At 43.8% G+C, this 144,179-nt stretch overlaps 2 protein-coding genes across 3 annotated transcripts in view; both read right to left on the reverse strand.

The window, feature by feature from the left end:
• Positions 1-4,988: 4,988 nt before the first annotated feature.
• On the reverse strand, positions 4,989-72,701 carry LOC127581010 (sushi, von Willebrand factor type A, EGF and pentraxin domain-containing protein 1-like). Its single transcript, XM_052035068.1, has 20 exons — positions 72,626-72,701; positions 68,402-68,602; positions 67,807-67,903; positions 64,515-64,588; positions 59,361-59,546; positions 56,915-57,097; positions 55,064-55,249; positions 49,734-49,916; positions 46,988-47,170; positions 45,115-45,211; positions 39,196-39,269; positions 37,845-38,030; positions 36,716-36,898; positions 31,872-31,968; positions 27,412-27,485; positions 22,585-22,653; positions 14,581-14,601; positions 13,292-13,379; positions 10,150-10,289; positions 4,989-5,129 (listed from the first exon to the last, which is right to left on the reverse strand). Exons 1-19 carry the CDS (start codon positions 72,699-72,701, stop codon positions 10,178-10,180), a joined length of 2,370 nt encoding a protein of 789 aa, XP_051891028.1. The 3' UTR covers positions 4,989-5,129; positions 10,150-10,177.
• A 16,139-nt stretch (positions 72,702-88,840) lies between these two features.
• LOC127580696 (sushi, von Willebrand factor type A, EGF and pentraxin domain-containing protein 1-like) overlaps positions 88,841-144,179 on the reverse strand; it is a 61,424-nt gene continuing 6,085 nt past the window's right edge. Inside the window, exons 5-15 of one of the 2 annotated variants that reach the window (XM_052034454.1) lie at positions 142,681-142,866; positions 139,812-139,997; positions 126,409-126,597; positions 125,851-125,944; positions 123,533-123,606; positions 121,310-121,495; positions 111,340-111,525; positions 101,675-101,704; positions 98,237-98,312; positions 96,512-96,623; positions 88,841-93,739 (exon numbers count right to left, since the gene is read on the reverse strand). In XM_052034454.1, the coding sequence (XP_051890414.1) occupies positions 96,533-96,623; positions 98,237-98,312; positions 101,675-101,704; positions 111,340-111,525; positions 121,310-121,495; positions 123,533-123,606; positions 125,851-125,944; positions 126,409-126,597; positions 139,812-139,997; positions 142,681-142,866 (1,298 nt within the window). In that variant the 3' untranslated portion in view covers positions 88,841-93,739; positions 96,512-96,532. The remainder of the gene's footprint in view (positions 93,740-96,511; positions 96,624-98,236; positions 98,313-101,674; positions 101,705-111,339; positions 111,526-121,309; positions 121,496-123,532; positions 123,607-125,850; positions 125,945-126,408; positions 126,598-139,811; positions 139,998-142,680; positions 142,867-144,179) is intronic. The other variant, XM_052034455.1, reaches the window with a different exon arrangement.

Consider the following 144,179-nt stretch of genomic DNA (forward strand, 5'->3'; position numbering starts at 1 on the left):
AGCTAGACGGGTAGAATCTTTTCCCCAGGGTAGAAATGTCAAACACATGCTTTTAAGGTGGGACGGAGGGGAAGTTTAAAGGTGACGTGAGGGGCAAGTTTTTTACGCGGAGAGTGGTGTGTGCCTGGAATGGGTCACCAGGGGTAGTAGTGGAAGCAGGCAGTTTGGTGGAGTTTAAGAGGCTTTTAGACACCTGAATATGGAGGGAATGGAGGGATGTGGATGATACACAGGATGAGGACATTTCGTATAAGTCAAGATCGGCACAACACCATGAGCCGAATGGCCTGTTCAGTGCTGTACTATTCTGTTTATCCCACAGGAGCTTTACTTTGACTAAATCCATCACTCCCGGGATGTTGGCTGCAGTTACAGGAAAGGTTGGGTTTATTCTCACTGGAACGTAGGAGGCTGAGGGATGGCTTTATGGAGGTTTATAAAATGTTGAGGGGCATAGACAGGGTAGATTTTTTTTCCAGGCCAGGGAAGTCCAGAAGTAGAGGGCACAGGATTAAGGTGAGAGGGGAGAAAGTTATAAAGGGGACCCGAGGGATAAGTTTTCCCACACAGAGGGAGGTGGGTGTGTGGAACGAGCTGTCGGAGGAGGTGGTGCAGGCAGGTACAGTTACAGTGTTTATAAAACATTCGGACAAGTACTTAGAAAGGAAAGGCGTAGGGAGGTAGGGGCCTAATGTGGGCAGATGGGATTTGCGTGGATAGGCGTCACGGTGGGCAGGAACAAGGTGGGCCAAAGGGTCCGTGTCTGTGATGTACTGTTCCATCATATGCCCAGAAATGCCCAGCATTCAGACACTTCAGCACCTGTGGGACAGTTTCACTTAGAACGTGTCACTTTTCCAAGTTAATCACAATTTTTAATATCTTTACCAAGAGATCTCAAACTGAACTGAAACAGTGTTTTGCAGTAGGGATGCTGCGTACAATATCAACATATTAAGAACAGAGCCACGCGTACTGAGTGCACAAATCACACAGGCTGCAGCTCACCACAACCTTCAGGGCAAGTAAGGATTAGCAATAGTGTCTCATCCGATAAATATGTAAAATAAATCAAATCCAGTACATTTTACCAGCATTTCTTTGTCGTTAGGTATCTAAAGGTCACTGACAAGACCAGCATTCATTGCCCGTCCTCACTGCCTTTGAGAAGGTGGTGCTGGGCCATTTTGTTGGACTGCTGCAGTCGTGTGGTCAAGATGCTCCCACAGGGGTGGAGAAGAACTCCAGTAACAATGGAAAGCAGATGATGTATTCCTGAAGTTAGAATGATGTGTGACTTGGATCGGATCTGTAAGTGGTGGCGTTCCCTTGTGCCTGAAGCCCTTGTCGTTCTAAGTTGTAGAGGTTGGGGAATCTGGGTGTGCTGCTGGAGTAACCTGGACAACTGTGGTGTATCTTGTAGATGGTAGACGCTGCAGCCGCTGTGCACGGCTGGTGTAGAGAATGAACGTTTGGACTGGTGGATGCTGCTTTGTTCTGGAATAGTGTCAAGTTTCTGGAGCTCTGTGGGAGCTCTGTCTTTTTCCTTACATTATATGCTCAGTCTGTTACTTCAAGTTGAATTACAATCAACTGGTGAAAATATTTAGTTTGAAACCTGTTGCCAAACCCCACTCCCAGCTGCTTCCAGTGTTACAGGATTGCGTGGAGATCATAAAGTGGGAAAATGTAGAAATGCTGACAGCAGTGAGCAAGATTTCTGATGACAGGTTATGGAACTGAGGCATTCATTCCGCTCCTCTCTCTGCGGATGCTGCCCGACCTTCAGAGTAGTCGGAGCAGTTTGTTTGATATCAGATTTGCAGTATTTATAGCAGGTTACTCTTGGCTAGGGAGGTACCCCGGGTACAAATCAAATCAAAAAGCAATGTGACTCTGAAAAGAACAGTGGTTTGAAAACCTGAAGGTAAAACTTGAGTCCTGTCATGCACCATTCATTTGGAAATGTTCTGCCGCTGTGACCCAGCCTGGCCTGCGCGGGGTGTCTGGCAATATACGGTGGAGTTCGATGACTGCCTGCCCAGATTCCTCAACGGGAGCATTACGTTTATGATCCTGATTTGGTCAGAATGCTGGTCAAAGCCTTTTAGTTGTGTGTGTGTGTGTGTGTGTGTGTGTGTGTGTGTGTGTGTGTGTGTGTGTGTGTGTGTGTGTGTGTGTGTGTGTGTAAATGTGTCTGTGTGTCTGTTTGTGAGTGTGTGTGTGTGAGTGTGTATATGTCTGTGTGTGTGTAGTGTGTGCATGTCTGTATGTGTGTGCGTGTCTCTGTGCCTGTGTGTGTGTGTGCCTGTGTGTGTGTGCCTGTGTGTATGTCTATGTCGTCTATGTCTGTGTGTGTGTGTGTGTGTGTGTGTGTGTGCGCGCGTGCGCGTGTGCGTGCGTGTGCGTGCGTGTGTGTAGTGTGAGCAGCAGTCTTTGGAAGGCAATGATAAGTTATCCCCTTTCACTTACAATGGAGCAGAGTCTGCCCCCCCCCCCCCCCCCCCCCCCCCCCCCCCCCCCGCCCCGGTCAGCGTGTCCTGTTGTTCACACTGGGCTCACTGTCAACTCAGCAGCTGGCCATGACTCAAGTTAATGCAGCACAAGCAGCCCCTGCCACCCGACACCCGCACAATCCTGTACACAGGACCTCCAGTTTCTCAGGGGGACACTGAACACATCAGCAATCTCACGCAGCAAAATAATCCAGTCCTCTTTCCACCCTCTGTCTCTAATAATCCAGTAGACCTGCTTCTAACACAGACCAGCAACTGAACCTCCAGGCACAGGCTCCACTGCCAGGAGATTTTCTTTTGGAAACATTTAAAAATGAAGTGTGCTGTTTTACATCTTGTGAACTGATTACATGGAGCTCTGCATATCTGCTCCTTAGGGCTGCTCTTTTAAAGAAACTCTCGAAACAGTGGAACAGTCAAAGCCGATGATTGTGCTGCCAGATGTAGCAGGGAACTGAGACTGCCACCTGTGAGACCAGTTGTTAAATTGCATCATGCTGCAAAGAGCTGACTCCGGGATATCATAACGTAGTGGTTAAATTACCTGGACTGCAGCCAGACCTTGAGCTCTTTGATCCAGAGACACGAGTTCAAATCCCACCATGGCAGCTGGCGAATTCAAGTGAATAAACTTGAAACTATAAAAAAGTCTCAGTAATGGTAACGGAAATGGTCACTGATGTCCTTTGGTGGGGGAATCTGCTCTCACTGACAACTGCAAGCCCATAATAATGTAGTTTAACCACTCTTTGGAACAGCCTAACCATCCACAGTTCAGGGACTGGTTGGGTAGGCACAAAGACTGCTGGTGTTGACACTTATCTGAAAATAAATTTAAACAATCTGCATCCATTCCCTGTCTAGGATGGTGCACAAAGTTAAAAGTGTGGCTCTCAATTTTCTTCTTTAGAAGAATTAAATAAAGATTTAATGGTTTGCAAACTCCTCAGGCTAGCCACTCTGTGGTCTCCAGTTTAATGGTACTGTGGACAACAGCTTGTGTTCTATAACCACAGCTTCCAGCTGCATTGTGCTAGGACTGAGACACAAAGACCAAGGTTATATGTGGCGACACAAACACACTCCAATATAAATACTTCAGAACTAATGGAGTACTGCAGACGCTTCTGGGCACATTAGCAAAGTTGTAGAGGCTTTAGAACGTGTGCAGAGGAGGTCTGCCAGGATGAGGGACTTCCAATTCAACAAGTGGAAAGCATTCAGTCTGGAAGAGTGAAGGATATGAGGTGATTTAATAGAGGGTGTCAAGATGACGAGAAGCTTTGATAGAAGGGAGTCGGAATAAAACAATACCCTCAGCAGGGTGCAGCAGTACCAGATACCACTGATAATAAAGCAGATAAGCAGCAAGATGGGAGATGAGGAGAAATGTTCAAACTCAAAAGAATTGCTGGGTTCAAGAAGGACAAAGAAGCCAATTTTATCCATAACTTTTTAAAAAGGGTTGCAGAGATTCTTGAGGATGAGGATATTACTGAGAAACAGCATTGGATCTGGGACCAAAACAACTGCACTTCCGAAGGACCAGCAGAGGAAAACTGGACCATTTGGATCTTTCTGCAGTCTATGGTTCTAATAATTTACAAACCCGTAAATAAATGGTTTTCAAAAGACAATGTTCTATTATTGAATGTGACCGTGTTGTTTTTGATGGCTGTGCATTGAACATTTGTGAATGGAATATAACTTTAATTTTTTGATATTTATCTGACCCAGAATGCAGGAGATGCCAATTCTTTTATGATGTTTATTACCAGAAATATTTCAAATACAAGACAAGGCATTCAAATAAACAGATGTTTGTCAGATTTTGAAAGCATCAATATTTCATACAAAATTCAATCAGATCTAGTTGGTACCTGAACCCTGAACAGTGAAGCAAGATCAGAAATCAACACCAAAGAGTTGAGATTCCACTTAAAATCAGGTGTTCTGAAGTACAATATTTATGCCCAACTAACTTCTCAGTGAAACAACTGTTTATGCCATAGGTGATCTCATTGTCAACTGAACATCAGCAAATAGGCCCAAGGATCTCATTCCAAACATAACTCAAAGCAGTAGGACAATGTGAGAAACAAGACCAGGCACTGAGAGGTCATGTTTGAACACTCAGCCCCAAACAGAGCTTAGAATGCAATCGCACTTTTGGTGAGCCATGCCATAGGAAAATAATGGAACATAAACAGAATTGGTCTTTTTTATGGTTTCAACATTGGGTCATGAATTTCACAAAGTCTCTGTAGGTAACATATCCACTGGAAATGGAAAGGAAACGCAGAATAAAGCTTAAACAAACTGTGGAAGTTCCCTGAAAATAAACGTCATCAGAACACCAATCAGTACTAAAGTCCTCAATTGGGACCTGAATAACATCTTGCAAACACAACTATGACCAAATACATTTAAATAAACATGTTTTCATCTGCCTTTTAAAACATATTAAATGTCTTAATGAGAAACAACTCCAACTCCCAACTCAATGAGTGCTTTGCAACACACAATGAAGGAAAATGCTTTGGTTAATTTCTGTTGAGATGAGATTAATTGAATTAGAATGTTGCCAGAAGTTTGCAATGATAGAATTTTGACCTGTGGGGCAAAAATAATGACAATTAGAAAAAATCTTAAAATCATAGATGTTTAAAACACATTGAAAATGGCAGACTAGAAAATTTGCATTCTCATAAGAAATATGGTAAACAAATCATTTGTTGTGGGATTAGTATTTAGTTACAAGATAAAAGAGCTGCAGTAAGCAAAAGTAAACGGTGTGGACGCTGGAAATCTGAAAAAAAAACTGGAGCTGTTGGAGACCAGCTGGTCAGTCAGCATCTGTGGAGAGAGAAACAGGACAGAACACCTTGAAAGAATGGGATTGAGCTTTCGATAAGGTCCCAAACATGGAGCTAGCCGTAATGTACTGACATGGATTGAGCATTGATTATTGGACATAAAGCCAAGAAGAGGAATCAACAGGTCCTTCTCGGGTTTACAGTCTGTGACCACTGGCCCATCACAGGGATCGATGCTTGGGGCAGCAGTTTACCATCTATGTCAACAACCTGGCTGAGACCAAATGTTTCCAAGTTACTGATGAAACTAGGTAAAATAATGAATATGTAGGAGACCATAGAGGCTTCAAAGGCTGCACAAACTGAGAGAGTGAGCAATAACACGACCAATGGAATGGAATGTGGAAAAATGTGCACAAAGCACAAATTTGTTAAATGGGGGGAGATCGGGTCGTGTTAATGCTAAAAGGGATCTCGATGTGCTTGGACACAGGTCACCGAAGGCCTTTATTATGGATGGGTTTGTTACTGGAGAAAGGAACTCTTCCCCCAGCTGTAAAAGGCCTCGCTGAGACTGTTGCCTGGACTGGGGGACTGTAGTCATTGGGAGAGATTGGACAGGCTGGACCTGCTTTATGTATACAAGATTAGCAGTGGCAGAGATAAGGGAAATAGTTGAAACCTTTTTCTCCCCATGGTAGGGGTATCAAAAACTAAAGGGCATAAGCTTAAGGTGAGAGATAGAAGGGGGGGGGGGGAAGAGGGGAGGGGGGAGCTGAGGCTTTGGTGTGATGAGGCAGACTAAGTGGCCCAAGTTTGGAGAGTGAGAGCAGCTCTCTAGGGGAAAAAGTCTTCAGAGAGAAGACATGGGTAAGAACAGGTAAGGGTTTTAGTTTATTTTATTGTTATCATTGACTTGGCTTTGGTTCAGGAGGCTACAGTGGCTGGAGGCTAGGGCGAGGTCTTTGCTTTTCTCTTATTCCACAGTAGAGGAGTGAAATGGCAGTCAGGGCAGTGGTGTGCTCCTCTTGTAGGATGTGGGAAATCAGCGAGCCTCCAGTGTCCCTGATGATTACACCCACGAGAAGTGCGTCTGCCTGCAGTTCCTTATTGACTGTGTTAGGAAACGGGAGCTGGATGAACTCTAGTTCATTTGGGAAACTGAGAGATTGACAGGAATTACAGGGAGGCAGTCACACCTAGGATGCAGGCAGCTGGGTGACTGTCGGGAGAGGGTAAAGGGACAGGCAGTCACCACAGGGTACCCCTGTGGCTGTTCCCTCAATAACAAGTATATTGGAGGGGAGGGGATGACCTACCAGAGGAAAGCCACGGTGGCCAGGTCTCTGGCATGGAGTCTGGCTCGGAAGTGGGGGTTGAAAGAGGGTGGTAGTGATAGAGGATCCATTGGTTAGGGGAACAGACAGGAGATTCTGTGGAAGAGAATGAGACTCCTGGATGGTATGTTGCCTCCCAGGTGCCAGGGTTGGATGTCTCTGAGCCCACGACGTTTTTAAGGGGGAGGGTGAGCAGCCAGAAGTCGTGGTCCACATCGGCACCAATGACATGGGCAGGAAGGCTGAGGTCTTGCAAAGTGAGTTCAGGGAGTTGGGTGCTAAGTTAAAAGGCAGGACCTCCAGGGTGGTGACCTCAGGATTACTACCCGTGCCACATGCCAGTGAGGCAAGAAATGGGGAGATGCGGATAATGTTTATCTTGAAGTGGGTTCTCCTTCAGTGTTTGCATCCCTCACTGTGTCAGGGATACCAAATGTATGACCAGCCATATCCGCCCACTCTCCCACATGACCACCCTTCCCAATTCACTCATGTCCACCAGCCCTTGCCCTCCAGCCAAAATCACTGATGTCCTGCTCCCCCCCCCCACCCCCCAATGCCTAACCACATGCTTCCAACTCCAGTCCCAACATTCCTCACCAGCATCCAACAAACCCCAGCAGCCAGCATAATCAAAGACCCCACCCACCCAGGACATTCTCCCTTCTCTCCTCTTCCATCTGGTAGAAGATACAGGAGCCTGAGGGCACGTCCCACCAGACTCAAGGGCAGCTTCTACCCCACTGTGATAAGACTATTGAACGGTTCCCTTATACGATGAGATGGACTCTGACCTCATGATCTACCTTGTTGTGACCTTGCACCTTATTGCACTGCACTTTCTCTGTAGCTGTGACACTTTACTCTGTACTGTTATTGTTTTTACCTGTACTACATCAATGCACTCTGTACTAACCCAATGTAACTGCACTGTGTAATGAATTGACCTGTACGATCAGTATGCAAGACAAGTTTTTCACTGTACCTCGGTACAATTGACGATAATAAACCAATACCCACCCCTCCAGTACAATCTGTACCCAACAATCCCACATGACCTATACAACTACCTCTGCAGCACTGGAGGGTGCCTCAGTAACAGGCTTGATTGGAAGGCCCTTCTATCACATGAAACCTTGAACCTGCAAATGCAATAAACTTTTGCTCTGGGGTGGGGGGCTTGTGTGAAATTAGCACCACAGGGTCACTGCAACACATTACCTGACTGGGATGTGAAAAGATGGGGACAGGGTGCATGTGTGACATTTGCCAATTACAGGCTAGGTTTGGTTATTATCTAGAGAGAAAAGCAAACTCTTAAAACAACATTAAGAAATCCCTACTAATGTGTAACCCAGTAAATAGCAGCCAATACTTTTGATAAAGGGCAGATTAACTGTCAATGTTTTCTTTTGTTAAATGAATTTTCCAATCCCAACAATAGCACTGGTGCACATCAGGACTGAATGGGTCAGTTAAACACCGCGTGCTATCTTGCCCTGGGCTATCCTTCCTTTCTGCAGCTAAAGGCAGACACAATTACATTGTTTAACTGCTTAACTTGACTTCAGAAAAGAAAATTATTACAACGATTCCAAAACTAATCTCCAAGAAGGACACTTGGACTGCATTGTTTAAGTGTTCATTCTGTACACCTCCTCTCTAAATCCCAGTCCTGTTTCTAAAATTCTAGGAAGATATTTTTCAGGATGTGACTGATTTAATTAATGTCATATTTGCTTTCCTTGCACACAGACGTCAGCACTCCTGCTTCATTTTAGCACATTCACAGTCAGGCTTTTCATTTGTACCAAAAAACAAACTGCCGGGGGTGCTCAGCCAACCGCCAACCATCTGCAGTCTCGGATCTCCTCTCTCTTCATTTGTATCTTTTATTTATATTTAGTATCTGTCTGGAAAAATCCAACTCCTAGGCTTCAAGTTTCTACCCCTCCCTCCCCACTATTCCACAGATGTAAGGTATGTCCTTGCTGTCAAAGGCTCACAAAGTGCAACCCAGCTGCTGCAGAACCACCTCCTCCAAAATGCTGCAAAATCCCATAAACATAAAAGCAAGACCATATTAACCAGATAATCCGTTTTAATGAAGTTAGCCAAGTGATCAAGAAAAAAACGCTTAAATATTCAATATTGTACCAAAATAGTACAGTAAAACTCTAATAATTCAGCACAGACTCTGTTAGTGCCAGATGAGATGTTCTGGACTATTGGATATTATTCCTATTAATAGTCCAACACTAATTTCACTTTTTCTTGCATGTTAAACTAATGTAATAAATGAAAAACACTCTGATGCTGGAGGAACTCAGCAGGCCAGGCAGCATCCGTGGAGAAAAGCAGGCGGTCAACGTTTCGGGTCAGGACCCTTCTTCAGGACTGAAGATAGGAAAAGGGGAAGCCCAATATATAGGAGGGAAACGCAGAGCAGTGATAGGTGGACAAAGAGGGGAGGCGGGGTGGGCACAGGGTGGTGATAGGTAGATGCAGGTAAGAGACAGTGATGGGCAGGTGTGGGGGAGGAGGGGAGAGCAGATCCACCAGGGGATGGGTCACAGGTAAGGAGAGGGAGGGAAGAAGAGATGCATGGTTGGGGGGTGGGGATTACGTAAGGAGAGTTCAATGTTCATGCTGTTAGGCTGCAAGGTTCTAAGATGGAAAATGAGGAGCTGTTCCTCCAGTTTGGAGGAGTAGCACCTCACTTTCCATCTTGGAGCGCTGAATTCTCCCACTAAGTAATCCCCACACTCACCCACCAACACCTCCCCCTCCAACCATCCTCCCTTCCCTCTCCCAGCCTCTCTTTTTTTCTCCCTTTTTCCCTTTCTCTCCTGTGACCCACCCCCCGGTGGATCTGCTCCCCCACACCTGCCCATCACTGTCTCTTACCCGCACCTACCTATCACCACCCTGTGCCCACCCCAACTCCCCTCTTTTGTCCACCTATCACTGCTCTGCCTTTCCCTCCTGTATATTGGGTTCCCCTTTTCCTATCTTCAGTCCTGAAGAAGGGTCCTGACCCGAAACGTTGACCGCCTGCTTTTCTCCACGGATGCTGCCTGGCCTGCTGAGTTCCTCCAGCATCAGCGTGTTTTTCATCCAGATTCCAGCAGCTGCAGTCCTTTGTTTCTCTACACTAATGAAATATATTTTCCAGTAAACCTGGTGAGTTTAAAGGGAACAGTAAGTACACAGGCATCTCAGACCTGACTCCAAATGCAAACCCACCCCTGTCCCTGACACCTGGTGTGACTAACCCCAACCCCAGCTCTGGCTGTTAGTCCAGACCCCAGCCCTGCCCATGGTCTGGACCCCTGGCTCTGGCCACACACCCTGCTTGCACTCCAGATCTGGATAACGAGTGAGCCAGGTGTCATTCCATCAGGATTTCTGAACAATCTGATGCTGGATCATTATATTTTACTTGTAGCCTAAAAACTAGAATTTATATTAAATATCTACCTTTATTGTAGGGTTTACTGCATTAAGATCAAGTTGGGTGATCAGCATATTCCTCAAAATGGGCCTCCCCTTGGCTTTGATTGGGCTGAGGGTTGATGTGAGTCTTCTTGCAGCTTTTACACTGTCTGGATAACCAGCATCTAATTATAAATGAAAATTCAATAACAATTCAGCATATCGGTAGTGAAATTTGTAAAACATTAATACAGTAGCCCAAATATAGAAAAGAACAAAGCCACTTCGAGAAAATTAATTGTTAATCAAGGTAATTTTAACTGACATTTACATGAGGAGAAAACGGATGCAGGGTGGGGGAGGAAGCTGACGAATACTGGAAACTTTTCTCTATCTTGTGTTGAGGGTTTGGAATGCACTAAAACTCAGCAAGGGAGGACAAGAATTGATAAATTGAATTGATTCTACCCCTCAGTTATTCTGTTATTGACTCTTTAGCATTTCTTTTTGCACTACTTCAGATTGCACGGCTGTACTTTGCGCCATTTTACTGCTTTGTGCTTGTCATTGTTTATATATTGTTAACATGTACACTGTTTACTCTGGGCTTCATGTGAGCAAGGAATTTCATTACACGGTAGTGTATATGACAATAAACTGATCTGAATCTGAAGGTAAAAGATGTGAAAGGGGAGAGAGTAGCAAGGATAAATGTGGGTCCCTACAGAGACAGGAAAACATAATGGGGAATATGAAAGTGGCAGAGATTTTAAATAATTTTGTATTTGTCTTCAGAGACATGTATATATTAAAAAAATCCTGCATGAAATGTCAGTAAGCCATTAATACATCTGACCTTCAGAATGTAACCAAAGATTAAAATATCTTGAAAACTTAGAAAAATTAAATGTCTAAGTCCTAAAGCACCACAGGCATGTAGGAAAGTTTTTTTTAAAAAAACTAGTGGACAAAGGTCCCTTACAGTCAGAAATAAGTCTGATGAAGGGTCTGCCAGTGTAACTTGTTCTCACTCTTCCAGGATAGTGTCCTGGACATGAAAGGTTAACTGTTTCTCTTTCCACTAATGCTACCTGACCTGCTGAGTGTTTCCAGCATCTGTAGTTTGAGTTTTGTTTAAAATAAATTAATATACACTTTAGTCCTTTGTAACTGTTTCCCTCGTTGAAATTAATGGCCACATCCCTGTATCATATCCATCCCAGTACAGATTTTCAAGGCAGTTTGTTCCAGAAGTACTGAGGACAGTGTCCATGTTGCTGCTCCAGAGAGAAATCCAGCATCAGACTGTGGCTAAAACACCAGTGAACTGACAGCAACCAGAACTTCCACCAAAGCTGTGGACAATTACACTGAGTAATACAGAGATTTACTGACATTCCCTGACAAAATCTGGAATAACATCAAAATTAAGATTTTTACTGGCCATTGAAAAGTGAGATCAAAATTCAAATGGCAGTGATAGACAATGGAAAATGTTTCAGGAACAAATGCAGGAAATGCAACAGCTATACTTCCCTTCCCCGCACATACACTCAAAGGAAAAGTGACCGAACCACAGCTAACAGAAGTTGGGGTCAGTAACAGATCCAAAGAGGAATCATTAAGTTCCCAGTAAAAGTAGCAAACCTGTGAAGTTGGAGCAGTTTGGAATTCAGCTAAAAATGCAAAAAGTGAGCAAAACTACAGTACATTTGCAAGGAATGTAAAAGTGCATAATAAAAATTCTGAGAAAAGAAACATTTATTGAAGACAAGTATAAATTCTTTACAGTCAGAAATGGGAGAGTTTATAAGGAGAAACAAAGAAGTGGCTCTGTCTTCTCGGACAAGAGGCTTCCCTGAAATTCTAGGGCACCAAGACTCTAATTAACAGAAATTAGTATAGAACAGCACAGGAACAGGCCCACGATATTTGCACTGAACACTATGCCAAATTAAACTAAATCACTTCCACCACTACCCCGGCAAACCATTCCAAACACCTACCACTGTATAAAAAAACAAACTTACATTGCACATCTCCTTTAAGCTTTTCTCCCTCTCACCTTAGAGCTATAACCTCTAGCATTTGACATATCTATGCTGAGAAAAAGATTGCCTATACCCTAACTATGCCTCTCATAATTTTATAAACCTCTTCTGCACCCTCTCCAAAGCCTCCACATCCTTCCCGTGATGGGGTGACCAGAAATGCACACAATACTCCAAGTGTGGCCTCACTAAAGTTCTATATAGCTGCAACGTGACTTCCTGACTCTCGTACTCAATGCCCTGACCAATGAAGGCAAGCATGCCTTCTTTACCACCATATCTACCTGCGTGGCCACTTTCAGGGAACTGTGGACTTGGACCCCAAGATCCCTCTGTACATCAGACTGTCCTACCCTTACATTTGACCTCCCAAAGTGCAACAACTTACACTTGTTTGGATTAAACTCCAACTGCCTTGGTAAAAGAAAATATCGCAGGAGAAATTAATTGACAGAAAGCCGATGGATCTGCAAGGCCTCATAATCTGCATTCCAGAGTATGAAAAGAAGTGGCCATGGAAGAAGTGGATGCATTGGTTGATCATCTTGGTATTGGTTTATTATTGTCACATACGTAGGTTATTGAACAATTGCTGCAGGTTAGAAGGTGATAAATGTAACCCGACTAGTTAAAGAGGAAGGACAGAAAATAGGGAACTACAGGCCAATTAGCTTAACATCAGAGTCTATTATAAACGGGTTATCTGGAAAACATCAATGAGATCAAAAAAGTTGACATGGATTTATGAAAGGGAATTTGAGAGGTGTTATAGTCTTGGGATATGGGCTAAATCATTTAGGACTGAGAGTCAGTGGGTGGAATACACAAGTTTCGTATTGAGATTAGCCAGCAAGAGTGATTTATGCAGATGTAAGATTAAACAGTAATCCTTGTTTTATATTTTCATGGATGCAGTGATCCATTAGATCTCATCATCTGTTGACAATGCAGTTAAATAAGATTTCTTTAATGGTTTACTGTGACAGTCTTAAGGTCTGATTTGCCTTAGTAAATGAAGTGAAGCTCGAAGGAAAGCAAAAGGTAAAAAATAATGTACAAACCAGGTAAAGCAAAGAATAAAGATACAGACAGTGGGAAGTAAGGCGCAAAGTGATGAGAATATGAGAGGATCTCACCTTTTCTTCTGATAGTGGGATAATCCAGCAGTAACACCAATAGCAAGACAAAGGACAATAATACAAACGACAATAATGCCAGCAGTTCCTGAAACAATACACATGATTAAAAGTGACCAGATCAAAAAAGGTACTGTACGGAGAAAAGAGAACATATTTGTAATGTTAACAGTGATTGGCCCAATAATAGTTATTTATCTAAACTCTAGCTGCTGCTGTCCTGAAACTGCATCGTAAAATGTGGTTTATTACCACATTCCTTCAACCATTCAGTTCTTGAACCAACCAGCACAACCCTAATCACTGCAGTTTAGCAACACTATGACCACTTAGAAATAAAATGGTCTTGTTTTTTGTTCTTATTGTAAAAATTGTGTATAATCTGTTTTTTATGGATGTTACTATGTGCCCATGATGCTCCTGCAAGTAAGGTTCTCATTGCACCTCTGCATACATGTACGTGCATATGATAATGAACTCAATTGTAACTTTGATCTTTATATTCTTATAGAGTCAAAGAAAACTGAAGCATGTTACCATGTGGTGTTACTTGGGCTGATTCTGCCCAGAGAACTATAGGATCCTCGAAGAACATATCATGAGATCACAAACTCTCCGCAAGCATAAGACTACTGAATTATATCTACAAAAGGCTCAGGACCAGCTGGTAGAACTAAGGTAAATGTTCTGCAGAATCTGCCGCTAGTCAGTTCCTTCCCAGTAAGGACAAGATGTGAACATCAAAGTTGAATTTTCTCACTTTCAATATAATAAGCAAAACTGCAATGATTTCTCACTATACAATAAATGTAAAACAAACCTGAAGCTTAGAAATTACACAGCAACTTAAACCAGTGGCAGAATAGAGGAGCTATCCAACTGTTAAAGTTACCAATGAAAGACTTCAATTTGCAATTGATGTCACAGTCAAGATATCAAAATCAAATTTGAAAACTAGTAATTTCCCTCATGAAATACTTTAATATTTACATCTTTTATCAATAAGTAAAATTTTTATTTGACAAGAATTTACTCATCTTAAGAACTTAATTCAAAATGACATCAGAAGGCAACAGGCAATGCCTTGAGATGAACAAGGATCTCATGACCTGGACTGTTGAATGGTGTAAGCTAATTTCATTAAAATTTATTTGTACAATTACCAACATTACAACTCACTAACATACACTATAATTGCACACACTTGCAAACTATACACTGTAAAACAAATTAAACAGTACAATGTTCATAAATATAATGAAAAACTTGTATTATCCAATTATCCTCACCAAGGCCTTGCTTCCCTTGTGCTGTAAGATTGAATAAAACAAAGATTACATTGGCTTTATACAAATTTGCAGCTGAACGATACATACAATGTTTGATTTATCAGAAGTCTCTAGTTACCATTAGGATAGGCCTTTGTCAGATAGAAAGGTGAAGAGAGGAAATATTTAATACTGCTGAACTAAACATTTAAATGAAGTAACCACATTATTACACATTAGTTAAACATTGCTTTCTGGCACAAAACACAAGAGGAAAAACAACCCAACTGTGGCTAAAAAAAGAAACTAAGGACAGCATTAGATCCACAGAGGAGTCATGCAAAGTTGTCAGAAAAAGTAGCAAGCCTGAAAACTGAGAGCAGTTTAGAATGCAGCAAAAATGGAGCATAAGATTGACTGAGAGAACAAAGACAGTACATAAAACACAGGAAGGAATATAGTAGACTGTAAAAGTTTCTAAAGGTGCGGAAAAAGAAAATAATCAATGAAATGTAGGTCCCTTTCAGTCATAAATAGAATTTTTATGGGGAATAAAGAAATGCCAGAGTGAGTGGGACAGAGAGAGTGGGGAGCTGAGGCTTTAGCTAAAGAGGCTTCAGGTGGATAGGTGAGCGGAGGCTTCTGGCAGGTTCTCTTTCTTTCTCTGTTATTTGTAATTTTCTTTGTACAGAATAGTGGGAACGGCAGTTGGGGCAGGAGTCTGCTCCTCCTGTAGGATGTGGGAAGTCAGGGAGACCTCCAGTGTCCCCGAGGACTTCACCTGCAGGAAGTGCGTCCAGCTGCAGCTCCTTACAGACCACGTTAGGGAGCTGGAGCTGCAGCTGGACGAACTCCGGATCATTCAGGAAGCTGAGGAGATGATGGATTGGAATTACCAGTTACATCTAGGGATATAGGTAGTTGGGTGACCATTAGGAGGGGGAAAGGAATAGGCAGTCAGTACAGGATACCCCGGTGACTGTTTCCCTTGATAACAAGCAAGTCACTTTGGATGCTGTTGGGGGGGATGAATCACTGGTGGAGAGCCACAGCAGCCGGGTCTCTGGCACAGAGTCTAGCTCGGTGGCTCAGAAGGGGAAGGGGGGGGGGGGGTGGGGAGGGGGGGAAGAGGAGTGTGGTAGTGATAGGGGATTCATTGGTTAGGGGTCAGACAGGAGATTCTGCGGGCAAGAACAAGACTCCCAGATGATCTGTTGCCTTCCAGGTGCCAGGGTCAGAGACATCTCGGTTCAAGTGCAGAGCATTTTTAAGGAGGAGGGTGAGCAGCCAGAAGTCGTGGTACACATTGGTACCAATGACATAAGTAAGATAAGGGATGAGGTCCTGAACAACAAGTATTGGGAGTTAGGAAGGAAGCTAAAAAGCAGGACCTTATGGGTGGTAATCTCTAGATTGCTGCCTGTGCCCCGCGCCAGGGAGGGAAAGAATAGGAAAGCACGGCAGACTGGAGTGGCTGAAGAGTTGGTGCAGGGGGCAGGGGTTCAGATTTGTGGATCAGTGGGATCTCTTCTGGGGAAGGTACGACCTGTACAGAAGGGACAGGTTACACCTGAACTGGAGGGGGACCAATGTCCCTGTGGGCAGGTTTGCTAGAGCTGTTGGGGAGGGTTTAAACTAGATTGGCAGGCGGATGGGAACCGGAGTGTTAAGTTAGAAGATGGATCAGTTGGTGTAGAAGTAGATTCGATGTGTACAGAGAAGGTGAGGAAGGATAGGCAGGGGACGGGGCATAAATGCAGTCAGTCAGATGGGTTGAAATGTGTTTACCTTAATGCGAGAAGTGTTCAGAATAAGGGTGATGAACTTAGAGCATGGATCAGTACATGCAATTACAATGTTGAGGCCATTACAGAAACTTGGCTGTCGCAAGGGCAGGAGTGGCTGCTTGAGGTTCCAGGGATAGGGAAGTGGGTAGAAGGGGTGGGGGGGGGGGGGTGGTGGCATTGCTAATCAGGGATAATATCACAGCTGTAGAAAGGAAGGACATCATAGAAGGATCGTCTATTGAGTCAGTGTGGGTGGAAGTCAGAAACAGGAAGGGAGCAATCACTCTATTGGGGGTATTCTATAGGCCCCCAAATAGCTAAAGGGACACTGAGGAGGAGCTAAGTCGGCAGATTTTGAAAAGATGCAAAAATAAGAGGGTTGTTGTCATGGGAGACTTCGACTTCCCTTACATTGATTGGCACCTCCTTAGTGCAAAAGGTTTAGATGGGGCAGAATTTGTTAGGTGTGTCCAGGAAGGATTCCTGACATAGTATGTAGACAGGCTGACTAGAGGAGAGGCCATGCTGGATCTGGTAATTAATTAATGAACCTGGTCAGGTGAAAGACCTCTCAGTGAGCGAGCATTTCAGAGACAGTGACCACAACTCCCTGACCTTTAGCATAGCCATGGACAAGGATAGGAGCAGACATTATGGGAAAGTGTTAATTGGGAGAGGGCAAGTTACGATGGTATTAGGCAAGAACTTGGGAGCATAAACTGGGAACGGATGTTCTCTGACAAATGTACCACAGAAATGTGGAGCTTGTTTAGGGACCACTTACATGGGGTTCAAGATAGGTTTGTCCTACTGAGACAAGGAGAGGATGGTAGGGTGAAGGAACCGTGGTTAACCAGAGAAGTGGAAGGTTTAGTCAAGAGGAAGAAGGAAGCATATTTAAGGTTTAGGAAGCAAAAACTCAGATAGGGCTCTTGAGAGTTATAAGGTAGCCAGAAAGTAGCTTAAGAAAGGACTTCAGAGAGCTAGAAGGGAACATGAGAGGGCCTTGCAAGTAGGGTTAAGGAAAACCCTAAGGCATTCTACACATATGTGAGGAACAAGAGGATGACTAGGGTGAGGGTAGGACTGTTCAATGTGTCTGGAGGTGAAGGAGGTAGGGGAGGTCCTAAATAAATATTTTGCTTCAGTGCTCACCAGGGAGAGGGACTTGGACGGACGCGGGATTAGCGTAGAACAGGCACATGTGTTGGAGCATGTCAAGAAAGAAGCAGTGTTGGAGCTACTAAAAAGCATTAGGATAGATAAGTCCCTGGGGTCAGACAGGATATACCCCAGGTTACTACGGGAAGTGAGGGAAGAGATTGCTGGAGCATTAATGATCTTTGAGTCCCCCCTGGCCACAGGAGTGGTACCAGAGGATTGGCAGATGGCAAACGTTGTTCCACTGTTCAAGAAAGGTAAAAAGGATAATCCCAGGAATTATAGACCAGTGAGTCTTACGCTGGTGCTGGACAAACTATTGGAGAGGATTCTTAGGGACAGGATTTATGATCATTTGGAGAAGCATAGTCTTATTAGAGATAGTCAACATGCCTTTGTGAAGGGCAGGTCATGCCTCATGAGCCTAATAGAGATTTTTGAGGAAGTGACAAGACAAATTGATGAAGGTAGTGCGATGGATGTGGTAATATATAGATTTTAGCAAGGCGTTTGACAAGGTTCTCCATGGTAGGCTCATTCAGGAGGTATGGAATCCATGGAAAATTGGCTGTGTGGATTCAAAATTGGCTTGCCCACAGAAGGCAGAGGGTGGTTGTAGAAGGAGAGCATTCGACATGGAGGTTGGTGACTAGTGGTGTTCCACAGGGATCTGTTCTGGGACCCCTGCTCTTTATGATTTTTATACATGATTAGGATGAGGAAGTGAAAGGATGTGTTGGTAAGTTTGCAGATGACACGAAGGTTGATGGTGTAGTAGACAGTGAAGAAGGTTGTTGTAGGTTGCAATGGGATTTAGACAGGATGCAGAGCAGGGCGGAGAAGTGGCAGATGGAGTTCAATCCAGAGAAGTGTGAAGTGATACACTTTGGAACAACAAACTTGAAGGCAGGGTACATGGTACAGGGTACAGGATTCTTAGCAGTGTGGAGGAACAGAGAGATCTTGGGGTCCAAGTACATAGCTCCCTCAAAGTTGCCACACAAGTGGATAGGGCAGTTAAGAAGGCATATGGTGTGCTGGCCTTCATTAGTCGGGGGATTGAGTTCAAGAGCTGCGAGGTAATATTTCAGCTCTACAAGACTCTGGTTAGACCACACTTAGAATATTGTGTTCAGTTCTGTTCGCCACATCATTAGGAAGGACGTGGAAGCTTTGGAGAGGGTGCAGAGGAGGTTTACAAGGATGCTGCCTGGGTTGGAGAGCATGACTTATGAGGAGAGGTTGAGCGAGTTAGGGCTTTTCTCTTTGAAGCAACTGAAGATGAGAGGAGACTTAATAGAGGTGTATAAGATTATGAGAGGCATAGACAGAGTGGACAGTCAGCATCTTTTCCCCAGGGTGGCAATGGCCAATACTAGAAGTCACCTGTTTAAGGTGTGTGGAGGAAAGTTCAGGGGAGATGCCAGAGGTAGGTTTTTCTACACAGGTGGTAGGTGCCTGGAATGCACTGCTGGGGGTGGGTGGGGGTGGTAGGGGCTGATACGATAGGGACATTTAAGAGACTATTGGATAGGTGCATGGACGAAAGAAAAAGAGAGGGTTATGGGAGGTGAAGGAGAGAGGAGGATACATTGAAAGGGGATAAGGTTTATATAAATCAGTACAACATCGTGGGCCGAAGGGCCCGTACTGTGCTGTACTGTTCTATGTTCTAAATACTTTGGTTCTGCTGTCACAGAAGAGGGTGGATAACTGGAATGGTAGGGAACCAAGAGCCCAATGGAACGGTGGAATTAAATAAAATGAGTATCAGTCAACAAAAAGTGCTAGAGAAATTAACCGGGCTGGAAGGTGGTTAATCCACAGGACCTGGTAATCTTCATCCCTGAGTGCTGAAAGAGGTGGCAATGGTTGTCATCTTCCAAACTGCTGTGGATTAAAGAACAGTTCCTGCATGTTGGAGAATAAGAGATGTAAGCCCACTATTTAACAAAGGAGGAAGTGGAAACACGGAACTACAGGCCAGGTACTTTAATGCCATTAGAAGGGAAAATGCTGCAGACTGTTATAAAGGAGGTGATAACACTGCATTTAAAAAATACCAATGGAATTAGACAAAGTCAACATGGATTTATGAAAGAAAAGTCATGTTTGACAAACCTGTTGGAGTTGCTGAGAATGTAACTGGTCCAATTGATCAGGCAGAACCAGAAATGTGTATTTGGATTTTCTGAAGGTCTTTGATAAAGGCCCAAATAAAAGGTTAGTGTGCAACATTAAAGCACGTGGAATTGGGCAAATGTACTAACAGGGGAGAGTAGGAATAAATGGGTCTTTTTAGAGGTGCTATTTACAATTTTCACACTTCACAATCCAGCTATTCACAATATTTATCAATGATTTTGATAATGGTACGGAATTCAATGTTCCTGAGTTTACCAACATCACAAACCTTTGTGCAAATTTTGAGTTGAGGAGGAAGCAAGAGCATTCCAGGCCAGTTAGATACGTTGAATGAGTGCAGAAATGCATGGCAGGTGCAGTAAATGTGGATAAATGTGAACTTATCCATTTCGGTAGGGCAAGTAGAAAGGCAGTATTACTTAAATGGTGATACATTGGGAATTACTGATGTACAAAGGAACCTCAGTGTCCTTGTACTACAGTCACTACAGGCTAACATACAGGTGCAGCAAATATTTAAGAAGGCACTTGGTGTGTTGGCCCTCACTGCAAGTGCAGCAGCAAGTACGTCTTCCCACAATTATATAGGGCATTGACGAGGCCTGCAGCATTGTGTGTAGTCTTGGTATCCACACCTAAGAAAGGATATACTATCCACAGAAGGAAAGCAAAGATGGTTAACCAGACTGATTCCTGGGATGGCAGGATTGTTGTAGGAGAGACTGGGTGTTGAGAATGGGAGTGGATCTAATTGAAACTTAAAACATTTTGACATGGCTTGGTAGCTGAATGAAGGGAGCATGTTTCTCCAGGCCTGGGCTCCAGAAACGGGGGCTAAAGTCTTGGGATATAGAGTAAGACATCAAGGACTGAGATGAGAAATTTCTTCATGCAGAGGGCAGTGAACAAGTGGAAATCATAACACAAATAGCTGTGGAGGCCAGGTCACTGAACATGTTTACAAAGGCAGTTAAACAGGTACATGGATTGGAAAGGTTTAGAAGGTTATGGGCCAAATGCTGGCAAATGGGACTAGCTTGGATGAGGCATCTTGGTCAGCATGGACCTGTTTCCGTGCTGTATGACTCTATGACACTAAGAATAGATAGATTTCTCTATACAAAAGACATCCGGGGCCTTGGAGAGAGGACAGGAATATAGTCATGTGCACAGGATCAGCCATATTTTAAATGTGAAGCAGGATTGGAGGGCCGAACGACCTACTCCTGCCCCTATTGTTCCATGTTTTATGTTTTCTTTTGTAAGTTGGAGCTCCGTCACCTCTTTATTTCTCTGGTCATGCTAAAAATGTGTGAATTACCTGTGCTGAGTAATGCTGAAAGTGACCCTTGTAAACAGAGTCTGATTGACCAGACAACACATTGACAATAATGTGCAAATACTAAAGATTAATACCGATCTTGGAAGTTCCTCCTCCTTTCGGAAACCACACAACCCTCCCCACCATCGAGGACAACTTCATGAGGTGGTGCCTCAAGAAGGTGGCATCCATCACTGAGGATCCCCACCATCCAGGACATGGCCTCTTCGTGTTACTACCATCGGGGAGGAGGTACAGGAGCCTGAAGAGCCACACTCGATGACTCTTCCCCTCCACCATCAAATTTCTGAATGGTCCATGAACACTACTTTGTTATTCTTTTTTGTTGCACTATTTATTTGTAATTTATAGTCACTTATAATGTCTTTGCACTGTACTACTGCCACTAAACAACACATTTCATGACATACTAGTCTGTGATAATAAACCTGATTCTGATTGGAAGACACGTGGACAACTCTTTACCAAAGAACACCAGTCACTCTCCTAACTTCCAAATGTACAAAGTGTGTTGTGAAAATGTACATCCCTCTTTAGATACACATGGCCAAAAAAGAGTTCCAGCAAGTTAATCACTGGTAACTAGTGGACTAAACTTTGGGCACAGTGGCTAGAAACTAAGTTACCGGGCAAGCAATCTTCAGCCCTGAACTGTTGACTTGGTGTTATAAATTCAAATCCCACCAGTTGGAGAAGTTATGTAAAATAAATTCTGAACGTTAAGAAAAATCTACTGATGATGACACTCCCACTACCGCTGGTCTGGCCTAAATGTAACAGTGTTGATTCAGTTCCAGGGTATTTAGAGAACAGTTTAACTATCGACCTTACCACCAGTGCTCATATCTTGTGAATGAATAAAGGAAATAAAAGGAAAAAATCTGTGCAATTAAAGTCTATAATAAAACTTGTAAAAAGATAAAGATTTTAACTTTCAAAGGTGGCAAAACAAGAGCAGTAATGGATTAGCTGCCTGTAATCCACCTCCCTCCACCCTGCCCCATTTCAGATGAGATAAGGTATTTATTTATTAGTCACATGTACATGGAAACACACAGTGAAATGCGTCTTTTTGCGTTACTGAGAATGTGCTGGGGGCAGCCTGCAAGGGTCCCCACTCTTCTGGTGCCAAAATAGCATGCCCACAGCCCCTCTCATAATGTTTGGTTAACAGATAATACAAAATCAAACATTAATACTACTTTAATAGGCCACAAATTAGTGTTTTTCCCAGGGCTGTCACTGTCAACTTAATTTAGCTGCACATGAAGGATGTTTGATGCTATAGACAAAGAGCCAGAAATTCCAGCCCAATTTTATACCCAGTCAACCCAAGAAGAAATTAGGCACCAGTGTTTCGAGTAGTAACAGAGAAGCATGGATATTGCTCGAGAGAAACTGCGTCATAAAGAGGTGAATGCAGCTCTCGCTCCACTGACCAAGAAAATTCTGCCTTCACCATACAAGCTGGGCAGAACTGTGGCAACATTTATAACTACAGTAATTCCAAGTCTATGTTGGGTGATCAGAAATGTCAAATGAGCCAACTGTAAATTTATCAAAAGGAAAGTAATAACTGCTGCACAGTACCATCAGCTTGTGGGGACTCCAACGCGTGTTCTCCAGTCTCAGAAATCCTCACGAGGGATGACTTTATTTCTAGGTACAGAAAGGCAAGGATGAAAATGACAAAATGACACAACAAAAATATTCGGATCCTCTAAATATTAATCTTAACCTGCCATTATATTGTAACTGATTACTCACATTTCTTGTTATAATTTATAAACTTGGACATTTGTCTTCACCATTTTAAATGTCAAGAATTTTATTGATTTTAAATCTACAGTTTGTATTGCAGATCTGAGTCGGTGGACTAGTCCAAAATTAAGGACTCAGCGGCCAATCTAAATGAATCTAACTTCGTCACAGACTTCAGCAGCAAGTATGTAGAGCACTGCGTCAATCCAAGGGTTTCCCAGCTGCTGTTGCATGACTCTTGAACGGACCTCTTATACGCCAAAGGTGAACTCTTGATCTCCCAATCTACCTCGTCGTGGCCCTTGCATTTTATTTGTCCGCCTGCACTGCACTTTCTCTGTAACTAACACTATGTTCTGCATTCTGCTTTTTTTTTCCTGTTTACTACCTCGATGTACTTGTGTATGGAATGAGTCGTCTGGATGGCACGCAAGCAAAAGCTTTTCACTCTGTCTCGGTACATGACAATAATGGACCAATAATAATAACCTTATTTATTCGATGATACCAGTTGTCCCCCTTAATTTGTTTTGATCGCAGAATGCTTCCTTGCAGTTGTACGGTCCATTCAAAATGAAGTCCTGGTTGAATAACCACCTTTTTGAATTAAGCATTGGCAAGATCAAATACATTGTCTTCTATACATCACTCCCTTGCAACTGTACAAGACATTGGTGAGACCACACTTGGAGTACAGTGCGCAGTTCTGGTTGCCCAACTACACGAAGGATGTCATTATGCTGGAAAGGCTGCATGAAAGATTCACAAGGATGTTATGGAACTGGAGGGTTTGAGTTATGAGAGGCTGGGACTAATTTTTTTCTGGAGCGTAGGAGGCTGAGGGGTGACCTAATAGATGCATATAAAATCATGAGGGTTGTAGATAAGGTGGATGGCCACAGTCTTTTTCTGAGTGTAGGGGAGCCTGAAACCAGAAGACATAGATTTAAGGTGAGAGGGGGAAGATTCAAAAGGGACCTGAAGGAAAACCTTTTTACACAAGGGTGGTGGGTATGTGGAACAAGCTGCCGGAGTGGAAACTGAAGAGGTAGGTACAATCTTGGGATGAACTGATCCTGCATCTTCTGAATCACTCCCAGAAACTCCTGCCATTGCTGCTTTACCGTCAGCCCTGCTAGGATCTCCTTACAATCAACTTTGGCCAGCTCCTCTCTCATGCCCCTGTAGTTACCTTTACTCAACTGTAATACCAATCTTAGCTTCTCCCTCTCAAACTGCAGGGTGAATTCTATCATATTATGGTCACGGCCTCCTAAGAGTTTCTTTATTTTAAGCTTGCTAATCAAATCTGGTTCATTGCACAACACTAAATCCAGAATTGCCTTTTCCCTAAAGGGCTCGACCACAAGCTGCTCCAAAAAGCCATCTCGTCGGTATTCTACAAATTCCTTCTCTTGGAATCCAGTACCAACCTGATTTTCCCAGTCTACCTGCATATTGAAATCCCCCCATGACCACTGTGACATTGCCCTTTTTACATGCCTTTTCTATCTCCTGTTGTAATTTGTACCCCACATCCTGGCTACTATTCGGAGACCCGTATAACTCCCAACTTGCAGTTTCTTAACTCGACCCACAAGGATTCTACATCTTCTGATCCTATGTCACTTCTTGCTAAGGATTTGATTTCATTTTTTGCCAACAGAGGCACCCCACCCCCTCTGCCCACCTGCCTGTCTTTTCGACAGGATAGGAAAGTACGCTTGGATATTTAGCTCCCAGCTGTGATTTTCTTCCAACCAGGACACTGTGATGCCAATTGTTATATCTGCCAATATCTAACTGCGCTATGAGCTCATTTACTTCGTGTACTGCGTGCATTCAAATATAACACCTTCAGTCCTGTACTCACCGCCCTTCTTCTCAAATTTGTCTCCATGTTGCCTGAAGTTAAATTCTTATCCCTTTCTAAACTTTCTGTCTATTCTGGAGACTTCAGTAACCTCTCCTGTACTCTCCTTCCCTTTTACTTTATCCATACTTTTCCAAGCTGTTGAACCCACCCCCCCTACTATTTAGTTTATAGCCCTATCCACAGCCCTAGTTATGTGATTCGCCAGGACCCTGGTCCCAGTGTGGTTCAGGTGGAGCCCGTCCCATCAGAACACCTCCCTCCTTCCCCAACACTGGTGCCAATGTCCCACGAATTCAAACCCACTTCTCCCACACCCATCTCTGATCTTATTTACCTTGTGCCAATTTGCATGTGGCTCAGGTAGCAACCCAGAGATTACTACCTTCTTGGTTCTAGAGAAACAAAGGACTACAGATGCTGGAATCTAAATGAAAAACAATATGATGCTGGAGGAACTCAGCAGGCCAGGCAGCATCCGTGGAGAAAAGCAGGTTGTCAACGTTTCAGGTCAGGACCCTTCCTCAGAACTGAAGGTCAATATTTTGGGTCAGTCCTGAAGAAGGATCCTTTTCTCCACGGATTTTTCTCCGTGCTTTTCTCCGTGGATGCTGCCTGGCCTGCTGAGTTCCTCCAGCATCAGAGTGTTTTTCACCTTTTTGGTTCTGCTTTTTAATTTATTCCCGAGCTGCTCAAATTCCCTCAGCAGAACCTCTTTCCTTGTTCTGTCTCCGTTGTTGATATCCACATGGACCATGACAACTGGATCTTCCCCTCCCGTTCCAAATTCTTCTGCAGGTCAGATGAGATGCTCCAAATCCGGGCACCAGGCAGGCAACACAGCCTTTGGGTCTCTCGATCCTTACAACACAGAATTGTGTCCATTCCCCTGACTATACTATCCCCAGTCACAACTACATTTTTCTTCTCTGCCCCCTCTTGAATGGCTCCCTGAACCGCAGTGCACAGTTCGGTTGCTCATCCTTCCTACAGCCCCCACTCTCATCCACACAAGGAGCAAGAATCTCAGACCTGCTGGACAAGCTCAAGGGCTGAGGCTCCTCCAGCACTGCCTCTTGGATCCTCCTACCTGCCTCACTCACAGTCACACCCTCTTGTCCCTGACCACAGACCGAATTTGAAGTAGTTAATCTACTGGGTGTGACTGCCTCCTGAATGTCTGAACCCTATGTTGACAGAATAGGTCTACCACAAAAAGGCAAAGCTGGAGCACTGGACACTGCAGCAACATGATGGAACTCTCCCTTCTGATCCAAACATTAAGCACTGATCCCCTTATATATGAAGACTAAAAAATTCCTTTCAAAAGAGAGAAAAGGTCTGATATAATCCATTTCCCCACAGCAATAATAGATCTATTTGCAGAATGTTCTTTGACATTTGCATTTTGACTGTGAGGAAGAATTCTTTAACAATTCTCCAGCACTGGATCCGTACTGGGACCTCTGCAGGTATGTGTGTGTGTGTGTGTATGTATATATATATATATATATATATATATATAAAATATATATATAGTGACTTGGATGAAAACATAGATGGGTAGGTTAGTAGGTTCACAGACAATAAAGATTAGTGGCGTTGTGGATAGTGTTGAAGATTGCTAAAGGATACAGCTATGGTGGAGAAACAACAGGTGGAGTTTAATCCGGCCAAGTGTGAGGTGTTGCCCTTTGGGAGATCAAATGCAAAGGGACAGGACGCAGTTAATGGCAGGACCCTTAATGTACAGAGGGATGTTAAGGTCCAAGTCCATTGTTCTCTGAAAGTGGCTGCAGAAGTTGATAGGGTGGTAAAGAAGGCATATGGCATGCTTGCCTTTATTAGTTGAGGCACTGAGTTCAAGAGTCAGGAGGTTTTGTTGCAGCTTTATAAAACTCTAGTTAGGCCACATCTAGAGTACTGTATTCAGTTCTGGTTACCCCATTATAGGAAGGATGTGGAGGCTTTGGAGAGGGTGCAGAAGAGGTTCAGAAGGATGCTGCCTAGATTAGAGGGCATGTGCTATAAGGAGAGGTTGGACAAACTTAGGTTGTTTTCTCTGGAGCGGTGGAGGCTGAGAGAAGACCTGATGGAATGTATAAGATTATGAGTAGCATAGACAGAGTTGACTAGAGGGCATGCACTTAAGGTAAGAGGGGAAAGGTTCAAAGGAGAGGTGCGGGGAAAGTGGCGGGTGCCTAGAATGCGCTGCCAGTGTTGGTGGTGGAGGCAGATGTGATGGAGGTGTTTAAGCGGCTGTTAGATAGGCACATGAATGTGCAGAGAATGGAGGGATACGGACATTATGTAGACAGGAGGAACTAGTTTAGTTAGGTGTTTAATTAGTTTGGCACAACATTGTGGGCTGAAGGGCCTGTTCCTGTGTTGTACTTTTCTATGTTTTAGGTTCTATTTAAAGATGACAAGAATTAATGAAATCTTTTATTTAAACTCTTTACAGGAATTACCTTTTCAAAGTCTTTATAGGAGTGTAAAGGAGTAAGCAAGCAGAGATCAATGCTAACTGTGGAAAATCTACCCTCAGACTTGAGGGAAGGTTAAAACCATCACAATGACACAATTGAGACAATACACCTAAACTGTCAAATTGAACAAGGTTTTGCTGCCACTCCAAAAATTCAGCTCTTCAACTTCCACCGAAAACAATAAATATTACGTGGTCCGTGATGCTAACGATCTAAATGTGCCCTTTGATTGCTGCAGCCATGGACCACTGCAATACAAGTCACAGTTCCACGGAATATGGAATCCTAACATACCTTCACATACCGGGACTTGACCATCCCAACCTTTGGCTGTGCAAAACCGGTAGTTCTTTCCCACCATCAGGAATCTAGGTAAAAGAAAAACAAGATATTAAGGCAAAAAAATGACCAACTATTAGACCATGAGCCAGCAGTTAAATGAATCCACTGTTCTGTATACACGCTGGAAAGACATCTATTGAATTTGATGGATCAATGCATGAAACCATTACAATCAGCCAAAAAAGGGAAAATAACATATTGGAAAATCAAAACCATGGATAGTTCCAAGGGAGAGCCCTGATGGACGAACTGGTTTTGCTCAGCTGGTCCCTGCAGCAGTATTGCAGTTCCTATTCCAATTCTGCAGCAGTTCCTATTCCAATTCTGCCTACAACAATGGGCTGCATTTTGTTGCCGAGAAAACAGATTTTACAGCACACACAACCATATTCAGCCAGAAATGCCAAGCAGATGATCCATCTTGGCTTCCTTCGGAAATCCACACACCACAGAGGACAGGATGTGGGCATTTTGATTCACTTCACGTGATATCAAGAAACAGCTGAGAGCACTGGAGGCAAAGGCTATGATCCCAGCCAACTTCCTGACTGCAGTACTGAAGACCTGTACTGCAGTTCTAGTGCACCTCTAGCTACGTTGTTAGAGTCGCAATACCAGCATCTACCTGACAAGGTGAAAAATTGCTCTGATATATAATGTTCACTAAAAGTAGGACAAATCCAGTCTAGCTAATTACTGCCCAGTCAGTCTACATCAGTCACTGGTATCAAATTCACTTAGCAATAACCTGCGCACCGATGGCCAGTTTCCATTTTGCCAGGTCCACTTGGCTCAGACCTCCCCACAACCTCGGTGCAGACGTGGACCAAAGAGCTGACCTCCACAGGTGAGATGGGAGTGACAGCCCTTGACATCAAGGCAGCAGTTGACCAAGTATGACATCAAGGAGCCCTGGTAAAACTGAAGATGATGATTTCAGGAGGAAAACACTGCAGGCGTGGAGTCATTCCTTGCTCAGAGAAAGATCGTTCGTGGTTACTGAGGGTCAATGATCCCAGTCCCAGGACATCACTGCGGGAGTTCCCAACGGCAGCGTCCTGGGCCCAACCACCTTCAGCTGCCTCATCCATCCCCTCTGCCCATCATAAAGTCAGGTGGGGACACTCCTAATGTTCATTTCCATTCACAGCTCCTCAGCAAATGAAACAGGCCATGCCGTGTGCAGCAAGACCTGGATAATATTCAGACATGAGCTAATAGGTGGCAAGTAACATTCATGGCACAAAAACGCTAATCAATGTCTGTCTCCAACAAGAGACAGTCTAAGCACATACCCATGGCATTTGATATTATTACCATCACCAACATTCTGGGAAGTGGAGTCACCATTGATCTGAAACTCAATTGGACCAACCACAGAGATACCATGGCCACAGGAGCAGGTCAGAGGCTTGGTATTCTGCGGTGAGTGACATCTCAAAACCTGTCCATAATCCACACGTCAGGAGCGTGATGAAATACTCTCCATCTGCCTGGATGAGTGCAGATCCAGCAAGTCTCAAGAAGCTTGGCACCAACCAGGTCAAAACAAACCCTTGAGTAGCACCTCATCCACCATCCCATACATTAAATCCCTCCACCACTGCTGCACGATGGCTGCAGCACGTACAGTCTACAAAGTGCACTGCAGTTATCACAGAGGCTCTCCCAAACGTACAACTCAAAGGTCAAAAGGTAGATGAACAACAGGTGCACGTTCCCTCCAGTCCCCCAAGATTCTGATTTGAAAGATATCGCCAGTTGTTCATCGTTGTTGGGTCTAAATCTTGGAAATCCCTAATCATCTACACCATTCATTCGAAGTTCAAGAAAGGGGCTCACCACCACTTTCACAGGTGGACTTAATGATGGACAATAAACACTGGCCTCGTCAGCGATGCTCGGCTCACCAAAAAGGAATAACTTTTTAAAAAGTTATCGACATGTAAATCAGTCAACAACTTGTGGCAAACAGGAGACAATGTGAAGCACATTGTGTCACTCTGCTATTCGTCAAATAAAACAGCATCTCACTGAAATTCCCCAACCATTCAAAATACAGTGCTTCATTTGTACATCAATTGTCAAATAACCCCACCAGTGAAAGTTAGAACTGTTACTTAACTGTGCAAGTAACTAATGATTGGGTTATATCCCTGCAGTGCACATCAAACCCGCTTCGTCTCAGTAAAGGGACCGGGGAAGCTCATACCTACAAGTTGGGGCATCTTTGTTAACAAAAATAACCTGTTTAATCTTTTTAAATTCTTTCCTTACCTTTTCTTTATTTTGCTTTTATCTTTCTCTTTTTACTGATCTCCCTTTTGCTCCCTTTTTTCTCTTCCTGACCCTGCCATAACCCTAATTACTCCTACTTTCTTCTTGACAATCCTCTGCTTTTCCCCCCAGTCTCAATGGTTAAGCCTAGCAGTCTCATCGTTCACGGCTCCCAGATACCCTTTGGACCTTGGCACACTGTTTACACATCACACTTCCAGAAAGTTGCAGTGCAAAACTGTGAGCTAGGAGACTGAAAAAATCTAAAGGGGTAAAGCAGTAAGTATCCACGCTCCCAACAAATATAATTTCACAGCACTTGGAGTTGTCAAAATCAGCTTGGTTATTGGTCATTGAATGCTCAAAAAATGCTGGAAATACTCAGCAGTATCTGTGGAAAAAGGAAATAGAGCTAACATTTCAGAGTTAGAGCTAAAGTGTAAAGTGATACACTTTGGAAGATTGAACGAAGGCAGGATTCTTAGCAGTGTGGAGGAACAGAAGGATCTCGGGATCCAAGTCCATAGATCCCTCAAAGTTGCCGCGCAAGTTAATAGGGTGGTTAAGAAGGCATATGGTGTGCTGGCCTTCATTACTCAGGGGATTCAGTTCAAGAGCCATGAGGTAATGTTGCAGCTCTATAAAACTCTGGTTAGACCACAGTAACCAGACGGCACGGTAGTGTAGAGGTTAGCGTAATGCTATTACGCTCCAGCGACCCGGGTTCAATTCCAGCCGCTGTCTGTAAGGAGTTTGTACATTCTCGCTGTGACTGCATGGGTTTCCTCCTGGTGCTCCGGTTTCCTCCCACATTCCAAAGACATACAGGTTAGGAAGTTGTGGGCATGCTATATTGGTGCCGGAAGCGTGGCAACACTTGCAGGCTGCCCCCCAGCACATTCTCAGTAACGCAAAAAGATGTATTTCACTGTGTGTTTCGATGTACATGTGACTAATAAATAAATATCTTACTTAGAATATTGTGTTCAGTTCTGGTTGCCTCATTATAGGAAGGATGTCAAAGCTTTGGAGCAGGTGCAGAGGAGATTTACCAGGATGCTGCATGGATTAGAGAACATGTCTTATAAGGAAGGGTTGAGCAAGCTAGGGCAGGAGGATGAGAGGCGACTTGACAGAGTGGACAGTCAGCACCTTTTCCCCAGGGCAGCAATGGCCAATACCAGAGGTCACCAGTTTAAGGTGAGTGGAGGAAAGTTTAGGGGAGATGTCGGAGGCAGGTTCTTTTTTTTTTACACAGAGAGTGGTGGGTGCCTGGAACACACTGCCAGGGGTGGTGGTAGAGGCTGATACAATAGGGACATTTAAGAGACTCTTAGATAGGCACATGGATGTAACGAAAACGGAGGGTTCTGGGCTGTGCAGGAGGGAAGGGTTAGATTGATCGTGGAGAAGGTTTATATAGGTCAGCACAACGTCGTGGGCCTAAGGGCCTGTACTGTGCTGTACTGTTCTATGTTTCAGGTTTGAGACCCTTCATCAGAACTGGGAGGGCGAGTTAAAGGAGGTAATTTTAAGTTGCAGAGACAGTGGCAGGAGGAATGGTGGGACTAAGGTTTTTTGTCCATAAGGGGACAGGTCAGAATGAGTGATGGGAGTGGAAAAAATCAAATCAGTCAACGCTCCATCAGCAGTTACAATAGATCTAGAGAGGATAAGAGGCCAGAGTGGATTGGGGTCCATGTGGATTGGCACTTTTGGAGATAAGAGGAAAGGTCTGAAGTCTGGGATATAAGCTCCTGGCACAGGAAATCGGCATGGTAGAAGAGTTCAATATCACATCAGGTTCGGAATTCATTAAGGGGAAGCGTAGTTGAGGCCTCTGTTGAGAGATCGTTCAGGATCAGAGAGGGGAAGAGAAAACATAGTGGGGGGTTAGAGGGAAGAGCAGTGAAAGGTCAGGAGGGGTGTTGGAAACCAAGCTTACAATCTTCACTCATTCCTTTTACCATCTTCTCTGCAATTTAAGATTACCCCTTTTTAATCTTTTGGACCTGAAACATAGCTGTTTCTCTCTCCACAGATGCTGTACGACCTGCTGTTTATTACATTTTCTATTTTTATTACAAATTTCTAGCATCCACAGCTTTTTCAATTTTCATTATCCAACTACTCACCCCGTTTTACAATGAAAAGTCGCTCTACTTCCAAAAGTAGTATCTGGTGCCTGAGAATATCCATTCGCTATCACTCCTGGACTACCACAGTTCTTCGCTACACAGGAGAAAAAGGGAAAAAGTAAAGGTGTTGCAAACACCAGCATCTCCAACTGACAAACGTATTGTGACGAGTTTTCCAGTTTTGATCTGCCACCTATTCACAGTCCAGATTTAGAGAATGAAATGTTGAGCTCACCTCAATTATGCAATACCACACTGCAGTCAGTGCCAGAATTCTACCTCCCCATTCACACTCAAAACCAACAATCCTGAGCAGCCCCATACACAGTGGTAAAAGAACCACCAAAGGTAGGTCTTCCAGGGTAAGTTCTGTTATTTTCCTAGTGACAGGAAAAGGCAGAGGTACAGCAATCTTCCCATCAGGTTTTATGTGTTACTAAATAATCTGGAGCTTCTGAGGTAATGGGGCAGATCTACCACTCAGATCCACTTGAATCTGTTGGCAGATACTGTCACTGGGCTATTCCTTAATCCCAAATCGAAGCTGAATCACTGAAGTGCTGGCTCTGGGACAGCTCGTGCAGCTCTCTGCTGCAGCACCAACTCACACACTGGGAAATTCACCCCCAGACCTGGCTCAAGTACAGTAGCCCCATTCAAATGAACAGCACAAAGCTAAGTAGAGTTAATTTGATTTAATTAATTAATTTAAGTGCCTGTGTGTGCACATTTTAGCTGTATATTTTTTTAAAAACATGCTTAAAATACTTTTTTAAAAAAATCCTGAGCAAGGCCCTACCTAAATTGTAATATTGCAGAAATTACGGATTTGCGGTATCAGACCCCAAATGCAACGGGCTTGCTCAGCCTGCTCCTTACTGCTGAAGTCTCAGCCTGCTCCTACTGCTGAGGTCTCAGCCAGCTCCCTACTGCTGAGGTCTCAGCCAGCTCCCTACTGCTGAGGTCTCAGCCAGCTCCCTACTGCTGAGGTCTCAGCCTGCTCCCTACTGCTGAGGTCTCAGCCTGCTCCCTACTGCTGAGGTCTCAGACTCCCTGCTGCTGAGGTCTCAGCCTACTCCCTACTGCTGAGGTCTCAAACTTCCTTGCAGCCACTCCCAGGGAATGTTATTTGTCTCCTCCAGTCCCAACCACTTCTGCCCACAGACCAAACCAGCCACAACCCTGGGCTGAAGCAATGGACTTTAGTGACCAAGCAATATGTATTGGAAAAAAGTACAGTTACCAAGTTCGTACACTTCACATCATGATTAAACTATTATTTCAATTTTTTAAAGTACGCAAAGTGTTTATACGGCTTCCCATGCAGGACGTTCCTATGTCTTACTCAGCTCGGGCCCAAGAATTACAAAGATAAGAATGCAATCTTTATTCACCAGTGAAGAAAATACGGGTTACGTATATGTTATAACAATTTCTGAGTCAAACACATGATTTACTTGCATAATTTTAAAATTTTCAAGTATAGAAATGTTTACAGTGCAAGTCCCTGCCCCACCAGAAATAAATAACCATTGATGTTTGCACAATTAATAAAGGTAAATAGTAATTTTTCACAATACTCTCCATCTTTTCACAAAGCAATGCAATTTTTCCCAAGTTCATTAGTGCAAGTTGGGCCTTAGATCTGACTGAAAAAACATTCAGAAACATTGTATAACAATGACAGCTTCAATGAACATTGAGTCAAGGAGGGGGCAAAGCATAACTAGATGTGAGTTGTATCACAGCTCTTACTTGGTTAGAGCTCTCGCTCTGCACCACAGTTCCCTGGGCCTCACTGAGGATTCCAAGTAAACACTGTCCAGACACAGGCCAACAGTGATCCTAGGGCAGTGAAAAATCTCCCTCAAATGTACATGAGTAGCATTTAGCAACAGGTTAATAAATGGTGAACACATTTGCAGCACAAAATTCTTGACAATGACCATCTTCAACAACAAACAGTTCACTTCCTGAGAGTCAACAGTACTGTTATCACCAAATCCCAATCCATCAACACCACTGAGCAGAAACTTAACAGTACCAGCTACTTAAACACTGCAGCTGCAAGATCAGATCAGAGATCGGGTAAACTGTGGTTCCGTCTCACTCTCCAAAGCCTTTCCAACATCAACAAGGTACAAGTCAGAAGTGCGATGAGATACTCTCCACTTGCCTCGATGATTGCAACTTGGTAAGTTGATTTATTATTGTCACATGCCGAGGTACAGTGGAAAAACTTTGTTTTGCATGCCATCCATACAGATCATTTCATCACATCAGTACTTTGAGGTAGTACAAGGGAAAACAATAACAGAATGCAGAATAAAGTGCTACAGTTACAGAGAAAGTGCAGTGCAGGCAGACAATAAGGTGCAGACCATAATGAGGTAGATTGTGAGATCAAGAGTCCATCTTATCATGCTAGAGACAGCAGGATGGAAGCTGTCCTTGAGCCTGGTGGTACGTGCTTTCAGGCTTTTGAACCTTCTGCCCGATGGGAGGGGGACGAAGAGAGAATGTCTGGAGTGGGTGGGGTCTTCAATTATGCTGGCTGTTTTACAGAGGCAGTGAGAAGTGTAGACAGAGTCCATGGAGGGGAGGCTGGTTTCTGTGATGTGCTGTGCTGTGTCCACAACTCTCTGCAGTTTCTTGCAGTCTCAGGCAGCGCAACTGCCATACTAAGCTGTGATGCATCCAGATAGGATGCTTTCTATGGTTCATCAAAAAAAATTGGTGAGTGTCAATGGGACCATGCCAAATTTCTTTAGCCTCCTGAAGAAGTAGAGGCACTGGTGTCTACGTGGTTGGACCAGTACAGGCTGTTGGTGATGTTCAACAGGAAGATGAAGCTCTCAACCTCAGTGCCGTTGATGTAAACTGGAACATGTGCACCGCTCTCCTTCCTGAAGTCAATGACCAGCTCTTCTGTTTTGCTGACATTGACGGAAAGGTTGTTGTCATGACACCATGTCACTAGGCTCTCTATCTCCTTCCTATACTCTGACTCGTTACCTGAGATACGGCCCACTACGGTGGTGTCATCTGCAAACTTGTAGATGGAGTCAGAGCAGAATCTGGCCACACAGTCATGATTATATAGGGAGTAGAGTAGGGGGCTGAGGATGCAGCCTTGTGGGGCACCAGTGTTGAGAATAACCGTGCCGGAGGTGTTGCTGCCTATCCTCACTGATTGTGGTCTGTTGATCAGGAAGTCAAGGATCCAGTTGCAAAGGGAGGTATTGAGTCCCACGTCTAGGGGTTTGGAGATGAGCTTGTTTGGAATTATAGTACTGAAGGCAGAGCTGTAGTCAATAAACAAGTGTAATGTAGGTGTCTTTAATGTCCAGAGGCTCTGGAGATGAGTGTAGGGCCAGGGAGATGGCATCTTGGTACCACTGAGAACAAAGAACCCAGTTAATCCAAACACCGAACATCCCTCAGCCACTAGCTCAATGTAACTGCACATCACCTATCTAAAAATGAACTGCAGCAATGCATTAAGGCTTTCTCAATAATGTCTCCAAAACTTGCAATCTCTTTCAATGTAGAAGGAAGAGCACCTCTCCCTGCAGGTTCCCCTCCTCGTCACACATCATGCTAACTTATTGTTCCTTCATTGTTGCTGTGTTAAAGTTTAAAATTTCGCTCTCCATCTGCATCGTTAGAGCACATCTGCCACAAAGACTGCAGCGAGCCGCTGGTCTAGTAAGCCAGCCAGTACGTTATTGTACCCAGCTGAGCCTGGCTATGATTGAGAAGAATGATTGTGCAGGGGAGTGAAGAACTTTTACTTAAACACCGAAGTGACTGAAAACTAACAAAAAAACTATAACCTGTTTGATCTTTGCAACTAGCCTTTGGATACTAAACGTGCTAACACATTGCTATTGAATGAACACAAAGCCACGGTCGCTCAGTTTCTGGTCCTACTTATGACAATAAGTCTATCGCTTAATGATTTGGTGCAATGTGCTGTGCAAAATAATTCTGGGCTGTATAAAGTTTTGGTTCATCTGTGACATAAGGAGCAGCACAGTGGCAAAGCCAGTACAGCTGTTGTCTCACAGCTCCAGCGATCCAGGTTCAATCCTGACCTCGTGCACTGTCTGTGTGGAGTTTGCACGTTCTCCCTGTGACCATGTGGGTTTCCTCTGTGTGTTCTGGTTTCTTCCCACACTCCAAAGCCATGTAGGGTTTGTTGGTTAATTGGCCACAGTAAATTTCCCTTAGTGTGCAGCTGAGTGGCACAGTCTGTTGGTGAGAATGTGGAAAAATCAAGATAGGATCGGTGTAGGAACAGAGTGCATGTGGTCAGCATCGACTGTGGGCCTGTTTCTGTTCTTTACACAGAGGGCAGTGAGTACCTGGAATGAGCTGCCAGAGGAAGTGGTCAAGACTGGTACAATTGCAACATTTAAGAGGCATTGGGATAGGTACATGGAGAGGAGGAGCTTGGAGGTGCCAAATGCGGGCAATTGGGACTAGAAGGGAGGATGCTGTGGTCAGCATGGACCAGTTGGGCCGAAGGGCCTGTTTCCGTGCTGTGTTACTCTATGACTCTATGGCTTGTCTAGGTGGGCAAGATATTTGGGTGGGGTTGGGGTCATCCATTCCTGGCTTAAAGCTAGAGCAGTGGTCACTGCAAACCTAACAATAGATCAAAGTTCACATTTTATAACAGTAAGTAAACTGAACATCATGAAATTTCACTTTTCCTGAGCAAAACATGTTAATTAAACCTAAAAGGCAAAATTCCACCAGAAATTTATAACGTTACGAATGAGGGAAAGTTCAACCCATTCCTTTTCCTCCAACAAAGTCATGAGAAGGTTACTCACGTTTGCATGTAGGTGGTTCAGGCACAAATGTATTGTTCTCTCTGCATTCAATGGTACTTTTGCCGACCATCTGGGAACCGTGGACACAGCTGTAGCTGATGGTTTCCCCAAAACTGTACGTAGGACCAAATCCTGCCTCGATTTGGCTAAATGCAGGCAGGTCAGGACGATGACACTGGACAGCTACCAAAAAAGATTGTTGGCTGTTCACAGGGTACAGGCAGAAAGTTTATCACCCAAGTATTAGTCCCACTCCATAAAATGACATTATGGAAACTGAAATAAATCGTACATTAGTCCATAATATACAGTCAGTGGGATTTATTGGCATTTTCTGATCTTTTGTTCTTCCTTCCAAAATGAACAACTTTGCACTTTCACACATTACAATTCATCTGCAAACATTTCCCACTCACTTAACCTCTCTGTACACTGTGTGCATCCTCCTTGTAAACCGCTTTCCTACTTATTTTTGTGCCATCTGCACATTTTGCTACTGTACATTTGCTTCCTTCAAGTCATTCGTACATATTGCAAACTGTTGTGGTCCTGGCACTGATCCCTGTGGTGCCTCACTGGTCACAGGATGGCAGCAAGGAAATGATCCTCTAATCCTTACTCGCTGCTTCCTGTTGTTCGCCAATCCTCTACCCATGCCAATTTCTGTATGTCTGTATTCTGTACAATTTCTATTCTTTTTGAAAGATCGTTATCTCTAGAGTCAAGGAGGTAAATTTCCTCGAGTCCCATCCCCAGAGGAGATGTGCCGGACAAGTTTTTACACAGAGAGCTGTGGGTGTCTGGAACGTGCTGCCAGGGGTGGGGGTGGAGGCAGATACGATAGAGGCGTTTAAGAGGCTCTTAGACAGGTATATAGATGTGCAGGGAATGGAGGGATATGGACCACGTGCAGGCAGAAGGGATTAGGCATCATTAGCTTAATTAGTTCGGCACAATATCATAGGCCGAATGGCCTGTAGCTGTGCTGTACTGTTCTATGGTCTACGTTCTAGAGTTACTCTTGTGCATTGTGCACTGGGGTAAGCGGCTAGACATACAGAATCGCTGTTTGCAAGCAGTTGCTGCAAACCAATTTATAGAAAACAAACGCCCAAAATAAACAGCATACCTTTGCACGTCGGAGGTGTGCTGTTCCACTGTCCAGTCTCTGTACAAACAAGTTTGACTGCACCATGTAATGAATAGCCTGCACTGCAAGAGTATGCTGCAACCATTCCATATTGCCAGTGCTCTCCACTGGGTGGTGATGGAGCCACCCCGTTACTAACTGGTGGAAGACCAGCACATGTGACAGCTATGGGTAAATGAAATAGAGTTAATGCTGCAAACAGAATGCCAGATGAAAACATTACCTTTAGGGAATAAAACCATCCAGTTCAGAGGACAGAGCAGATGATGAACTGCAGAATGCAACAGTGGCATCCCTCCTCTAACCTCACTCATGGGGAACATTTTAAAAAGGGAATATAATGCCTTTTCAGTTGGAATTGTCATATTCACTTTTTTTTACAATTCTTTATTTATAATATTTACAATGCAACGAACTCTTGACTCAATTTTTATTCTGCACACCTGTTCATCTCCTCCAGAACAAGGGAACTGCCTCCAGCCACGTGAGCATCGGAAGCTACATTATGGATACTGATTCATCTCGTCTGAACGCACAGTGACACACAGTGGTCAGTTTTGTTTGACATGCAGGTCATTGCTTTTCTAAGACGTGGCCACTGCTAATCAAGAGATCCTTCATTTCCTACCCAAATTTCCCTTCAGTCAAAAATTTGCTGGGCTACTTCTAATGCTGCTTAAGAATAAACAACACTATTGGTCTGGGAAAGTATAAGTGCCAAACTAGAATGAGAGGGCTGTCCTATCATGAGCAGATAAGGAAATCAGATCTATTAGAAGACCGAGGGGTGATCTTGTTAAAACATGATCTCAATCCATGGGCCATAGTTACACTATTAGGGAACGGCTGTTTAAACCCGATATGTGACCAAACTTCTTCTTGTTGAGAGTGGCAAATCTCTCGAATTTCCTACCCTGGAGGACTGTTGAAGCTATTTAAAGAAGAAGTAGATCAATGTTTGAAAGATTGGGGAATTGGAACAGACAGGTAGATGAGGCCCGAGGAAGATCAGCTGTGATCATATTGAACAGTGGGGCCTGGTGGCCTACTCCTGCTCCTCTTTTCTTATGTTCTTTATGTTCTCAGTCTGTACCAGGTCAGAAATACCTTTGCAAGGAACCCAAGAGGTTTTCTAACTGCCCATTTTCCATGCCACATTTGATTTTCACCTGTATAACGTAAAATGAAACAAGATTTCCTATCCATTCCAAAAAATCAGCACTCTAATGGGTATTGAAGTAAAATAAAGAGACTGTGGTCCATGAAGCCAATATTGCAGGTGTCCACATTCATATAACAATATTCCAAGGACTGCAGCATCCTGCCTTACCTTCACATATTGGGACTTGGCCATCCCATCCATCAGCTGCACACAACAAGTAGTTCCTTCCCACCATCTGATAGCTAGATAAAGAATGACAGTTTATTACAGAGAAACTGGTGTAAAAGTGACAGTCAACTGGGTCAGTGCTTCAAATATCTTGGCCCAGAAGAAACCTAATGATGTTATTAGTTCACAGTACGAACTAATCCAACTGTACAGTGAAGGAAAGTAACACACAGACAGAGCAACAAGGTACAAATTAAAACAGGTTAAATTGTTCATGATGAGATTCCCTCAGATTGTGGGTTGCTGTTCTACTGTGCTGGGGTCAAAAGGGGCACTGCTGCAGTCTGAGCCATTCCTCCAATTCACACATTAAAGCAGCATTCTGATGAAACAGGAGTTATGTGTTTCAACTACTGACTAAATGCTAACATTCTGTAATATTCTCAAGAAACTCATATGGAAGGAGTTGACAGCTGGAACCCCAACACACAGAGTGAAACCATCCATAATCAACAACAACCATACAGGTAAAGATGGGAAGAGAAGTCATTAAACTCCCCACTGTTGGCACTAAAATCATCGTCCTAAGTAACGAGAAGGTAACACTATGAATACATAGAACAGAACAGTACAGCACACAGGACTTTCGGCCCACAATATTGTGCCGACATACTATTCCCTCCTACCTTCACAATGCCCATATCCCTCTATTTTCCTCTCATTCATGTGCCCATCCAAGCCCTTCTTGAAAGCCCCCAATGAATTTGCCTCCACCACCCTATCAGGCAACACATTCCAGGCATCCACTACTCTCTCAGTAAAAAATTTACCCCTCATGTCTGTTCTGAACCTACCCCCTCTCACCTTAAATGCCTGCCCTCTGGTATTGGATCGCTCAATAATGGGAAAAAGATATTGCTTGTCCACCCTATCGATGCCCATCATAATTTTATACACTTCCAACACATCACCCCTCAGCCTCCACCGCTCCAGAGAAAAGAGCCCAAGTTTGTCCAGCCTCTCCTGATAGCACATGCCCTCTAATCCAGGCAGCATCCTAATAAACCTCCTCCGCACCCTCTCTAAAGCCTCGACATCCTTCCTATAGTGAGGTGACCAGAATTGCATGCAATACTCTAAATGCAGCCTGACCAGAGTTCTATGGAGATGCAATAGATATATGAATATATCTTAACCTTATGTGTTAAGGTAACACCATGAGTAGCACTATGAACACTATGAATAATAATGGACTCTGATTAGTCCATCTACTAATAGATCCACCAGGATTCTGCACAGTATGTCACAGTGCCAGCGATCCAGGTTCACCCCTGACGTCTGTGTGGAGTGTGCATGTTCTCCATGAGACAGCCTGGGTTTCCTCCCATGCCCACAGATGTGTATGTTGATAGATTAAATGGCCAGTGTAAATTGCCCTGCCGTGGGTATCAGGGGGAGTTGCTGAGAATATGGGGAGAATAAAAAATGGAATTAACGCAGGATTAGTGTAAATGGGAGGTTGATGGTCGGCATGGACTCAGTGGGCTGAAGAGCCTGTGTCTGTGAAGTGTCTCTCCCCCACTACATTTGAAATCAATACAGAGAAATTTAAGTCACATTCCTTGTTAAGAGTGCAGTGGAACAGAATACCATGACAGGTTGTAAAAAGGGAGGAGGTTTGCTGGTAGGGTGAGAAGTCAGGATAATTTGCTGAACAATAGAAGTACAACAAACCAGGATGTTGGGATACAGGATGTTAGGATAGAGGAAGAGGTATTTAGAAACAAGTCCAAGATAGTGTGCCGTGAGGATGGTGAGAGGGACAGGCAGGTGTAAAGTCAGGATAATTTGCTGAACAATAGAAGTACAACAAAATCAGTAGCAGATACTGGCCTAAATGTACTATATTTAAATGCACGTAACATTAGGAATAAAGTGGATGACCTAGTGGCACAGCTACAGGTTAATAAATATGACATTGTGGCAATCACCTAGTCATGGCTTAATGACGGATGTGATTGGGAACTGAATGTCCAGGGGTACACAGTGTATAGGAAAGATAGGTGGGTAGGCAGAGGGGGTGGTGTGGCCCTGATGGTTAGTAATGACATAAAATCAATAGAAAGGAAGGACATGGAGTCAGAAGAAGTGGAATCCTTATGGGTGGAGCTAAGAAATAGCAAGGGTAAAAGGACAATAATAGCAGTTATATATAGGCCCCCTAACAGCAGCCAGGATGTGGACTATAAGTTACAGTTAGAAATAGAAAAAGCGTGTCAGAGAGACAACGTTAAGATAATTATGGGGGATTTTAACATGAAGGTGGATTGGGAAATCCAGCAAGGCAGTGGATCTCAGGAGAGTAGTGAGTTTGTGGAATGTCTACGGGACGGCTTTTTGGAGCAACTTGTTGATGAGCCCACCAGAGGATCAGCTGTTTCGGATTGGGTGCTGTGTAATGAACCAGAGGTGATTAGGGAACTAAAGGTAAAGGAACCATTAGGAACTAGCAATCACAATATGATTGAGTTTAGTATCAAATTTGAGAAGGAGAAGCTGATAACTGGTGTATCGATATTTCAGTGGAACAAAGGAAATTACAGTGGTATGAGAGAGGAGCTGGCCCAAATTGATTGGAAGAGTAAGCTAGCTGGAAGGATGGCAGAGCAGAAATAGCTGGAATTTCTACAAGAAATAAGGAAAATGCAGGATAGATATATTCCAAGAAAAAAGGTGGTTTTGAATGGAAAAAAGGCACAAATGTGGATAACAAGAGAGGTGAAGGCTAAAATAAGAGCAAAAGGGAGGGCATACAAGGAAGCAAGAATTAGTGAGAAAACAGAAGACTGGGAAACTTTTAAAAACCTGCAGAAAGAAACTAAGAAGGTCATTAGGAAAGAAAAGATGAATTATGAAAGGAAGTTGGCAGGTAACATTCAAAAGGATACTAAGAGTTTTTTTAAATATATGAAGAGTAAAAGAGAGACACGGGTTGATATAGGACCAATCAAAAATGGCGCGGGAGAGATTATAATGGATGACAGAGAGGTGGCAGAGAACTAAATGAGTATTTTGCATCGGCCTTCACTGTGGAGGACATCAGCAGTGTGTTCTGGTTGGCTACCGGTTACTGGTGGTGTTCCTCAGGGGTCAGTGTTGGAGCCACTTCTTTTTACTTTGTACATTAACGATTTGGATGATGGAGTAAATGGTTTTGTGGCTAAGTTTGCAGACGACACCAAGATAGGTGGAGGAGTAGGGAGTATTGAAGAAACAGGAAGGTTGCAGAGAGACCTAGATAGTTTAGGAGAATGGGCAAGGAAATGGCAGATGAGATTCAATGTTGAGAAATGTGCCGTTGTACACTTTGGAAAAAAATAAATGGGCAGATTATTATCTAGGAGGGGAGAAAATTCAAAGTACAGAAGTACAAAGGGACTTGGGGGTACTCATGCAGGATACCCTAAAGGTTAACCACCAGGTCAGATCAGCAGTAAGGAAAGCGAATGCTATGTTGGCATTCATTTCGAGAGATATAGTGTATAAAAGTAGGGAAGTGTTGATGAGGCTCTACGGGGCACTGGTGAAGCCTCATTTGGGCCCCATATCATAGGAAGGATGTGCTGATGTTGGAGAGGGTTCAGAGGAGATTTACGAGGATGATTCCCGGAATGAAAGGGCTTACATATGATGAGCGTTTGTCAGCTTTTGGACTGTACTCACTGGAGTACAGAAGAATGAGAGGGGACCTCATAGAGACATTTAGAACGTTGAAAGGACTGGACAGAGTAGATGTGGTTAAGCTGTTTCCCTTGGTGGGTGAGTTCAAGACCAGAGGGCACAATCTTAGAATTAGAGGGGACAGGTTTAAAACAGAGATAAGGAGAAATTTCTTTAGCCAGAGGGTAGTGAATTTATGGAATTCTTTGCCACGTACAGCAGTGGAGGCCCGATCATTGGGGGTGTTTAAGGAAAGATAGATAGTTATCTAATTAGTCAACGTATCAAGGGACATGGGGATGAGGCCGGAAATTGGGACTTAAAAGGAATAGTTTTTTTTCCCCTTTTCTTTTTTTCTTTTTTTCCTTTAGCTCATGGAGCAGACTCGATGGGCCAAATGGCCTACTTCTGCTCTCTTGTCTTGTGATCTTGTGAAATATACAGATAAATGTTTTGGAAAGATAAACTGTGGGGACCAGTGAATTTTTCCTGCCTAAAGTATTGGGCTGCAACTTGCCGCCAACATAGCTGACAGGTGTCGACATGTAAGTCAGCCAACGAGACAACTGGCCGCTCACGCCTCTGCGCTGACCATGCAGTCACACTTACCTTCTCCACCACGTGGTTCCCACAGCCTCGAGCCCTCAGATCCACTGGGCACACAGCAACTAGGTCTGTAGGTGGCACATCCTGCAACCACCCTGATGGCTTATGACAGCCTGTGCTGTTATAAAGCCTCCTTCAGTTGAAATAGATTTCATTCAATATTTTTAAAAAAGGATTAATTAAAAATAATGTAATTTGTTTAAAACACATTAAAACTACTTTTAATTAATTAAAGATATAAACCTACAGTGAAATAAAGAAAATTAACAATAAATTTGGTCAAACTTGTATTCTGAATATAGGATGGCAACACTGTTTAATAAATCCAGTGGCGCATCACTAGATACACCAGTGATGGTTAGCATAAAACTGAGCGGCTGATACCATGTGGTTTCATCCTCTCAGCTCAGGACATTGCTGTGGCACTGTGCAGGTGCAGAGGTCTGCAATGTGTTGACACTTGCACCACTGCCAGCCAGCAGTTCTATCAGCTTGATCAGGTCTGATATGAATTGCCTCAAGCCGCTGGACAACCTGTGTCACTCTCTTATTAATCTAATAATATCAGCAGCTTGCACTGAACTAAAAGTGAAATTGTTGAATATGCACATTGTCAATTAAACCAGCCAGTGGTGCTTAATGGGGTACGTTATTATGCATAAGATTGTATTCCTGTAATGCCAGTTGAAACCTCTCTGTACAAAATGGAAACAATTCAAACTGGGCGTTCTCATTCTTATAAGCGGTAGATTTCTAAGAGATTTCTATCTTACTTGATTTAGTCATATAGAGTTGTACTGCATAGAATCAGGCCCTTCGGCCCACCACATCCATGCTGACCACCATGCCGATCTATACTAATCTCACTTGCCTGCGTTAGTTCCATATCCCTCTGTGCCCTGCTCATTCAGTACCTGTCCAGATGGCTCTTAAAGTCATTACTGTTCCTGCCTCCACCATCTCCTCTGGCAGCTCATTCCAGTTACCAACTACACCTTGTATGAAAAATGTACCCCTCAGGTCCCCTTTAAACCTCCTCCCTCTCACCTTAAACCTGTGCCCTCTTAATGCTATCCACCCCTACATTGGGAAACAGACTCTGGCTATCTACCCTATCTACGTCTCTCATTATTTAAATACCTTTATCATATCACCTCTCAGCCTCCTTCACACCAGGGAAAACAGACCCAGCCTATCCAATCTCTCCTTATACTCAAGCCCCTAAATCCAGCTTTTAAATACATGCTGTAAGTTCTCCTTTTGTCACTTCTATCCATCATTTTCTCCAGTTTCCCTTTATTCCTCTTTCTGAACTTGACATGATTCAGATTAACCCTACTACTTTCTTGTCATTCCTCTGTTCCTTCCCAATCTCAATGGTTAAGGAGAAAGATCTGCAGTCTCATAGATCCCAGAAGCCCTTCAGACCTCAACATCTCCAGCAGCTTGCAGATGAGAGAGGGGGAAGATCTCAAAAGCAGCAATCTGCAAGAAGCAGCAGTCTGACCAATATGATTTCTCAGCACGTAAAGTTGTGAAGGGGATTCACTGAGATCAGTTTGCCCATTGACATCTGGTTCACCAAATACTTACCCTGCATTACAAGTAAAAGTAGCTCTACTTCCAAAAGTAGTATTTGGTGCCTGAAAATATCCATTCGGTATCTCTCCTGGATTACCACAGTTCCTCACTACACAGAAAAAGGGGAGACAGTGAAAGGTGTTACAAACACCAGGATCCCCAATAGGTTCTTAATGGATTGACAGAACTGTATTGTTATGAATTTTGCAGCAGTGACAATTTTGATATCCCACCTACTTTGACAGTGAAATACTGAATTCAGCAGTGCAATAACACACAGTAACAGGGACAGCCTCTCACCTCCCCATTCATGCTTGAAAGCTACTGTCACCACCAGCCTCCAAACACAATTGTGGCTCCTTTAAGTTCTGGTACTTTGTAACAATCGGGAAAGAGTAATTGTACAGAAGCTCAGCAAACTTCCTATTTACACATCACTAAATAATATGCCTCAGTGCCATCCAGAGATCCTGAAATAATGACGTCTATATATTCAAGCAGCAGAACATTCATCAGTAACAAGAAGCATCTGCACTACCTACATGCCAACAACAACCATTTACAACAAAGGGTCTTAACTATCTACTCTTGGTGTTCAATGATATCACCAGGTCTACCCACTTTCAACATCCTGAGATGAACACTGACCAGAAATTCTACTGGACTAGCCACATAAATCCCATGACTACTTGAGCAAGTCAGAGGCTGGGTAACCTGCAAATGATTAACTTACCACCTGACAAGCCAAAACTTTGAACTATCTTCATAGCACGTCGGGAGTGCATGAAATACTCTCCACTTGCCTTGATGTGTGCAGATTCAACAACATTCAAGAAGCTCAATACCATCCAAGACAAAGCAGTCTGCTTACAGACACCCTATTCTCAACAGCATGAAATATTCACTCCTTCACCATTGGTTGCACTTAGCTATAATGGGTAGAAATTGTGCGGTAACACTATACGAAGGATATGATTGCACTAAAGGAGGTGCAGAGGAGATCCACAGGATGTTGCCTGGGATGGACTGTTTCAGTTATGGGGACTGAGTGGATAAGCTGGATTTGACCTTTTTGGAGCAGAGGAGGCTGAGAGGGGACATGATAAATGTGTACAAAATCATGAGAGGCAGAGGGTAGATAAGTTAAAAAACTGCAGATGCTGGAAATCTAAGATAATGACCTGAAATGTTTTTCTTCCCACAGTTGTAGCCTGATGTGCTACATATTTCCAGGATTTGCTGCTTTTATTTTACATCACAAGAAATTTTTCCCCAGGGCAGAGGTGCTTAAGACCAGAGGATGTAGGTTTAAGATGTGGAATAAGAGGTTTAGAGGGGATCTGAGGAAGAATTTTTTCACACAGGTGGTTGCAGTTTGAACACACTGCCTGGGAAAGAGGTGGAGGCAAGTACTCTTACAACATTTAAGAAAAATCTGGATGAGCACTTCAGTTGCCAAAACATAGTAGGCTACAGACCAAGAGTTGGTAAATGGGATTAGTATAGCTAGGTACTTGATGGATGGCATGGACATTTTGGGTCAAAGGCACTTCTTAAACATAACTCCTCAAACTTTTTACCTCTATTACCTAGAAGGACAAAGACCAAACCTGCACAGGAACACCATCACCTACACGTGTAACATAGGCGGCAAGATTAAACCCAGCCATTCGATCTCTATTTCTGGCTTGGGAGCCCAAGGGAGAGTCAATGCAAACCTAACAATCATTCAGAGCTCACACTTTACTTCTTAAAATGAAAAGCAGCAAAACATCAGCACATCAAAGGCAAATGGAAAGTAGACTACAGACAGTTATAACTTCAACAGATTTGAATTAATCCATTACTTTTTATTCTATCCTCATTTCAAGAAATGGTTACTCACATTTGCAGGAGGGGGGTCCTGGTACAAATGTATTGTTTTCTCTACATTCTATTTCACTCTTGCCGATCATTTGAAAACCTTCAGCACAGCTGTAGCTGATGGTCTCCCCATATGTGTAGGTGGGACCAAATCCTGCCTCTATCTGGCCATTTGCTATCTGCTCAGGACGATGACATTGAACAGCTACCAAAAAAAAACAAAGCATCAGTTTCAATCAATTATGCTTAGAATTTAAGAAATAGAATCAGGAGCAGGCCTTTCAACTTATGCCTGGTCCACCATTCACCTTTACCTCAGTGCCACTTTCCTACGCTACCCCATATCCTGATTCCCTTAATATCCAAAGATCTATCAAGTTGTCTTGCATGTACTTAGTGACTAAGCCTCTCTTGTACAGAATTCCAAGATTCACTACCCTCAGGTGAAGAAATTTCTTCTCACTTCAGTCCAATTACTGGCCCCTTATTTTGAGACTGTTCTAGATAGGGGAAACTTTATCCCTGCAGTTACTCTTAAAGGATTTTGTTTGTTCCAGTGAGATCACCTTATGTTCCAGCAAACTTTGAAGTGAAGAGGCAATCTGCTTAATCTCTCCTAATACGACAAAGCTGCCATCACTGGAATCAATCTGGTGACCCTTTGTTGCATTCCCTCTGTTGTAAATACATGCTTCTTTAGTTAAGGAAGGCCAGACCTATACAATATTCCAAGCGCCGTGTATTGGTATTGATTTACAATTGTTACATGTACCGAGATACAGTGAAAATCTTTTGTTTCCGTGCCATCCAGACAGAACTTGCCATACACAGATCATAGAACAGTACAGCATAGGACAGGCCCTTCAGCCCGCAATGTTGTACCAAACCAATTAAACCAATGACTCCTAGTTAATCTAATTCCTCTTCCCTGCAATTAACCATATCCCTCCCTTCTCTGCATATTCATAGGCCTACCTAAGAGACTCTTAAACGCCCCTAAGCTGTCTGCCTCCACCACCACCCTGGGTAGCACATTCCAGGCCCCCATCACTCTCTGTGTAAAAAAACTCCTTTATACCTTCCCCCCTCACCTTAAATACATGCCCTCTAGTACTAGGCATTTCAATCCTGGGAAAAAGATATTGGCTGTCTATCTATGCTTGCATAATTTTATAAACTTCTATCAAATCTCCCCTCAGTGCCTCCTGCTCTAGAGAAAACAACCCCAGCTTGTCCAACCTCTCCTCATAGCACGTCCTCCAAACCAGGCAGCATCGTGGTAAACCTCCTCTGCACCCTCTCCAAAGCCTCCACATACTTCCTGTAATGAGGTGACCAGAATTGAACGCAATACTCTAAACATGGCCTAACCAGAGTTTTATAAAACTGTAACATAACATCCTGGCTCTTGAACTCAGTGCCTCGACTAATGAAGGCATGCATGCTGTACACCTTCTTCACCACCTTATCAACCTATGCGGTCACTTTTAGGGAGCCATGCACCTGGACCCCAAGATCCTTCTGTTGAATCAGACCCATGCACCACTCCCTCTGTCTTCTATGGGCAAGCCAATTTTAGATCCTATCAGCCAATCACCGTGGGTCCCACGCATCCTGATTACACAAGTCACAGAGGGAGAAAAAGAGAAACAGAATGCAGAAAATAGTGTTGCAGAATATAATCTGGGTCTGCATAATTCCAGTAAGACATACTTACTCTCGTACTCAAATCTTTTGCCATAAAGGCCAATACATCATTTGCCTTCCTAATTGTTTATAGGACCTGCATATTAACTTTCCGTGATTCATGTACAGGACACCCATGTTTGTCTGAACAACAAAACCTTTCCATCTCTCACCATTTATTAAAAACTCATTCTTTCTATTCATCTAACAAAGTGGATGACCTCATTTTCCAAAACTCTTCACCCATTCACTCGATATGTCTGTATCGCCAGAATGTCTCTGCATCCTCCTCAACCCACACTGCCTCACCAAGCCTGGAAATATTACACGTGGCCCTCATTCAAATCATCGATGTAGACTGTGAACGGCTGAGGCGCAGCACCGATCCCCGCGACACCCACCGGTCACAGCCTCACAACCTGAAAATGACCCATTTATTCTACACACTGCATTCTGTCTGATACCTGACCCCAGTCCATAACAATACCCTTAATCCCATGTAATTTTGCTTAATAACCTTCCTGAAGGCGTTCTAGAGGTCCAAACACATATCAACTTAGTTTCCTTACTATTCTGTTAGTTACGACCTCAAAGATCTCTAACAAAATATATATGGAAACTAAGTTGATGAGTGTTTGGACCTTCTTTCACACTGACTCTGCCAGATGCTATTATTATTTTCAGTGCCCTATTGCCACTTCAGTAGTAATACACTCCCACATTTCCCCACTACTGACGTCAAACTAACTGATCCAGACCTCCCCATTTTCTCTCTCTCTACTTTCTTAAAATGGGGTTACATTTGCTTGTTGGAACAGTTCTAGAACCTATGGATTTTATGAGATGTTAACCAATGCACCCACTACCTCTGAATGTCTTACATCATTCGCGTCTAGGAAGAATCCTTTACAACCTTCCAGTACTCTAAGTGAACTAAAAAGGCTGAAATTCAATTGTAAAATTCAAAACTGAATAAGAATTCTAAAAAAGCAGATTAAAGACTAGGAAAAATTTACTGTAGATATTTATAACATCAGCCGTTCTTTTAGTTGTTAGCCTCAGTTTAAGAAATGGATACTCACGTAGACAGGAGGGGGGTCCTGGTACAAATGTATTGTTTTCTCTACATTCTATTTCACTCTTGCCGATCATTTGAAAACCTTCAGCACAGCTGTAGCTGATGGTCTCCCCATATGTGTAGGTTGGACCAAATCCTGCTTCTATTAGGCTATCAGCTGGCAAGTCAGGAGGCTGGCAGAGAACAGCTAACAAAAAAATCCAAGCATTAATCTCCATCAGGTAACTGACTATTCTGAGGATACAGACACTATGTTTATCTACAACACACCAGACTATTATTGTGCCTTCTAGTCCAACATTATAAAATGGATTTGTGGAAATTATAAAATACATTTTTTGAAAAATCATCCCAGAATGAATCACGTGTTGTTCTTTGAAGAGAGCATCACGCGATGATCCAATGAATCTAGGTTGTGAATGCTCCTTTTCCATGCCTTCTTTGCAGGATGTCAATGCCATAGGATTCCTGGTGCCCGGCTATGATGCCACGAACCAATCACACTGAATAATTTTCAATAACAACTACCAAGAAGTGCATAGTTTTTACTTAACTTTCTAACCATTATACATTGTGATAAATAAAGACAGAAACATACAGATGATTTAAAAAAAACTGGAATATTGTGAAATGATTACTAAAATACATTGTAAAATCTCTTATATTTGTGAATTATCCATGATAAAATTGCAATACATTTATGTTAGACTTGAGTGATGGTTTGTGAAGCTGACTATGACTTGGTATACCAAGATACCTACCTCCACAGGTGGGGACACAGTGTAGCAGCCCCACAGCTCTAGCTGCCTCACACCTCCAGTGACCTCCGATCTCCTGTGCTGTCTGTGTAGAGTTTGCACATTCTCAGAGTCCCAAAGCATGGAAACAGCCCATTCAGCCCACCACATCCACGCCAACCAATGGGCACCCATCCAATATTAATCCCACCTTCTAGCACCCATCCCACAGCCCTCTCTGTCTGGGTGATTCAAGTGATCATCTGGACACTTCCTAAATGCTGTCAGCGACTCTGCTTCCACCACTCCCTCTGGCAGTGTATTCCAGGTACTCACCACTCTTCAGGTGAAGAAGTCCCCCTCAGACCCCACCTAAATTTCTTACCCCTTACACTAAATCTTTGTCGTATAGTTTTATTCACCTTTGATAAGAGGAAATGTTTGCTACAGTCCACCCTATCTACATCACTCATAATTTTATATACCTCAATCATGTCCCCTCTTAACCTCCTGTGCTCAAAGTTACCCAAAGTTAGAGAATTTGATATTGATCTGGAAGGCTGCAATGTGCCCACAGACAAGGCGTTGTTCCTTAAACTAAATGTTAATCGAGTGATCGCTTTGCAGAGCATTGGCATTCAGTCCGCCGGTGTGATGCTGAGCTTCCCATTGCCTGCCAGTTTAATTCAACATCCCACACCACTCTGACCTCTCTGTCCTGCGCCGAGGCCCAACACAAGTTTGAGAAACAACATCTCATCTTCCATCTGGACACACTGCAGCCTTTAGCGAATCCTCCAACCTTTTGGTAACAGACTTCTTTTCTATCAATATCAAAACTAGGTATTTCTGTCTGTCATTGTTTAGTTCAGATTTTCTTTCCTTCTGTATAGTCTGAGCTGTTGGGTGTGTTGCACAGCCTTATGGTTACCCAATGAAACTTTAACCTGATCTTCAACGCTACATAACTGTCACATTAACGCATTTGGTCTCACCCTATCAGGGATATTCCCTTTGTTCTACCCATCCCTCCCTGCTACCTAAAACTAACTTGTTTCTTCTTGTTCCCAGTTCTGATGAAGGGTCCCAGACCTGAAACGTTAATTGGTTCTCTTTGTACAGATGCTGCCTGACCTGCTGAGTGTTTGCAGCCGTTTCTGTTTTCTCTTCCTCGTTTTCAGATTCTTTCATTGCCCACCCTCCCAGCCTGTGTAATTTCCTCCAGTCGTCGAGGTATCTGCAAACCTCCAATACCAGGGCTCTTATTCATTCCCAAATTAATCACTAGAGCACTGAGGGTCAAGCCTTCAATGGCAAGATCCTAAGCTCTCGAACACCCTCTCTAAAACCTGTTTTCCCCTTACAATGCTCTCTTAACCTACTTTTCCAATCAAGTTTTGATCACCTGTCCTAATACTTCTTAAGCGACACAACATCCTTGGAAATTTTACTATGTTAAAGGCAGTACTATTGTGAAACCACCTGTGCCTCTTTTAGGGCATCTTACAATGAACTAGTTTACAAAGCGCTTAATGTTGTGTCAATTCTAGACTTATCCAGTAACTATGGTTGGATAAGTCTCCAATTGATAGCAGCTCCAGAATGTCTAGATCAACCATAAGTGCAGAAAAATCACAAAGTTATTGCCATTTCACAATATAATGACAGCACATGTTGGTAGTTCCATCACCGTCATTACTGGAAAATCTGGGCTGCCAAGTTTAAGGCAATATAACGAACTAATCAAAATGCCCAGGCACAAGCTGACAAAATGTCAGCCCCTAATTTATTTTTAGTTTAGAATTCAGGACTCACTTTCTGATTTGATCAGTCTATTGTTACGTACCAGCAACAAAAGAAACACACCAAGTCATGTATAAGTGTTAGAAATTATTTTATTAATAACTACTTATGATAATAAGAAAAGTAAAAATGTTAGATATTAAACATTAACCCCCAAAACTAAACTCGAAGTGTGTGTGTGGCAAATTCCCAAACTCCAAGTCCAGGAATAAGTCTCAAAGTTCAGTTCAGCAAGTCATAAGGTGAAACGTGAGCAAAGGCTTTTGCAAAACCTCCGTTGGCTGAAGAGAAAATGTAGAGGGAATATAGAGAGAATTTACGAAATCTGAATGTTCCACGATGGAACCCATACGACACCTCAATCACTGATGATCTCCATTGCTTTGTTCTGAAGTATTTGCCACCCCGAAAGGCATTCGACACATGGCTGTTCACACAAATACCTGCTTCCCTCTACAGGTTAACGACGAAGTGGACTCCACTGGATTGCTCCAATAATCCATACGTGGATTGTAGTGACGGACACAGTTATTGTTCTTCATCCATTGATACAGAGACCAGCAGTTAGTGTCTCTCTCTCTTTCTCTCCCTCTCTCTGACTCTGAGCAAAAACCGTCAGCACATTGTCATCTTCTTGCTGTCGTGATGACACCGCACACACACACTGCTCTATTGTACTATATTTTAAAGGGACATTCACCAAATAGTAACCTAATCCGTAACACTATTACTTGGTACGCCATTACCGATGACAATGGTTATTGAGTTGAACTTTGACCCAATTGACACGTTGTACAATGATGGTAAATCTATTCAAGCAAGATAAATCTTTCCTAAATTAGTGTGTGACAAATCATTTTCCATTGATATATCTATTTGACTTTGATGTGATATAGCCTCTGCTTTCAGAGAACACTCACACAACAGTTCAAACCAACAAGCTTGTCTGTGAAGGTTGACACTTGGCAAAATAAAACAGCTTTAATCTTCAAAAAACACTTCAGCCACAGACTGCAGCCTACAAGATAATCAAACAAAATATGTTTTGCCATTTCTCTTCCCCAGTTCGATTATGTGGCTTTGCAGACCATAATATCTTAAACATAAATCTTCTAATCCAATCTGAGTGACCGCATTTTGGCTGTACGTGGGAGATGAACCACTGAAATCAAAGAATTGCTTCATTAGCAGCTTGCATGCTGTTCAGTTTAATTCACATGAGCACTGGCGATTCAGAAACTGCTGCACTTCACTACTACCCTGTTGCTAAATGTCACAGTAAAGCAGCTTTACAAACCCTCTCTTACAGTTCTAAAAGAAACTAGGAAGTGACCTGCAACACATCTAGCCAACGCCAGCGGCTCTACTTCGTTAGGAGTTTGAGGAGATTCGGCACGTCACCAAAGACTCCTGCAAGTTTCTACACGTACAGTGACGAGAATTCTGACTGGTTGCATCACCACCTGATATGGAGGCTCCAATGCGCAGGATCGGAAGAGGCTGCAGAGGGTTGTAGACTCAGCCAGCTTCATCACGAGCACAACCCTCCCCACCATCGAGGACATCTTCAAGATGTCGTGCCTCAAGAAGGCGGCATCCATCACTAAGGACCCTCACCATCCAGGACATGCCCTCTTCATGTTACTACCATCGGGGAGGAGGTACAGGAGCCTGAAGACCCACACTCAACGTTTCAGGAACAGCTTCTTCCCCTCTGCCATCAGATTTCAGAACAGTCCATGAACCCAAGAACACTACCTCGTTATTCCTTTTTTTTTGCACTATTTATTTTGTAATTTATAGTAATTTTATGTCTTTGCACTGTACTGCTGCCACAAAACAACACATTTCATGCCATGTAAGTCAGTGATAGTAAAGCTAATTCTAATGCAAATGAAGCAAATATGTGCTATAGCATTGCAGTGCTTGAGTGGGATCATTAAAGGTCCCCACCACCCAGTCTGTGCTATCTTCTCGCAGCTCCCATCGGGCAGGAGGTACAGAAGCCTAAATCCCACACCACCAGGCTCAGGAACAACTACTTCCCTTCAGCCATTCGGTTCTTGAACCAACCGGCACAACCCTGATCACTGCAGTTTAGCAACACTATGACACTTTGGTCACTTTGCATTAAAATGGACTTTGTTTTTTTTGTTCTAATTGTGTTCTTTCTTGTAAAAATTGTGTATAATTTATGTTCAATGTATGTTTTTTCTTGTGAATGCTGCTTACATGATGCTATGCGCCTGTAATGCTGCTGCAATAAGTATTTCATTGCACCTGTGTGTACGACAATAAACTTGACTTTGACATGATCAATGGGGTAGCACAGTGGCTCAGTAGTTGGCACTGCTGCCTCACAGCTCAGCTGCTGCCTGAGTGGAGTTGGCAAGTTCTCCTGCAATTACCCAGAATTGCTCTGTATTTCATCCCACATTGCAATACATGTTGGTACGTTAATTGGCTACCGTAGAATACCCTTCACGTAGGTAAGTCGCAAAAAAGGACGTGTGAAGAAAAAATAAGTCATTTGGAAATGATCGTGATAGGACTGCTCTACCAGGGAACAGCATGGACTTGATTGTCTAACTGGCTTCCATCCTTGTTGCAATAACGAACATAAATTACTTAACACATTTATAATTTTTCATAACCACTTCCTAATTGTCTAATCAGGATCTCTCTCAAGCACAAGATTAAGTGGCAAGATTTATGGAACTACCACTTGGGGGCAGTTTCTGGACATCCACAAGTTAATTTGTAGTCAGCAAGCTTTAAAACTGCAGTATTATACCTTTGCATGTTGGTGGTGTGTTGTTCCATTCCCCGGCCTTTGTACAAACAAGTCTGTTTGCACCAATTAATGAATAGCCTGCACTGCAAGAGTATTTGGCAACCATTCCATATTCCCAGTGGTGTCCGTAGGGCGGCGATGGAGCTAGTCCATTACTAATCGATGGAAGGTCAGCACATGTGACAGCTACGGACAAATTAAATATAATTAATGCTTTGAAAAATACATAAGAGGTAAACATTAGCTTCAGGGATGAAAACCACTCAGTTCAGAAGCACAGTAGACTTCGGGGAGAGACAGGAGAATGGATAGCTCGATTGTTCTTTCGTACAACCGATACCTGCCGACAGGTCAACAGGTCTCTCTCCCACATTACTTATTCATCATGACACAAAAGGAGGTGGCTCATAGACTTCCGAGAAAGCTACCTCATCAGTCCCATTTCCCTTATTTCCCTGTAGCCCTACAACGTATTCTGTCTCACAGGCCCATCAATTCTCATTTGATATAAACAACTTTTCAAAAGCTCAAATAACCATTGCAACATGTCATGAGGTGTTAACAATGTGATCAGACAGGTCTGTATGATTGAAGGTTTTGAACAGCAAGTGCACACATGGAGAGAAAATAAAAATATTTCCAGGCTCCAGCTATGACACAAAGTTGCTGAATGAGCTGGCTGCTCCTCACCCACTGGGGTATGGGGCTTGATCGGGCTCATACACTGTTCTCACCCGGTTTAAATTGTGATTGCATTACATTATAGATTATCAATTATATGTGGAAGGAATGGTCAAGGTTTTCTAACTGGCCAGTTCCCACTCCGCACTTGATTTTTACTCACACACCATGTAATAGAACAAGATCTTCTCATCATTCCAAAATTTCAGCACTCTAATAGATGTCAAAATGTAATAAATACATTGTGGTGTGCCATCAACAGGCCTACTTACAAAACAGACAATGTACTATCCAGTTCCACAGGGCTGTTGTGGAACACGGACAAACAAAGCACTTTGGGCTTTTTAAGGCCTTCTTCCAGGTCAATGAAAACGTGGAGAATGGGCTGGAGATGATTACTTTTGCTGCTCCATAATATTTTAATTGTCTACAAATTCTGATGACAGGTCCTTGACCAGAAACATTAATTCTGCTTCTCTCCATGAAGACGCTGCCTGACCTGCTGAGTACTTCCAGCATTTTCTGTTTTATCCAAAGTATTTTGCTTTGTCATTTGGACTTTAGTCTTTTGTCATGCTGCTATTCCCATGTTAATTCTGGTGCAGTCTGCAGAGGAAGAAAGCTGTACCAGCTCTTAGCAGACGGGATTAGTACAGATGGATACTTGATGGTCAGTCCCACCCCCACCCCCCAATTAGTTTCATTTACCGACCATCCCCTCCCCATCTGATTCCACCTATCACCTACCAGCGTCTATCCTACTCTCCTTTGTACTGCTAAGAAATTATAACTGCTTTAGGTGGGGGTAAAGAGAAGGACACCATCCACATTCATTGATTGTTCAAGGACCAGGGAGTAGACAATTACATTTCTGGTCAAAAAATGCAAGGAGGATAAAAGTGTTTTGTTTTACAAATGGGAAGAGTAGTTACAATCCAGAACTCAATGCATTCTAGGGAGAATGGAAACACGGGCTTCTAAAAGGGGATTTGATCAGCCCTTGAGAGAGACAATAACTTTCAGTGACAATGGGGGAATGAATTGCTCTATAAAGGAATCATAACAGTTCTTCAACTCTATTAAATGATTTTCAGATGTGAGGGAAAAGTATTTAAGTAATTAAAGTACATCCTTTAATTGTTAACCTCAGCTCATAAAATGGATACTCACGTTTGCAGGAGGGGGGTCCTGGTACAAATGTATTGTTTTCTCTACATTCTATTTCACTCTTGCCAACCAGTTGAAACCCTTCAGCACAGCCGTAGCTGATGGTCTCCCCTAACGTGTACGTGGGACCAAATCCTGCCTCTATCCGTCCATTCGCTGGCAAGTCGGGAGGATGACACAGAACAGCTACCAAAACAAATCAAAGCATCAGTCTCCAGCACATAACACGGCAGGTCAGGCAGCATCTGTGGAGAGAGAAACAGTTGATGTTTCAGGGCTGGAACCTTTCATCAGAACTGGGAAAGAGAGAAAACAAATTAGTTTTCAGTAGCAGAAAAGATAGGGAGGGATGGACAGAACAAAAATAACCCTGATTGGGTGAGGCAATTTGACTTAAAGTAGCAGAGGCAGTAAATTGGTAAATTATTTTATTATTGTCACATGTACTGAGGTACAGTGAAAAACTTTGTTTTGCCTGCCATCCGTACAGATCATTTCATCACATCAGTGCATTGAGGTAGTACAAGGGAAAACAATAACAGAATGCAGAGTAAAGTGTCACAGCTACAGAGAAAGTGCAGTGCAGGCAGACAATAAGGTGCAAGGTCATAATGAGGTAGATTGTGAGATCAAGAGTCCATCTTATCGCACTAGGGAACCGTTCAATAGTCTTATAACAGCAGGATAGAAGCTGTCCTTGAGCCTGGTGCTACCTGCTTTCAGGCTTTTGGATCTTATAACAGCTATGCCTAACTGCTGCTACATTCCCTCATTTCCCAGCGATTGAAAACCAACTGGTTTTCTCTTTCCCAGTTCTGAAGGTTCCCAAAGCCAAAACATTAACTGGTTCTCTTTCCACAGATGCTTTCCACAACACATTAACGACATGTAGAAGGTACTTGGACAAGTACATGGACAGGAAAGGTTTAGAGGGATATGAGGCAAAGGGAACTAGCTTAGATGGGAATCTTAAGTCAGCATGGACCAGTAGGGCTGACTGTTTCCGGGCTGTGTGACTCTATGCTGCCTGACTTGCTGAGTATTTCCAGCATTTTCTGTTTTTATTTCAGATTTCTGGCATTTGCGCTTCTCTGATTTTCAGTCTCCAACACATAAGTGATGGACAGATGGAAATTTACCTGCAGAACATCAGAGAACTGGTCTGCTTTCATAAAATGCTGTCTGCAGTAATTGAGAAATGTAATAAACAGTGTGCTTTTTAAGACCCTTCATAACCCAATTAAAACTCAATGAATGGGTCGAAGTTCAAAATGGCTTTTTCAAGTCCTTAATTTACTTGCACATTTTTAAAATACCACACTCACATTTCAGTTCATTGAGGATCTATTTGACTCTGTAGCTTGGTATCACTTTATTCATGACCTAGGTTAAAGCATCTGATCTTGGTTAGGTCAGATTTTTCCCATTGTCAGTGTGCTGTTGTTATTCAGTTCCAATGCCAAAGCAAGCCAAAACACTCTCCAAGCTCACACTAGTACTCCAAAATCTTTTCTGTTGGATACATCTGTTCAACTTAGAGGCTGTGAGAACATTAGTTCATTCAATTACAAAATACCTTTTCCTGTTCCTACAATTGTTCAACTTTCAATTACTGTTTGATCATTGACAGAGGGCAAACTTTCCAGAATATCAAGAAGTTTTCTCATGCAAATAATTTTACAAATATACATTTTGAAAACAGATTCATTTACATTATCCACAGACGAAGTTACTCCAGCCACAAACTACAGGTTAAAAGATGACCAAACACATTCTTTATTGGTCTTTGTCCTCATTAGTCTGATTACATGTCATTTCAGAACATGCTGCCCTAAAAAGATAAGTTCAGCCAATCCCACCTGTGTAACTGCATTTTTGTTGGTACATGAAAGATAAACACTGAAATCACAGAGTGGCCCTCTCAACAGCTTGGATACTGTTCCATTCACTGAAATCGCAGAGTGGCCCTCTCAACAGCTTGGATACTGTTCCATTCACTGAAATCACATAGTGGCCCTCTCAACAGCTTGGATACTGTTCCATTCACTGAAATGAGCACTGGTGATTCAGAAACTGTACACAAAAATAATCTACCCAGTCTTTCACACTCATTATCCTGAAGTTAAGTAAGTATGTTACAGTAACTTCCAACATACAATCCTTCTGTCATACAACCCTAAGATAAATAATTTCATAAAAAGTTATCAAGAACGTATCCAACACAGCTGCAGCTAAGCACGATGCATTGTGGAGACACAATTGCTGTGGCACAGGAGAATTCTATTTGAAAGATTTATTTTAATGACACTTATTTTTCAGTTTTGTAAAATTTATTCCAAGCCTTTCTCAGGTGTGGGATTAGATGGTGCGATTTATGGAATCACTAACCAGGTCTGTTTTGTGCACCAACAGCTTTGCAGCGGACAAAGGTCAAACTGCAGCTCCATACCTTTACATGTTGGTGGATTATTGCTCCACTCCCCAGTCTCTGTACAAACAAGTCTGTCTGCACCAATCAGTGAATAGTTCTTATCACAGGAGTATCTTGCGACCATTCCATATTCCCAGTGCTCTCCATAGGGCCGTGATGGAGCCACCCCATTACTAACTGGTGGAAGACCAGCACATGTGACAGCTGCGAACAAATGAAATATAATTAATGCTCTGTACATTTGGCTGGATGAAAACTTTAGCTTCAGGGATTAAAACTTCTCAGTTCAGATGCACAAAATTGACAAACCCTGCCCCAATCCACTGATCTCTACTTTTACACTGGAATTGTGATAATTCAAACTTCAGGAACTCATGACTACAAACTGGCTTTTGATACAACACAACTAACCTGATGGAGATTTGTTTTTAATTTTGTTTGGTTCTATATGTCTGCTCCTTGAGCGGTATGAAGATCAGGCACACCTTACAGGATGCAGTTTCAAGAGAATCCAAATTAGAACTCCGACATAAAAGAGGTAAGGAGTGCTGATGGCCAGACAGCACATTAACCATGGTACTCGGCTGGGATTGCAATTCCCAACATGGCATACCATGCGGTGACAGCTTGGAGCTACTTCCCACTGCAGGGTAACAACTGGGCCAGATATACATGAGAAAAAGACACAGGAGGTCATCATTCGGCTCAATGGGTCCATCTCAGTCTCTTCTGTTTTCTGTTAACTATCAGTACCACACATTCTGTCCACATAGCAGACTGCAAATGCTGTAATCTGGGGCAAAAACAAAACAAACTGCTGGAGGAACTCAATGAGTCAGGCAGTGAATCTGTGGAGGTGAAAGGACAAGTCAGCGTTTCAGGTCAAGACCTGCACCAGGACTGAGAGTATAGAGGGGAGGTAGCTGGTAGAAAGAGGTGAGAAGGGAGAAGAGGCAGGGGCTGGCAGGGATAGGTAGAACAGGTGTGGACAGGGTGACGGGCGGATGGAGCCAGGTAGGGGTGAGGGAAGGAGAGGAGTGGAGTTGGGAGACAGCGGTTGGTGGGGTGACAGGTAGAGAAGGACAGAGCAAAAAGGGGGCAGATAGAGCCAGGTGGAGAGAGGTAGAGACAGAGGGTGAAAGGCGATGTGCAGACACAAGGCTGCAGATGCTGGAATCTGATGACAAAGGATGGATATGCGGAACCAGATAAGGGAGAGGTGCAGAGACAGGCAAATGGAACCAGTGGGGGTGGGAACAGGAGACCTAGCAGGTTGTGTGGGTGAAAGGCAGACAGAAGCGGGTGGGGGAGGAGAACGAAACTGGGTGATGGGGGTGGGGGCCGGGGGTGGTTGAGAGAACCTGGGAGGATCAGAAGGAGAGAGAGAGGAGCACAGGGGAGATCTGAAACTGGAAAATTCAGCATCCATATCACTGGGTTGTAGACTACCCAGGCGGAAGTGGAGAAGGCTGAGGACAGACAGATCGGTGTGGGAATCGGCAAGGGAATTGAAACGACCTGCAATTGGGAGCTCTAGACAGCCATTACGGACAGAGCACTGGTGTTCTGGATTGAAGGGCGCCCGTTCAGAACAGAGATGCAGAGAAATTTCTTTAACCAGAGAGCGGTGAATCTGTGGAATTTGTTGCCACAGGCGGCTGTGGAGGCAAAGTCATTGGGTGTATTTAAGGCAGAGATTGATAGGTATCTGAGTAGCCAGGGCATCAAAGGTTATGGTGAGAAGGCGGGGGAGTGGGACTAAATGGGAGAATGGATCTGCTCATGATAGAATGGTGGAGCAGACTCGATCGGCTAAATGGCCAAATTCTGCTCCTTTGTCTTATGGTGTTTGTAAAACAGTCGGCTAGACTACAGATAGAGGCATATAAAGACTGGTGAAGATTGGCAGTGGGAGCCAGGGAATTGGAAGTGTGAGATGTCCCAGATGAAGGTGGGAAGAGACTGGACAAGGGGAGACGGGACAGGACTGAGTTGAGGTAAGAGGAGGTAAGCTTAGTGGGGTAAGATCAGGCAGGAATAATGGCCCTGCCAGGACAGTCCTGTTCTCAGGACATTTGACTGTGGTTGAGTACAACTGGGCCAGGAACCAAGAGACATTTGCAGACTGCAGTACAAGTGTTAAAGCAGTTGAATTACTCCACCCACCTCTCGGCCAATGCTATGTCTGGTTCCTCTACTGGGTTTACACAGATTTAAATCAGATTATGTATGTTTTATTACAGATCATGAATACTATGCAGGGGGAACTCACGAGATAATTTAATTTGGCATTTCTTATAAAAGCAGCTGCAAATTAAAAGTGAGATTCAACTATAATCGGCTTTGGGTTAGTTGCCTATCTCTTGGGGCACAGAAAATATCACAGGAATATAACTCCAAGATTGCATACCACACAATGTAGCTTTACACCAGTTCCACTCTATGCAAACTCAGATAATCCAGTACTGAACCAATGGATTGTAGAATACAGTTTATTTTATAATGAATTAGTGAGTAGCACTCTTAACTGATGAAAGGGTGGACAGGTGTTTAATTGAAAACTACACCTGATACTGTGGAAAGATCCAGGATAATCCGTATTACTGAATTGCCTGGTTCACTCAACAGTTAAATTCCCATCATGGTGAATCACAAAATCTATGATGCCTTCTCATTTTAATCATGTAAACTATCTGAGTCTTGCCAAAAGGCATCTTAACATTTGGTCTTTGATTTTGACGGAACCAAATATTAGGCAATAAACACAACTAGTGGACGATAGTCTATTAAAACTACAACAGACAATGCTGGAAACACTCAGCATGTCAGTCAACGGGCACGGTAAAGTAGTGATTAGCGTAACGCTATTACGGCGCCAAGGACCCAGGTTCAATTCCAGTCACTGTCTGTAAGGAGTTTGTACGTTCTCCCCGTGTCTGCGTGGGTTTCCTCCGGGTGCTCCGGTTTCCTCCCACATTCCAAAGACGTATGGGTTAGGAAGTTGTGGGCGTGCTACGTTGCGGGCTGCCCCCAGAACACTCTATGCAAAAGGTGCATTTTACTGTGTGTGTTGATGTACATGTGACTAATAAAGAAATCTTATCAGTGGAGAGAGAAACAGGGCTAACTTTTCAGGACAAATGTCCTTCATCAGAACCTGGAAAGAGAAAAAACAAGAGAGGGGTTGAGGGAGGGAGGGATGGAAAAGGAACGTCTCAGATAGAGTGAGGTCAGGGTAACAATGGTGAGAACTGTTCATGACCCATCCGGTTGTAGATTAATGAATGAAATTAAACAGGAAAAAAACAAACAAAGGGACAGGTAAAAGCTATGGATCGCAATTCCGAACTGTAGGAAATACACAGTAGATCAGGCAGCGTCTGCAGAGAGAGTAAAACTGAGTTAATATTACAGAGATAACCTCCTGCAGAAATGGACCAATCTGATATAGAACAAACGAGTTACCTGCAGTCAACGAATTTTACACCAGCCGGAAAGTTGCAATGTGCCCAGATGGAAGATGAGATGCTGTACCTCAAGTTTACGTTGAGCATTTTTAGAATAATTCAGGAAGCCACAGACTGAACAGCTGAGTGGGAGTGGAATGCAGAATGCAGACTGAGTGCAGGTGCCCAACAAAGCAATCACCCAATCTGTATTTGGTTTCCCAGTGTAGAGGAGACCACACTGTGAGCACTGAATGCAGAACACTAGATCAGAAGGAGTGTAAGTGAGTCACTGCTTCACCTGAAAGACTGCTTGGGTCCCTGGATAATGGGAAGGGAAGAGGTAAAGGAAAATATTCTAACAGCACAACTGCTCAGTAGTAGAACCGCTGCCTCACAGCTCCAGCAACCCAGGTTTAATCCTGATCTTCACTGTTGCTTGTGTGGAGTTTGCACATTCTCGTGAATGCGTGGATTTTCCCCGGGTGCTCTGACTTCCTCCCACATCCCAAAGACGTGTGGGTTGGTAGGTTAATTGGTCACAGTAAATTGCCCCTGGTGTGTAGGTAAGGGGTAGAATCTGGGGGAATTGATGGCAAAAATGAGGAGAATAAAATGATAATAGCGTAGACAAAAGGGATTCTGCCGATGCTGGAATCTGTGTTGCTCCAAACACACACAGAATGCTGGAGGAACAGCAGGTCAGGCAGCATCTATGGAGGGAAATAAACAACTGACGTTTTGGGTCAAGACCCTTCATTAGGAATCATTTTTCTCCTTCCCCCCCCACCCCCCCCAAACTCACCTGAAGGGTCTCGAGCCGAAACAGTGACTGTTTATTTCCCTCCATAGACGCCGCATGATATTAGCACAGTTGGATGGTTGCTGGTCAGTGCAGACATGGTGGCCGAGTGCCTGTTTCCAGCTGATTGACTTTATGAGCTTTTTGTCTTCAGTGATTAAAGTATTAACGATGGACAATTCTTATTCAATTTCTACATTTTCCAAATGTTCCTATGACATCCTGGTGCACAAAGCCACTAATCCAGGTGTCACGTTCATTCACGTTTGTGGAATTCACAACCGTTGCCCAAGGTGTAATGACACACATGACTGGAGATTTAAAGGACACTTCACCCTGTGGAGAACTGGAAATGTGGACTGCACCTTCCATAACACTGTCAAATGTGTGAATGAACTCCAAAACAGGAACAGGCTGTTTCAGATTAAGGGGTTTGCATGTCTTAGCAGCAAAACAATGAACTGGCCCTGAAGCAGAAGAGCTCAGCTGCTCTACATGCTCCAGGGAAATGATGCCAATGAGAAGATTCCCGGAGAAATAATGGTGACGTAGGCATGGCGAGTTACCCTGGGCCTCAGGATAAAACACCACCACTCTCTGAGAGTTAGCAAGGGGACGTACTATCTTTAACCCTTCACTGGTTGTACAAGAGTCCACTATCTCTTCAACATGGATACTCTGTCCAAACAACTGAGACCCAAAAGAGAAATCCTCCAGCTAGGAACCACGTTATTAAAAACAGAATTAACTTTTCATATTGCTACAGTCCTTAGACAAAGAGAACATTTTAAAACACATTTAAATTCCATGCCACTGGTTTCATCAGTGCTGCCCGTAGGCAAGATTCCTAAAAGGGTCAAAGGTGAGAATTCCATAGTTCTTACATTGAAGTCCAAGCCAGTTACAATGAATATAGAACCCTACCTTCACACATTGGGACCTGACCGCTCCAACCATCAGCCTCACACAGCCGGTAGTTCCTACCCACCACCTGGTATCTAAACAAAAGGAAGACAAGTTACTGTAGAAAAACTCAGGCAAACTTCACTCTTAAGGCATTATGTGAAAAAAAATAAACACAAAATGTACACAGAACTAGTTTACCAAGGACAATGGTTCACAGCAGGAGGCCATTTATGATATTTACTTTGGAAACCGACCAGGCAATCTCTCCTACTGATACTTGTACAATGGTAGTTTATCAAACAGCATAATATACTCACTCCTAGTTAATGAAAACAACAACCCTTTCTCTTCTGCCTATAATAGAATCAGAATTCCCTCGTCTATAGACCACGCACCCACGGAGCGTTACTGCCGAGAAAAGACTTCCTGTAGGAACGCACCTTCACTTATAACACGGGATTCAAGGGGAAAAAAGGTTTTGTGTCACGGAAAATCCTGACATGGACGTTTTTCTTCCAGAAATGCAATCCCTCCGCAATGCAGGGGTACACTGTATTCAGCAGTGAACTGACAGTTAAATGATTAGTGGTTCAGTATACAAATCAGGAAGACACCTAGTGGCATGACTTACATGACTGTATAGTAATTAAAGGAAAGGTAAATAACATATTGGCGGAGCAACAAAGAATGAATCAGCAAAGTTAGACTGATCCTAGGGAGATCCAATGCGCCCTGAGTTGCTGTTGTTATGCTGGGCACAGATGAATATTTGTGCAGTTTGTCCAATTCTGAGCATTTCAATGAATCAGGAAGCAGTGACCACCCCCCCCCACCCCCCAATAATGAGGCAGCCTATCAATTGAGATATGAATTAAATGCTTCTACTCTGTAATATTGAAGGAACTCAAGTGGACAGAGTTTGAACAATTGGTACCCAAATGCACACAGCTCAAGCTATCCATTTCAGTGACAACTGTTCCTTCAAAGGTGGGAAGAGGGCCATTAAACATCCCACAACCAACACTGAGAGAACTCATCATCACATGAGATTAGGAGGGAGCTAACACTGCTGTGCAAATATTAAAGACAACCTGCATCCTAATCATCATGGCACTTACAACGACAAGAAAGCATTTGTGAAAATGAGGAATAGCAGATAACATCATCTGGAATTGCAGGTGATGTTTAGAGAACGTCAACAGTTGCTCAGAGAGAGCAGCTCATGTACAACAATATTTGTATGAAACGATTTGCTGCACGTGTATAGCAGCAGACCATCTATCTGGATCTTAGCACTGTTCCACTTGATAAGAGTGTCAACATGTTGGAGGATCTATCCTGGGCCCAACACATCAATGCAATCACGAAGAAGGCACGCCAGCAGCTCTACTTCATTAGGAGTTTGAAGAGATTTGGTACTTCACCAAAGACTCTTACAACTTTCTGTAGATGTACAGTGGAGAGCATCCCGACTCGTTGCATCACAGCCTGGTATGGAGCCTCCAATGCACAGGATCACAAGAGGGTGCAGAGGGTTGTAGACTCAGCCAGCTCCATCATGGGCACAACCCTCCCCACCATCAAGGACATCTTCAAGAGGTGATGCCTCAAAAAGGCAGCATCCATCATTGAGGACCCTCACCACCCAGGACATGTCCTCTTCTCATTACTACCATTGGGGAGGAGGTACAGGAGCCTGAAGACCCACACTCAACAATTCAGGAACAGCTTCTTCCTCTCCGCCATCAGATTTCTGAATGGTCCATGAACCCATGAACACTACTTCGTTATCCCTTCCTTGCACTATTTATTTATTTTGTAGAGTAATTTTGTCTTTGCACTGTACTGCTGTCACAAAGCAAACAAATTTCATGTCATGTAAGTCAATGATAAAAAACCTGATTCTGATTTATCTTGTCTACATGAAGGGTGACAAGCAAGCATAAGGTGGAGCTTGGAAGGTTGCTGAGTGGAAATCAGTTGCCAGTGTAGTCCACCGAACACAATTATTTAAGATAAGATCTCTTTATTAGTCACATGTACATCAAAACACACAGTGAAATGCATCTTTTGTGTAGAGTGTTCTGGGGGCAGCCCACAAGTGTCGCCACATTTCCGGCACCAACACAGCATGCCCACAACTTCCTAATCCGTATGTCTTTGGGATGTTGGAGCACCCAGAGGAAACCCATGCAGACACAGGAGAACCGACAAACTCCTCACAGACAGTGGCCGGAATTGATCCCGGGTCACTGGCGCTGTAAAGCTTTATGCTAACTGCTACACTACTGTGCCTGCCCATTTTTATTTTATAAGATCATCAATTTTATTTCAAATAGAGCACAGTGATCATTTGTGTTTTAAAATGAGCTGAATAACATTTCATCAATGAACACAAATAAATAGAATGAAAAAAAATGTTTAAATGGAAACCAAATCGTGTTTCTGTATTAGAAACACCGCCAATTCCACTAATTCAGCAAAATCCTGAATTGAAGATTTTTGTGCAAATGTTATGACTTCTATAATGCACTGAAGGTCAAAAAGGTAATAAATAAAGCCAAATGCAAACATCATTCAATATGTTGGCTTATTCAAAGTCAAAGTCTAGTTTATTGTCAGATGCACAAGTACAGGCATGCAGATGTACAATGAAAAACTTACTTGCAGCAGCATCACATCCCATTCAGAAGCCCAAGTTCAGGAGGATGAGCCTCAGCCCACACAAAGAACACACACTTTACATAATAGTGCACATCACAGACTGGCAGGAACAGTCTCCTCACAGGGTGTATTTCTCTCCCTGTTGCTCTTGTCAGTTGATGTCCATTAGCCCTGACAGCATCACCCAGTAAAGCAGCAATAAGTTGCAAATGACAGAGAAGTTGGTGGGAGCCTGCAGGGCTTTGATTGCCAGGTACAGAGCTCAGGGTACTGCACAAACAAGTGGGTTTTCTCCAAGGGCTGCTCATGGCGACAATCAGCCCAAAATTTCAATTTTGTGAACCAAACGTTAAAAGTTAAGGAAGCTTTATTTAGGCATAATTTCTGAGTAAAAGAATGAAAGAATTATACAACAAATTTAAAACAAGTATGATGGAACAGAAAACTACATAGAAAAAGACACACAGATTTTGAAATAGGAAAATAACAATCATTTCTAGGCTGACCATGAGGAAAGGGAAAATTTTTTGGAAAAGTAGATGATAAAAGCCATCCATGTTCTCCTGAATAAAACATCAATATTGCCAAATAACCATAAAATTAAAGGGAACATTTCTTAAAGATCTGTTTAGCTCTGTGTACTCACCCTGCCTCACAATAAAAAGTAACTTTACTTCCAAAAGTTGTATTTGGTGCCAGAGAATATCCATGCATTATCTCTCCTGGATTACCGCAGTTCCTCACTACACAAATCAAAATGGGAGATGGTAAATGAGTTGAAAAACACCAGCATCTCCAAAAGGTTTTTCTTAGAATTGCCAAAACATTTTGTAGTTTTGCATCTTAACATTTTCCAAGTCTGTAAACTGCAGGATTTTTGCCAAGTTTACAAGTTGCATTTGCAAATTTGCATTTCCTCTGGCATATACGTTCTGCAACTGGTGATTCCAAACTGAAAAGCTGTTCTACGACTGAGCAAGTAAAAACACGTTTCTGTATTCTGACCTCAACAGACAGAGTATACTTCAAAGAATTTTAAGGTAATTCAAAGGGAGTATTTGCAGGTCAGCCTCACCACAATTTATCACACCCTCGGGACATTCCAAAGTATTCAATAACTAAGTTCTCAAGAGCTGCTTAGGCCCATGAAAATGTACTACCTTCAACAAGAGGCACTTCTTTGTGAAATAATTGGGTAAGGAGAAACAAAAGAGATTGTAATCAAAGTACTCATTACTTACATTCACAGTCGACCTGCAATGGTGTCCAAGTCGAGTCATCCTTGCAAGTAACAGATCTTGAACCCTTTGATGTCTCTTCTTTGAATATGTAACCCAAATCACATCTATAATTAACCACTGCACCCACTTGAAATGAGATCTCAGAAATAAATTCATCAAATGGAGAACCATTTTCCAGCTCTGGAGGTCTGCCACAGTCACCTTTAAAGCAAATAGTTCATTGTTCAACAACAGTGCAGGAACAAGAGAACCTACATTAGATCCTGAGGGGTCTTGACAGGGTGGACATGACGGATGTTTTCCTCTTGTGGGAGAATCTAGAACAGTGGGGTCATTATTTAACAATAAAGGATTTGAGACAGAGATGGGGAAAAGTTTTTCCTCCAAGGGTTGTGAATTGTTGCAACTCTCTTCCTTGAAAGGCAGTGGGGCGAGTCTTTGAATGTTTTTAAGGCAGAGTTGGATAGATTCTTGATAGGAGGGTGGAAGGTTAGCCAGCGTAGACGAAAACGCAGGGTTCAGATTACAATCAAATCAGCCATGATCTTGTTGAGTGGTAGAGCAAGTTCACAAGGCTGAGTGGCCAATTCTTGTTCCTAATTCATGTGGTTATTATATGGCCTGTTCTGGATAGAGAATAGAACCAGCAGAGTATGGGGCAATGGGTGTTGGAGAAAGGTGTGTGGGACAGCTGTTGACAAAGGCTGCAAACAGGACAATATACAATCTATTGTAAAGGAGGTCATGAGGTGAATTTGATTAGAGTTGTTTCAGTACAGCAGTAGTAATAGAAACTTAATAGAAAAGATAAGATAAGGAACGCCAGGTGAGTGCAAATCGGAGATTCTGAAACACTGAAGGACTTTGGCAGGGTTAAAAAAGAATCCAAATGGAATAAACGGAATTTAAATCACAAACCACTAAAAGCAGCCTCCAGATTAAGTAGCATATCACAAAAAAGTCAAACCCACCTCCAATGATTAGCTTTAGGGGATAGAATTGGAAAGTAGAGAAGATATGCTAACTGTATATGGAAGCTTGATTAGACCATACTTGGAATACTGTGTACAGGGAAACCATGTTGTAATATGGATAGGGACATTACAGATTGTATGAAACCAATCATGAGAATGGTGCCTGAACTGCAAGGTTATACTCATCAGAAAAGGGCTCTTGCCAAGAAACCAATGCATGGAGTATTTGAAGAACAATCTTTACAATTATTAAAGTTTTTAATGGACACAGAGTGTTTTCACTAATCCGGAAAAGCAAAACTAGAAGCTTCAAATAGAAGTTAATCACAAAGAAATTCAACAGGGAGTGAGAAAAGGAACAAATGTATCAAACAGTGCAGGTCGATTTACGGAGAAGTAACGAAGGGTTAGGCTGACAGAGTTTGACAGAAGGCAGCTTTGACTGGTTCTGCCGATGGTCGGTACCCATGTCCATTTCATCTCATCACACTTTCCAACTCTCTTTCTCATATTCTTGATTATTACTTTTCAAAACCAAATCTAATTAAATTTTCATCTGGCATGGAACCTTTTCATGAGTGTGTAATATAGCGGTTTACTGACAAGTTATCTCCAAATATGACAACTGCTGTGCAATGCCTTATGGAGAAGGGTAGTCACTATGAATCAAGGGCTGAAAAATATTTCACCGAAAGCACAAGGTTCCACACCAATTGAAAGCTGCTCAGTCTATGGGAATGATTTGAATAAGGGGGTTGAGTGTAATATTTCCAGTTTGCACAATTCAGGAACAGCTTCTTCCCCTCCACCATCAGATTTCTGAATGGTCCACAAACATTACCTCATTATTCCTTTTTTTTGCACTATTTATTTAATTTTGTAGTTTATAATAATTTTTATGTCTCTGCACTGTACTGCTGCTGCAAACATATCAGTCAGCGATAATAAACCTGATTCTGAGGATACAAAGCTAGGCAACAGTACAGATTGTGAGATGGATGCAGAATTTGTTAAATGAATTTTTTTTAATGATAATAAATTGAAAGGTGTTTGCGTTCAGAGAGACTTGGGAATCCTTGTACATAAATCAGGGAAAGTTAAGATGCAAGTTCAGTGGGAAATTAGAAAGGCAAATGGAATTGGCCTTTATTGGAAGAAGACTGAGCGCAAGAGTGGAGTCATCCTGCTCCAACGACTGAATCCTGGTGCAACCGCATCCGGAATATTGTGCATAGGTCCTGCTCTCCTGACCTACAGAAAGATATACTTGCAACAGAGGGAACACAGTAAGAATCTGTCAGATTGATTCCCAAAGTGGCAGGTTTGCTGTGTGAGGAGCCATTGAGCAAGCAAGGCCTGTAGTCTCCTGAATTTTGAAGAACAAGACTCAATCTTATTGACACATACAAAATACTTATGGAGCTTGACAGGGTAGATTCAGGGTTGACACTTCCTCTAGAGCCACGGGTCACAGTTTAAAGGGGGGGGGGGGTGACCATTCAGAAATTGAAATAGAGTCATAGAGATACAAAACAGAAGCAGGCCCTTCAGCCCAACTCATTCATGCCAGCCAACTTGCTTACCCAAGTTCATCCAATATCCCTATAAACTTTTTCTATCCATGTAACTGCCCAAATGACTTTTAAACATTGTAACTGTACCCGCCTCTCCCACTTCCACTGGCAGCTCATTCCATATACTGTCTGTGTGAAAAACCTGCCCCTCAGTCCCCTTTAAATCGTTCCGCTCTCACTTTAAGTCCACGCCCTCTAGTTTGAGACTCCCCTTCCCTGAGAAAAAGACCATGTCCAGTCTTTGAATTAAATCCCTCACCCAATCCTCTACCCAAAGGCTGTGGAGGCTCAGTGCCTGAGTGAGACAGAGCATCAAAGGACATGGAGTTAGTGCAGGAATGTTCCACCTTGGTAGTGAGTGAGAATGGTCTCACAGAAGAACGGAGCAGGGATGGAGCAAAGTTGGCTCCTCCTGCTCCCATTCACGCCACGCAGATGTCACGATGCCAACAACATTCACCACACCCGTCTGCAGAATATTTCCATGTCTTGTTCAGTCAGGAAACTAATGATGGAAATATATTTGAATATGTTTTGATGGAGTTTCTTGGAACTGCTTCTGATGAGATTATCTGATTGAAACCCTGAGGGGAGGGTGGGGGTTTGGAGGCGCTGGGGGTTTGGAGTTGTGGGAGGTGGGTGTGGGAGGAAAGGGGTGGGCGTTGGGGGATGGTGGGGGTGTAGGGGATGGTAGATGCATAGGGAGGAGGTGAGGGGTAGAGCAGGAATGGAGGAAGAAGGTTTGGAGAGTAGAGGGGAGGGGGAGGGGGAGGGGTAGAGGGGATGGGTAGTGGGTCTTGGTTTTGCCGGGGGGGGGGGTGTCAATGCAAGTGACCGAGAGGGGAGGGTGGAGGGTTCAGCTGGGGTCGCCCCCGCCCCCAGGACCCTCTCCCCAAAGCCCCCTCCCTAGCCTGGACCACTCACCCCCAGTCCCCCACTCCACCACACTAACCCCCCCACACCCTCACCATTCTCCCATCAAACCCAATCCCCACACACCCCACCCCACCACCATGCACCCCACCCACACTCCATCCCCACCCCCCACCCCCCGACACCCTACCACACCCCACCCACACCCCCATCCCCACCCCCCACACCCTACCCCACCCACACCCTACCCCACCCACACCCCCATCCCCACCCACCCACAAACCCCCCCACACCCCATCCCCCATACCCCACCCACAACCCCCATCCCCCCCCACACCCCCCCCACACCCCCATCCCCACCCCCCACACCCTACCCCCACCCACACCCCCATCCCCACCCCCCACACCCTACCCCACCACACCCACCACACCCCCACCCCACCCCACCCACAACCCCCCCACACCCCCATCCCCACCCCCCACCCCACCCACACCCCCATCCCCCACCCCCCCACACCCCATCCCCACCCCCCACACCCTACCCCACCCAGACCCCCATCCCCCACCCACACCCCCGACACCCTACCACACCCCACCCACACCCCACCCCACCCCCCACCCCACCACACCCCCATCCCCCACCCCCCCACACCCCCATCCCCACCCCCCACACCCTACCCCACCCACACCCACCACACCCCCACCCCACCCCACCCACAACCCCCCCACACCCCCATCCCCACCCCCCACCCCCCGACACCCTACCACACCCCCACCCCCACCCCCCACTCCCCCCCATTTACCCGCCGCCCCCGCCGCCGACAGCAGCGCCACCAGCAGCCGCAGCGCCATCGCCCGCCGGCCTCCCTCCCCGCGCATGCGCGATCGGGGGCGGGGTGTTTCCCTGTGACAGATGCAGCGGCGCCATCTTTCATCAAGGCAACTTTCTCAGCGGGGCAGCGGAGCCTGGAGCCGGGCAGGGGGCAAGGTGCAAGGTGCAGGGGGATTATGGCCATATGCACAGGAGCAGGGCAGGGGGTTATGGCCATGTGCACAGGTGCAGGGCAGGGGTCAGGGGGTTATGGCCATGTTGCACAGGTGCAGGGCAGGGGGTCAGGGGGTTATGGCCATGTGCACAGGTGCAGGGCAGGGGGTCAGGGGTTTATGGCCATGTGCACAGGTGCAGGGCAGGGGGTCAGGGGTTTATGGCCATGTGCACAGGTGCAGGGCAGGGGGTCAGGGGGTTATGGCCATGTGCACAGGAGCAGGGCAGGGGGTTATGGCCATGTGCACAGGTGCAGGGCAGGGGGTCAGGGGTTTATGGCCATGTGCACAGGTGCAGGGCAGGGGGGTTATGGCCATGTGCACAGGTGCAGGGCAGGGGGTCAGGGGTTTATGGCCATGTGCACAGGTGCAGGGCAGGGGGTCAGGGGTTTATGGCCATGTGCACAGGTGCAGGGCAGGGGGGTTATGGCCATGTGCACAGGTGCAGGGCAGGGGGTCAGGGGTTTATGGCCATGTGCACAGGTGCAGGGCAGGGGGGTTATGGCCATGTGCACAGGTGGCAGGGCAGGGGGTCAGGGGTTTATGGCCATGTGCACAGGTGCAGGGCAGGGGGTCAGGGGTTTATGGCCATGTGCACAGGTGCAGGGCAGGGGGGTTATGGCAATGTGCACAGGTGCAGGGCAGGGGGTCAGGGGGTTATGCCATGTGCACAGGAGCAGGGCAGGGGGTCAGGGGGTTATGGCCATGTGCACAGGTGCAGGGCAGGGGGTCAGGGGGTTATGGCCATGTGCACAGGAGCAGGGCAGGGGGTTATGGCCATGTGCACAGGTGCAGGGCAGGGGGTCAGGGGGTTATGGCCATGTGCACAGGTGCAGGGCAGGGGGTCAGGGGTTTATGGCCACGTGCACAGGTGCAGGGCAGGGGGGTTATGGCCATGTGCACAGGTGCAGGGCAGGGGGAGTTATGGCCATATGCACAGGTGCAGGGCAGGGGGTCAAGCATTTATGGCCATGTGCACAGCAGCAGGGCAGGGGGTCAGGGGGTTATGGCCATGTGCACAGGAGCAGGGCAGGGGGTTATGGCCATGTGCACAGGACCAGGGCAAGGGGTCAGGGGTTTATGGCCACGTGCACAGGTGCAGGGCAGGGGGTGTTATGGCCATGTGCACAGGTGCAGGGCAGGGGGTCAGGGGTTTATGGCCATGTGCACAGGTGCAGGGCAGGGGGTCAGGGGGTTATGGCCATGTGCACAGGAGCAGGGCAGGGGGTTATGGCCATGTGCACAGGAGCAGGGCAGGGGGTCAGGGGGTTATGGCCATGTGCACAGGTGCAGGGCAGGGGGTCAGGGGTTTATGGCCATGTGCACAGGTGCAGGGCAGGGGGTCAGGGGTTTATGGCCATGTGCACAGGTGCAGGGCAGGGGGGTTATGGCCATGTGCACAGGTGCAGGGCAGGGGGGTCAGGGGTTTATGGCCATGTGCACAGGTGCAGGGCAGGGGGTCAGGGGTTTATGGCCATGTGCACAGGTGCAGGGCAGGGGGGTTATGGCCATGTGCACAGGTGCAGGGCAGGGGGTCAGGGGGTTATGGCCATGTGCACAGGAGCAGGGCAGGGGGTCAGGGGGTTATGGCCATGTGCACAGGTGCAGGGCAGGGGGTCAGGGGGTTATGGCCATGTGCACAGGAGCAGGGCAGGGGGTTATGGCCATGTGCACAGGTGCAGGGCAGGGGGGTCAGGGGGTTATGGCCATGTGCACAGGTGCAGGGCAGGGGGTCAGGGGTTTATGGCCACGTGCACAGGTGCAGGGCCAGGGGGGTTATGGCCATGTGCACAGGTGCAGGGCAGGGGGAGTTATGGCCATATGCACAGGTGCAGGGCAGGGGGTCAAGCATTTATGGCCATGTGCACAGCAGCAGGGCAGGGGGTTATGGCCATGTGCACAGGAGCAGGGCAGGGGGTTATGGCCATGTGCACAGGACCAGGGCAAGGGGTCAGGGGTTTATGGCCACGTGCACAGGTGCAGGGCAGGGGGTGTTATGGCCATGTGCACAGGTGCAGGGCAGGGGGTCAGGGGGTTTATGGCCATGTGCACAGGTGCAGGGCAGGGGGTCAGGGGGTTATGGCCATGTGCACAGGTGCAGGGCAGGGGGTCAGGGGTTTATGGTCATGTGCACAGGAGCAGGGCAGGGGGTCAGGGGTTTATGGCCATGTGCACAGGTGCAGGGCAGGGGGTCAGGGGGTTATGGCCATGTGCACAGGAGCAGGGCAGGGGGTTATGGCCATGTGCACAGGAGCAGGGCAGGGGGTCAGGTGGTTATGGCCATGTGCACAGGTGCAGGGCAGGGGGTCAGGGGTTTATGGGTCATGTGCACAGGAGCAGGGCAGGGGGTCAGGGGTTTATGGCCATGTGCACAGGTGCAGGGCAGGGGGTCAGGGGTTATGGCCATGTGCACAAGTGCAGGGCAGGGGGGTTATGGCCATGTGCACAGGAGCAGGCAGGGGGTCAGGGGAGTTATGGCCATGTGCACATGTGCAGGGCAGTGGGTCAGGGGGTTATGGCCATGTGCACAGGAGCAGGGCAGGGGGTTGTCATGGCCATGTGCACAGGTGCAGGGCAGGGGGTCAGGGGGTTATGGCCATGTGCACAGGTGCAGGGCAGGGGGTCAGGGGTTATGGCCATGTGCACAGGTTGCAGGGCAGGGGGTCAGGGGGTTATGGCCATGTGCACAGGAGCAGGGCAGGGGTGTTATGGCCATGTGCACAGGACCAGGGCAAGGGGTCAGGGGGTTATGGCCATGTGCACAGGTGCAGGGCAGGGGGTCAGGGGTTTATGGCCACGTGCACAGGTGCAGGGCAGGGGGGTTATGGCCATGTGCACAGGTGCAGGGCAGGGGGAGTTATGGCCATGTGCACAGGAGCAGGGCAGGGGGTCAGGGGTTTATGATCATGTGCACAGGTGCAGGTCAGGGGGGGTTATGGCCATGTGCACAGGAGCAGGGCAGGGGGTGAGGGGTTTATGGCCCATGGCACAGGAGCAGGGCAGGGGGTCAGGGGTTTATGGCCATGTGCACAGGTGCAGGGCAGGGGGTCAGGGGTTTCTGGCCATGTGCACAGGTGCAGGGCAGGGGGGTTTATGGCCATGTGCACAGGTGCAGGGCAGGGGGTCAGGCGTTTCTGGCCATGTGCACAGGTGCAGGGCAGGGGGGTTATGGCCATGTGCACGGGTGCAGTGAAGTGCAGGTCTACCTGCTTGCTCCAGCATCACAGTCACTTCGGACAACACAGAATGTAAATTGTACATAAAATTATACCATACAGTGAAAATAAAACTCTGCAGAAACAGACCTTAGTACATAATGAAACAAAGACACAAATGAAGACAAGTCCACGGCAGTGCAAGAGGTGGTCCGTAGTGTCCCATTTCTGAGGGAGGGTTAGGGTTGTTCAGGTTGGTTCAGGACCTGATGGTTGAAGGGAAGTCACTGTTCCTGAACCTGCTGGTGTGGGGACTTCAGGCTTCTGTATCTCCTGCCCGATGGGAGCTGCCAGAAGACAGCACGGCCCTGATGTTTGGGATCCTTGATGATAGATACCGCCTTCTTGCTGCAGCGCCTCCTGTAGATGCTGTCAGTGGTGGGGAGGGCTGTGTCCACAACACAACCCCCTGCCGCCTCTTGTGTTCAATGCAGGGTCTCGACCTGAAACATTAACCATCCCTCCCCCTCCACAGCTACTGCTCGGACCACTGAGTCTCTCCAGCAGCTTGTTTTTTGGCTTCATCTTTCTCGCGATTTGCTCCGGACACACGGAGAGGCTCTCCAAAACAGGAACCATGAGACATACAGCAGCAGCAATTCCGGATTTCCCACGGATGCTGCTGCTATATATAGTATCTAGTTCACTACCGATTGCTGCATTCAGGACCATCAGTGGAGGGTGGGATTGGAAGGCAAGGGGTCTTTGAAGCTGTGTGCCTGATGCTACATGCACTCAACTGCTTCCTGTTTGCTTTATGCCACCGTGGGTTGGGGTATTGTACATAGCAGGTCAGGAAGTCAGACAGTAGACAGTCAGAATCTGTTCCCCAGGGTAGAAATGTCAACACCAGAGGACGTACTTTTAAGGTTAGAGGGGGGAAGTTTAAAGGTGACGTGAGGGGCAAGTTTTTACGCAGAGAGTGGTGGGTGCCTAGAATGGGTCACCAGGGGTAGCAGTGGAAGCAGGCAGTTTGGGGGGGTTTAAGAGGCTTTTAGACAGACCCATGAATATGAAGGGAATAGAGGGATATGGATGATACACAGGGGGAGAACATTTAGTATCAGCACAACATTGTGGGCTGAATAGCCTGTCCCGTGCTGGACTGTTCTATGTTCTACGAAATGCTCAGCAGATCAGAGTGTCCGTGGAGAGGGGAAAAACTGGGTTAATATTACAGCCAGACAAAACACGATAATCCACTGTCTGACCATTTGGAAATCCCAGTGGTTCAGCACCTGGCACACCGGGTGATGCCTGTCATGTTCCAGTTCCGCTCCCCAAACCCCAGTCTCTGCACCCCCCTCCCAATTCTCTGGGGCCCCAGTTTCCACATCTCCTCTGATTCTGCAGGATCCTGCCTCCCATGTTCCCGTTCAACTCACTGTGACTCCAATTTTAGTCCATTTTAGGGCAAAGTGATCAAAGTGGTCCCAGTGTTGCTAAACTCTAGTGATAAGGGTTGTGCCGGTTGGTTCAAGAACTGAATGGTTGAAGGGAAGTCGTTGTTCCTGAACCTGGTGGTGTGGGACTTCAGGCTTCTGTACCTCCTGTCCAATGGAAGCTGTGAGAAGATGGCACGGCCTGGATGGTGGGGATCCTTGATGTTGCCTTCTTGAGGCAGCACCTCCTGTAGATACTCCCGATGGTGGGGAGGGATGTGCCCGTGATGTGTTGGGCAGAGTCCACTACTCTCTGCAGCTTCTTACATTCCTGCACATTCGAATTGCTGTACCAGCTGTGATGCAACCAGTCAGGACACTTTCAACAGGACATCTGTAGAAGTTTGTTGGAGTGTTCAGTGATAAGCTGAACCTCCTTCACCTCCAAGTAAAGACGCTGGTGCATTTTCCTTATGGTTGCATCTACGTGCTGGGCCCAGGACAGGTCATCCAAGATGTTAATTCCCAGGAATTTAAAGCTGCTGACCCTCTCCACCATAAAGTGTCACAGTTACAGAGAAAGTGCAGTGCAGGGAGACAATAAGGTGCAAGGTCATAACGCGGTAGATTGTGAGGTTAAGAGTCCATTTTATTGTACGAGGGAACCGTTCAATAGTCTTATAACAGTGGGATAGAAGCTGTCCTTGAGCCTGGTGGTACGTGCTTTCAGGCTTTTTTATCTTCTGCCCAATGGAGAGGGGAGAAGAGACAATGTCCGGGGTGGGTGGGGTCTTTGGTTATGCTGGCTGCTTTACTGAGGCAGGGAGAAGTGTAGACAGAGGTCCATGGAGGGGAGGTTGGTTTCCGTGATGCGCTGAGCTGTGTCCACAACACTCTACAGTATTTTGCAGTCCCAGGCAGAGCAGTTGCCGTACCAAGCTGTGATGCATCCAGATAGGATGCTTTCTATGGTGCATCGATAAAAGTTGGTGAGTGTCAAAGGGGACATGCCAAATTTCTTTGGCCTCCTGAGGAAGTAGAGGAAATGGTGAGCTTTCTTAGCCATGGCATCTACGTGGTTGGACCAGGACAGGCTGTTGGTGATGTTCACTCCTAGGAACTTGAAGCTGTCAACCCCCTTGACCTCAGCACTGCTGATGTAAACAGGACCATGTGCACCGCCCCCCTTCCTGAAGTCAATGACCAGCTCTTTTGTTTTGCTGACATTGAGGGAAAGGTTGTTGTCATGACACCATGTCACTAAGCTCTCTATCCCCTTCCTGTACTCCGACTTATTATTATTTGAGACACGGCCCACTATGGTGGTATCATCTGCAAACTTGTAGATGGAGTTAGAGCAGAATCTGGCCACACAGTCATGAGTGTATAGAGAGTAGAAGGCTGAGGATGCAGCCTTGTGGGGCACCAGTGTTGAGAATAATCGTGCCGGAGGTGTTGCTGCCTATCCTCACTGATTGCGGTCTATTGGTCAGGAATTCAAGGATCCAGTTGCAGAGGGAGGTGTTGAGTCCCAGGTCTCGGAGTTTGGTGATGAGTTTGCTTGCAATCGTAGTATTGAAGGCAGAGCTGTAGTCAATAAACAACAGTCTAATGTAGGTATCTTTAGGTGCTCCTGAGATGAGTGTAGGGCAGGGAGATGGCGTCCACTGTAGACCTGTTTCGGAGGTAGGCGAATTGCAGTGGGTCGAGGTTTTCCGGGAGGCTGAAGTTAATGCATGCCATGACCAACCTCTTGAAGCACCATGATGGTGGATGTCAGAGCCACCAATCGGTAGTCATTAAGGCACGTTACCTTGTTTTTCTTAGGTTCTGGGTTGATAGTGGTCTGCTTAAAGCAGGTGGGAAGCTCAGATTGAAGCAGGGAGAGGTTAAATATGTCTGCAAATACCCCCACCAGCTGATCTCCACAGGATCTAAGGACACGGCCAGGGACACCATCTGGGCCAGATGCTTTCCACAGCTGGTCTGGGACTCTATTTTGAACTGGTATTGTCTCTTGGCATCTCTGACAGCTTTATGGATGTTGTATCTCGATTTCTTGTAAAGGTCAGGGTCACCTTACTTGAATGCTTCAGTCCTCGACCTCAGTAGGGAGTGGATCTCCCGGTTCCAGTTCCATGGTTTCTGGTTCGGCCCTCTTTGGTACACAGTCCTCAACCCACTTGCTGATAAAGTCTGTGATGGTGGTGACATACTCATCAAGGCTGGCAGCTGAGTCTTTGAACATGGACCAGTCCACTGTCTCAAAGCAGTTGGACAGAAGCTCATCTGCTTCCTCAGACCAGCACTGCATGACTCTCCGTACCAGATCCTCCTGTTTCTGTTTGTATACAGGGAGGAGCACAGGCTGGTGGTCTGATTTCCCAAAGTGAGGGCAAGGGGTGGCTCGGAAGGCGTCTTTGATGGTTGTATAGCAGTGGTCAAGGGTGTTAGGGTCCCTGGTGGGACAAGAGACGTGCTGGTAGTATTTTGGTAACACACTCTTGAGGTTGGCCTGGTTGGGTTAGGGTTAATGAAGAGGGCCTTGGGGTATCCTGTTTCAAGGTTGTTGACCACACAGTATAGCTCACCGAGTGCAGGCTCCATGTCTGTCTGTGGTGGGATGTAGACTGCCGTCAGGATAGCTGAAGCAAACTCCCTTGGCAGATAGAATGGTCGACACTTCACCGTTAGATATTCCAGGCTGGGTGAGCAGGAGCTCGCCAGGACCGTCACGTCCGATCCCCCCAAGTTATTGATTAAGAAGCAGACCCCTCTGCCTTTAACTTTGCCTAAGGACGCTGTATGGTCCATTCGATGAATTGAGAAGCCCTCAGGTTGAATAGCACAATCAGGTGAGGCAGGTGTGAGCCACATTTCAGTGAGACATAGCACACAGCAGTCCCTCAGTTCCCTTTGGTAGGTCAGTCTTGCCCTTGGTTCATCAACTTTGTTCTCAATGGACTGGACCTTAGCTAGTCGTATGCTGGGGAGGGGGGTCTTGTATCCACGTGGTTTCAGCCTCGTCTGCAGCCCAGCCCTCTTACCCCGCTTCCAAAGTAAGTGGCTGCGACTCATTGGTCCTGGAAGTCCTGAAGTGGAGTCACCTGGACTGGAAGGTAAATGACTGCTTAAGGACAGCGGAAACATCTGGACTGGGTGGTTTAACCTCTCTCTGCGAGGGTGCACAGGGACACAATTCTGGAACAGGCTGAAGCACGTGCTGCAGTTCTCTGGCTCTCTGTGGGAATCATTCAGTGTCATATTAAGGGCTGATTAAGGAGCCTTGCAGAGTCGTGCTCTGATTCAAGTCGTAACCAGCACTGGCTACAGGGGAATTCTCCTTGGATCCTGCACAATATTTATCTCTAAACACATGTCAAAAGTTGTATTTTCATTGAGTGTGGTGGAACCACAATTTGAGAGCAGAACACATTGCAGAGGTGCCACCATATCATATCTGTCCACAGTTGAACACAGAACAACACAGGAACAGGCCCTTCGGCCCACCATGTCTGTGCCAAACACGATGCCAAATTAAACTGATCCCTTCTGCCTGCACACGGTCCACATCCCTCCTCTCCCTGCACATTCATGTGTCTGGCTAACAGGCTCTTCAACACAACTACCGTATCTGCTTCCACCCCCCGGCAGCAGGTTCCAGGCACCCACCACTCTGTGCAAAACAAAAACTTGCCCCACACATCCTTTTTAAACTTTCCCCCCTCACCTTAAAGTTATGCCCCCTAGTATACAACATTTCCACCCTGAGAAAAAGATTCTGGCTGTCTACCCTATCAATGCCTCTCGTAATTATGCAAACTTCTGTCAAGGTCTCCCCTCAGCCTCTGATGCTCCAGAGAAAACAACCCAAGTTTGTCCAACCTCTCCTCATAGTTAATTCCCTCTAATCCAGGCAGCATCCTGGTAAACCTCCTCTGAACCTTGGTAGGCTGCTATGGAAAGTTAGATCACATGGATCCAAGGAGAGCTGGTTAACTGGATACAGAATTGGCTTGATGGTAGGAGGCAGGGGGTGATGGTGGAAGGCTGTTTCTCGGACTGGAGGCCCGTGACCAGTGGTGTTTCCCAGAGGTTGGTGCTGGGCCCATTGCTGATTGTCGTCTATATCAATGATTTGGATGAGAACGTACAAGGCACGGTTAGTAAGTTTGCAGATGACACCACAATAGGTGGTGTCATTGACAGTGAAGATGGTTATGAGGATTTACAGGGGGATCTTGATCAGCTGGGTAAGTGGGCTGAGGAATGGCAAATGGAGTTTAATTCAGATAAGTTCGAAGTTTTGCATTTTGGGAAGGCAAATCAGGGTAGGACTTGCACTGTGAACGGTAGGGCCCTGGGGAGTGTTATAGAACAGAGGGACCTAGGAATACAATCACATGTTTCCCTTAAAGTGGTATCGCAGTTAGACAGGGTGGTGAAGAAGGCTTTTGGCACGCTGGCCTTCATCAATCAGGGCATTAGGGTTAGAAGTTGGGATGCCATGATGCAGTTGTACAAGATGTTGGTGAGGCCACTTATGGAATATTGTGTTCAGTTTTGGTCACCTTGCTATAGGAAAGATGCCATTCAGCTGGAAAGAGTGCAGGAAAGGAGATTTACAAGGATGTTGCTGGGACTCGAGGGACTGAGTTATGGAGAGAGGTTCAGCAGGTTGGGACATTTTTCAGTGGAGCGTAGGAGAATGAGGGGTGATCTGACAGAGGTGTATAAAATCATGAGGAGCATAGACAGGGTGAATGCGTACAGTCTTTTCCCTAGGGTTGAGGATTCAAGAACTAGAGGGCACAGGTTTAAGGTGGGAGGGGAGAGATTTAATAGGAACTTGGGCTCAACTTTTTCACCCAGAAGGTGGTCAGTAGATGGAACGAGCTGCCAGAGGAAGTGGGTGAGGCAGGTACATTAACAATATTTGAAAGATACTTGAACAGGTACATGGATTGGAAAGGGTTAGAGGGATATGGGCCAGATGTCGGCAAATGGGACTGGCTTAGGTAGGAAACTTGGTCAGCATGGACTAGTTGGGCCGAAGGGTCCGTTTCCACACTGTATGACTCTATACCTGCACACAGTACTCCAAGTGTGACCTAACTAAAGTTTTATACAACCGCAATACGACTTCTTGATTCCTACACTCTATGCTCCTAGTGATGAAGATGAGGATAACCTTCCATTCCAGAACCCCATGTAGGAGTTTATACAGCTGTTGGGCTAACAGAGCAATACACACTTTGGGAGGATAAAAAGGCTGTGAGATCTACAATGAAAGGTGGGACCCGAAGTACTGAGGAACAAAGGAATCTTGCTGTATACGTCCATGGGTGTTGTAACAACAATATTTTAAAATTCATTCCTTGTTCTTTCCTGATTCAGCAGCAAGAGATATCCTCAAACAAAGGAGGCACTGCACACGTGGTAAAGGCTATAGAAACTACTTTACTAGAGTTACATGAAAAATAAAATACAGAAAGGAAGAAGAATACAAAATACAGAAAGAAGCAATACTCATCAATGAACGGATCTGTATAATGCCTTTTGGGAACCTCAGGAGTCCGACCGCCTCCTGCCTGTGTCTCAGCACCAGTCCTGACCCAGCCTCAGGGAAGGTCTCAGTTTGCGCAAAGAAGGTGCCCCTTGTTATACCCTCAAAATCATAACATAACTTTTACCCCAGTACTTTTCCGTTCCTCAGTGGTACCAGCCTGTACCGTCTTATCACTTGTGACCTTCAGCCTAAACACATAACTTAGTAACAGACACCACAGGTCTGTAAAGAAGAAAACATTTTTCACCAGTATGTAATCTCAAGGATGTGCATCTGTACTCCTGAAAGTTCTCAAAACATTCCCACGTTCCGAGCTGACACCATGTTGTGTTACACACTACTGCACATACTAAGGAGGAATCAGAAATAACTGTTGACTAATTTAACTCTTTCCTCACAGGTGTGTGCCTTCATTAGCCAGCACAGGGATATGAGAGCAGGGAAGTTATGGTACAACTTTATAAAATGTTGGTCAGACCACAGCTGGAGCACTGTGTACAGTTCTGGTCACCACACATTGAACGGTTCCCTTATACAAGGAGATGCACTCTGACCTCATGATCTACCTTGTTGTGACCTTGCACCTTATTGCACTGCACTTTCTCTGTAGCTGTGACACTTTACTCTGTACTGTTATTGTTTTTACCTGTACTACCTCAATGGACTCTGTACTAACTCAATGTAACTGCACTGTGTAATGAATTGACCTGTACGATCGGTTTGCAAGGCAAGTTTTTCATTGTACCTCGGTACAAGTGACAATAATAAACCAATACACTACAGGAAGGAGGTGACTGCACTGGAGAGGGTGCAGAGGGGATTCACCAGCATGGTGCCTGGGAATGAAGGGTTCCCATTATTGAGAGACCAGATAGGCTAAGGTTGCCTTTCTTGGAACGGAGGAGGCCGAGTCAGGACCTGATTGAGGTATACAAAATTGAGGGACATAGATCATGAGAAACCTTTCTCCATAGCAGAGATGACCATAACCAGAGGGCACAGGGTTAAGGCAAATGATAGGAAGTTTAGAACAGATGAGAAAAAAAAATTCATTGGGTGGTTGCAATCTGGAACGCACTGCCGAAGGTGGAAGGGAAGCCTGGTACTCCCGGTTATTTAGATGAGCACTTAAATCACCAGGGCACAGGAGGCTACAGGCCAAGGGTGGGGAATGGGGTTTGTGTTGATAACAATGGCATGGCTGGCATGGGTTTGCTGTACAACTGAGTCACAAAAACCTGTTCATTAAACACCCCCATATTTATCAGTGCAATTCACAAAGAAATATCTTCTTTTCCCAGTGGGCCCAAGATGCAGTGCCAAATCAGGGTGGGATCATTTACACCATACATTCCTTCTGTACAGCTGGGTGTGTGAATATGAGATGTTCTGCAGTTAAGCCACAAACCAGAGGTAAATGTCTAGATCATTGCACTTGTTTGATGGTGGAATCTGGTCTAGTGAGGAAAATGTCATACAGTGCACTTTCCACACAGTTCTCTCCCCACCTCCCAAACAAAAAATGTTCTGGGAGCTTTGAGAATTTTCTTTTTTTTAAAACAAGCTGATTCATGCAAGCACAAAGAAGTGAAAAACAATTAAAAGTGAAGACAGACAGACATCAGTTACTTCATCAAAGACCAAATGCAGTGGAATCATTCATCCATAACAGACACACACATTCTGGGAAGGCTTCCTGAGACTTGGCAGCAGTTGTCACGTTACAGTCTTCCTTCTGGGTGTTACAAAAGGGAAGTACAGTAATACATCAACCATCAGTCAGCTGTTTATACAGTCATAGAGCACTACAGCACAGCCCCTTTGGCCCAACTAATCCATGCTGACCTGGTTTTCTGCCTAGTCCCATCTACTAGCACCTGGACCATATCCCTCCAAACCCCTCCCATCCTTGTGCCTATCCAAACTTCTCTCCAACGTTACAATTGAACCCGCATCCACCACTTCCGCTGGCAGCTCGTTCCACACTCGCACCACCCTCTGAGTGAAGTAGTTCCCCATCAGATTCCCCTTAAATATTTCACCTTACACCCTAAACCTATGTCCTCTAGTTCTAGTCTCACCCAACCTGAGGGGAAAAAGCCTGCATGCATTCACCCTATCGATACCCCTCATAATTTTGTATACCTCTATAAGATCTCCCCTCATTCTCCTGCGCTCCAGGGAATAAAGTCCTAACCTATTCAACCTTTCCCCGTAACTTAGGTCCTCAAGTCCCGGCGACATCCGTGTAAATTTTCTCTGCACTCTTTCAAGCTGATTGATATCTTTCCTGTAGGTAGGTGACCAGAACTGCACACAATACTCTAAATTTGGCTTCACCAACGTCTTATACAACTTCAACATAACGTCCCAACTCCTGTACTCAATGCCCTGATTTATGAAGGCCAATGTGCCAAAAGCTCTCTTTACGACCCTATCTACCTGTGACACCACTTTCAAGGAACTATGGATCTGTATTCTCAGGTCCCTCTGTTCTACCACACACCTCAGAGCCCTACCATTCACTGTGTAAGTCTTACCCTGGTTTGTCCTCCCAAAGTGCATCACCGCACACTTGTCTGCATTAAATTCCATCTGCTATTTTTCAGCCCATTTTCCCAGCTGGTCAAGATCATGCTGCAAGCTTTGATAGCCTTCCTCGCTGTCCACTACACCCCCAGTCTTGGTGTCATCCACAAATTTGCTGATCCAGTTTGCCACATTATTATCTAAATCACTAATATAGATGATAAACAACAAAGGACCCAGCACCGATCCCTGGGGTACACCACTAGTCACAGGCCTCCAGTCAGAGAGACAACCATCTACTACCACTCTCTGGCTTCTCCTGCTAAGCCAACATTGAATCCAATTGACTAATTCATCCTGAATGCCAAGCGACTTAACCTTCTGGAGCAGCCTCCCATGCGGGACTTTGTCAAAGACCTTGCTAAAGTCCATGTAGACAATGTCCACTGTCTTCCCTTCATCAACCTTCCTGGTAACCTCCTCAAAGAGCTCTATAAGAGTGGTTAGACATGACCTGCCACGCACAAAGCCATGTTGACTATCCCCAATCAGGCCCTGTCTATCCAAAACTTATATATCCTGTCCCTTAGGACACCTTCCAATAATTTACCCACAACTAATGTCAGGCTCACCAGCCTATAATTTCCTGACTTATTCTTAGAGCTTTTCTTGAACAATGGAACAACATTAGCTATCCTCCAGTCCTCTGACACCTCACCCATGGCTAAGGACGTTCTAAATATCTGTCAGGGCCCCTGCGTTTCTGTACTAGCTTCCCACAAGGTCCGAGGGGACACCTCGTCAGGCCCTGGGGATGTATCCACTCTAATTCGCCTCAACCAACAAGCACCTCGTCTTCCGTAATCCAGATACAGTCCATGACCTCACTACTCTTTTTCCTCAGTTCCTTAGACTCTGTATGTCTTTCAAGTAAACACAGATGCAAAAAATCTATTTAAAATCTCCCCCATCTCTTTTGGCTCTATGCATAGATGACCACACTGACCTTCAAAAGGACCAATTTTGTCTCTTGCTACCCTGGCACAGTAGTGTAGTAGTTAGTATAATGCTTTTACAGTGCCAGCGACCTGGATTCAATTCTGGCTGCTGTCTGTAAGGAGTTTGTACGTTCTCCCCGTGTCTGCGCGGGTTTCCTCCGGTTTCCTCCCACATTCCAAAAAGACATACAGGTTAGGAAGTTGTGGGTGTGGTACGTTGGCGCCAGAAGCGTGGCGACACTTGCGGGCTGCCCCCAGAACACTATGCAAGAAGATGTATTTCACTGTGTGTTTTGATGTACATGTGACTAATGAAGATATCTTATCTCTTCCCTTTCCCTCTCTTGACAGTCACCCAGCTACCTGCCTCCCGCAACTTAGGTGTGACTGCTTCCCTGTAACTCCTGTCTATCAACCCCTCAGTCTCCCAAATGATCCGAAGGTCATCCAGCTCCAGCTCCCTAACATGGTCTGTAAGGAGCTACAGCCGGATGCACTTCTCACAGGTGTAGTCATCAGGGACACTGGAGGTGTCCCTGACTTCCCACACCCTGCAAGAGGAACAAACTACTGCCCTGGGTGTCATTCCCACTGCTCTACCTGTGCAATAATAAAGAAAGAGAACTTAACAGAACCTCACCTTAGCCTCCACCCCTTCACACCTAAGCCTCTTGAGCCACAGACTCAGCTCCCCGCCCTTACACTGGCCCACTCACACAATGGCTGCTCCACTTTATGCTACCTGTCTTTTATTGGCTGAGTTGCCACACACTTAGCCAATCAGAAACAACTTTAAAAAAAAGCTGCTGGCTCCTCCCCTCTGCTGCTCTGGCTGCTGGAACCACAAAAAAAACAACTCCCAACTGAAAAACAACTTTAATACAGTCGTTGGGGAGACTGCACTCGGGAGTATTGTGTGCCGTCCTGCTTGTCATACTATAGGATTAAACAGGAAAGAGTGCAAGAAAGATTCACCAAGATGTTGCTGGGACTGGAGGGCTTGAGATAAGGAGAGGCTGGACAGGCTGGGACTTTTTACCCTGGAGCAAAGGAGGCTCAGGGGTGATCTTAGAGGTTTATAAAATCAAGAGAGGCATCAATAAGGTGGATGATCACAGTCCTTTTCCCAGGGTAGTGGAGTCTAAGACTAGAGGGCATAGATGGGTACAATTACAATGTTTAAAACAGTTGGACAGGTACATGGATAGGAAAGGTTCAGAAGGATATCGGCCAAATGGGATTAGCTCAAGTAGGCAGTTAGGCTGAAGGGCCCATTCCCTGCTGTATAACTTTATCACTGTAAATCTTTCCACATCTGGCTTTCACCCAGAATTTTATGACTGAGGAATTTGTCGTCTTTTATTCAACCAGAATGGTGTAGTGCTTTCAGTGTGCAATTACTTTCCTTCGTATGAGGATATTTCCAAAAGGTCCAACTGTAACTGCAGCTTTAATTGTTGGAGAAATAAAACCATTTAGTATTTTATTCTTGCCTTCTTTTACAAAAGTGCTAATCTGACTGCGACATAGATGGAGCACCAGGAAGTGCATCAAGGGCAACACCCACTGCCTGTCAAGGGGTTTACGTGGTTAGACATGTTGATCAAAAGCAAGAGATTCGAATAACTCTGGCAAGCAAGAGGAAACGTGCATTTATATCACAATTATGTTCATTGGTAAATTGGTTTATTATTGTCACATGTACAGAGGTACAGTGAAAATTTCCCTGGCCCTACACTCATCTCTGGAGCATCTGGACAGTAAAGACACCTACGTTAGACTACTGTTTATTGACCACAGCTCTGCCTTCGATATTATAATTCCATACAAACTCATCACCGAACTCCGAGACCTGGGATTCAACACCTCCCTTTGCAACTGGATCCTTGACTTCCTGACCAACAGAACACAATCAGTGAGGATAGGCAGCAATACCTCCGCCATGATTATTCTCAACACTGGTGCCCCACAAGGCTGCGTCCTCAGCCCTCTACTCTACTGCCGATACACTCATGACTGTGTGGCCAGATTCTGCTCTAACTCCATCTACAAGTTTGCAGATGACACCACTGTAGTGGGCCGTATCTCAAATAATGATGAGTTTGCTTGGAATTATAGTATTGAAGGCGGAGCTGTCGTCAATAAACAATAAACAATGTAGGTGTCTTTACTGACCAGATGCTCCAGAGAAGGAGATAGAGAGCCTAGTGACATGGTGACATGACAACAACCCCTCCCTCAATGTCAGCAAAACAAAAGAGCTGGTCATTGACTTCAGGAAGGGGGGTGGGCGGGTGAGGGGCGCACATGCTCCTGTCTAAGGTGCTGAGGTCAAGAGGGTTGAGAGCTTCAAGTCCCTAGGAGTGAACATCACCAATAGCCTGTACTGGCCCTACCATGTAGATGCCATGGCCAAGAAAGCCCACCAGCGCCTCTACTTCCTGAGGAGGCTAGAGAAATTTGGCATGTCCCCTTTGACCCTCACCAATTTGTATTGATGCACCATAGAAAGCATCCTATCCGTATGTATCATGGCTTGGTATGGCAACTGCTCTGCCCGCGACCGCAAGAAACTGCAGAGAGTTGTGGACACAGCCCAGCGCATCACGAAAACCAGCCTTCCCTCTATGGACTATACCTCTCGCTGCCTCAGTAAAGCAGCCAGCATAATCAAACACCCCACCCACCCTGCACATTCTCTCTTCTCCCATCGGGCAGAAGATTAAAAAGCCTGAAAGCACGTACCACCAGGGTCAAGGACAGCTTCTATTCTGCTATTATTTCCATAAGATGGACTCTTGACCTCACATCCACCTCGTTATGACCTTGCACCTTATTGTCTGCTTGCACTGCACTTTCTCTGTAACTGTGACACTTTATTCTGCACTCTGTTATTTTCCATTTTACCACTTCGATGCATTCTGCGATGAATTGATCCATATGAATGATATGCAAGACAAGTTTTTCACTGTACCTTGGTACATGTAACAATAAACCAATTTACCATCTATGCAGATCATTTCATCACATCAGGGATATGGACATTGTGTGGGCAGAAGGGATTAGTTTAGTAGGCTTTTAATTATTAGTTTAATTAGTTCGGTACAACATCAAGGGCCAAAGGGCCTGTTACTGCGCTGCTGGGTCTATTTTATTCTATTCTATTCTTTAGTAAATTCCCCACGTTCCGTGACAGCAGCTTCCAAATCGATATCCAGTATCACATGGATAGACAACGGTAGCAGGCACACCATCCTGACACGGAAGCATACTAGCCTTTCTTCTTTTTCACTGGTCTAACTCCTAGAACCCTGTTCCCAAAGACACCGCAGGAGTACCTTCACTGTCGTCTGCAGTAGCTCGAGGTAGCTCACCACCACCAGCTGAAGGGCAATTAGAGAGAAGTAGTGCTGGCATTGCCAGCAAAACCCACACCCCAAGAACTGAACATTTCTTGATTGATCATCCAGGAACTGGTGTAAAGATCATGTGACAAACACAATAGAAAATCTTGCAGTGAACAGGGGGAGTGATGTGCAGTTGTAGCTACTACAGGAAGGGGAAGGGTGGAGTCCATGACCGGTCTGCTCAAGGATCATTTCACCTACAAGATTACAAATATTTAACCCCAGAAACAGAGCCAGCAGGATATTAACAGACATTGAAGGGGAGGCCAACTGCTTACTGAAGTGGCTCTGATGCAGAAACCACAATAAACATGCTTGACACATTCTCTCAAGGACTGTTATAGTCAACTACAAGCAGCAACCAGATGTAATCAGAAGTCACAAATCATTCAGCAGAATAGAAGCTTGAAGATAGCAAACAAGCCTCAAATTGTACATATTGTATCCTGCAACAGAGTGAAGCCTGGCATTTTCCCAATGCATAGATGAGGCAAAAGAGCAAAATATATTCACATTGTGTAAAAATGAGGCAACTGCAGGCAAGTTTAAGGAAAATTTCAGACAAATATTACAAACAAAAGAAAGGTGCGTCACATCTAAAACTCAAGACATTGATCAACAAGCACTCCACTTGTGGGGAACAGCAGCTGTCGAGTATGGCTGTGTCGACACTGGAGGTAGAGGCAATAATACTGAGGGACTTGGGCACAAGTGGGAATGTGGAGTTAGGTCACTGACTGAACAATGGCACAGGCACAACTGGTATGGTGATGGCGCAGTGGTTAAGTTACCAGCCTCATAATCCAGAGAGCCAAGCTCAAACCATCTATGGCTACAGTGGAATGGTAAATTCAGTTAACAGTGTGGACTTTGGAAAAACTACAATTGATCATAGTAGCACTGACCACAAATGCACTGGACTGCCAATAAAGACCACTTGCTTCAATAATGTCCTGCAGGAGTGCAGTTCCTATCCCAATCTGACCTACACAAGACTCCAAAGTCACCCCATGTAGTTGCCCATTAAAGCCAATGGAATGGCCTTGGAACCCACCCAAATGTAGGCAGCCACCACCACACTTTCAACAGGGAAGGCCTCGTCAGGTTACCAAGATCTGGCCATACAGTAATGGTGAGATCCCAGAGGCTTCAATAAGGACAGTGACTACCCACTTTGTCGTTTAAATGAACAACCAATAATCAGCCTGGCAATCATTGGGCACCATAAAAGGCAGGAAACAAGAGAAATTAAAAAGTGCATTGATTTTATTGACATGAGCAGTTGAGATAAGAGTACTTAAATGATATTTAATGTTGGAATATTAGCTCCAAAGCTGCACAGGTTCCTTTAGGCACAAACTGCAAGTTAATCAACTTTCACCATATTTTGAAAGTTTAGCTATTTTTCTGCGTAGTGATTTTAGATTCAGAACTTACTAAGTCTTGTACATAATAAGACCCAATGTCAAAGATTTTGAAAATGTACTGCAAAATGAACAAGTAGGCACGGTGTTCCAGTGTGAAGATGAGCCCTGAGCCCTGCGCATCAAAATATGTTATACAGTAGAGGCCTCAGGATGTTTATCTGGGTCTTTACCATCCAGAACCATGAACTTAGTTCAAAAAGCACTAGTGAGATGTGTGTTGTGAACATTCAAAAGCAAATGGTAATTTCAACCTTAATTATACTAATAAATAACATCAGGCAAATAAAGAAAACGCCAAATTTTAGCAATAAGGCGCCAATATTGCAACCACTGCTGAAGTACAAGAATCCTTTTGCACTCTATTTGCTTTACAATTATAAAGTGAAAAGCTAAGTTGCAAGCCAAGAGCTCAATTCTACTGCACCTTGGAATTTCTAAATAAGTAGTTAAGGCCACAATGTGCATTATTCACACAACCCGGGCAACAAACTGAATCCTTGATCCACAACAGGAAGGTGGTTGCATAGATGAGAACTTTACATGCTCTGGTTATCTGAGCGACTCCCATCTGTTTCGCCAACAAAGACCCACAGCATTTCTCAGCCATGCTCTAGTTCAAATCTCAAATTTTTCCCCCAAACTCTTCTGATCGCAACCCAACTTCCCACAGGGTTCCAGTCACTGGATCTCCATCTGGGTCCCAAATATTTTGCCTCAAAACTCCCACTCTGATCCTGTTTCCTGGCATTTTTTCACCCCCAATTCTCCCCAACTCTCAACACACGGAGGCTGACCAGGATCGAAGGTTAATCTGCACCCAATCTCAGTTGCCAATAACATTTATCCCAATGGCTAAAAGCAACTAAAGGAGGATAATATCAGGAAACAGTTCACACCTGCAGCTTTTAACTGAAGACCAAAGCACCGGATTACATATACCCAACAAATTATTTTATGCAGCCTTATTGTGCAGTCAATTGGCAAAGAATTATATTTGAGCATCATTACAATTTTTCATTTTTTTCTAAAAAAGCAAATCAGAATAAAGTGCCTCCCAACTACTAGCCACCCCTTAAACTGGCAAACTTTAACCCTCTGAAGTTATTTCCGATAAGCTCTCTGTTTGACAGTGTTGAGGTGCTGCATAGTGGCTGTGTTAAGGTCCTGCACTACACCAAATCCCACACAGATATTTACACCAAATTCAAACTTCTACAGTTCAAAGTCAGAACATAAAGATCTATACAAACAAACATAGTGCCAATGAACAATAATAGTGAGTGAGCTGTGGTCTCACATCAGGGTACCTGCCAGAATTCTGGTCTCTTCTACTTGGGAGACCAGTCCAGCGGTGCCAACCAACCAACCACATACGTGTGTGCATTATTCACAAACTCATGCCTTTGGAAGGGTAATCCTTCCCCGGAATGAGCAGTGCTGTATACACAATGTTTTGCCAGGAGTATCTTGAAAGCAGCACACAGGAAAGAAAGAAAAACGTCTCCTGTGTTAATTTGGCCAAGGAAAAGCTTCATTCAGCTGTGACAGTGCCTCAATGAAATTAATTACAAGTTCCAATCCAGCTTTAAACACACAACTTGACTTTTTTTTTGGGAGTTGTTTTTTTTTGCATCTTCACTTTGGTAAAGGAATGGTTTCTAAGAAGATACGTAAGTACCGTAAGCAGCATGATTTATAAATGCATCCACCATGCGACAAACCCCACTAACCAACATCTATCCAGATGGTTATTACAGTTTGTTGTAACAAATGGACACCCTCTGAACAATAATACTCGGGCACTGGTTTTGCTGATTTCAAAGGCTCCTGGCAAATCAAAACATCAGGTTTAAATAGCAACAAAGCAAAACTAACAACAACAATTTTAAGACCCAATAATTACCTTCATCTGGAGAATTCCATATTCATTATGAATTCAGAAATAACATGAAAAATTATACAATTTGAAGACCTCCAGTAGATAGAGGAACCAGCTCCAACAGCTTCTAATTGTGAAATGTTTTCAGAGAAATACAATTACAAAGTGAAAAAAAATTATCTTCATACTTTCTTTACAATTGACCTGAAGCTTCATGGACATTCCTTTGCAAGAATGGGTACATTTCTATTTAGTCTCCTGCTTTGCAACTTCATTGCCCTTGCACTCAATTTCAACTGAGTTCCAATGAGTGAATCTTCTCATTCATTTTTAAATCATTAAGGAAGCGCAGAGGAATTCAACTGGTTGTCTGCATGGGATACACTTATTCAACACGGCAGGAAGCAGCTTCTGTTCTACAGCCAAGATTAGACAAATTCAAAATGACAATTGTTCAAATTATTGATCTGTGGGAGGAGGAAAGAAACAATTAGAAAGTTTGTAATGCAACGTAGAAAGTTTGGTTAAGAAAGGGATGGTAACAATGCTGAAGTAGTTTGCAAGGGTCATAAAGGCAAGAGTCAAACCGATGATAAAGCCAGGTGGACATCGTTCATTTTCCACTGGGTAAATAAACTCTGCAAATCTAAATAAATTTGTTCATTCAGAGAAAGGCAGAAATGTGACAATGACACTCCTCAGCTGTGCTCTCAAGAGTTAAATTTAATGGAATCAGAGAAATCCTAAAGTCAGTGAGGTCTTTATTCCTTGGAATGTAGGAGAATGAAGGGCAACAGAAATGTTTAAAATTATGTGAGGCATAGATAGGGTGGACAGTAACAGTCTTTTCCCCAGGGTAGGGGAGTCCCAAACTAGGGGGCATAGGTTTAGGGTGAGAGGGGAAAGATTTAAAAGGGACCCGAGGGGCAACTTTTCCACACAGAGGGTGGTGAGTGTATGGAACGAGCTGCCAGAGGAAGTGGGTGAGGCAGGTACAACAGGATCATTTAAGAAGCACTTGGATAGGTACATGGAGGGACAGGGCCTGGAGGGATATGGGCCGAACACAGGAAATTGGGACTCGCTGGGTGGGTACCGTGGTAGGCATGGTCATTGGGGCAAAGGGCCTGTATCTGTGCTGTGTTGCTCTATGACTCCACAAACAGTATTGGTATTGGTTTATTATTGTCACTTATACTGAGGTACAGTGAAAAACTGGTCTTGCAAACCGATCGTACAGGTCAATTCATTACACAGTGCAGTTACATTGAGTTAGTACAGAGTGCATTGAGTTAGTACAGAGTGCATTGATGTAGTACACGTAAAAACAATAACAGTAAAGTGTCACAGCTACAGAGAAAATGCAGTGCAATAAGGTGCAAGGTCACAACAAGGTAGATCGCGAGGTCAGAGTCCAACTCATCGTATAAGGGAACCATTCAATAGTCTTATCACAGTGGGGTAGAAGCTGTCCTTAAGTCTGGTGGTACGTGCCCTCAGGCTTCTGTATCTTCTACCCGATGGAAGAGGAGAGAAGAGAAGAGAGAATGACTTGGGTGGGTGGGGTCTTTGATTGCTGGCTGCTTCACCAAGACAGCGAGAGGTAAAGACAGAGTCCAAGGAGGGGAGGCTGGTGTCCGTGATGCGCTGGGCTGTGTCCACAACTCTCTGCAGTCCCAGGATGTTCAGGTAATATCCCTTAAAGGTCAAGGTTTGAAACAGCAAAACTAAGCTGACCCTTCACACTTACATTTTCAGTAATTGGGAGAGATCATTAAAGATCTGAATGTGGGAAAATCTCCAAAGTCTAAAGGTGTGTCTGTTCCAGACAGAAACAGGCCATTGGCCCAAAGGGTTCATTCTCCTCAAAAATCTCTGTCCATCCCTCTTCATCTCAACCAGCAGCACAGCATTTTACTTTGTTTTCATCCAGCTTCAGTACTACTCAAAATTCCTCTTCATGGGAGTGACCTTCACATTGTTGCTGCTGCCTGCAGTTTCCTCCCTTGATTCTTTTAACACCCTGAGACACATTTCAGTCATTTAGCCACTTCTGATGTTCACCAGGATGTTGCCTGCATTGGAGAGCATTAGCTATAAAGAGAGGTTGGACAAACTTGATTTCTTGGGAGCGTTGGAGGCTGAGGGGTGGCCTGGTTAAAGGCACAGATGGGGTAGAGGGAGTATTTTTCCCAGGGTGGAAATGTCAAATACTAGAGGGCATAGCTTCAAACTAAGAAGGGGAAAGCTTAAAAGAGATTTACATGTAGTGGCAAGTTTTGTTTTAAATACACAGAACGGTAGGCACCTGGAATCCACTTCCAGAGGAGGTGGTGAAAGCAGATATGACAGCAATGTTTGAGAAACATTTAGACAGGCACATGAACAGGCAGGGAGTGGAGGGATATAGACCACATACAGGCAGATGGGATTAGGCTGGTATCATGGTCAGCATGGATATCGTTAGCCAAAGGGTCTGTTCCTGTTCTATCTTCTATAATACTTCCTATTTTATTAATTATCCAAATAGTGACCATCTTGTGTTGCCTGCTCCTGGAATCATTGAAAATTTACTACACAGACTACAACTATTCTGCCATTGAGTCTGTGCCGGGGGAAGCTCCCCAGCATAACCCCACCTTCCAGCACTGGGTTTATGGCCCTTCAGGTTTGGCTTCTTCACATACATCTCCAAGTGCAACAAGTGTTTCTGCCCCATTACCCCTCCTGGTCAGTACCACTCCATGATTTTCCCTAATCTCTCCTCTAATCCCCCTGTCAATCACTGTACCCCTTAGGTGTTTGGCCCTCAGCTACTCTATCCAGACCCAACATCATCTTAAACAAACACCTCAATCAAATCTTCTCTCAACCTCCTCCATTCCAAAGAAAATAACCCTAGCCTATCCAAACTTCCCTCAGAGCAACAAGTCTCCATTACTGGGAACATCCTGCATTTTTAACCACCTAATCCATCAGTTCTTCCACCTTTAAGGATCCATGGTCTTCAGCTCCTCTGCACTTCAGTATCCTCCCGTGGCCTTGCTGCATCTCCCCTAGTGCATCATCTCAAACCTCCGGATTAAATCCACTTTCTGACCACCAACCTTTTATGACATGGATTAGTCTCCAAACCCTGCAATGACACCCTTCAAACAAGTACTTTTAAATGCTTAAACTCTGTCCAAAACACTGCTGGAGATACAAAACCGATTGGTAGGAATTATAAAGCCATGTACCTTTTTTGTTTCAAAAGAGCATTACTGTGTCACTTCATCATTAGCCCTAAGAGGCTTCATCTGATTGGAACCCACTTCTCCATTCTCACAGCCGTTTGTCTTGTTTTTCTGTCTGGAAAGAACAGAAGAACCTAAGAACCAGGAGCAGAAGTCTCTACCATCCAACCCTTCAAGCCTGCTCTGCCATTCATCTTTTGCCTCAGTGACACTTTCCTACACTATCCCCGTATCCCTCCATTCCCTTGATGTTCAGAAACCCATCCCTGCTACAAGCTGTAGTTCACTAAATGATCTGTCAACTTGGATTTATGATAATCTGCAAGTTTTTTTTTGATGTTGTAACTTGCTAATTACATAAGTGTAGACCAGCTGAGGAGTACCTGAAAATGCAGAGTATGGAAGGGGGGGGGGGGGGGGGGGGGGGGGGGGGGAAGGGGGAGTACTCTGATGTGGATTGAGAATTGATTGAAGGAACAGTGGGAATATACAGGGAACTTTCCCATTGGATATCTGTGACTGGTGGGGGTGCTGGGGCTCCAGCTGTTCACGATCTGCATCAGTGATTTGGATGGGATCAAATGTAATATGTTCAAGTTTGACAATGATACAAAGCCGGGTGCCAGTGTGGGCTGCAAACAGGGTGCAGGGGAGATTGAGGATGTACATGGGTGTAAACAGTCATTTGCTGTGGTTATAAACAAAGGCAGCAGATTATTTTTTTAAATGGTGAGAGATTGACAGGCTATGGTATTCGCAGGAACCCGGGTGTCCTTTTACATGAATCACTGAAAGTTAACATACAGGTTTAGCAAGCAATTAGGAAGGCAAATATTATAGACTTTCATTGCAAAAGAACACATCTGGAATACTGCACACATCCAAGGAAGGAAATATAGGGAGCAGCAAAGGTTCACCACACTACTTCCAGGGAAGGGGTGTTTGAAGAAGGAGACACAAAATTAAGGGGTCTTACAGATTAGATGCAGCAATGGCATTTCCTCTGCCTGGGGTGCTCTAGAACCAGGTGTTATAGAATCAAAATAAAAGGGAGGTCATTGAATACAGACAAATTTCTTAACCCAGATGGTGGAAGATCCTTGGAATTCTTTTACCAAGAGGACTACAGAGACTCAGTCGCTGAACTTCTCCATTTCTATCATGAATATTTTTGGATATTAGGAGCTTCATTAAGAATGAAACAGTATTGCTACCTGCAGAAGATATTATTCTCAAACTATTCCCTTTTCAAATGAGGTTGTTTTCTAGCTTTCTATTGACCATACAAAGAGAGGGGAGAGGTTTGCATTTCCACAGCACCTTCCAACAACTAAGGACACTCCAAGCAAAGTACAACCAGAGTTGCCATTAGTTCTGTGGAGAAAAGAATCAAGGGGGGAAGTGGTGCCGAGCTTTAATATGCCAAAGGATGGGCATAGAACACAAGGTTTTGTCACATCTTAAGGAAGTTAATCATGTGTGGAAAATTTCCAGTTATGTCTATTAGAGGGCAAAATAGTGAGAACAGACGAACATACCAATTCAAAGATTTCTCAAATATCAAGACAGATACAGACTCCCAAAACCAATTCTCTTTTCAGTAAATATCAACAGAATTTTCAGCAGAAAATGGAATCATTAAAAGAATGAACTGCAGGGAAATTAGGGCATGATATAGAATTCAGCAGATACAAAATAAATTAATGGTAAATATAAAACACAACTCACCTTTTCATTATTTTGCACACGATTGCAGAAAATATCGCAATTATCACAATCACACAGAGTACCCCAACGCCAATCCCTTTCAAAAGAAAAGGATAAACGCAACGTGAGACTGGCAATTTCAGTGAAGGCTTGGACATACAATTCAACACTTACCTTGGTAGTTGTGCAAGGTAATAAGAATGTTTGTCAAATATGACAACAAATCACCATAACTCCCTCTCCTCTTTGCTCAAAGGGGAACACCCATTTCTCTCGTCTCTCCACATTAACCAAAAACCCTCATCCATGAATATCCTCCTAATAATAGTTGTACAGCACAGAAACAGGCCCCTGGCCCAGCTCGTCCATGCCAATCAATTTGCCTACCCGAGCTAGTCCCATATCCCTCTAAACCTTTCCCATCTACGTATCTGTTCAAATGTCTTTTAAATGTTGTAATTGTACCCCCTCTGCCATTTCCATACACCCACCACCTTCTATGAAAAAGTTGCCCCTCAGATCCCCTTTAAATCTTTCCTCTCTCACCTTAAACCTATGCCCTCAAGTTTTAGACTCCCCTACTCTGGGGAAATAAATTGTGACCTTATCTATGTACCTCATGAGTTTATAAACTTCTGCAAGGTCAGCCCTCAGCCTCCTTCGCTCCAGGGAAAACAGCCCCAGTCTCTCCTTATAACTCAGGTCCCCGAGTCCTGGTAACGTTCTGCACCTTCTCTGGGTTAATCACATCCTTCGTATTGTATGACCACCAGAACTGCACACAATATTCCAGGTGTGATCTCACCAACATCCCATACAGCTGCAACATGATGTCCCAACTCTTGCACTTAATGCCCTGATTGATGAAGGCAAGCATGTCATATTCCTTCTTCACCACCCCGTCTACTTATGTCACCACTTTCAGAGAACTATGTACTTGTACCCCTAGGTCATGGTGGGCCGAAGGGCCTGTTTTGTGCTGTATGGTTCTATGGTCTCTCTGCTCTACAACACCGTGCCATGCACTGGATATGTCCTGCCCTCTTGATCTTTACCATGTTCTTCCTGATGGGCCTAAAGTAGGAAAAACACCAAGTTGCAAATTTATATCAACCACATAAAGTCCTCCCACAGTTAGAATTTCTGTAAAGATGCCAGAAAAATTAAGCACACTGTCCTCATTACCCAAGGAACAGGGGCACAAACTTCCCAGAGACAGCAAAAATGTGGATACCATTAAGGCACTCTGTATCCAATATGCCAACCAGATAAACATAAATGGACTGCATAATATTCAAATATCATTACTGCACATTTACTTATAAACACATTTAAATTTCAAATTACACTAACAAATTATTTCCATTGCCAGTTATAAGCAGGGAGCGATTTTGCAATCACAAGATACACCTACGTAACAAAATCTGCTCTCTACTAGAACAGCAGGGAGTTGACATAAGTGGTCCAGATACTGATTATGGTATTAATGCATACAATAACTAGCTTCACAATGTGTACATCTATATATTCATTCAAAAAAAAGTTGAAGGTGGGTCTTCAGGCCAACCCCACGAGTACATAGATTCATCAAGAGCAAATCAATGGATAATGAGAACTGAGCGTATTCAGAAACTCAGTAAATATTAGTGCTCAGTTCAGAACAGCGCACAATAATCCACATCTTATTCACTCTGGGGGTGAAGGACATGTCCAGCCTGACCTGTCAGACATGTCGTTCTGCTCTGCATTTTGCAACTCCTACATCCTTTTGACAAAGCCCCTGGGATAAACTTGGGTCTTGTCTCACAAATATTGATTGAGTTTTTGAGGAAGTGAAGATGATTGATGGTGATAGGCCAGTGGATGTTGTCTACATGGACTTTACTAAAGCATTTGTCAAGGCTTCTCATGGCAAGCTGGTCCAGAAGATCAAGTTACATGGATCCATAGTGACTTGGTAGGTAGGATTCAAAATTTGCTCGATCATAGAAGACAGGGATAGTGGCGGAGGGCTGTTATTCTAACTGGAAGTCTGTGAACAGTGGTGTTATGCAAGGATCAGTACTAGGACCTCTGTAAAATGGTAACGATTTGGATGAAAATGTAGGTGGTCTAATTAGTAAATCTGCAGATGACAAAAATTGGTGGAGTTTTGAAAATGCATGAGGTGATGCATTTCAGGAGGTCAATTGTAAGAGGAAAGTATACGGTAAATGGCAGGAGCATTAAGAGCAATAATATACAGAGGGATCTTGGGGTGGAAGTCCACAGCTGCCTGAATAAGTCCATAGCTCCTGAAAGTGGCCACACAAGATAGGGTGGTAAAGGTGGCGTATGGCATGCTTGCCTTCATCAGCTGGGGCGCTGAGTATAAAAGTGGCCAAGTCACGTATTAGCTGTATAAAACTTTGGTTAGGCCATATTTGGAATATAGTGTGGTGACCAGAACTGGAGAGTATAGTAAGGATGTGGAGGTTTTGGAGGGTGCAGAAGAGATTCACCAGGATGTTGCATGGATTAGAGAGTATTAGCTATAAGAGGAGGTTGGACAAACTTGGGTTGTTCTCTCTGGAGCAGTGGAGGCTGAGGGGGCAACAAAATAGAAGTTTATAAAATAATGAGGGGCATAGACAGATTCTTTTTCCCAGGGTGGAAATGTCAAATACTAGAGGGCATAGGTTTAGGATGAGGGGGGAAAGAGTTTAAAAGAGATTTTTTTTTAATACATGGAGGGTGGTAGGTGCCTGAAATCTGCTGCCAGGGGAGGTGACAGAAGCCAATACGATAGCAACATTTAAGAAGTATTTCGACAGTTACATGAACAGGTAATAGAGGGATACAGAGTACGTGCAGACAGATGAGCTTAGTTAGATTGGCTCATGATCAGTGCAGACATGATGGGCCGAAGAACTTATTCCTCTGCTGTACAGTTCTATTTTCTACTTTAAGCAGAAGTCTGGCACACCCTACAATTCATTCCTTCCACCATGTTGTGACTGCAGTGTTTATCTGTAAAATGCACTGCAATTACTAACCTGGGCTATTTTGACAGCAACTCCAAATCCACCACCTCTACCACCAACAAGGACAAAGGCAGCAGGTTCGTGGGCTCCCCTCTGGACCCACACCACCCTGACTTGGAAATATATAACTGGTCCTTCTTCATTGCTGGGTCACAATCCTGATACTCCCTCCCCAAGCAGAGAGAGTGGGAACACTTTCACCACATAAATATCAGCAAGTCAAGAAGACAACTTATCACCACCTTCAAGGGCAATTGGGGATGGACAATAAATGCTGGCCTTACCACTGGTGCCCTCATCCCAAAAAAACATTCTCACTTACCTCCTTAAACACTTTCAGTTGTTATCACTGTGTAAATATTTGTGCATGATTGAGTTTGTCAATAAAAATGCAGATCCAAGACAAAGGCATGAATTATCCAATCTTCCAACTTACCAATGTTCCTACTTGTGTTATTGTCTGAAGCTGTGAAGTAATAATATTGCAGATTAACATAATAGCAATCATACAACACAAGTGAAAAATAAAAAAAAGCTGCAGAAGCTGGAAATCTAAAATAAAAATAGAAAGTTCTAAGAATACTTAGCAGGTCAGGCAGCATCTGTTGGAAGAGAATCAGAGCTGACGTCTGAGACCCTTCGTCAGAATAGAGAAGAGACAGAAGAAATCACGTTACCTGGACGTAGAGGACATGTCCAGATTGACCGGCTGAGCATGTCCTCCTGCTCTGCATTTTGCAGCTCCTACATTCTTTTACAATGTTCTTTTGTATATTTTTGCACTCTTTAACTACACCTATTGACATTGACCAAATAACCTTGTGTACAACTTATCCCCATGGTCACACCAGTTTCACCTTGTCAGAGACATCTGCCCTTCCCCATTCTTCCTGCAGCTTAATGAGCTTCTTTTGTCTCTTTCCTAGTTCTGATGAAGGGTCTTCGACCCGAAACATTAGCTCCATTTCTCTCCTCACAGAAGCGGCCTGACCTGCCGAGTATTCCCAACATTTTCCGTTTTTATTTTATCATGCAATACAATGCTGAGCCCACAAATGTAATCACAAAGCCTTCCTCCTGACAGCAGACAACATTGCACTCTGCTGGTGCACCATGTGGAAGGGTCCACCAGCTCACTAGCTGGAATGAATTGCCTCAGCCTTCACTGAAAGCCAGTTGCTTCCATGTACAATCCAAAGCAAAGCAAGGATGCCCAGATACTGTAACGTCACATCACTATCCTTGCTGATTTCCTTTTTTCCTTTATGATTAGCAGTAATAGGTTTCATCTGTTTCCCTATGGGACAACCTCAAGCTGAGCCGATTTTTCCCACTAAAAGGTCAGTTTTAGTGATCCAGATTCATTCACTGCCTCTCTCTCGAGTAATTTTATTCAAGTATGGTAGTGAGAGCACTGTAAGCACCTCGCAATATCCTTAGGGCATGAAAGATGCTATAAATATGCAAAATTAACCTTGTTTGAAGAGTATAATCAGAGGAAAAGATGAGCAGATGCACAGAAGCAGAGATGACTTTGGACAAGGAAGCCATTGCACGGATTGTTTCCTTCCTCAGTATACACATTTATTAATACGATGAAGTGACAAATTTGGGGATAGGTGCAGTTGCAGTATGCTGAGTGAACTGGTTGGCTCCACTGACAACCCAGTAAGAACTACTGGTGGAAAACTACAAGGGAAACGAATGGTAAGAGGCAGCTGATGGTGGGTGGGGGAGCTGGGGCAAGAGGTATGTTCCTACAATTGCCTTCTAAATATTTCTTGATTTAATTTAGCCAATAATGTTAGAAATACAAGGTTAACATAAGGATTGATTCAAAAGTTATGGCTTGTTATGGACTGGTGCAGGGTAAAAAAAACACCCATAAGGCACAACCAAGCCACCTGTTTATATTCAATTTGAGAAACTCAAGCTGTAGTCGCGGTGGAGGGGACAAGGAAAATAATAGGAACGCATCACGTGGGTACAAGAGGATAAGGAACTGAAAGTGCAGAAGTCAGACACAAGGCTACTCTGCTGTTTAGTTAGATTGTGATTGAGTTTGTGCCAAGTCCAATTTCTTATCTGGTCCCCACATCCTGTTTCCAAAAACCTTTGCTCAGCCTTGAATCTACCCAATGATTGAGCCCCCACTGGTGCATAGAGGGGGAGAGAGGAATGGGGTAAACAAGTAAAATGAGTGCATTTTGGGAAGGCAAATGAGGGTAGGACTTTCCAACTTAATGGCATCTTTCCTATAGCAGGATGACCAAAACAGAACACAATATTCCAAATGCGGCCTCACCTACACCTTGTACAACTGCAACATAACATCCCAACTTCTATATTCAATGCCCTGACTGATAAACAGTAGGTCCCTGGGAAGTGCTGTAGATCAGCGGGACCTTGGAGTACAAGTACATGGATACCTGAAAGTGGAGTTGCAGGTAGACAGGGTGGTGAAGGAGGCTTTTGCCACACTGGCCTTCAGTCAGAGCATTGAATATAGAAGTTGGCTTGTTATGTTGTGGTTGTTATGGAATCTGTGGTATCCGTGAGGGATAGGGGCCACTTGACACAAGTGATCTGGAAACTGGTCAGAGTACTTATATCGACAACAATAGTACTCAATACATTGGACAAACTTGGAGTTGGACAAACATGGGTTGTTTTCTCTGAAGCATTGGAGGCTGAGGGGAGACCTGATAGAATTTGCAGGGAATGGAAGGATTTGGATCACACGCAGGCAAAAGGGATTAGTGTAATTTGGCATCATGATTAGAGACACTGTAGGCCGAAGGCCTGTTGCTGTGCTGTACTGTTCTACTGATGTAGATACAGTTATTAAAAAGTTCCAGATTGGGCCTTTGTACCCACCTCAAACACACATATTTGTAGATAGCAAGTCAGTGGATAAAGAGGACCAAGTGTAGTTGAAGTTAACCTATTGTTTGCTCTTCTAATTATTTGCTGGCACTATACGTTTCTTGTTTCTCATGAACCAGCACACCCACACCCCTCAGTACACCAACATTTACTCAATACTTAGAAAATATTTTCTTATCTACACTTCCTATCAAACAGAATGACCTCACTTTTCCCTACATCATGCTCCATCTGCAGCCACTTTGTTCATTCACTTAACCTGTCTATCTATGCACCTTTGCAGGCTCACCAAGTACTCTTCACACCTGGTTTTGTACCATCAGGAACCCAAGATGCCAAAATTATGTAAGTAAACTGTAAGCAGCTGATGTCCCGCACAGCTCCATTTTAAGTCTGCTTCTAACATTCTACCTCCACTAGTATACATGGCTAGGCAGTAATCACCTAGGCATAAAAAAACTATGGGTCAAGTGCTAGAAGATGGGAGTAACACAAATGAGTTCCCACTGGTCAGCATGGACGTGGTGGGCTGAATGGCCAGTCTCCATGCTATATGGCTCTATGACACCCAAACCATTATTTTCTATAACCAATTTTCCTGGTATTTTATCAAGTGCCTTTTGAATGTCAAGATATGCACCATCCACAGGTCCAAACATACCACTCTAGCCAGTCACATCCTCAAAAACACACAAAATGCTGGAGGAACTCAGCAGGTCAGGCATCATCTGAGGAGGGAAATGAACAGTCGACGTTTCGGGCCGAGACCCTTCATCAAGACTAACACTGATTCTGCTTATACATTTATTTTCCTTGACAACATGTTACACTATTAATTTATACATTTCCCTAAAATAGACATCAGATTAACTGATCCACAGTTCATTTCTTCTACCTCACTTCCCAAATATGGTGATACATTTGGAACCTTCCAAAGTTCTTGACTATTTTGAAATTAACGGGATTTTGGAAAATCATCACAAAGACATCCACTACTACTGCAGTCCACCTCGTTAACATGCTAGAATTCAAGTTCTTAGGTCTCAAAGACTAGCTGGGTTTCAGGCTAATTTCTTCAGCATTTTCCTTTCCCTGTATTTATTACTTTTATTCCCTCACTCACTATCATGAGATCTACAGTTCCACTCTATATTATCTTTATAATATCCTCCATGGTAAAGACAGATGCAAAATATTTCAAAGCCATCACCTCTTTATTGCCTAGTTATAATGCCTCAATGATCCATTACATATCTATTCGTCACTGCTCTCTCTTTGGAAAACACTGTAGGCACACCAAGTTTTATTCAAAATTCCTTCCCTAAAATTCTTGGTCATCTGCTGCTACTTTCTAAAACTCTCCACACTGCCAAATTTAATAAACTGTTTCACAATATCATAAACCACCTCTTTTAGTCATATACAATGCACTATCGTATTTATTCCTCAATCAGTACAGGACAGGTATGTTGCAGTAAGGACAAGAACAGCAAGGGAAGGGATCCTTGGATTACCAAAGAGGTGGTGAATTTAGTCAAGAAGAAAAAGGAAGTGCAAGTAAGGTTTAGGAAGCTAAAATCAAACAGGGTCCTTGAGGATTATAAAGCTAGCAAAGAACTCAAGAAGGGAATTAGGAGAGCCAGGAGGGGCCATGAAAAGTCCTTGGCAAGCAGGATTTAAGAGAATCTCAAGCAATTGTACACCTACATTAAGAGCAAGAAGATAACTAGGGAGAGGGTAGAACCACTCATGGATAAAGAAGGAATCATGTGCTTGGAGGCAGAGGATATGGAAGAGGTCCTAAATGAGTACTTTGCATCGGTATTTACCAAGGAGAAGGAAGTGGAGGATAGTGAGATCAGTGTACAGCGAGCTAATGTGCTCGGGCATTTTGAGATTAAGAGGTAGTCGAGTCTCTTGAAGAACATTAAGGTGGATGTCCCCAGGTCCTAGTGGGATATACCCCAGATTATTGAGAAAGGCAAGAGATGAGATTGTTGGGGCCTTGGCCAAGATCTTCACGTCCTCTTCAGCTACAGGCGAGATCCTGGAGGATTGGCGAAGTGTTGGCGAGATGTGAGGTGTTGCACCTTGGTAGGACTAATGTCAAGAGGTAGTACACTCGTAACAGCAAGACCCTTAACAGTGTTGAAGAGCAGAGACACCTTGGGGTGCAAGCCTACGGCTCATTGAAAGTGGCTACACAGTTAGATAGCGTGGTTAAGAAGGCTTATGGAATGCTTGCTTTCATTAATCTGGATATTGAGTATAGGAATCAAGTTATCATGCATCTCTACAGGCCACATTTAGCGTATTGCATGCAATTCTGATCACCTCACTATAGGAAGGATGTCGAGGATTTAGAGAGGGAGCAGAGGAAGTTTACTACAATACTGCCTGGATTAGAGGGCATGTGCTATCAGGAGAGACTGGACAAACTTGGGCTCTTTTCTCTGGAGCAGCAGAGGCTGAGGGGTGATCCGTTGGAAGTGTATAGAATTATGAGGGGCGATAGGGTGGACAAGCTATATCTTTTTCCCATTATTGAGCGATCCAATACCAGAGGGCATGCATTAAAGTTGAGGGGGTAGGTTCAGAACAGACGTGAGGGATAAGTTTTCTTTTTACTGAGAGAGTGATGGATGCCTGGAATGCGTTAACTGATAGGGTGGTGGAAGCAAATTCATTGGGGCCTTTTAAGAGGGGCTTCGATGGGCACATGAATGAGAGGAAAATGGAGGGATTAGCTATGTCGGCACAGAATCATGGGCAGAAGGGCCTGTTCTGTTCTATGAGTAGCTAATGTTGTTGTGTTGTTCAAGGAGAAAAAGAGGGATAATCCTGGTAACTATAGACCAGAGAGTCTCACATCAGTAGAAGGGAAGCTATTGCAAGGATTCTTAGAGATAGGATTTAGGAGTATTTGGAGAGCCAAGGCTTAATTAGGGACAGTCAGCAAGGCTTTGTGTGGGGCAAGTCTTGTCTTACTAACATGACTGAGTTTTTTTTTAAATGAGGTGACTGATGAAGTAGAGCTGCGAATGATGTCTGCATAGATTTTAGGAAGGCATTTGACAAGGTCCCTCATCCAGAAGATTAGGATGCATGGGATTAGGGCAGGCACGGTAGTGTCGTGGTTAGTGTAACACTATTACAGAGCCAGCAACCTGGGTTCAATTCCGGCTGTTGTCTGTAAGGAGTTTGTACGTTCTCCCTGTGTCCGTGTGAGTTTCCTTCGGGTGCTCCGGTTTCCTCTCACATTCCAAAGACGTACAGGTTAGGAAGTTGTGGGTGTGCTACGTTGGCACCGGAAGCGTGGCGACACTTATGGGCTGCCCCCAGAACACTCTACGCAAAAGATGCATTTCACTGTGTGTTTCAATGTATATGTGACTGGTAAAGAGATCTTATCCACGCCGACTTGGCCATTTGGATTCAGAATTGACTTGCCCACAGAAGACAGAGGGTAGTCCTCGATGGGACTTATTCTGGCTACAGGTCTGTGACTAATGGTGTTCTGCAGGGATCTGTACTGGGACATCCGCTGCTTGTGATATATACAAATGACCAGGATGAAAACGTAGATGGGTGGGTTAGTAAGTCTGCAGACGATACAATGATTTGTAGCGTTGTGGATAGTGTAGAAGATTGCCAAAGGATATAGCGGAATACAGATCAGTTGCAGATATGGGCGGAGAAATAGCCAGTGGAGTTTAACCCAGCCATATGTAAGGTGTTGCACCTTGGGAGATCAAATGTAAAGGGACACAGAGTTAACGGCAGGACCTTAACAGTGTTGATATACAGAGGGATCTTGGGGTCCAAGTCCATTGCTCTCTGAAAGTGGCTGCACAGGTTGATAGGGTGGGAAATGCTGCGTACGGCACACTTGCCTTTACTAGTTGAGGCATTCAGTTCAAGAGTCAGGAAGTTATGTTGCAGCTTTATAAAACTCTGATGAGGTTGCATTTGGCATATTGCATTCAATTCTCAGCGCCCCATTACAGGAAGGATGTGGAGGCTTTGGAGAGGGCACAGAAGAGGTTTACCAGGATGTTGCCTGGATTAAAGGGCATGTGCTATAAGGAGAGGCTTGCCTTTCAATTCAGATCCAATTCTATGCTCCAGCTTAGGATCTGTTTACTCATGTTGTATGCAGCTCGGTGGTGGGGGTGAAAATTTGTTGTCCTCTCCACATACAATGACACTCTCGCCAACCATCTCATAACCTTTGTTACACTGGAAAGTGATTTTATCCTGATATTTATAATTAAGACTGGGTGGGGATATGATGCGGATGGTGTCTGGAAAACTGGGAAGCTGACATTTTACATCTGAGAAAAGAATGAAGCATTTGTTGCTATTAGACACCCTAATGCATTCAAAAGCATTTGGATACATTTACAACACTATTAAAGTCGTAAAAATAAAACTAAGCTTTAACTTTAAATCTAAAATACTTAAATGCACAAAAACATTCAGCTAAACTACAACAGTTAAAAAAAGCAGCACATTGCATTACCCGAGTCCCTCCCACAGATGCTGACGGTTCCAGCAGAATCTGCTCACTGCAACCCGGGTCGCTGGCACTGTAGAGCTACACTATACCTAGGCCTAGTATAGCTACACTATACTAGGTGACTTGACAGAGGTGTACAGGATGATAAGAGGCATAGATCAAGTGGACAGTCAGAGACGTTTTCCCTAGGGCAACAATGGCTAACACGAGGGGACATAATTTTAAGGATTGGAGGAAGGTATAAGGGGGATCTCAGGGGTAAGTTTTTTCTTTACACAGAGACTGGTGGGTGCATGGAACGCACTGCCTGCAGAGGCTGTGGGCGCAGGTACATTAGGAACATTTAAGAGACTCTTAAATAGACACATGAATGATAGAAAAATGGGGAGCTATGTGGGAGGGAAGGGTTAGATAGATCTTAAGAGCAGGATAAAATGTCAGCATAACATTGTGGGCCAAAGGGCCCGTACTGTGCTGTAGTGTTCTATGAAATGTTGACCTTACTCTCTCAGATGCCTCCCAAGTCGCCAGGCATTTGCTGCATTCTCTGTTTTTATTTCAAAAATGTTTAACACATCTGCTAACTTCTTTGTTTCCTGTTACTAACTAACCAGCCTCGTTTTCTGGAGACCACCACACCTGCCTGAGTTGCCTTCTTCCGATTTACATATCGAGAGAAACTCTTACTGTTTGTTTTGATATTACACACAAATTTTCTCTCAAAATCAATTTTCTCCCTTCCTTTGTGCTTTTTAAATCTTTCCTGCTGGATCTTCAAACTTCCCAGTCTTCTGTTCTACCACCAGCCCTTGCCACTGAATAATGCCCTACATTTTAATTCATCATCTTTGACCTGCTTTGTTAACTGGGATTAATTTATTATTCTCACGTACCGAGGTCAGTGAAAAACTTGTCTTGCATACCAGATCAATTCATTACACAGTGTACTGAAGTGGTACACGGTAAAGCAATACAGAATGCAGAGTGAAGTGTCACAGCTACAGAGAAAGTGCAGTGCAGGTAGACAATAAGGTGCAAGGTCATAACGAGCTGGATTTTGAGGTCAAGAGTCCATTTTATCGTACTAGGGAACCGTTCAATAGTCTTATAACAGCAGGATAGAAGCTGTAGTTGAGCCTGGTGGTATGTGCTCTGAGGCTTTTGTATCTTCTGCCCGATGGGAGAAAGGAGAAGTGGGTGGGTTCTTTGATTATACTGGCTGCTTTACCGATGCAGCGAGAAGCCACAGGGGATCCCTCTTTCTAACTCGGATAAATTCATGCCAAATGTTTACAGACCAGCTGTTTGAATATTTGCCACTGTTCACCTACTGATCTGTCTCTTAACTCATTTTCACAGTTCACCATCGACAACTCCTCCTTCATACCATTGTAACTGCCCTTATTTAAGTCCTGTAATTCAGACGTTTGTGATCTGGGAACAGCCTGTACTGATATAGCTGGCTTTCTTTAAATGAATGATCCGACTGGTGTCAATGATGCAATTTAATATTTTGGTGACAGTTACCCTGCCACAATCAATAACAAACTAACCAAAATCTTAAAGCATGAATGTGTCAACTCCAACCAACCTGCAAAATCTGCTGCCGTAACATTGGACTCCTTGGAGAATTGCTTATCAACAGTGCAGTTCCATCCTGTTGCCCTTACTTCTTCAAAATTAAAACTAATCATTCTCATGTGTAAAACTGCAGTGATCCTGCATGCTGATGCCTCAGAGGAAAACACCAACTACCAGGCTCTCATTTTGCAGAGAATCAATACCACCATTGTTCCCTATAACTGAAGGGTAACCTCCCTACTTTTGTATCCCGTTCCCTTAGCAATAAAACATTGTTAGCTTTCCTAGTTACTTGCTGTACCCGTAAACTTGCATTTCCAAATTATGCACAAGGACACTCTGATCGCTCTACGTCTACGAGCTCTACAATCTCTCACCATTTAGATAACACGCTGCTTTATTTTTCGTGCCAAAATGAACAGTTTCACCTTTTCCCATATCAGACTCCATTGATCAGACCTTTGCCCACTCATTTATCAACACCTCTTTATAGCCACAAGACTACAAGTAGGAACAGGAGTAAACCACTCAGTCCCTCGAACCTGCTCCCCGTTCAGTAGGAACTCCAGCTGTAAATGTGTCTACAGTACATCCACGCCGCATGGGAAATGGGGAAGGTGTGTGCAAACCCATACAGGCGAAGGGGGCATGTGCAAACTCCAACTCTTAACAGCTGAATTTGTGAGCAAACTTTGCAATTATTCCTTCACTCCGTTCATCCAAAACATTTGTTATTTGTTAAAACTGGAGGTCCGAGCGAGACCCCTGAGACATATCACTGCTCACACCTTGGTCACTGAGCCGAAGCATCAACTATTCCCTTCTTCACACATGCCATTTGTATTTCCAGCATCTGCAGTTTTTTCACTTTCAATCTGCGTTTTTGTGATTGTAAACAAAAGCAATGACTGATCTCATTTTGAAATATAACCCATATTTCTTTTACTCTTAAATCACAAAAGTTTAATTTTTAAGGTTTATAGAAGTGAAGAGGAACAGCAAGTACATGGTCACCATGTATTTGCTGTTCCTCTTCACTTCTATAAATGTTTAATCATACTTGTCCTTAAATATAGATCCAATTCTATGCTCCAGCTTAGGATCTGTTTACTCACGTTGTATGCAGCTCGGTGGTGGGGGTGAAAATTTGTTGTCCTCTCCACATACAATGACACTCTCGCCAACCATCTCATAACCTTCGTTACACTGGAAAGTGATTTTATCCTGATATTTATAATTAAGACTGGGTGGGGATATGATGCGGATGGTGTCTGGAAAACTGGGAAGCTGACATTTTACATCTGAGAAAAGAATGAAGCATTTGTTGCTATTAGACACCCTAATGCATTCAAAAGCATTTGGATACATTTACAATACTATTAAAGTCGTAAAAATAAAACTAAGCTTTAATTTTAAATCTAAAATACTAAATGCACAAAAACATTTTGCTAGTTTTGCTAGTAGGAGAACATTTAAACAGTTAAAAAAGCAGCACATTGCATTACCCGAGTCCCTCCCACAGATGCCGACAGTTCGAGCAGAATCCCCACATTGCAACTTTGTGCTCTGTTGCTGACTCTATGGGTCACCCTCCCAGAGCTGCTGAGTGGAAGTTCAACCCTTCCATGTTCACACATGTATGTGAAGGAATCTCATTTACAGGAAACTGCTGACGTTTCCCCAAAACCTAACCTGTTTCTATTCTGTTCATTCTTCACCACTAACATTCAATGCATTCCCCCGAACGGTCAGATGTTTACTGTGCACAACTAATGTAAAACCCTGACACAGTCACGGAGCAATACAGCATGGAAACAGGCTCTTGGGCCCAACAAGTCCACACCAACCACATTGTCCACCAAGCGCATCCCTATTTCCTGTGTTCAGCCCATATCCCTCCATCTTATCTATGCCTCTCATAATTTTAAACATTCAATGTTGCCCGTCATTCTCCTATGTTCCAAGGAATAAAGATCTAGCCTGTCCAACCTCTCCCTATAACTCAGGCCCTCAAGTCCTGGCAACATCCTCGTAAATCTTCTCTACACTCTTTCCAGTTTAACCACGTCGTTCCTATAACAGGGCGACCAAAACTGCACACAGTGCTCCAAGTGCAGCCTCACCAATGACTTATACAACTGCAACATAGAACCATAGAACAATGCAGCACAATACAGGCCCTTCAGCCCACCATGTTGTACTGACCTTTAAACCTCGCCTAAGACTATCTAACCCCTTCCTCCCACATATCCCTCTATTTTAAATTCCTCCATATGCTTACCTAACAATCTCTTGAATTTCACCAATGCACCTGCCTCCACCACCACCCCAGGCAGTGCATTCCATGCACCAACCACTCTCTGGGTAAAAAACCTCCCTCTGATATCTCCTTTGAACTTCCCACCCACTACTTTAAAGCCATGCCCTCTTGTATTGAGCATTGGTGCCCTGGGAAAGAGGTGCTGGCTGTCCACTCTATCTATTCCTCTTAATATTTTGTATACTTCCATCATGTCTCCCCTCATCCTCCTTCTCTCCAAAGAGTAAAGCCCTAGCTCCCTTAGTCTCTCCTCATAATGCATAGCCTCTAAACCAGGCAGCATCCTGGTAAATCTCCTCTGCACCCTTTCCAACACTTCCACATCCTTCCTATAATGAGGCGACCAGAACTGGACACAGTACTCCAAGTGTGGTCTAACCAGAGTTTTGTAGAGCTGCATCATTACCTCGTGGCTCTTAAACTTGATCCCACGACTTATGAAAGCTAACATCCCATAAGCTTTCTTAACTACCCTATCCACCTGTGAGGCAACTTTCAGTGATCTATGGATATGAACCCCCCAGATCCCTCTGCTTCTCCACACTACCCAGAATCCTGCCATTAACCTTGTACTCCGCCTTGGAGTTTGTCCTTCCAAAGTGTACCACCTCACACTTCTCCGGATTGAACTCCATCTGCCACTTCTCAGCACAGCTCTGCATCCTATCGATATCCCGACCTTTGTGTCGTCTGCAAACTTGCTAACCCACCCTTCTACCCCCTCATCCAAGTCATTAATAAATATCACAAAAAGTAGAGGCTTGCGATCCTTGAGGGACACTGCTAGTCACAACCCTCCAATCTGAATGGACTCCCTCCATCACAACCCTCTGCTTTCTACAGGCAAGCCAATTCTGAATCCACACGGCCAAGCCTCCCTGCATCCCATGCCCTCTGACCTTCTGAAGAAGCCTACCATGTGGAACCTTGTCAAACGCCTTACTAAAATCCATGTAGACCACTTCTACTGCACTACCCTCATCAACCTTCCTAGTCACCTCCTCAAAGAATCCTATCAGGCTTATGAGACATGATCTTCCCTTCACAAAGCCATGCTGGCTTTCCCTAATCAGACCATGATTCTCTAAATGCTCATAGATCCTATCTCTAAGAATCCTTTCCAACAGTTTGCCCACCACAGACGTAAGGCTCACTGGTCTGTAATTCCCTGGACAATCCCTACTACCTTTTTTGAATAAGGGGACAACATTTGCCACCCTCCAGTACCAGTCCCATGCACAACGAGGACTCAAAGATCCTAGCCAACGGTTCAGCAATCTCCTCCCTCGCCTCGCGGAGCATCCTGGGGAATATTCCGCCAGACCCCACGGACTTATCTGTCCTAATATTTTCTAACAGGTCCAACACATCCTCTCTCTTGATATCTACATACTCCAGAACATTAACCTTACCAACACTATCCTCAGCTTCATCTAGGCCTCTCTCCTCAGTGAATACTGAAGAGAAGTATTCATTGAGAACCTCACCCACTTCCACAGCTTCCAGGCACATCCTCCCACCTTTGTCTCTAATCGGTCCTACCTTTACTCTCATCATCCTTCTGCTCTTCACATAAATGAAAAAAGCCTTGGGATTTTCCTTAACCCTACTCGCCAAGGCCTTTTCATGTCCCCTTCTTGCTCTCCTCAGCCCCTTCTTAAGTTCCTTCCTTACTACCTTATATTTCTCATGAGCCCTATCTGATCCTTGCTGCCTTCACTTTATGTATGCTGCCTTCTTCCTCCAAACTAATTGTTCCACCTCTCGGTTCCTTCACCCTGCCATTCTTTCTCTGTCTCACCGGGACAAATTTATCCCTAACATCCTGCAAGAGATCCCTGAACAACGACCACATCCCCATAATACATTTCCTTCAAAAATGTCATCCCAATTTACTCTCGCAAGTCCTAACCTTATAGCTTCATAATTTGCCCTTCCCCAATTAAATATCTTCCCGTCCTCTCGGCTCCTATCCTTTTCCATGACAATGCTAAAGGTTAGGGAGCGGTGGTCACTATCTCCCAAATGCTCACCCACCGAGAGATCTGTCACCTGACCTGGTTCATTACCTAATACTAGATCTAATATGGCATTCCCTCTAATCGGCCTGTCAACATACCGTGACAGGAATCCGTCCTGGGCATGCTTAACAAACTCTGCCCCGTCTAAACCTTTAGTACTAAGCAGGTGCCAATCAATATTTGGGAAGTTGAAGTCTCCCATGATAACAACCCTATTATTCTTGTACCTTTCCAAAATCTGCCTCCTAATCTGCACCTCAGTATCCCTGCTTAGTACCTGGGGACCTATAGAATAGAGAAACTGCTCCTTTTTTGTTCCTAACTTCCACCCATACTGACTCTAGAGAGGATCCTTCTACATTATCCACCTTTTCTGCAGCTGTAATAGTATCCCTGATCAGTAACGCCACCCATCCTCCTCTTCTCCCCCCCCCTCCCTGTCCCTTCTAAAACACTGAAATCCAGGAATATTCAATATCCATTCCTGCCCTGGTGACAGCCAAGTCTCTGCATGAGCCACAATATCATACTCCCATGTACTTATCCAAGCTCTCAGTTCATCACCCTTATTCCTGATACTTCTTGCATTTAAGTAAATGCACTTTAGCCCATCCACCTTACTACTTTTATAGCCTGTACTCTGCTTCTCCTTCCTCAAAGCCTCTCTACCTGTTAGATCTGACTTTTCCCCATCCTCTTCTTCCTCTGACCTACCCCTGTGGTTCCCGTCCCCCTCGCAAACTAGTTTAAACCCTCCCGAACCACCCTAGCAAACCTGGCTGCAAGGATATTTGTCCCCCTCGGGTTCAGGTGTAACCCGTTCTCTCTGTACAGGTCCCACCTTCCCCAGAAGAGATCCCAATGACCCAAAAATCTAAACCTTCCCTCCTGCACCAACTCCTCAGCCACGCATTTATCTGCCATCTCCTCCTATTCTTACCTTCACTATCACATGGCACTGGCAGCAATCCTGAGATTGCTGCCCTTGAGGTAACAATGTCACAACTCTGATACTCAGTGCCCTGACTGACGAAGGCCAGTGCGCTAAATGCCTTTTTCACCATCCTGTCTACCTGTGACGCCACTTTCAATGAACTATGCACTTGTACTCCTGGGTCCCTCTGTTCCATTACACTCCCTTCTGCCCGACCATTCATAGTACAAGTCCTACCATTCATAGTACAAGATCCACATTATGGTGGGTCTTGTCTCTGTGTACCGTTTACAGGCCAACTATGAAAAACTGGATAAGTGGGAATGTTTCCCTATCCCCCATATTTCCAGATGGGAAAAGCAATAACACCGACAGCATATTACAACCCTGATAAGTGCTACCCTTTCCACTGATGCCTGATCTACTGGGTGTTTCCAGCATTTTCTAGTTTTATTTCAGATTTCAAGCATTTGCAGTTAATATTTCTGATTGGCTCCACATCCTAAACCAGTCAGAACCATATGAAACAGTAACACATTCTTACCTGGGAAACAGATCAGACTGAAGATGAGTGGGAAACCCTTCGTGATAACAAGGGCACATTGGAAAGTGAAGCTACTTGTAATGGCCAACAGACTGCCAGAGGGAAAACCCAACCAGACACTGACAAGCTTTAAACAGTGAACATTAGGCTCTATACTGAATGTTTAGAGAAGCCCATTAGCAGGGACAGGATCACAAATCAGCCTTGGGAAAACGAAAGCTCAAGGGTTACTGTGATTCAAATCAAGGCATTACAGAAATATCAAATACAGTAAAATGCTAAACATTTGTAATCTGATTGTTTGGGGATCTGGGGTTGGGGAGGGGGAGGGTGTGGAGAGCAGCAGCTGGGAGGTCTGGTGTGGAGTTTGACATCTTATATTTTGATAAGAAAAAGAGAGACCATACATGACATGGAACACAGAAAGCAAAAGGATAGTGTGAGAAGATCAGGGAGCAGTAATTCAGGATGAGAGACATAACAAAAACAATTAGGCACTAGGGTTACTACAAGCAGGGGTTTAACATTAAGTAGAAAGTCGGGGCAAATTTGGTTGGGTCACACTGGAATAATGTCCTGTCCTGGTTGCCATATCACTAGAAGGGTGCACTAGGATTGAGGAAAGATTCAACGAGCTGGGCCTCCTATCCATTAGCCGAGTAACAATCTAATCTAATATTAGATTATTTCAGAATATTAGATATTAGATCAGGAAAGGATTTGAACAGTATGCACAGTAAGAGCCAAATCTCAGACCATCAATACAAGCAGTCACCAAAAGGAAAATGAAAGGTGAGTATGTGGAGTTTGCAACCACAGGGAGTAAATGACTGTTGATCCAGATTAAAAGTGAGGAGAAAGCAGTAAATCATGCTGAGTTAGATGGAGGATGAGGACTTTGGGGTGGGGGAAACTCGATTGCATCCCAAACGCAGTATGGACTTGTTTTGTTTGTGTGGCAAGTTCTGTGACTGAAGATCAATTGTGCTGCCTTCTTGTAAAGAAACAGCAGCTCTTGGAAGATTCTGTAACTGCCAGTTCTCTAGACTCATCTGTTGCTTCTTTTCCCACTTCAATTACTTGTGACGTACCCTCAACATTTATTTTATCTTTGTCCACACCTTAAGTTATAAATTTGATCTCAGTCGTCCCTGATGACTCTAAAGTCACCTACCACTTAAATTCTCCATCCTACTCCTGTTCTGGACTGATCATGGCCTCCTGCAGTGTTTCAATAAAGATCAAGGAACAGAAATTTATCTTGGTACAATGGAGCCTTCAGGACTCAAATCTGAATTCAACAAATTCAGATTAGTCACTCTAGCCTTGTATCTCCCTTCCAACATTTGGTCACTTTTTCCCCCCTTTCTCTTAGTAAAGGGTGAAAGATTAACGCTTGGTTCGTGCTCCACAGTTGCTGCCTGACCAGATGGATATTTCCAGCATTTGATTATTTCAGATTTACGTAGAAACAGAAAAACTAGAGCACAATTCAGGCCCTTCGGCCCACAAAGCTGTGCCGAGAATGTTCCTACCCTAGAAATTACTAGGCTTACCCATAGCCCTCTATTTTTCTCAGCTTCATGTACCTATCCAACAGTCTCTTAAAAGACCCTATCGTATCAGCCTCCACCACCGTTTCCGGCAGCCCATTCCACGCACTCACCACTCTGAGTAAAAAACTTAACCCTGACATCTCCTCTATATCTACTCCCCAGCACCTTAAACCTATGTCCTCTTGTGGCCATTTCAGCCCTGTGGAAAAGCCCCTGACTATCTACCCGATCAATACCTCTCATCATCTTATACACCTCTATCAGGTCCCCCCTCATCCTCCGTCTCTCCAAAGAGAAAAGGCCAAGTTCCCTCAACCTACTTTCATAAGGCATGCTCTGCATTCCAGGAAGCATCCTAGTAAATATCCTCTGCACCCTTTCTATGGCTTCCACATCCTTCCTGTAATGAGGTGACCAGAGCTGAGCACAGTACTCCAAGTGGGGTCTGACCAGGGACCTATATAGCTGCAACAATACCTCTCAGCTCCTAAATTCAATTCCCCGATTGATGAAGGACAATACACCATATGCCTTCTTAACCACAGAGTCAACCTGTGCAGCCAGTTTGAGCGTCCTATGGACTCGGACCCCAAGACCCCAAGACCCCTCTGATCCTCCACACTGCCAAGAGTCCTACCATTAAGACTATACTCTGCCATCATATTTGACCTACCAAAATGAACCACTTCACATTTATCTGGGTTGAACGGCATCTGCCACTTCTCAGCCCAACTTTGCATTCTATCTATGTCCCTCTGTAACCTCTGACAGCCCTCCAAACTATCCACAACACCCCCAACCTTCGTGTCATCCGCAAACTTACTAACCCACCCCCCCACTTCCTCATCCAGGTCGTTTATAAAAATCACAAAGAGCAAGGGTCCCAGTACAGATCCCTGAGGTACACCACTGGTCACCGACCTCCACACATAATACAACCCCTCAACAACCACCCTTTGCCTTCTGTGGGCCAGCTAGTTCTGGATCCACACTGCAATGCCCCCCTGGTTCCCATGCCTCCCTACTTTCTCAATAAGCCTCGCATGGGGTACCTTATCAAACGCTTTGCTGAAATCCATATACGCTACATCTACTGCTCTCCCTTCATCGATGTGTTTAGTCACATCCTCAAAAAATTCAGTCAGGCTCGTAAGGCAGGACCTGCCCTTGACAAAGCCATGCTGACTATTCCTAATCATATTACACCTCTCCAAATGTTCATAAATCCTGCCTCTCAGGATCTTCTCCATTAGCTTACCAACCACTGAGGTAAGACTCACTGGTCTATAGTTTCCTGGGCTATCCCTACTCCCTTTCTTGAACAAGGGAACAACATCCGCAACCCTCCAATCTTCCGGAACCTCTCCCGTCTCCATCGATGATGCAAAGATCATTGTCAAGAGGCTCCGCAATCTCTTCCCTCGCCTCCCACAGCAGTCTGGGGTACATCTCATCCGGTCCCGGTGACTTATCCAACTTGATGCTTTCCAAAAGTTTCAGCACCTCCTCTTTCCTAATATCTACATGCTCAAGCTTTTCAGCCCGCTGCAAGTCCCCATTACGATCCCCCAGATCTTTTTCCGTCGTGAATACTGACGTAAGGTATTCATTAAGTACCTCCGTTATTTCTTCCGGATCCACACACACTTTCCCACTGCTGCGTTTGATAGGCCCTATTCTTTCACACCTTATCCTTTTGCTCTTCACATGCTTGTAGCATGCCTTGGGGTTTTCCTTAATCCTGCCCGCCAAGGCCTTCTCATGCCCCCTTCTGGCTCTCCTAATCTCCTTCTTAAGCTCCTTCATATTAGCCTTATACTCTTCCAGATCTCTTAACATTACCTAGCTCTCTGTACCTTTTGTAAGCTCTTCTTTTCCTTTTGACTAGATTTATTATAGCCTTTATACACCACGGTTCCGGTATCCTCTCATGACTCCCCTGTCTCATTGGAACATGCCTATGCAGAACTCCACACAAATACCCCCTGAATATTTGCCACATTTCTTCCGTACTTTTCCCTGAGAACATCTGTTCCCAATCTAATCTTCCAATTTCCTGCCTGAGAGCCTCATAATTCCCTTTACTCCAACTAAACGCCTTTCTAGTCTGTCTGTTCCTATCTCTCTCCAGTGCTAATGTAAGGGAGATAGAATTATGATCACTATCACCAAAATGTTCACCCACTGAGAGATCTGACAACTGACCAGGTTCATTTCCCAATACCAAATCAAGCACAGCCTCTCCTCTTGTAGGCCTATCTACATACTGTGTCAAGAATCCTTCCTGAACACACCTAACAAACAATCGATGTTTGGGAAATTAAAATTCCCCATCACAACAACTCTGTTATTCTCACACCTTTCTAGGATCTGCTTCCCTATCTGCTCCTCAATATTCCTGTTACTATTGGGCAGCCTATAAAAAACACCCCATAAAGTAATTGACCCCTTCCTGTTCCTAACAGAGACTCCGTAGACAGTCCCTCCACGACGTCCACCTTTTCCGCAGCCGTGACACTATCTCTGATCAACAGCACCACTCCTCCACCTCTTTTACCTCCCTCCCTGTCCTTTCTGAAACATCTAAAACCCAGCACTTGAAGCAACCATTCCAGTCCTGGAGCCATCCAAGTCTCCGTAACGGCCACAAAATCGTAGCTCCAAGTATTGATCCACGCTCTAAGCTCATCCGCTTTGTTCACAATGCATTAAAATAGACACATCTCAAACCTGTCTGAGCACATCCCTTCTCTATCACCTGCCTATCATACCTACTACTAGCTTTCTCTATCTGAGAACCAGTGTCTCTCCAGTTCGGATCCCACCCTCCAACAATTCTAGTTTAAACCCTCCCCAGAAGCCTTAGCAAACCTCCCCACCAGGATATTGGTCCCCCAGGAGTCAAGTGCAACCCATCCTCTTTGAACAGGTCATACCTGCCCCAAAAGAGGCCCCAATGATCCAGAAATCTGAATCCCTGCTCCTTACTCCAATCCCTCAGCCATGCATTTAACCTCCTCCTCATTCTGTTCCAATACCCACTGTCACTTAGCACAGGCAGTAACCCGGGATTTACTACCTTTGAGGTCCTGCTTCTCAACTTCCTACCTAATTCCCTATAGTCTTTTATCAGGACCTCATTCCTTTCCTTCAATTTACATCGTTTGTGTTTTGTTTTGAAATCATTTGATCTCATCTGCATTCTACTCAATCAAATCCCCTCCCTGTTGCCCTTCCCCACCAGCCCAACCCTTTCATTTGTAGCCAAATTTAACTCCACCTTTTCCAATTCGGATGAAATCATCGACCTGAAATGCTGGCCTTACCCTCTCAGATGCCTCCCGAGTTGCTGAGCATTTGCTGCGTTCCATGTTTATTTCAAATCTCTAATATTTCTAATATATTAGACAAATTTCTAAAATTTCTAATAGTATTTTATTTTCAAAAAACAAACAGCAGCTTGTACCAGCATCTGCAGTCCTTTGTTTCTCCAGCTTGGAGAAAGACTTGCTTTGAGGGATTAGATTTAAACAAACCAAAGGAAGAGCACTGTTTTAGGATGTGCGAGAAACATGCTCATTTCAACCACTGAAAAATCATCATACAATTCCACCAAGGATGCAGAACTGACTGCCCACAGAAGTACAAATCTAAAATGCTGAATATGTTGAAAATGGTAATTAAAACCGACTTTGTTCTTCGTTCTGTACCTTTGCACACTGGGTAGGGATTACTCCATTTTCCAGTATATTCACAAATGAGCTTGCGCTCACCGATCAGCGAATAGTCACCAACACACGTAAACTCAGCCACCATTCCATATTCCCAGAACTCTCCACTGGGTGGGGATGGTGATCTTCCATTCTCAATGGGCGGAATGTCAGGACATTTAACAGCTGGAAACAGATACATTTTGGTTAATGTCCAGAATAGACTGTCACATCAAAGCTTTAACTTCACAGTTAAAATCAATCCAGCTCAGTAAGAGCTCACCAGCAAACTATCATAACGCAGCACGACAGAACACAGACAAATCTCCTCTCCACCATTCAACCAACGACGACCAAGTCCGTCCATCTTTCACAATCTAGGCACACACTCTGACCCTAGACCAACTGATCTCCAAAGAGAGGTGAAAGACACATTCTGGGAAAACTCTTTTCGGGTCAACCCAGGTGATCATCCTGACCCCGAATTCCCTTAATCTCTACCAATCTTTTCTACAGCCAGGAGAGCTCAAACTTGAGTTAGAATCCACTCCATCAGATGGCAACTGGTCCAATGATTCACAAAACCCAGGGAAAAGAAAGCCACCAACATCCATTGCCCAACTGCAAAACCCCAGCAAAGACCTATTTACAGCAGGGCAAATGTCTGGTGGCAGTGGGCAGCAGCAAGAGGGGAATGCATCATTATTTAGCATTTGGTTTACTCAGCTCAACCTGTTTCAAGGAGTTTCTATTATATTCCAGTCCTTAGTATTCCAACAGAAACTGGAAGAGAATTCCAAGACTTTCACCCTGCAATGGAGGAATAATATCAGTATGTCTGGGTATAACTGGTAGGCAACTTAAAGGAAGACTTATCTCAATGCACTTTTGCATTCCTGTCCAAAAGGGTCAAACCATGAATGACTACCAACTGATGGCTGTAACACAAACGCTGGACAATACTGCAGGTGATTGGAAGAAAAGTAGCAGAACCCTTGCTACTTTAGTTTAAGAAAACCCAGGAGTTCAGTCCAATTCCCAGCCATCAAATTAAACAGGAGATTAGGAACAGTTCTGGGTAAAACTGTCCTGGCGGGAGAAAAGATTTGTAGAGAGCAAGGAAATTCAGGGCCAGGGTGATCACCTGTGTCATTGGCTGCCTTGTACTTAACGAGGAAATCTAAGGTACTGCACCATTTCAGGAAGCAGAGAACAAGCACAAGAATGCCTTGTTGGCTGACAGCAAAGGGAGAGAGGGACAAGAAATTTTATCCCAACAAGTGCAAGGTGATGCATTTTGGGAGGTCAATAGGGGTAGGACATGTGAAGTAAATGGTAGGGTACTAAGGAATATTGATGAACAGAGAGACTTAGGAGTCCAAGTCCATAGTTCACTGAAAGTGGCTGCATAAGTTGAGAGGGTACTGAGAGAGACGTGTGTGCTTGCTTCCAAAGGTCAAGGCATAGAATTCTAAGAGTTGGGACCTTCTGCTGTAACTTTACAAAACATGGGTTAGGCCACACTTGGGGTACTGTGTGCAGTCTGGTCACCACACTGTAGGAAGGATGTGGACACTGCAGAGAGAGTGCAGAGGCCATTCACCAGAACTATGAAGCAATTATTTATAAATAGCAAAGACTTATAACACAATTAGAGGACTTTTCCCTATCAGATGAATTAAATGAAAAATTTCAACCTTCTCTTCATATTCGTTCCTACTCCTGGTCATAATTTGTACGTTTCTGCTCTTACACAATCTTCATTTCTTCTCTTTCCTATCGCAACCACTACCCTGCAGGTCTCAGCAAATATCGCAACCACTACCCTGCAGGTCGCAGCAAATATCACTAGCCATGTTCTCAACCCCTCCCTTCCTCCACCTGTCACCCACCAGAGAAGCAGCATTTGCAACCAGCACTGCTCCTCACTGGGTCCTGCAGCTCATGCCTTGGCAGCCAGCACCACCACAGAATGCTGCCTTCCCTGCCAGGCTCCCAAAGAGACACCAGAGAGCAATGAAAGGGCAGAAAGAACATTTAATGAATCAAAAACCAGAGTAAAGACACTATAAAGGGAAATAACAACAAGAGTAGAAACTGAGAAATAAAGGAAGCCAGTGAAAGGACACAGAGCATTCCAGAGAAAATCTAAGAGTAGAAATGAAAGCAGTAATAATAGAGAAGGCAACAAAAACAGTCAGCTGGCTAACAGCCTCAACTCACCTTCACACGTTGGGACCTGACCACTCCAACCACCAGCCTCACACAGTCGGTAATTCCTACCCACCATCTGGTACCTAAGGCAACAAAATAAAAATTCATCCCACAGAATCGCACTTAAAAAGTTGAGGCAAAGTAATCAGGAAGAGATTTCAAAGTAATGCAATATAATTGCTAAATTAGTGCAGGACTTTAAAAAGAGAGAAATGTGCAGCTGCTTTGCCAGATGGAAAAAACATTAAAAATCAGGGAACTGCAATATTGCCACACAAGGTCAGTGCCAGTACTTCTCCTCGCGTGGGGAAAATACTGCCATCAATTAGATGCTAACTTTTCACTCAAATTTTAAGAGACCACGTGACATGCCTAATTCACATTAGGAATGAAGAGATTAATATCCTCGTCTGAATTTAACAACCAACTTCCTGACGGTAACCAATCCCTCAGTAGCCATCTCAGATGTCAGGGAGTGCAAACGGAGACACCCACACTGAGGGGCACTGCTGCATCTGAGCACAGGATTTCCTTCATTCATTTCTCGAATATAAGCGACTCTGGAAGGTCAGCATTTATTGCTCTTCTCTAACTGCCTTTGAGAAGGTCCTTCTGGTGAAGCTGTTCTCACAGCAGTGTTAGAAGGGGAGTTCCAGGATTTGGGCCCAACACTGAATGAGTCAGTGTCATACAGCACGGAAACAGGCCCTTCGGCCCAACCGGTCCATGCTGACCAAGATTCCCACCTAAGCTAGTCCCATTTGCCTGCATTTGGCCCATATCCCTCTAAGCCTTTCCTATCCATGTAGCTGTCTAAGTACCTTTTAAATGTTGTTAACGTACCTGCCTCAACCACCTCCTCTGGCAGCTCATTCCATATATGGACCACCTTCTGGGTGAAATAGTTAGCATGATTAAAGACCCACCCAACCCAGACATTCTTTCCCATCAAGCAGAAGATACAAAAGCCTGAGAGCACGTACTACCAGGCTCAAGGACAGCTTTTATCCTGCTGTTATAAGACTTTTGAATGGTTTCCTGGTACGATAAGATGGAGTCCTGACCTCACAATGTATCTCGTTATGGCCTAGCACCTTATTGTCTACCTGCACTGCAGTTTCTCTGTAACTGTGACACTTTATTCTGCATTACTGTTGTTTTTACCCTGTACTACCTCAATGCACTGTGTAATGAATTAATCTATGAACAGTATCCAAGACAAGTTTTTCTATGCACCTCGGTACAAGTGACAATTTACCAACTTGCCACAGGATACCTAACCTCTGACGTGCTCCTGCAACTATAGTACTTAAGCGCCAGGTCCAACAGAGTTTCTGATTATTGATGCTGGGACTGTGAATAATGGTGATAATACCATTGAATGTCAAGGGTCAGGGGTTAGACCCTTTCTGGAGATGGAGTGCATGTTGCCGCTCCTGCTTGAATATTATCTGTCATGCCGTACACAGGCCACGCCAGGAGTACTGTGTACAGTTTTAGTCACCCTGTTACAGGAAAAACATGGTTAAAATGCATAGAGTGCAGAGAAGATTTATGAGGATGTCGCCAGGACTCCAGGGCCTGAGTTATAGGGAGAGGTTGGCCAGGCTGGGTCTTTATTCCTTGGAACATATGAGAATGAGGGGCAACCTCATAGAAGTGTTTAAAATTATGAAAAGCATAGAGAAGGTGAATGGTAACAGTCTTTTCCCCAGCGTAGGGGAGTCAAAAAGGGACAACCTTTCTCATGCAGAGTGTGGTGAGTATATGGAACAAGGTGCCAGAGGAAGTTGGTGAGGCAGGTACAACAGTGTCATTTAAGAAGCACTTGGACAGGTACAGGTTGGGAGGGATATGGGTCGAAAACAGAAAATTGGGACTAGCTTGGTGGACAACGTGGTCGGCATGGACTGGTTGGGCTGAAGGGCCTGTTTCCATGCTGTATTGCCCTATGACAGATCAAAATGACCCAATGGGAGGTCCATCCAGTCCCCTTTCATCCTCCTATGACCAGCTGAACTTGTTCTCACACACAAGGATAAACTGACAAGCCAATGTCAGCCCACATTGAATGGGCATGCTACACATCATTTTTCAGTTCTGTGGAACTTCCCAAGACCGAGAGGGGATTGGAAGATTACTGCAAATCTTTTTTGAAAGACCAGTTCCACTTCCTTTAGCAACCTAGGAGCATCCCAGCCACACCTGCTGACTTGTTGAAGCATAACTGCGACCACCTCCTCTTCTGATGGTGGTAAGGAACATTGTTGCAGCAGTTTGAAATTAAATCAAACACAACTCTTTTAACCACGTACGTGAATACTCACCCTGTATCACAATAAAATATAACTTTACTTCCAAAAGTATTAGCACCCTCGTAGTGCCCATTCAGAATTTCCCCTGGACTTCCACAACTCTTTGCTATATGAAAAAGGGAAAAGGTAGTGATGTTACAACTCCTTTCCAACACAATTCACAGAAATGTAAGCTCACCAATCAACTGGTACACTTTTTTTACATTATTCTCAATACAATTTATTTTCAAAGTTCTGGGCAAGCAAGTGAATTCATTCAAGACATTAAACATAACAGAACATTCCAGTGACATCTTACCCATCATTAAATTTTAATCATGACATTTCTGGTCATAGAATGAGTTCCTCCAAAATTTCAATTAGCCCTTTCTCAATAATGATTAAAGCTCAGATTAGCAGATTTTCATTCATCTTTCCAACAGGTACAGGAGCACACTTGAGAATAAGGATGTGCGTCAAGAATCTCCTCACGCCTGTGAACCACACTTCAACTAACTAATTTCTCTGCCGGTGGGGTGGGGACTGGGAAGTGATGCAGGGTGGGGAATGAGAAAGTTATTGAGTACTTACGTTGACACGTGGCTTGTAATCGTTCCCAAACACCTCTGTTACAAGTAATATACCGGCGGCTTAATTCAGTAAAAGAGAAGCCTGGGTTACATCTGTAAGTGACCTTGGATCCACTTTCAAATGTTTTCTGTGAAATAAACTCATCTTCTAGTGAGCCATTTTCCAAAATTGGTGGCTTGTTACAATCACCTTATAAAAAAAAGATTAGCCCTTTTAATTTGCAACATCCAGATCAATCAGCACAGTAGATTCATGCCTGGAGAAGGCTCTGTTAAGATGATGGTATTGTCCTTGCATCGAGCTCAATGTTCTTTGGCATCATTTTGCTTGGCCACCCCAAATACAGACACACAAAATCAAATTAAACATGAATACAAGTAAGGAAACAAATAACAGTTTTCACTCTGCAAACTCCCACAGGTCCAAAGGGTACTCCTGAGGGAGAGGGGTTAAAAGGCCTCACAATGCAATACAGGTTGACAAGGTTGACACTTGCCTTCATCAGACAGGCAGAGTACTGGAGTCATGTTACAGCTGTAGAAGATGTAGGAGAGACAGCACCTGGAATATTGTGTGCAGTTTAGGTCACAATACTATAAGGAGGATGTGATTAAGAGAGAGAGGGTGAAGAAAAGATTCACAAGGATGTTGCTAGGACTGGAGAGGTTGAGTGATAAGATGAGACTGGGTAGACTGGGACTTTTCTCTGCAGGAGGTTGAGGGTTGATGTTATAAAGGTTTATAAAATTATGTGGGTCATAGAAAAGATGGATTGTCAGTCTTTTTCCTGGTTCTGAGAGTCTAAAACTAGAGGGCATAGGTTTAAGGTGAGAGGGGAAAGATTTAAAGGGGATCTAAGTGGCAAGTTTTTCACACAAAAGGTGGTGAGTATACGGAATGAGCTGCCAGAGGAAGTGGTAGAGGTCATTTTCAAGACATTTGGACAGGTAAAATGTAAATTGGTTTATTACTGTCACGTACCAATGTACAGTGAAAAAATTGTCTTGCATACTGTTCAAATGGCCATATCCCTGCTAAACCTTTGGTCAGCATGGATGAGTTGGGCCAAAGGGCCTGCTACTGTGCTGTGTAACTGACATTCTGGAGTAAAGCTGCATTAAAGGATGCAGTACATTTATTTTAACAGACCATGATTGCCAGATGCCAGGAAGCAAGTGTGGATCCCATGACATATGCAAGAAAGGCACACTGAAGTGGATACAACACAAGGGCACTCAAAAAACTCATGCTTTTCAGTCCGAGAATTGAGTGGCCAGGAGCCCAGTAACACTGGAATGGGCAATTCTGCCTGATCTGCTGGGCTTTTCCTGCATATTCCAGTGTTGTTTTCTTACCGTGCTTTCTGTGTTCTCCCTCTATTTACACCTCCTCCTGACAGATCAGATGCCATTAACAAGCCCCGACTACCTCTGCCAACACCAATCTGTATCATCCCTATCCTCTTGGTCTCCAACATATCAAACATATTGCTTTTGTTCTCTCCACACTTCCACTTTTGCTGCCCTTTAAAAAAAGTCCATTTTCTAACTTTTTGGAATTCTGCTGAAAGGTCATTGAACTGAAACACTGTCTCTCCACAGATGCTGCTCAACTTACTGAGTATTTGCAGCATTTTCTACTATCATCTTTCCTTTTGAATTGTTCCTCCTTGGTTATCTACCGCTAATAGAATCAGAATTATTAGTAAGGTGCATCAGAGAGGGAGAGGACTCAGAACATAGAACATTACAGCACAGTACAGGCCCTTCGGCCCACAAGGTTGTGCCGACATTTTATCCTGCTCTAAGATAGATCTAACCATTCTCTCCCACATAACACTCCACAGATCCAATGGATCTGCCACCACCACCTCTGCAGCAGTGCATTCCACACACCCACCACTCTATGTAAAAACTTACCCCTGACATTCCCCCCCATACCTTCCTCCAATCAAACAAGGTCCTTGAGGATTATAAAGAAGCTAGCGAAGAACAAAGAAGGGAATTAGGAGAGCCAGGAGGGGCCATGAAAAGTCCTTGCAAGCAGGATTTAAGAGAATCTCAAGCAATTCTACACCTATATTAAGAGCAAGAGGAGAACTAGGGAGAGGGTAGGACCACTCAAGGATAAAGGAGGAAACATGTACTTGGAGGTGGAGGATGTGGGAGAGGTCCTAAATGAGTACCTTGCATCGGTATTTACCAAGGAGAAGGAAATGGAGGATAGTGAGTTCAGTGTAGAGCGTGCTAATGTGCTCGGGCATTTTGAGATTAAGAGGTAGTGTTGGGTCTCTTGGAGAACATTGATGTCTGCAGGGCCTTATGGGATATACCCCAGGTTATTGAGAGAGGCAAGAGATGAGATTGTTGGGGCCTTGACCAAGATCTTCACGTCCTCTTTAGCTACAGGTGAGATCCTGGAGGACTGGTGAGTAGCTGATGTTGTTCAAGAAGGGAAATACGGATAATCCTGGTAACTATAGACTGGTAAGTCTCACATTAGAAGGGAAGCTATTGCAACGATTCTTAGGGATAGGATTTAGAAGCATTTGGAGAGCCAAGGCTTAATTAGGGACAGTCAGCAAGGCTTTGTGTGGGGCAAGTCTTGTCTTACTAACATGACTGAGTTTTTTTAAAAAAGGTGACTGATGAAGTAGAGCTGCAAATGTTGTCTGCACGGATTTTAGGAAGGCATTTGACAAGGGCCCTCATCCAGAAGATTAGGATGCATGGGATCCACGGTGACTTGGCCATGTGGATTCAGAACTGACATGCTCATAGAAGACAGAGGGCAATGGGACTTATTCTGGCTAGAGGTCTGTGACTAGTGGTGTTCCACAGGGATCCATACTGGGCCATCTGCTGTTTGTGATATATACAAATGACCAGAATGAAAACGTAGATGGGTGGGTTAGTAAGTCTGCAGACGATACAATGATTTGTGGCGTTGTGGATAGTGTAGAAGATTGCCAAAGGACATAGTGTGATATAGATCAGTTGCAGATATGGGGCAGAGAAATAGCCAATGGAGTTAACCCAGCCAAATGTGAGGTTTTACACCTTGGGAGATCAAATGTAAAGGGACGGTACATAATTACTGGCAGGATCTTAACAGTGTTGATATACAGAGGGATCTTGGGGTCCAAGTCCATTGCTCTCTGAAAGTGGCTGCACAGGTTGATAGGGTGGGAAATGCTGCGTACGGCACGCTTGCCTTTACTAGTTGAGGCATTCAGTTCAAGAGTCAGGAAGTTATGTTGCAGCTGTATAAAACTCTGATTAGGCTGCATCGGGAGTACTGCATTCAATTCTGATCGCCCCATTACAGGAAGGATGTGGAGGCTTTGGAGGGGGTACAGAAGAGGTTTACCAGGAATGCTGCCTGGATTAGAGGGCGTGTGCTATAAGGAGAGGTTGGGTTATTTTCTCTGGAGCAGCAGAGGCTGAGTGAAGAACTGACAGAAATTTATAAAGATTATGAGTGGGCATAGATAGAGCAGACAGCCAGTATCTTTTTCCCCAGAGCTGAAAGGTCAAATACTAGAGGGCATGCATTTAAGGTGAGAGGGGGCAAGTTCAAAGGAGATGTGCGGGGCAAGTTTTTTTTTGAAAACACAGTAGGGTAACTGGAATGCACTGCCAGGGCTGATGGTGGAGGCAGATACAATGGAAGCATTTAAGAGGCTCTTAGATAGGCACAGAATATGCAGAGAATGGAGAGATACGAACCATGTACAGGCAGAAGGGATTAGTTTAGAAGGCTGTTATTTATTAGTTTAAGTAGTTCAGCACAACATCATGGAATGAAGGGCCTGTTCCTATGCTGTACTGTTCTATGTTCTGATTAGAAATTATTCATTAGGGACTCCCTTGGTGGTGCTAGATGGAGTAGGTTGCATCTTGGCACTACTCCACTCACTTGCTAACTTTTTGTTCACCACCCCCTTAATATCTATGCTAAAGTTTTAACAAGACTTTTATAATACTTTTATAAGATTGGATTTTTAATTTTAACTGGCGGAAATGAACACCAGAGCTAAAGGTGCAGCTGAAAGCAAGGGGAATGGAGATCCTCAACTTACTTTGGAAGCTATTTCTAAACTCCTGGATAAAAAACTTGATCAGAAATTTTCCACTTTGGAAACGCTGTTAAAGGAGATTGAAGACAGACTAACAACCCTTAAACAGGAAAATGTTAAACAACAGAAATTAATTGCTGAACTGGATGAAGCTGGCAAAGAGAGAGATCATAGACTGAGCTCATTGGAAAAGGATTTAACTTCGACTAACCAAATACTGGAACAGAAAAGACAGAAGATTATTGATTTAGAAAGTCGAAGTCGGAGGAACAATTTGCGGATCATTGGCCTTCGTGAAGATGCCGAAACTGGTAATCCTATTAAATTCTTTTCCAAACTTCTGATGGATGCGTTTGGCTCTGAAGTTTTCTCTGTATGTCCCATACTTGATCGTGCTCACTGAGCGTTAAGACCAAAACCTTTGGCAGAGCAAACACCACGGAAGTAATATTGAGATTCCACTTACGTGAGTACTAAAGAGCATTTGATTCGAATTGCTCGTCGTCAAGGAATGATCCAATACAAAGATTGGAAGTTTCGTCTGGTTGAAGATTACAGTCCAGAAGTTATGAAAGAGAGATTGCGTTATAATCCGATTATGTCGCGGCTCTATCAAGGGAAGTATCAACCTGCATTGCTGTTTCCAGCTCGTTTGAGGATTGTACTCCCTGACAAATCACGTAAATGGTTTAATTCCACGGATGAAGCTGAAGAATTTCTCAAAGATTAACTTTCGACTCCAGATGGATAATAAATGTGTTATTCTTTGATTTTTACACCTACTTGGTCTACAAGGTAATAACTAACTCACAGATTTGAACGTTTTAAGTCCGGAGATCTTTTCTGCCCTTTAACACTTTCATGTCTGGTTCTGGAACATGGATACTTATGTTTCTATTTTACAATTCTTTTTTTTCCCCTTTATTATTCTACTTTAATATTTTTAATTGTTTATTTTTGTAATAATTAAGAATCTGATTGGATGATTGCTTTTTTCTTCTGAAATAATGGTAAGATTGTATTTTTTTTAACTGGATAGAATTTTCTCAATAAGCCGTTTTGTCTCAATGTTTATATTTCTGAAATGTTTTTGGTACTTGTATCTCCAGGTTTTGACTACTGGTGGTGTTTTGCATTCCTTTTAACTTGGGAGATTTGCCACCAAAAGAGGTGGGGTTAAGGGATTTAGTAAGTAGCATTCTGGCTGTCTATTGGCCAGTTTTCAGGCTTTTGTGGGTGGGGGTGGGGCTGTTTTTAGTTTAGTTTTTTCCTTCTGGACTGATTTAAAACTACAAATATGTCTGAATTGTCGTCATATCCGGCTCCTCTTTGAACTCTTTTTCCTCTTCCTATTAATGAGTCTCCTGTGCAGCACGGTTAATCCTTTACACACTATATGCTTTAGTTTACTAAAATGGATAATATGATTAATTTTGTTTCATGGAATACGAATGGTTTAAATAATCCAATTAAGTGAAAGAAGATCTTTAAAAGTTTTTCATAGATTGAACACTCAGATTATTTTTGCTCAGGAGACTCATATTAGGATAGAGGATAATCAACGCTTTTTTAGATTTTGGAGGGGTCAACAGTTTCATTCTAATTCACAAGCGAAGGCGAAAGGAGTCTCTATTTTTATAGACTCCTCGATTTCATTTGTTCATCATGAAACAATTTCAGACCCAAATGGTAGATTTTTATTAATTACTGGCTTACTTCTTAACAAAAAAGTTGTTATGGTTCATGTTTATGCACCTCATGTGGATCATCCCGAGTTCTTTAAACATTTATTTGCATCTTTTCCTAATTTAAACGAATATACGTTGATTATGGGTGGAGATTTCAATTGTTGTTTAAACCCTTCGATGGACAGGTCTGCGTCGAATCAAGTACTTTGGAATCAAGAGCTTCCAAACAAATCTGCTGTTTTTATTAATTCCTTTTTAGTTGATTCTGGAATTTTAGAAGTTTGGAGATTTCTACACCCGTATGATAAAGAGTTTTCATTCTTTTCTCATGTTTATCACAACTACTCTAGAATTGATTACTTCTTTATCGACTCTCGATTAGCTCCATCTGTTATTGACTGTATGATGCAATTGCCGTTTCTGTTCATGTGCCATTGAACCTATCAATCAAATTACTGGACGTAGCCTCTGGTGCCAGACAATGGCGATTCAATTCTTCTCTACTTCAGGATTTAAACTTTGCTAATTTTATTAAAGAACAGATTTCCTTTTTCTTCTCAACTAATTCTATGGAAGAAATTTCCAGTGGGATATTATGGGATACCTTTAAAGCTTATATCCGTGGTCAAATTATTTCATACTCCGCTGGATTGAAGAAAAAACTAGTAATGAATTATGTATATTGGCTGATAAGATTAAGGAAATCAATAAAAAAATACTCTGTTGCTCCCAATTTGGAGCTTTATAAAAAGAGAATTGAACTTCAATTGCAACACAGTTTATTAACATCTCCAATTGAAAATCAACTACTCAAAACTAGGAGTCAGTTTTATATACATGGTGATAAATCTGGTAAATTATTGGCCAACCAACTGAAAGCTGCTTCAACTAAATGTCAGATTATTAAAGTTTGTAAACAAGATGGTAATTGGACGGTTGACCATGATCAAATTAATAAATCTTTTCAAGAATTTTATACTTCTTTATATCAATCAGAATTTCCCGAGGATTCTACATTAATGCATGAATTTTTAAGGAAATTGAAGATTCCGAAATTATCACTTAATGAACGTTTAATATTATTTGCACCCATTTCAGAGGAAGAAATACAGAAAGCAATTTCTTCAATGAATTCGGGTAAAACACCTGGTCCCGATGGGTATACAGTTGAATTTTTAAAATCTTTTTCTGATCTTCTTTCTCCTTGGTCAGGTAAAATTTTTAAAGATGCCCTATCAGTAGGTAAATTACCACAATCCTTTTATGAGGCATCTATCTGTTTAATTCTTAAAAAGGATAAAGATCCTACTGAATGTGCATCTTATAGACCTATCTCTTTATTGAATGTCAACTCCAAAATTTTTTCCAAAATATTGGCTTCTAGACTGGAAAAGGTACTTCCACAAATTATTTCTGACAACCAGACAGGATTTATTAAAAATCAGTATTTGCATTTTAATATTAGGTTAATGAATATTGTATATACCCCTTCATCTACAATTCCAGAATGTGTTATCTCGCTTGATGGCGAGAAGGCGTTTGATAGAGTCGAATGGGAATATTTATTTAACACACTTGAGAAATTTAATTTTAGCCCAAATTTTATATCCGCAATTAAACTGATATTATCATACACCTTTGGCTTCAATACTTACTAATAATCAGAGATCCCCTTTTTTCAGGCTTTTTAGAGGCACTAGACAAGGCTGTCTTTTATTATTTGATATTGCCTTGGAACCCCTGGCAATTGCCTTTTGGAACTCTTCTAACATATTTGGTATTACTTGTGGAAATGGGACACATAAGATATTACTATTTGCAGATGACCTGTTACTTTATATCTCTAGCCCTGAGAAATCCATTCCTGCAGCATTATCACTGCTTGCTCAGTTTAGTGCTTTTTCTGGTTATAGATTAAATCTTAATAAGAGTCAGCTTTTCTCATTAAATATGCAAGTCCCAATCTACAGGCAATTACCATTTAGATTAGTGACTGATTATTTTACTTATTTCGGTGTTAAAATTACCAAGAAGCATAAGGACTTATTCAAAATTAACTTTTTACCCATAATCGATCATGTTAAACAATTGCTTACTAAATGGTCCCCATTGTCTCTATCATTGATCAGTCGAATCAATGCGGTTAAGATGAATATTTTACCAAAATTTTTGTATTTATTCCAGGCAGTTCTAACCGTCATCTCAAAATCCTTTTTTGATACTACTGATTCTAAAATTCTTTCATATATATGGCAGAATAAAAACCCAAGGTTAAGTAAGAAATATTTACAGAAATTAAAAAAGGATAGCGGCATGGCTTTGCCTAACTTTAGATTACTACTGGGCAATTAATATTAGATAGTTAATTTTTTAAACACAAAATGTAGATGTAATTCAATGTCCCCAATGGGTGTATCTTGAGCATGAGTCTGTGCAAGGGTTTTCATTAGCTTCTATTTTAGGAGACTCGCTCCCTTTTGCACTTACTAAATTGAGTAAACAAATGATTAACCCAATAACTAAACATACAATATGAATATGGTTTCAATTTCGTAACTTTTTTGGATTGAATAAATTCATTTTATCAAGTCCTTATCTAATCCAATTTTTTCTTTCAACCATCCAGAATTGAGTTAGTTTTCTCTTTATGGAAAATGAAGGGAATAACATGCTTTTGTGATCTATTCATTGATAATAGCCTTTTGTCTTTTGAACAGTTGTCTAATAAATACAACTTGCCTAGATCACATTATTTTCGATATTTACAGATTAGAATTTTTAAAGTTATTTTACCTACTTTTCTAATACCACAAAATTGAAATTAGAAAAAATTTTAGCTTTTAATCCTTATCAGAAGGGCTTGATAGCAATAATTTATGATCTGATTATGAAAATACGTCTAGAGACACTTGATAAAATTAAGAATGAATGAGAAAGAGACCTCCAGATACTTTTACCTATAGAGACATGGAAGAAAATTCTCCAATTAGTTAATACATCTTTAATATGTGCTAGACACACTCTGATACAGTTTAAGGTGGTTCACAGGACTCATATGTCTAAGGATAAGTTAGCCCATTTTTATCACCATATAAACCTTATATGTGACAGCTGTAATTCGGAGGTGGCTTCCCTGACACACGTTTTGGTCCTGCCCTCTTTTGGAAAAATATTGGAAAAACATTTTTAATATTATTTCAATTGTATTGAATATTGATTTACTACGGAGATAGCAGACCGATGTAAGAAACAGAAAGTTGTAATAGTAGGGGATATTAACTTTCCACATATTGACTGGGACTCCCACACTGCGAAAGGGTTGGATGGCTTGGAATTTGTCAAATGTGTTCAGGAAAGTTTTTTAACTCAATATATAGAGGTACCAACGAGAGAGAATACAATACTTGATCTCCTAATAGGGAACCAGGCAGGTCAGGTGACAGAAGTATGTGTAGGTGAGCATTTTGGGTCCAGTGACCATAATGCAATTAGTTTCAAGATAATTATGGATAAGGATAGGCCTGGTCCTCGAGTGGAGGTTCTAAATTGGAGAAAGGCCAATTTTGTGGAAATGAGAAAGGATCTAGGTAGGGTGGATTGGGATAAGTTATTTTCTGGCAAGGACGTGCTCAGTAAATGGAAGGCCTTCAAAGACGAAATTTTGAGAGTGCAGAGTTTGTATGTTCCTGTCAGGATTAAAGGCAAAGGTAACAAGCATAGGGAACCTTGGTTTTCAAGGGATATTGGTGAGCTGGTTAAGAAAAAGAGAGAGGTGTATAGCAGGGATAGGCAACTCGGAACGGATGAGGTACTTGAAGAGTATAGGAAATGTAAGAAAATACTAAAAAAGGAAATCAGGAAGGAAAAAGAAGACATGAGGTTGCTTTGGCAGATAATGTGAAGGTAAACCCAAAGGGTTTCTACAGGTATATTAAGAGCAAAAGGATAGTCAGAGACAGAATTGGTCCCCTAGAAGATCAGAGTGGTCATATATCTGTGGAGCCTCAGGAGATGGGGGAGGTCTTAAACAGTTTTCTTACATCAGTATTTACTCAGGAAACTGGTATCGTGGATATGGAAGGAAGGGAAACAAGCTCTAGTGTCATGGAACATATAGAGATTAAAAAGGAGGTACTTGATGCTTTACAGCAATAAAGGTAGATAAATCCCCAGGGCCTGACAAGATATTTCCTCGGACCTTGAGAAAGACTAGAGTAAAAATTGCAGGGGCCCTGGCAGACATATTTAAAATGTCCTTAGCCACGGGTGCGGTGCCAGAGGACTGGAGGGTAGCTCATGTTGTTCCGTTGTTTAAGAAAGGCTCGAAGAGTAAACCAGGTAATTACAGGCCAGTGAGCCTGACATCAGTAGTGGGTAAATTATTGGAAGGTGTTCTGAGAGATAGGACATATAAGTATTGGACAGCCAAGGGTTGATTAAGGATAGTCAGCATGGCTTTGTGTGTGGTAGATCGTGCTTAACGAATCTTGTGGAGTTTTTTTTGAGGAGGTCACTAAGAAAACAGATGCAGGTAAGGCTGTGGATGTTGTCTACATGGACTTTAGTAAGGCCTTTAACAAGGTCCCACATGGGAGATTAGTTCAGAAGGTTCAGTCAATGGGTATCCATGGAAAGGTTGTAAACTGGATTCGAAATTGGCCGAGTGGGAGAAGACAGAGAGTGGTTGTGGATGGTTGTTTCTCAGATTGGAGGCCCATGACTAGTGGTGTGCCTCAGGGATCTGTGTTACGGCCATTGTTGTTTGTTGTATATATCAATGATCTAGACGATAATGTGGTAAATTGGATTAGTAAGTCTGCGGATGACACTAAGACTGGAGGTGTAGTGGACAGCGAGGAAGGCTTTCAAAGCTTGCAGAGGGATCTGGACCAAATGGAAAAATGGTCCAGAAAATGGCAGATGGAATTTAATGCAGACAAGTGTGAGGTGTTGCATTTTGGAAGGACAAATCAAGGGAGGACATACACAGTAAATGGTAGGGCACTGAGGAGTGCGGAGGAACAAAGGGATCTGGGAGTTCAGATACATAATTCCCTGAAAGTGGCGTCACAGGTAGACAGGGTTGTAAAAAAGGCTTTTGGTATTATGGCATTTATAAATCAAAGTATTGAGTATAGGAGTTGGAATGTTTTGGTGAGGTTGTATAAGTCATTGGTGAGACCAAATTTGGAATATTGTGTGCAGTTCTGGTCGCCGAACTACAGAAAGGATGTCAGTAAGATTGAAAGAGTACAGAGGAGATTTACAAGAATGTTGCTGGGTCTTCAGGAGTTGAGTTACAGGGAAAGACTGAGCATGTTAGGACTTTATTCCTTGGAGCAGAGAAGAATGAGGGGAGATATGATAGAGGTTTACAAAATGATGAGGGGCATAGACAAAGTTAATGCAAGTAGGCTCCTTCCACCTAGATTAGGAGAGATAAGTACGAGAGGACATGGCTTTAGGGTGAAAGGGGAAAAGTTTAGGGGGAACATTAGAGGGAACTTCTTCACTCAAAGAGTGGTGGGAGTGTGGAACGGGCTGCCATCTGATGTGGTAAATGCGGGCTCGCTCTTAACTTTTAAGAGTAAATTGGATAGATACATGGACGAGAGAGGTCTGGAGCGGTATGGGCTGGGGGCAGGTAAATGGGACTAGCAGAATAATGTTTCGGCACAGACTAGAAGGGCCAAATGGCCTGTTTTCTGTGCTGTAGTTTTCTATGGTTCTAACCTCATCCTATTACTGCAATTTTTGGGTTACCAATGATGGATTGGTAACTGTTTCAGCTTGTCGTATGATTGCATTTGTTACATTATGGCCAAGAGATCCATTCTATTTAAATGGCAGGACTCTATACCCCCTGCCACATTTCAATGGTTTTCTCAAACTATAACATGCTTAAACTTAGAAAAAATTAGGAGTGGTACCGTTGACCCTTTTCTCAAATTTGAGGAAATTTGAAGACCATTTATTCAGTATTTTCATATGATGTAAGTAGACCTTTTTCGAATCCCTTTCTATAATCTTCTATTTGAATATCGAGGAGCAGAGCTAACGACATAATAATGTCTTTTAACCGAAGAAATAACAGTCCAGCTTTTTTTTTAAGTTTTTGGTTTGCTTTTGTTTATTATTATTTTTTAATTTTGGGGTTCTCTTTTCATATAATCAAATTTCTTTTCAAATTCTTTTGTATCATGTTCACTTAGTGAGAGATTGGGAGGTTTAGATTATATATTTTACTCCGTGTTTGTATATGTCAACTGTTATTATTGTAATCCCGATCTCTTCGCATGGTGTGTATAATCACTATTGCTATGTGTACTAATTTAAAATTTAATAAAAAGATTGAAAAACAAAATTATTCATTGACAATTCTGAAATATTTCTTTAAAGTTCATCAAATTTGTCAGACGTGATCTAACTTTCAAAAATGTTTAACCTATCTGACAATTTCTTTGTTTCCTGTTGTTAACTGGAGACCGCCACACCTGCCTGAGTTGCCTTCTTCCAATTTACATATCGAGAGAAACTCTTACTGTTTGTTTTGATATTACACACAAATTTTCTCTCAAAATCAATTTTCTCCCTTCCTTTGAGCTTTTTAAGTCTTTCCTGCTGGATCTTCAAACTTCCCGGTCCTCTGTTCTACCACCAGCCCTTGCCACTGAGTAATGCCCTATATTTTAATTTATCCTCTTTGACCTGCTTTGTTAACTGGGATTAATTTATTATTCTCACTTGTACCAAGATCAGTGAAAAACTTGTCTTGCATATAGATCAATTCATTATACAGTGCATTGAGGTAGTGCAGGGTAAAACAACACAGAATGCAAAGTGTCACAGCTACAGAGTGTGTGCAGTGCAGGTAGACAATAAGGTGCAAGGTCATAACTAGGTAGATTTTGAGGTCCATTTTATCATACTAGGGAATCATTCAATAGCCTTATAACAGTGAGATAGAAGCTGTCCTTGAGCCTGGTGGTACGTGCTCTCTCAGACCTTTGCCCACTCATTTATCAACACCTCTTTATAGCCACAAGACTACAAGTAGGAACAGGAGTAAACCACTCAGTCCCTCGAACCTGCTCCCCATTCAATAGGAACTCCAGCTGTAAATGTGTCTACAGTACATCCACGCCGCATGGGAAATGGGGAACGTGTGTGCAAACCCATACAGGCGAGGGGGGCATGTGCAAACTCCAACTCTTAACAGCTTAATTTGTGAGCAAACTTTGCAATTATTCCTTCACTCCCTTCATCCAAAACATTTGTTATTTGTTAAAACTGGAGGTCCGAGCGAGACCCCTGAGACATATCACTGCTCACACCTTGGTCACTGAGCCGAAGCATCAACTATTCCCTTCTTCACACATGCCATTTGTATTTCCAGCATCTGCAGTTTTTTCACTTTCAATCTGCGTTTTTGTGATTGTAAACAAAAGCAATGACTGATCTCATTTTGAAATATAACCCATATTTCTTTTACTCTTAAATCACAAAAGTTTAATTTTTAAGAGTTTAAAGAAGTGAAGAGGAACAGCAAGTACATGGTCACCAAAACAATGTTTAAGCATACTTGCCTTTCAATTCAGATCCAATTCTATGCTCCAGCTTAGGAACTGTTTACTCACGTGGTTTGCAAGTGGGTGGCGGGTGTGAAAATTTGTTGTTCTCTCCACATACAATGACACTCTCGCCAACCATCTGATAACCTTCGTTACACTGGAAAGTGATTTTATCCTGATATTTATAAATAAGACTGGGTGGGGATATGATGCGGATGGTGTCTGGAAGACTGGAAAGCTGACAGTTTACATCTGAGAAAAGAATAAAGCATTTGTTGCTATTAGACACCCCAATGCATTCAAAAGCATTTGGATACATTTACAAGAAGTATGTTGTTTTAAACACTATGTTATAATTAATGCAAGTGTTTCTGCAGGAGTGCAATTAACAATTTGCTGTACATTATGAGATCTATAACATCGTTATGAGAGCATTAACTGAGCTGGTGGCACAAATGCTGACAGTAATGTACATCTATTACAAGCACATTTATTTTAATGGGTGACTCATAAGCTGAATAACTATTCAACAGCGTTAGAAGGGAAACTCAAATAATTAACAAAAGTAGCTGAGAGGAACCATACTGGATGTCCTAATCAGCATGGCCTCGTTTTATTTATATATCCATAAATTTAAAATGTGTTTTTTAAGATGGGTAGCGTTGAAATATCATAACTGACCATTTTTTCTAAATACTGTCTTTTAATTAGCAGATATGTGACTCCAAAGGGATCCTTAGTGAGAGGTGGCTTCTCATGAACCCCAGAATAAAGTGGACTTCCAGCGTAAAATCCAATGTATAAGCCTCCGTGAACATTTGGGGGGTTTAATTTTAGGAAAACACTTTCTTGCGTTTAAATACACTTCTCCCAAGGTCGGGATCGAACCTGCGTTGGATACCACAGGGACGGCTGTGTGGGACCCAGTCATTTACAGGTTCTGTCAACTGTTTGGCTGATGGGACCAAGTGTAATATCTCCAAGTTTGTTCTTGATATGAAACGCTCTTGGTACTTAGAGCAGGATAAAATGTTGGCACAACATTGTGGGCCAAAGGGCCTGTACTGTGCTGTAGTGTTCTATGTTCTAAGACTATTAAAGTAGTAAAAAAAAATAAAACTAAGCTTTAATTTTAAATCTAAAATACTTAAATGCACAAAAACATTTTGCAAAACTAAAACAGTTAAAAAAGCAGCACATTGCATTACCCGAGTCCCTCCCACAGATGCCGACAGTTCGAGCAGAATCCCCTCACTGCAACTTTGTGCTCTGTGCCCAGCTCCATAGGGCACCCTCCCAGAGCTGCTGAGGGGAAGTTCAACCCTTCCATGTTCACACAGGCATGTGAAGGAATCTCATTTACAGGAAACTGCTGACGTTTCCCCAAAACCCGACCTGTTTATATTCTGTTCATTCTTCACCACTAACATTCAATGCATTCCCCTGAACAGTCAGATGTTTACTGTGCACAACTAATGTAAAACCCTGAGAGTGATGGAAACAGGCTCTTCGGCCCAACAAGTCCATGCTAACCAGTGTCCACCAAGTGAGTCCCAATTTCCTGTGTTCAGCTCATATCCCTCCACCTTATCTCTGCCTCTCATAATTTTAAACATTCAATGTCACCCCTCATTCTCCTACGCTCCAAGGAATAAGGACCCAGCCTGGCCAACCTCTCCCTGTAACTTAGGCCCTCAAATCCTGGCAACATCCTCGTAAATCTTCTCTGCACTCTTTCCAGTTTAACCACGTCTTTCCTATAACAGGGTGACCAAAACTGTACACAGTGCTCCAAGTGCGGCCTCACCAATGACTCATACAACTGCAATATAATGTCCCAACTCCTACAGTCAGTTTCTCTGAATGATGGAAGGCCAGCATGCTAAATGCCTTTTTCACCATCCTGTCTACCTGTGATGCCACTTTCAATGAACTATGCACTTGTACTCCTAGCTCCCTCTGTTCCATCACACTCCCCAGTGCCCCACCATTCATAGTACAAGTCCCGCTTCTTTTCCCACTTCAATTACTTGTGACGTGCCCTCGACATTTATTTTAACTTTGTCCACACTTTAAGTTATAAATTTGATCTCAGTTGTCCTCGATGACTCTAAAGTCACCTACTACTTAAATTCTCCATCCTATTCTGGACTGATCATGGCCTCCTGCAGTGTTTCAATAAAGATCAAGGAACAGAAATTTATCTTGCTACAATGGAGCCTTCAGGACTCAAATCTGAATTCAACAAATTCAGATAAGTAGTCGCTCTAGCCTTCTTTCTCCCTTCCAACATTTGATCACTTTTTCCCCCTTTCTCTTGGCAAAGGGTGAAAGATTAACACTTGGTTCGTGCTCCACAGTTGCTGCCTGACCAAATGGATATTTCCAGCACTTTGATTATTTCAGATTTCCAACATTTGTATTGTTTTGTTTTGGAATCATTTGATCTCATCTGCATTCTGCTCAATCAAATCCCCTCCCTGTTGCCCTTCCCCACCAGCCCAACCCTTTCACTTGTAGCCAATTTAACTCCACCTTTTCCAATTCGGATGAAACCATTGACCTGAAATGCTGGCCTTACTCCCTCAGATGCCTCCCAAGTTGCTGGGCACTTGCTGCTTTCTGTGTTTTTATTTCAAATCTCTAATATTAACAGTATTTTATTTTCAAAAAACAAACAGCAGCTTGTACCAGCATCTGCAGTCCTTTGTTTCTCCAGCTTGGAGAAAGACTTGCTTTGAGGGATTAGATTTAAACAAACCAAAGGAAGAGCACTGTTTTAGGATGTGCGAGAAACATGATCATTTCAACCACTGAAAAATCATCATACAATTCCACCAAGGATGCAGAACTGACTGCCCACAGAAGTACAAATCTAAAATGCTGAATATGTTGAAAATGGTAATTAAAACCGACTTTGTTCTTCGTTCTGTACCTTTGCACACTGGGTAGGGATTACTCCATTTTCCAGTAGGTTCACAAGTGAGCTTGCGCTCACCGATCAGCGAATAGTCACCAACACACGTAAACTCAGCCACCATTCCATATTCCCAGAACTCTCCACCGGGTGGGGATGGTGATCTTCCATTCTCAATGGGCGGAATGTCAGGACATTTAACAGCTGGAAACAGATACATTTTGGTTAATGTCCAGAATAGACTGTCACATCAAAGCTTTAACTTCACAGTTAAAATCAATCCAGCTCAGTAAGAGCTCACCAGCAAACTATCATAACGCAGCACGACAGAACACAGACAAATCTCCTCTCCACCATTCAACCAGCAATGACCAAGTCCGTCCATCTTTCACAATCTAGGCACACACTCTGACCCTAGACCAACTGATCTCCAAGGAGAGGTGATAGACACATTCTGGGAAAACTCTTTTCGGGTCAACCCAGGTGATCATCCTGACCCCGAATTCCCTCAATTTCTACGAATCTTTTCTACAGCCAGGAAAGCTCAAACTCGAGTTAGAATCCACTCCATCAGATGGCAACCCAGGGAAAAGGAAGCCACCAACATCCATTGCCCACCTGCAAAACCCCAGCAAAGACCTATTTACAGCAGGGCAAATGTCTGGTGGCAGTGGGCAGCAGCAAGAGGGGAATGCATCATTATTTAGCATTTGGTTTACTCAGCTCAACCTGTTTCAAGGAGTTTCTATTATATTCCAGTCCTTAGTATTCCAACAGAAACTGGAAGAGAATTCCAAGACTTTCACCCCGCAATGGAGGAATAATATCAGTATGTCTGGGTATAACTGGTAGGCAACTTAAAGGAAGACTTATCTCAATGCACTTTTGCATTCCTGTCCAAAAGGGTCAAACCATGAATGACTACCAACTGATGGCTGTAACACAAACGCTGGACAATACTGCAGGTGATTGGAAGAAAAGTAGCAGAACCCTTGCTACTTTAGTTTAAGAAAACCCAGGAGTTCAGTCCAATTCCCAGCCATCAAATTAAACAGGAGATTAGGAACAGTTCTGGGTAAAACTGTCCTGGCAGGAGAAAAGATTTGTAGAGAGCAAGGAAATTCAGGGCCAGGGTGATCACCTGTGTCATTGGCTGCCTTGTACTTAATGAGGAAATCTAAGGTACTGCACCATTTCAGGAAGCAGAGAACAAGCACAAGAATGCCTTGTTGGCTGACAGCAAAGGGAGAGAGGGACAAGAAATTTTATCCCAACAAGTGCAAGGTGATGCATTTTGGGAGGTCAATAGGGGTAGGACATGTGAAGTAAATGGTAGGGTACTAAGGAATATTGATGAACAGAGAGACTTAGGAGTCCAAGTCCATAGTTCACTGAAAGTGGCTGCATAAGTTGAGAGGGTACTGAGAGAGACGTGTGTGCTTGCTTCCAAAGGTCAAGGCATAGAATTCTAAGAGTTGGGACCTTCTGCTGTAACTTTACAAAACATGGGTTAGGCC

This window comes from Pristis pectinata, chromosome 20 (genome assembly GCF_009764475.1).
Source record: "Pristis pectinata isolate sPriPec2 chromosome 20, sPriPec2.1.pri, whole genome shotgun sequence".
Lineage (NCBI taxonomy): Eukaryota > Metazoa > Chordata > Chondrichthyes > Rhinopristiformes > Pristidae > Pristis > Pristis pectinata.

Excerpts from the sequence above, each read along its gene's own strand:
- LOC127581010 (XM_052035068.1), bottom strand. The coding sequence starts at position 72,701 with ATGCGCGGGGAGGGAGGCCGGCGGGCGATGGCGCTGCGGCTGCTGGTG. Across the intron at positions 57,098-59,360 it reads TAATCCACCAACATGTAAAG|CTGTTCTGTGTCATCCTCCC; the intron begins GTATGGAGCTGC and ends TTGTTTTGGTAG. Across the intron at positions 14,602-22,584 it reads GGAGTCCCCACAAGCTGATG|CACAAGGGAAGCAAGGCCTT; the intron begins GTACTGTGCAGC and ends TCAATCTTACAG.